The sequence below is a fragment of the Cajanus cajan genome, chromosome 9 (genome assembly GCF_000230855.2).
Source record: "Cajanus cajan strain Asha chromosome 9, NIPB_CcT2T_4, whole genome shotgun sequence".
Lineage (NCBI taxonomy): Eukaryota > Viridiplantae > Streptophyta > Magnoliopsida > Fabales > Fabaceae > Cajanus > Cajanus cajan.
Window position 1 is genome coordinate 14,444,698 of NC_138525.1, and position 144,179 is coordinate 14,588,876.

The window sequence follows — 144,179 nt, forward strand, 5'->3', positions numbered from 1 at the left end:
TTTTGAGCTTCTAAGCTCTCACGTCTTGAAGATTATGAGCTTTTGAGCTCTTGTGCAATTTTGAGCTTTCGAGCTCTCACCTCTTTTAAGATTATGAGCTTCTAAGCTCTTGCTTCTTGAAGATTATGAGCTTCTAAGCTCTTGCACAACTTTGTGCTTTCAAACTCTTGCATCTTGAAAATTATGAGTTTCCAAGCTCTCACCTGATTTTGAGCTTTTTGATCACAATCGCTAACGAGCGAGTTAGCATCACCTTGGCAAAATCTAAACCTTCCATGAGACCAATAGATTTCCTTAAATCTATGTCAGCTAACCTTCCACAACGAATCCACCACAAAGCCAATGGATATGTGATCTAACCTCCACACCTTTCCCTTGCCAGCAAAAATCAACACCTCCAATGCAAAAGGACAACTTCACTCATAACTCCTTCACTCTAAAGAGCATGAGGCTCGAGGGGCTTATGTACCATCTAACTTTGTTAAGTTGAGTTGACCTTATACCTAACTCAAACGAGACGAGCTAGGCATAAGCTCGCCCGTACTAGGCCCCCAAGCCCATTAGTGCCACAAGACGAAACCTAGGCAATTCATCCACAACAACTAAGAGAGTATCTCTGCACCAAGTATCTCCCATAATCCAAGATCACATTATTAAGAACAATATCTCTACTTATCAAGAATAATATTTCATAAAATCATGCAATATTATCTAAGTATAGAGATAAGATTCATCACTTATATATGAGGCATTAGGTATCATTCTAATCCTAATTCAACACGTACCTAGACTTTCCTCTAACTTGAGTGCCAGAGTGTAGTTTGCAGGTGTCTCCCACTGTTATGGACATTGGAGTACGAAGGACACAACCTTTATCATTAACACACCTACAAAATTTGATAAAAACAACTAAAATTGTGAATTAAAGAGTAAGAAGATTAAAAGTATAATTTAATAAAATTATTTTAATTAAAATATTTCTAAAAATATAATATGATGGCTTGAAATAAATAGCGTACGATGGAAAACCGTAAAAGAAAGATAATAATAGTAATAAGAAAGAAAATAAATAAATAAATATGAGAAGAAAAAAAAAACAAAGGATGAGAGAAGAGATTTTTACAATGGAATGATCATTGATTGGTATGAGCTCAATTAAGTGTCTTTAGACTGTCATCCATTCATGTACACCTTACTCATTTGTGTCCGCTTTCCATTACATGAAATGACAAATATTTCACCACGAGATCATATATGCCCTTAATTCCACTTCTCTTCTCAACTCACTTTCTCTTTCTCTAGAAAAAAAGGTAAAGGAAATTGACACTGTAGTACATAAAGTCACGAATTAAGTGTACATAAACATGTCCCATTGGGAATATATTTCCATCCAAACAATGATGCTGCCCGCATTTCACTTTATTTGGCATTATACGTTAAAGCATATTCACAACACCTTTCCATCAAATTCCAAGCTAAAAAGGCTTCCAAACAAGATCAACACTAGGAGCTTATAGAGATATCAAAAGCTACTTCCACAACAAATAATAGGAGCCACAAACTTCGCACTTTTGCCTCTTGTAATTTGTAAATGCTTTTTTCTTCTTCTCTAACGTCAACCCGTTACTATTGGACAAAGTTTTCTATTACTAACCCTAAATTTAGTACTACTTGAGCACTATTTACTGGGTTTATGTTATACTTTTGAATTTTAAAGAATAAATAATACATTTTTGTCTTTAAAATTGTACCTATTGTTACATTTAAATAAGAGTCTTTAAAAGTCAAAAAACTTCTTAGACTTAATAATTTATTATTATTTTAGTTCATGAATAAATAAATAAATAAATAAATAAATATATATATATATATATGCACTTATTTGATTGTTACTTTATATATATATACTTTTATCGTCTTCTATAACATTTTTTTTAAATTTAAGAACTAATAGGACGTTTTCATAATCTAAAAACCAAAAAACTATTTATTCTCGGTTAAAATTACTGTTGAAATATAAAATGATTGTGAGTCATTTACCAACAATATTTAGATATAAATTTTATGTAACTATTACAAATTTTGAATTATTGATTTTAAGTTGTATCATTGACTTTTATTGAAGAAATCAATTAGAACAACTAAGTTTTTCGGTTTTATGAAGGAAGTCCATTGTCTTGCATATTGAAAGACTTATAATGCTCCATTAATTCATATATTTGGATAAGGAGGTAAAGACCAGAAGACCTTTCTCTAATTTTTTTTTTCTGCTTTGTTATAGATTTTAGGTGTTTATTCTTTTACTTGTAATAACAATTGTTTCAAGTGGAAGCATGTTTTCTCGTTATACTCCTTCCATAGTTAAAATTGATTCTCTATAACTGTTAAACAAATGCAGTGGATGCAATCAAAATTGGGGGGGTTTAAAATTAAATTTGTTTACTTTTACTTAAACAAAGTATTTGAGTAATGAAGTCTTGATGATCCGGATTCCTTTATCAGAGTCATTGGAGTTCTCAATAATTGCGCAAAGATAAACCAATCAACTTGTAATTAAAATTACACATTGTGAGTAACCTGTTGGGCAACAACCGCAATTGCTTCCAATTTCAAAACTTAATCATGTTAGTCAATTGCGTAGCTATCATCTCATTTCTTTTTAAATTTAAATATTTTTAAAATTTAAAATTTATTTTTATTTCTTAACTTTAAAATTATTATTTTTAGTCTATGTAAGTTTTAAAATTTTATTTTAATCTTTTAAGCTATTAATAATTTATTTAAAAGTGACAAATTAAGATAATTATATAATATTAATTAAGTTTAATTTGATATTTTTACTGATAAAAATATTAATAAATAAATTTTATGTAATAATATTTTAACAAAATTTTTAATAAAATTTAAATATATATAAAAATTAAAATAAATTTTTAAAAATTATATAGACTAAAAAATATTTAAACTTTTTCGTTTATTCACAAGTACGTATGTATGATGATCATGATTAAAGGTATGATACAATCTGATTGACGCAGAGTTAGTTTGCATGGTATTGAGATGTATGGTCCATGGACACGTGCAAATGATGGTGTTGTCTTCCTGGTAATGATGTATTCTCCACCGTTTCTTCCACTGTGTGGGTTCCATGTTCTATCATGCAACCCAAATTCACCAATCACTTCCTAAACCCTAAAACCCCTTTATCTTTGACCGACAAAAACATGCCCAGTTTCAAAACCAAAGCATAACATTTCTAACCTCAAGAATTTTCCTAAACGACAAATCGTCCGAGCGCAACGACAACCAGGCCCACAACCAAAATGGCGATTCTATTGTGATAATTTCGATACGAATTGCAGGTATTATGTCGTAAAATTATTATGTACTTGTACTAATTATAAATAAATAATTTTTAATAAAAATCAATTAAATCTGTTTTCTATCATTTTTCATTTTAATTACACTCCTTTTTCCTTTTTCTAAAATGTATAATATATGTCTTGACATTTCAATTAATCATCATTAGTCGGTTTTTCTCTCTCTTAACTTTCTATGCGACCACATTTATTAGATTAAAAGATTAAAATTTCAATATGTTTTTTAAGACGTAAAAAAACTAGAATAAAATAGTACTGTTGCAATTGCCTTGTGATTATTTTATGAAATTTTGTGAATTTAAAACTACAATGCAATTACATGTGACTACAAATCTACAGTTATAGACTGCAACAACAATATTGTGGTCATAACAGATATTGTAGACAACAATTTAGAATCGTTCTTCTAGGTAATCAACATTTCCTACAAAATCTTATTTAATTTTAGTATTTGGAAATAGTAACAATCAATGTAAATGATTTAAAAAAGAATGGCTACAATTTTGTCTTTTTAAAGTCTCTTGTTAAGATTTAAAATAATTCACTAGTGCAAAAATAACATATTATGTCAAGCTTCTACATCGATTATCTTACAACTGATACAATAAGAAACATGATGATAAAGGTGTTTCTTTTGTTGAAATTTAAAGTGTGCATCGATATGTTTAAAGAATTTCGGACAGTTGTTCAGCTCACTATAACAAAAAACACAATTTAGCGACTTACAAAATCGGTCGTTGTTTTATATTTTTTGGTCGCTATTTGATTTAGCGACCGAATTAGCAACTGCTACATTCCGTCACTAAAAGCCTAGTCGCTATTGATAACAACTACCGATTTTTGCCCCGTCGCTAATTAGTGAAAATATGCGTCGCTATATAAAAAAAATACCCGTCAGTATTGTAACGACCTGCCATGACCTTCATACTACATAACAACACTACACACCACTAGAATATATATACTAAAATAGTATAATAAAATATTTACAACACAAGTTGCTAATCAAGCAACCAACAACAACTAGCTATGTACAACAAAATATGCTATTATAAAGTAGCCTAAAAAAATATCTAACTTTAGGCACCTCCTGTCGCCTCTAGCAGCTATCTCCCAGCCTATCCCTGCCTTGCTCCCATACATCGTATGATCATCGCAGTCCAAATCACATGGAAACATGCAAGGGTAAGCTAGAGACAATAAACAACTCATAATAATTAAATATGCAACACTGATCAATACTTCAACACAACTACTGTACCAACCATTGGAATAGTTACCATATTCATCATAACAATAACCAACACGTGTATTACACACCTCTCAACAAAACATGTTTAAAAGTAACTTACAACACAGGTAATCTAGCGACGCTAGCATCATCATCAATTTGTTCAACATACAACAAACAACACTTTAAAAACACAATAATTCAACTATCAACTCATTCATATACACTATATGCAACTTGAATGCAACAACACATGCAACATCAACTAATGCATCGTCACGCATATACAACTAGGAGATCTCTAACAATTGAGGTTGAGCAATCCAAGTGGCATAAACCCTACCGAATCCAACGTTTGACCTATCTCAACCAGGTTAGGTATAGGGCATCGTTAGGAACTTCAAAGAGAACCAAGTATAAACAATAGTATACAATTACTCGGGTGTGCCACTTAGAGTCGGAGGTCCAGTACTACAGTCAGGGTAGAAGGGTTTGGGTATGGACTTACCACGGCCTTGGTCTGCATAACCAATTCACATATGGAGTTAGCCCACCCACTACCCTAAGTACCACGCACCCTCTAGTACCTAGTCAAAAACTACATCTCTAATTAGATACCTTACTCAATTTGGTCATTCAACCATAACATGGATCGACTACTTTCATATCGCCCACATAGTACTAAGGGATTCAACTTTAAAACAACTTTCAACTTATCACCTTAGTATTATGTATCTCAACATAGGACATATATCTTCACCATATGTCCCCAACTTTACTTTACAATTATAGGCATCATAACAACTTTACCACAATAACCATCTTTACAACAATAAGAAACTATAGTCATCAATCTCAACTTCAACAACTTTAAGGCAACTTTCAACTTTACAGTAATATGCATCTTTATACTACTTAATTAAACAACTAGAGCAACTATAGTCAACACAATATAAACTTTACGACTTCATAACTATAGACACCCTTCATTCAACTTTACAACAATAGTCATCCGATAACTTTAAATCAACTCAATGCAAGTTAACAACTTCACAACAATAAACTACTTCAACTTATACATCTCAACTTATTAATAATTCAATAATAAACAACATGAAAACAACTTAGTTCCACCAAATACACAACATATAGCAACTTTAACAACATATCACATATTATCAACATACAACACATAACACAACTCATACTACATGTTTACAACCCATCTATCATGCCAACTTACACACCACATAACACAACTCATACTACATGTTTATAACCCATCTATCATTCCAACTTACACGCCCAAACAACATCAACCAACCTAAGCACCCAAAACAACTTTCAATTTAACCAAATCACTTATTGTGAAATGACAACCTTCACATAAAATAGCATATATGAAGTTATACTACTCCTATCATGCTCATTTTTATCTCATATGAAAGATAAGAAGATTTCCTACAACTCTCATGGAGACACCAATTCCTAATTCCATCAGCTACCTTGTTAAAATTTCTAAAAACCGCAACAGCTATAACCAATGCTGGCAGCTTGACCCCTATTCACTAAAACAACCATATCTGGAGTTCTAGACCTCCTTTTTGGGTGATTCTAGCGCCATTGGAAAGTTAACATCCAAGGATACAACTTTCATGAAGACTTAAAGACCAAACATACTCACACCCGACACATTTAGATCACACCCGACGCCAACTCAAACAGAGACTCACAAGAGTCTCCACGCCCGGTGCGACTAGCTTCGCGGTCGGCGTGATTTGATACTAGTGGCCCCGGATGAATGCATGTCCGGTGCATGTTCAACCAGAAACCCCCCAAAACGTTGAAAATTCCTTCAAAACCTGAAAATCGGCAACTTCAACCACATGCAATCCATGAAATAAAATGCATAGACTTCATACAACTCAAAAACAACCTCAGGTTGAACATGCAACTTCTCAAGGCATCAAAAACCCCATTTTTTCCAAAACCCCAAAAAATGAGATGTTAATCAATCCACCCACTGATTTCTCAACATTCATGCACCAAATGAGTTTTCAACTCACATACAACCAACAAATCTACAAACTAGCTTCCCTTACTTGAAGAGTGGCTTCGAACAGCCAAGAATTTGGGAAAAAGAAGAACTTTTCTCCAAGCTCGACTCCCGAACTCCAATTCTTCAAAATCAAGCTTCCTAGCCTGAATTCCAAGAGAAAATAAAAGAAGTTAGTGATCTAGAGAAGAAGAATCAACCAGAGAAATTTGAGAGAGAAAGGAGCTCACGGACCCAGAGTCCTTCTCTCTAAAACTTCTCTCTTGTTTCTTTGAGAATGCACTTATGAAGTTCCCTTCTCAGAGAAACTCTTATATAGTCTTCTCTCTCTAGAGTCAACTAAACTCAAAAATCTCTTCACTACATTACAGGTATAGTATTGATCGCCTAGCTTATGTGATCAAATTGGCGACCAAAAATTTTGGTTGCAATTTCGGTCAGTAAAAATATTTTTAAAAAATAAATGATCATTAAATTCGGTCGCTAATTCGGTCTTTAAATTAGCTACTAATTTACTTTGTCACTATTTTTGTCGCTAAAAATGGTCGCTAATTTGGTAGCAAAGTAATTTATAAATTTGTTACTAATTATATCGGTATCTAATTTGGTCGCTAAAAGTGGTCGCTAATTCAGTAGCAAATTAATTTGTAAATTTGTTACTAATTTTATTGGTATCTAATTCGGTCGCTAAAAGTGGTCGCTAATTCGGTAGCAAATTAATTTGTAAATTTGTTACTAACTTTCTTTTCTTTTATTTAGGAGTATACTTTTAGACCTATAAATAATTATAACAATATTTATTAAAATATTAATTTCACAATTTACAATACTAAATAATAACATACTAAATTTTTTTCCATAACATCTCATCAATGCAAACTTATATTAAATAAAATATAACCATGTCAAATATGATATACTAAATACACAACGATAATGTAAAAAGTTAGAACATCAACAAAGTAAATTTGAAATACAACCACAAAAGCTAAAACAAGTAAATTAAAAGAGCATAATCAAGGGTCTCCTGCTATATCCTCAAGAACATCATCAACATTGTGTTCAAGATCATCTGCAATAGTACTTGCTAAAGGAGAGGCTGGCCTTAAAGGCTCGATTGAAGGTGTCTTAGAATATATTGCATCTGCTCTTCATGTTGTCGTGTATGCTCTTCCAATTTGTTTTTCCTTTGCTTCCTTTGTAGCAAGCTTAGCATTTAATTTAGCTATCTTTTTTTGCATTTCCTCTATCACTCCTGCAGTGACTGGTGATGATTGTGACATAGAAGACTGGGGACATGTGGAGCGAATGAAGTCATCACCCAATCCAACAAGCCCATGCAAGTTTCCCTTCACATCCTTCTTAACAACCTGCAAATAAACTTCATTATCACTGATAGAGGTAGAAGCATAGCCCTGTGTGCCTTCCTATGTGGCTTATTGCTTGATCTCATTTAAATGTTGGTTATATTTCTCCTGCACCAAATAAAGTCAAATATTTTTTGTTTATCCTGTAACAGCCCAATTGGGCTGTTACATATCGTATTTGAACTCCAAAACTAGCTATATTTATATGAGCATCACCATATAGACCATCAACAACATCAATATTCTATTCTTGTTGATAGAGAACTTTCATTTGATCTAACATTTACCAGATATGTATCCCACAAGATAGTAATTACATTATACACAAATTAATTGAACCAACTAGAAAAAGCATAAAGAGAAAGGGATATGCATCTCACAAGACAATCATGACATTACACACAAACTATTTGAACCAACTAAAAATCATCAAGAGAGTGGAGGCGAATATATATACACCATTATTAGCTATATAAACAAATATTTTTTGTTTACCCTATTTGAACTCCGAAACTAGTTATATTTATATGAGCATCACCATATAGACCATCAACAACATCAATATTCTATTCTTGATGATAGAGAACTTTCATTTGATCTAACATTTACCACATATGCATCCCACAAGACAATAATTACATTATACACAAATTAATTGAACCAAATAAAAAAAGCATAGAGAGAAAGGGATATGCATCTCACAAGACAATCATTACATTATACACAAACTATTTGAACCAATTAAAAATCATCAAGAGAGTGGAGGTAACTATATATACACCATCATTAGCTTTCTTAAACCAAATTATAATGCATAAGAAGTTTGATATCTAAGCACTAAACTACGTACTTGAGACATTAAAGTTCTCTTATGTTTATTTATAATAATCTAAAATTGAGTTTGATATTTAAAAATATATATCCATTATTTTACTATACTATTTGTTTCTAATGTGATGAAGGCAATCACTATATGGGATCATGCATGTTAATTGGTAATGTTGTTACAATCTTTCTCTTTCACACACTTTCATTGTACAATATACAATACACAAATCCACACAAATCCAACCAATAATGTTTTTTTATTTTTATTTTAACAGTGCTACAGTGGTTTTCTTAAAAAGAGTAATTTACAACAATTTTGCAAACTTTATCACTCATCCATTCTCTGGTCTTCAACTTCTTTGTCTTTTCCACCAATTCTCAAGTAGTAGGGGGTCGACGAAGCTCCCTAGTCTTTAAAAATTTAAATATCAATTAGTATACTTCTTAAACCAATCAATTATATTAAACTTAAACAAATTAAATTAGAAATGAAAATATAGTAAACTTACCAACTTCTCAAAGTGAGCTCCAGCAGATATGGAGCTGCCAGTGTAAGTTGTTGCTCCATTCTCAACAGCTCGATTTTTCTTGGCAATGTTGCTTTTGTTTTGGAACTTTACAAAAGCCCAATGTTGGTCCAAAATTTCCCTAAAATTGTTAGGGATCCAACTCCCCTTATCTACACCTTGTCTAACCTTATGCATAATATTTTTCAAAAGAGATGATTCCTTATGCTCAAAGGCCTTTCTTATAGTTCGATCATGTTGTGGATCCCACTTATACTCTTTCTACATGAAAAATATTAGGATATACATTAAACACAACACAAATTTTAAATTAAACCACAGTTAATTACCTAAAACTCTTCAAACCACCTGTCTCGAACCGATTCAGCTATAGCTTTACAATAGGCCATGCTCCCTCAAACTTTAGCTTGAAGATCCCTGAGATCACATCAGCAGGGCCCTTTGAAGGAACAAATCTATTAAAAAAATAATTTTTAAAAATAAATATAAATAATTTTATTTTAAAAAACAAATGTTAAATTAAAATGTACTTACTCTTTGCCTTTCAAAGACAACCAAACCCTCTGGTCAGATGAATCCCCAAACTCAATAGGGGGAGTAGGAGGTGGGTATTCTGGTGTGAATGAACCTTTTTGTGTTGAAGGTGTGTCCTGTGAAGTAGGAATATTATGAATTGATTCCCCTACAAAGGTGGGAATTGTTTCTTCTTGAATCGTAGGAAGTGGGTTACTATACAAGTGTCCTTGACCAGGTTCTGTCAAAATAATTGATGGTAAAACTTTAACTCTAGAGTCTAACTACAGCAACAGCCCTAGGCACACAAGAGTATGGAGCTTTTCTACCTATTGGTGGCAGAACAACTTCCACACCAACACCTTAGACATTCCTATCATTCTTCATTCTTTACGAATGTAAATAGTAAATTTGATTAATATGTAACTAATGATAAACTAATATAAGTGTAGTATCTTTAAGTATGTATGAAAGTCAATAGTAAATCTGATTGATATGTAACAAGTGACAAAACTAATATAAGTGTATTATTGGGCATGATGTTAGTTAAAACAAAATCTAGTCCCTCCAAATCCAAAGGCTTGAGAAAAAATAAAAATAATGCTTAACAAAGAATATAAATGAGTTAAACTTCACCTTCACTACAACATTAAGGACAGTCGAATCTTGTAAATAACTTGGTTCAACCTGAAATTATATAATTATTTGAAGTTAATTAGGAGAATGGAGAACCACACAAAGAGAAAAAATTAGTTTGGCTCAAGTATCTCATGAATATAACTAGGAAAGTAAATGCCACAAAATAATCAATTTGGCTCAATATCTCATAAATAACCAGTTTACCTCTTTTGACATTATATCCAAAATACCATGAAATTGCAAGTTAAATCCAAAAACTATTTTAAAGGCTAATCCTTTCAAATGGTAACATCATTAATATGACAATAAAACCAGGTTTCAGCAACATTCAAGAACTTTCAAATATAAACACATACAAGAATGTTGGATTTTTCCAAAAGAGAGGGTTCCTAGTGCCACGGAGAAACCACGGTGGATTCAAGTTACTACCACGACGAAGGCAAGTTGCTATCATGACGGAGGCAAGTTGCTGTTACGGTGGAGGCATGTTGTCACGATGGAACCAGGTTGTAGTTACGAGTGTTTCCACCACAACAATTTCTTCAAACGACTCGCAAATCCTTGAACGATGGGTGTTGGAAGTGCACTGTCACGATTTGAGTGTTTCCAGCACCCGATACCTTGCTGTAAGTTTTACCTTTCAACTTTTCTAAATATATTTTGAAGTTTATCTTTATATATTAATTGTAAAAATATGACGTTTTAATTTATTTTGCAGGAAAGATATAAAATAAGGTCGAGATGAGGTCCTGTAGTGTACTGGGGAAGGAAAATCTATACAAGATTCTCTTGCCTCCGTTAATGAAAATGAAATATGTTTAGGTGTTGTAGGAGGTCAGAATGACAAAGTACATGTGTATGGACTTGGTACTTTGAGCAAAAAGTTTAGTCAGTCAACACGTGTTCAATCTACTTTAAGTCAACCTCTAGTGGTAGAGGCAATAGAGGAAATGCGTCAAACAATTGAAAAATTGAATGCTAGCTTCTAGTAAAGGATGATAAGGAGAGGATGCTTGAGCAAAATATGCAACAATTAATGAAAAATCATGACTTGCAGATTGAGCACATGAGATAGCAAAGTGAGCGTATGCGTCAACAAGATGAGCAGATGCAATTAATCTTACGACACTTTTAGATTAATTCTCTTATGTCAGGGCCTAGTATATTGACTACCACTTTAGATGATCCCAGACACCATGTTGAGGATGAGCAAGATGAACATGTTGATGATACACCGAAAGATTGTTGATTGCACGTGTATTTATCTTTTATGATATCATATACTTGTTTTAGTTTTTACTATTAGTTATATGTTATATACTTCATTTTAGATGCTTTTAGTTAGCTGTGGTTTTGAAGACTTGTTTTGATTTTTACTATTAGTAATATGTCATATACTTTTATTTTGGATGCTTTATATTAGTTGTGGTTTAGAAGACTTGTCATTTTTATTTTGGATTCTTTTTATTAGTTGTGATTTTGAAGATTATATCATACATTATATATGTTAATTACTTTTATTGTGATATAAGTACTATATATGCATTATAAATTTTAGTGTTATTATTTTTTACTATTAAACAGGTTCAAAATGAAAATTAAAATAAAACCAAATAAATAATGCTTCAGGTATAAATTTAGCGACCGATTTTTCTCTCTAAAAATAAAACAAACTTAGCGAATGAATTTGTGACGGAATAAAACTTATAGTGACTGAATTTGCGACAGAATATAACTCACATTGACTAAAAAATGTGCCAATAATAATTTAGTGGTGCGAATAGCGACTGAATTTGCGATGCCTATAAAATTTAATAAAATAAGAAACAAATATTTAGCAACTAAACTGAAAATCATTTTTATTTTATTAAAAAATAAAAACATACTTAGCGACTGATTTAGCAACGCCTTATTTTGTCATCAATTTGGTCCCTATATACAAGAGAAACCAAAATGATAGCGACCATTTTGCGTCCAAAAATTCTGGTCGCTAAACAACGACCTGTGATGCCTTTGCAACCAAGTTTTTGCAATTACTTAAATTCGGTCACTAAGGTAAATAACAACTTATTTGAGCAATATAGCGACTGATTTTGGTGGTCACTAAATGCCTTTTTTTTTTTGTAGTATGGTGATAGTTAAAGAATTTTTCTGCTTTAAAGATCCACTCTAACATCGAAGATTATCCATCAAAATGTGGAAATCCCAAGGATATGTCCTTGACTGATAGTGGATTTGCACCCGAAGAGGCACCATGGAACTAAGATTGCGATTGCACTAATAAATCTAAGGATTGTTGGAATTGATCCATACAAGCTTAAGCTTGAGCATCTGCCTAAACTTGTTGAGTATGAATAAGAAGTTGTTCACGATCACGAAGTTCCAAGAGATCCATTAAATTGCGAAGTTCCTCGAAATGACCACATACTTCTACCCATAAGTCCTTCAAACATGTGTTCTCAGCCATGGCGTCAATGAAAGCACCAATGAAACAAATGTAACTGGAAACAATTAAACCACAGGAGTTTGTTTTTGATAATATTGATAAGAAGAGTATAATGTGACTGATTATAAGTATGGAAGGCATATAAATGGAACCCAAGAAACTAAGGTCTAAATACAGAATAAAATAGGAATTTAACAAGGACTAGCAACCACAACCCGGAAGACCATTGCCGGAATCATATAACCTGATTCAATAATAGAAAAGAATTCAGAAAGAGAAGATACAGAAGGAAATGGCCCGGGAGAAGCAGAACAGAGGAAATTTTCAAAGAGAAACATACTACACACGTACCCCGCCCGAGAGCACGTAGTCCTGCAAAAATACATTCTCTCTTACGCCTCATGTTTTTCCTTCACCCCTTTCCTTGCATATCGCATGCCACGTGACCTTGTGGTGTAACTAAATTTCCCTCCACATCCCACTTATCATTTCTTAGATTTTCATTTTTCTTGCACGTTACAATCAAAACATAAATTAACATGTACATTATTGACATAAAATATGACAAGGTAGTTAAAGAGAAGAAATATCGGGAGAATTCTAAAATTAACAACTTTACCATACACCAGCGTAACATTAAAAGCTCCCTAAAAAGTTAAATCTAATTGACTAGGAGTTTAGCTTATCTTATCAAGAGCCTAAGATGCGTCTCACATGGTCTATGATTGGTATAAACAATTTTTCTAGGGCATTTCCTTTGGTGCAAGTTTATTTTAGGGGGTACCAAAACCCTCTGTGACTAGGACCACATAAAGGATGACATGCATTAATTTTGTCAGAACTTGTTTTTTTTAAGAATGTTTTAATATTTGCTATTTAACCCTCGTTAATTATATCTTTTTAAATAATAGTCCCCAGTTTATTTAATATTGGCTTGACTCTGTGTTCTCTCCCGGTTGGGTCGGAGTCGAAGACTGGCAAAGTTCATCATTCAGTGGTGGGGTGTTCATAGAAAAGACGGCGTCGCCCAACGAGTGGCAGATTTGGATGGAGTCTCGCTCATAGAAGAAGAGTACGCGCGTTAGCGCGCTACGGCTTACGCAATTGATCGGAGCAGATAGCCCTTCGGGCAACCAATCGCACATCCAATTCCGATCAACAACTTGGAGGTATGGCTGAGTGGCTTAAGGCATTGGTTTGCTAAATCGACATACAAGAAGATTGTATCATGGGTTCGAATCCCATTTCCTCCGGCACGGAAGTGGAATGGGCGGGCGAAATTACTTGAGAGAAAGAACCTCTTGGTGTGTGTTGGTGGAGTCCCCCGGAGGACAGAAAAGCACTACTTAGTGAGTGGAGAGCTCGTTGCGCGTTGTTTTGACCGGCCTATCTTCTTTTTATAAGCAAGCTCCCTCCGGCAGTCCCTGGGTGGCTCTCGGTTCTTGAGCATGTTGGGAGAGGAGATTAGGCGGCAGTTGAAAGAGTTGCTCGAAAGCTTGACGAATGAAAAAAGCCCTTTCTTTTAAGTTATTAGTAAGACGGTATCTCCTTTTGGTAGGGGGAATAGGTTTTGGAGTACCGGAGAACAGAGAATGGGAGGTCATCGAAAACAAAAATCAACAAAAAATCAGAGGTGCTTGCAAGAAGATGCGCCTGAGAGAAGAGGAAAAATGAAAATGAAAAGGGTAAGAACGGAGAGTACATGGGAAAGTTACCGTCTTTGATGAAGCTTTTTGGTACGGAGAGCACCGGAGCCAGAGATGCGCCAAAGAGAAGATTGAAAAATGAAAATGAAAAGGTAGGGAAATGAAGAAGATAAAACATATTTAAATAGACCGGAGACTATTATTTAAAAGGATATAATTAATGAGGGTTAAATAGCAAATATTAAAACATTCTTAAAAAATACAAGTTTTGACAAAATTAACACATGTCATCCTTTATGTGGTCCTAGTCATCGAGAGTTTTGGTACCCCTAAAATAAACTTGTACTAAAGGAAATGCCTTTTTCTAGTATACATCTCTTCTTTATTTAGTTTAAAAAAAAAAATTGAAGACTGATGAATAAGTATGAGACGATGACATGATTTTTTTAAAAATAAAAAACATAACTTCTTCATCGAGTTTTTTCTTTTTGTATATATAAATAACAATTAAAATAAAGTAATATTTTTGTTAAAAAATAGAAGTTTTTTCTTTATCTTTTTATGTTAAGAACAATGACATGGACTATAACACATTAACACGTTTTGTTGCTGCAGATTAGTTGTGTACCGGAAGGTCCCTATCGGTCACGTTGACCAACACGTGCCATTTCGTCAGACACCCATGCATAGCCACGTACAAGCATCATCATCAACGTCGGCTCGGCATGAGGCCGAGAACCGACATCAGGCTGGTTAATGCAAATATGGACCATCATCATTCATCGAGTCGGCTCGGTCAGGTGCCGTGCCGACATAGAACATACCGGAAGTATACAGGCTGCCGTGTACGGACTGGACGGTTCGGTCATTTGCCGCTCCGACTAGTATTGATTAGACGGCTCGGCCTCTTGCCGAAGGGTTAGGCGAGTCATAACAAGTAATCACAGTCAAGAAAGGTAAGTACATGATTAAAGCCTAAACGACCAATTAGTACCGTATTACCTAATTTGGTAAACATCTGATAGGGCCCATCACGCTCAGGCCCATGTCAGATGCTATAAATAGGTCACACGTAACAAGGTATGTCACTGTTCATTTTTAACCTAGGTACTCGTGCATATACTAACTTGAGCGTCGGAGTACCTTTTGCAGGTACCTCCCCCCCCCTTTTGAAGACATCGTTGGAGCTCTTATTCGGTCCCCTTTCACCAGGAAGAACAGGAGTGTGCCCTCAGACAGGTACAAGCTGTCAGCAGAGGGGCTACCTAGAAAAATGACCAGCCTACATACAATAAAGGATTATAATAAGAACAACAAAATTATATTAGGAACAGAATAATGATCATGTTAGGACTTAGGACCTTTTTTATTTATTTATTTGTTTGCAAATAAATAGGTATGGCATTGGAACTCTATCTAAAAACATACCTAGGTCAGTCAAATGGTAGACGGGAGAAAGAAAATGTTGTGTTGTGGATCGTGATTGAAGGGATATGATATAAGTGTGGTGCAATCAGATGCTAGATCTGTATTATGTGAGGCCAAAAGTATCGCTTCAATCTCATAATCACTTAATTGTCAACTTTGATATCATTATATATGGAACCATTTTGATGCTCTAAATTAGACATCTGTCATAAGAGAAAAAGAAGGGGCCGGAAATCAAACTTTTATTATCCTCCACAATCTTATTACTCCTCGATAATATAATAATAATCATTCTAAAATTTTAAAATGACAGATAAATAAAAATAAATTTTCTTTTGAAAACCTAATAACAAGAATATATAACCTAGAGTCTATAATATAATATTTTTTTAAAAGGTGAAAAAAAATAGAAAACGGACGATCAAGTTACCTCGAGCCTATAATGGATTAAATTAAACATGGATTGCTGCTATTATAGGACCATAATTCCCTCTCCATTCTTGATTAAAACTATTTTGTGTTTTGAAAACTAAAATATGGTAATATAAAATCAATCCCGCCTACTATATATGGGTTCATTTATTTTTTTACCTACTTTATTTATTTCTTTATTTTTCTCTTACTTTTGTGCTTTACACAGACTCACCGTATAGTTTTAACATATTTTTTTATCAGCAAAAATAGTAGATAGAAAATAATAATCTCAAAATCATCAAGCAGGGCGTCAGTTGTTATTGTCAGAAAAAAATGTATTGAAAAAATACAAAGGATACCTGAACCTATATATAAGTGATTGAAAAGAAATGGCAAACTAATTCATTCTTAATTAATTAGATTTAATAAGTATTATAGGTCAGTTAATAAATAGTCGAAACTCATTAATGTCATAGCCAAAATACCACTATATTTGCTCAGTTTTAATATATATATATATATATATATATATATATATATATATATATATATATATATAAGTCAGTTTTAATTATAAAAATATTTTATTTTTACTTCTTATTTTCTTCTCCTATAATACAAAAACTTATTATGACAGAAGTATGTTTTTTTCTATCAAGTGACTCTATTATTAGAGAAAAGGTGGGAAAAGATCGTGTTCCCAAGATAAGATAAGCAAGTGTACACTTTCACAAATTAATAACACCGTGTTATCAGAGGAATGCCTTTAGAAATACGCAAATTATTGCTTTTGAAAATCCTAGTAAAAACCAATGGAAGTTATATAATAGCCTTACGTACCAAACTTGTTTTAATTTGTACGCATATATAAACTTTTAATCCTATTCTTCTAAATAAATTATATCATATATATTTATCAAAAGCTTTTCAACGTCAGCATAAAATAATTTTCAATAAGTCACAGTATTCTTGAGCAATGCTAAAAATTTATGACATTCAGATAAATGAAAGTCACATTATATTGGTATCATGCTTTCGGAATCTCCTTTTCGTCACCTTCAAAATTTTGGGTTTAACGTGGATCTGAATATTTGAAAGCAACCATTGATCTAACTTTTTATTAAAGCCAGCTTCCGCAATGATAACTACCTGTCTAATCAAATACACCCTTCTAAAGAAATAAAGGTAAAAAGATTAAAGTTAGTCGTGGTAAAGTTTTTTCCCTTCTTATTATTTTTCTAATAACGTTGAAAAATATAACCCTACCCTTCTACCTTTTTTTTTCTTCTTCTTTATAAATCAGCTACAATTAAATTTAATTAATGTAAGTTCTAACACACATATAAGTAGTCTACTTTTTTTTTTTGGGTCAATATGTAGTCTACTTTAGCAGTAGGTAAGTTGATTAATGTCTACAATAAAATAAGAAGATAAGTTGATTAATTTTTTAAATCAAATTTGTTTATCTAACTTTGATGGCCAAAATTTCACGATTAGTAGTTTATAAAAGATTCAACTAATTTTCTATCTAATTAAAGTTGTATAAAAACAAAACAAAACAAATAGATTCATGCAATTCCAAGCACAAAGTATAGTGCGCGTATTTTTTTTTGTGCAACTTTAGTTTATTCTAAAAAAAAGGGTAAAACTCAATATTTTTTTTAGTTATTATGAATGTTATTCAACAAGAAAATTGTGAACCATTAATTTCGTGTGTTTCTCACATAATATATTCTTTATCTAGTTTGAAAAAAATATATATTATATTTTGAATAAGGCCAATCTTTATGACCCTAATCACCAAAATACACGGAGAGCTATTGTAACAATTAAAAATGATGTATTTTCAAATTGAAGTTGCTCCATTTAACTACTTGTTTCATTTAAAATACAAATAATATATTCGCGTGCGAATAGTTTTAATAGAATAATCACTAGTGCAAAAATTAGATTTAAAATCAGAGTTTTAAGATCGGTTAAAAGGTAACCGATCTTAAAAGTGACGTGGTAACAATTTTATAAATAACATGAACACTTTTAAGATCGGTTAAAATTTAACCGATCTTAAAAATACTTTTAAGATCGGTTATAAAAGAACCAATCTTAAAAGTGGTACTTTTAAGGTCGGTTACAAAAGAACCGATCTTAAAAACACTTTTAAGATCAGTTATAAAAGAACCGATTTTAAAAGTGACACCTTTAAGATCGGTTATAAAATAACTGATCTTAAAACACTTTTAAGATCGATTATTTTATGACCGATCTTAAAAGTGTCACTTCTAAGATCGGTTATTTTATAACCGATCTTAAAAGTGTCACTTTTAAGATCGATTCTTTTATAACCAATTTTGTATGTAGTATACAAAATCGGTTCTTAAATAACCGATTTTAAAAGTATTGTCAGAAACCTTTTATATTCCCCTCCATTCTCATTTTCTTTAATCTTTCTCATTTTCTAAAGTTTCCAATAAGGTAAATTTCATTGTCGTTTTCGTTTTCATTTTCGTCTTCTTGTGTCTCTTTTCGTTTTCTAATGCTTTTCTCATCTCAATTTTCGTTGTAAGTTCGGTTTGGGAAAATTTCAAACCTAGAACGGCCCGTTCTGCAAGGAGAACGGGCCGTTCTGCAAGGAGAACGGGCCGTTCTGCAAGGAGAACGGGCCGTTCTCCAAGGAGAACGGGCCGTTCTCCATTGAGAACAGGCCGTTCTTCAAGGAGAACGGGTCGTTCTCTTGCAGAACGGGCCGCACTAAAAGTTAACTTATAGGCTTTTTTATCAGACTGGAACGACCCGTTCCAGTTTTGGAACGGGCCGTTCTAGTTTAATTTTTTTCCACTACCAGACTTGATCGGTTATAAAACAACCGATCTTAAAAGTTTAACTTTTAAAATCGATTATTTAACCGATTTTAAAAGTCTAACTTTTAAAACCGGCTCTTTCAAAATCGATTACAGAACCGATTTTAAAAGTAAAAAATAACCAATTTTAAAAGTCTTTTTGCCACTAGTGAACTTTGATAACCACTAAAGTTGCATGATAATAAAGGTTTGAGTACAATTCTTTCTAATTAAAATTTAGTTTTTTTATTATATAGTTAGGAAGTATAACTTTTCTTATTAAGTTAACACACTTTAAGTCTAAAATTGTACTTTTATTAGTTGTGTGTTTCCATATCTAAAATAAGAACTCCATAATTTTAGAAGTTAAAAAGAGAAAACGTTAGTAAAATGTACATTACTATATTTACTTGACGGCAGCATTGGCCGGAAGAGGAAAGTTTCTGTTTGGTCAGTCATGTATACATCAATGGCTTGGTAAGTGGCAAACAAGAAGCACAAGAGGATTCATAATCATAACCATAGGAGTGAAAAAGGAATAATTCACGCTTCTCTTTGCAGGTGCATGATTGTGATGATTGGTGATCATGTATTTTGACTAAAACACGTGTGCGGTGAATGTGCCTCTCGTGCGCCTATGCAAGTGACGCGTTATAAATCATTTTTCACCTCATCTCTTAATTGATGGAAGAACATAAAATGAAAAGAAAATATTAAACCAAAACACATTACTACTTGTTTTTATTGTTTGAAGATACTACTTCAGTTCCGAATATTAAAAAAAAATTGAATTACGCTTAATTAAGAAAGTTAATTTGCATCATTTAGTTTAGTTAATTTTATATAAAAATTAAATAACTTATTTTTCTAAATTAAGTTCATATTAAGAATAAAAAACAATATTAAAAATATTATCTCAATTATATGAAAAGATAATTTGGAGATGTATAATAAATAGAATAAAAAAGAATTCTTATATTAAAAAACGGAATAAGCATTTTAAAATATAAAATAAATTGAAATAAAATGAGAATGAGTTAAAATATTCCACCACTTACCTTCTTTACCAAAAAAATCCACCATATATCGTCATTTTCATACGTACCAACTCAGAAGATAAAGGAAGAAAGCAACTTGTATTCGATTATTATATTAGTATGAAATTTTGTGTATTTGTCCTTACTTTCTTCTCCCTACTCATCATTGTTATTTGTTATCATGTTATTAATTAACAACTCATCTTTCGATCACTTGATGCCGTTGTCATAATTCGTCGTTTTCTTCGCATTGAGATTTACTAAATTTATAAGAACTATAGATTTTCTTACCAAGACGCGTGTGGATACCAGATAATTCATATACCCCGGAAAGAAATACTAGATAATTCATATGATATGCTACTTTTTTAATTATTAACGTTCTTTTTTTTTTAAATCATAGCCGTTTATTCATTTCTCTCACTTTTTTGTCAATGTGTCATCATATAATTTAAATTAAAATCGGTTTTTTTATAAAAAGAAAAATAAATAAGAGGAAGGTTTAAAAATAAATTCAAATAATAAAAGAAATTACAATTCATCTCATCGTACTCATTTTTCATAACTTTCAAATAATTGATCAAATATTTTATTGGAGATCCCACAATGATTAATGATAAGGGCCTTAATATATATATATATAAAGAGAGAGAAATATCTTAATCTTATAAATTAATTTTGTAAAAATGAATTATATTTATAACTTATTTTTTAAAAATAATATTATAATTTATTTTAACAATTTTTTATTTAGTTTATAAGATCATTTGTTATTAGTTTGTTACTAGATTACTTACAGATTTTACGTTTGTGATGTTTAATTTTTGATGTAAGAAAAGTGTGTTAAAATATCAATATATATAAGAGAAAAATAATTATAAGCTTATAAGTTGATTTTGCGAGATTAATTTAAGCTCAAGACTCACTTTCATAATATATATATATATATATATATATATATATATATATATATATATATATATATATATATATATATATATATATATATATATATATATATATATGAAAGATAATTTTTCAGTTAATATACATAGCGAAAACTTAGTTTTGACTCCATTTCTCGGTTCACTCACACTTATCACAAAATATACAAATGTAATAATAATCGAACGTATTAACCTAACCACGTGATCTCCGTAAATTGCCAGCTGCGCTAAAGACTCAATCATAAGCTACAGAGAGAATTATTGCCCACTCCTCAAAGGTTTAATTTATATATATGTCCCTAAATGCACATATGCCACATCAACGTAGTTTCCTTGGCTAGCTAGCTTTTATATTATAGCAGCAACATGCATATATACTGGCTGCACTATAGTCTATCTAAAGAATCAATATTTGTCTACGAAGTTGAAGATGGTACGATTAATATTAAGGTTGCATGGCCTGTATATATAGTAATTGGGAAATTGGAGCTAAAGGAAAGAATATTTTGTTATAATCTGAATTTTGGAGAGAGTTTAATTGTTTTGTTGAAGGGTTGAACCAGTCCTGTTAATTAAAAGACAAAGTTGAGACTCAGCATGTATATCCCAGCGGTCCATTTTTATATAAAAATCCGTATGGTGAAAAGCAGATGAAAGGGGTTGGTGTTCCATTTTCAAGTTTTGGGATTGGAGGAATCTTTTTGCATTCCTCACTTCACTCACTTTAATTGATGGGAAAATGGCTTGAAAGAGAGAGGGCACAGAGGCCACCGAAAAGCAAGGACACCTTATCATGAAAGCAAGAAAAAAACGACCCGATTTGACGGGCCAACATACACATACACTCATACACGTACACATCCCATGATATCCATCCCCAGATCCTGTCCCCACACACCCCCCTTCTCTCTTATGACATTCCATTCATAATCAAATTTAATTTCTCTTTTCAATAAATAATTAATAATTAATACTACATTATAATATTAAACAAAATTTATTTCTAATATCAAAATTATTTTTAACACACTTCTCAACATCTTAGATATGAAATTTAAATGATTAAACATTTCTAAATAATTTAACACATATCTAATGAGTCCAAATTAATAATTGTCTCACAGGTGATATAATAAATGTAAAATAAATTTTAAAAAGTAAAATTATACATGTACTATCCGTATAACTATGCCGAGCTCGAGCTTGGCATCACAGCGCAGAGTGACCTCGGACACGCGCTAGGCGACATCGACTCGCTATCCAATTAGGTCATAAACTGATCTCGGGCCCAAGGCCCAACAAAACCCTAATACACACAAAGGTACGTGCATTACTTATACGAGACTCATACACTCACAAACACTAATTTTAGCATCGGAGTCTCTTTTGCAGGTACCACCCCCACCTTGGAGCACGAACGTACCAGTGAAGGAGGCTCACCGATCTTACCTGGCGGATCAGCTCTACAGCAGATTTCCAGTAAGAACATTTGGCGCCCACCGTGGGGCCGATCAAGACGGCTCTTATCGGCCACCCGTATGGTTTTCACCAGAAGTCATAGCAGACGAGCAACAGACGACGCTGATCACGCAACAAGCATGGGTGACGCATCATCATTGAGAAGACTGATAGAACAGGTCGAGCAGATGCGACAACAACACGACGCCGATCTGCGAAACATGCGTGCCAAGCACGAAACTGACCTAGCGACGCTGCGTACCGCTAACAAAGCTGACCTAGCAGCGCGCAAATGAACGTATTCGCGCCTAGCTTCCACGACGCACCTCTGATCAACCCCCTCAACCGAGTCACCTAAACGAGGAAGAGGGGCACTCGGTTTCTCAACCGCCAACAGCGCATAGGACACCGACTCCAAAGCCTGCCACACATCGATCACACGCGCCGACAAATAGGTCGGCCCATGAGATCAACAATGCCCCCGCACACGTCACGGGAAATCAAGCAACCTTCCGCCGTCATCCTTTTGTGGATGGCATCATGGAAACACCCCACCCTTTTGGGTGGAAGCCTCTCCATATCGACCGTTATGACGGCACAACGGACTCGGACGAGCACATCGACCTCTATACTACACAGGTAAACCTTTACACTAATGAGGATGTTATTCTGTGTAGGGTCTTTCCGACCTCGCTCAAGGGGGCTGCACTCAACTGGTACACTCAGCTACCTGCAGAGTCAATTGATAGCTTCGACACCCTGGTCATACAATTCATAGCGCAGTACGCAACGAGTCGACCTCACCACATGACGTCGGCTGCTCTGGCCAGCCTTAGACAGGGTGACGATGAACCACTGCGGACGTTCATGGAACGCTTTGTCGGCATCTCGGTGAAGATTCAGAACCTGAATCCCGAAGTCGCCTTACACGCCATGCTCATGGCACTCAAGCCGGGACCGTTCGTCGACAGTCTGTGCCGTGAAGCCCCCCGCGACATGGACGAGCTCCGAGCTCGCGCTGTTGGGTACATCCAGATGGAGGAGCATGCCGAGTTCCGCAAGGAAATTCGTGACAAATCACAAGGAAAGCAAGACCAAGGTCAGGCCACAAACATTTAAAGTTGGCGACCTTGTTTGGCGATTACGGGAAGAAGCAAGAACAGACCCCTCCAAAGGAAAATTTGTAACTTGGAATTCCACTCAGCCTTTTTTCCCACTAAAGAAAAGGGTTTTTGGCCAAGGAAGGTTTTAACGAGGCACACCTCAGAAATAAATCAACAAAGCAACTCCATTCCCATACATTTTCGGTATTGGCACATTAACCATGACGACTTGCCAAGGTCGAGTTCGAACCTTGATGTTAAAGTCGGTTTCGAACCTTCAAATACAAATTACGTTGCCAAGGTCGAATCCGAACCTTGATGCCAAGGTCGAGTCCGAACCTTGATGCCAAGGTCGAGTCCGAACCTTGAGATCACATTTTCTTAACCAGGGTCGAGTTCGAACCTTGATATGCCAAGGTCGAGTCCGAACCTTGAGATCACATTTTCTTAACCAAGGTCGAGTTCGAACCTTGATATGCCAAGGTCGAGTCCGAACCATGAGATCACATTTTCTTAACCAAGGTCGAGTTCGAACCTTGATATGCCAAGGTCGAGTCCGAACCTTGAGATCACATTTTCTTAACCAAGGTCGAGTTCGAACCTTGATATGCCAAGGTCGAGTTCGAATCTTGATATGCCAAGGTCGAGTTCGAACCTTGATATGCCAAGGTCGAGTCCGAACCTTGAGATCACATTTTCTTAACCAAGGTCAAGTTCGAACCTTGATATGCCAAGGTCGAGTCCGAACCTTGAGATCACATCTACTTAACAAGGTCGAATTTGAACCTTCAAACAACAAATTTGGGAACTCCTCAAAAGCCCCTTTGCTTTTACATCACCCGATGCTTGGGGAGCAAGTGTACTATAGCCAGCCGAGTTGCCGACTTGTCCCTCCCCAATCTGCTGACTCGGTCAAAGGTTTACCAGCTAACCAAGTAGTAAGCTCATTATTGCCGAGCTCCTCAGCCCGACCATGAAACATGGACATCTGAACACCACATCGGCCCAAAGAGGCCACGTCATCAAACAAATAAAAATACAATCTTGCCACCGCGCCGCCCACGTGTTATGGGAACGAGGTGACGGTTATGACACATGGCGTCACGACAAATAGGCGTACACGAAAAGTCACGACCCCTTGTCGAGCTCGGTCTTAACTCCTCGACCTACGGTCTTCGGAGCTCGGGGGGCTAGTGTACTATCCGTACAACTATGCCGAGCTCGAGCTCGGCATCACAGCGCAGAGTGATCTCGGACACGCGCTAGGCGACATCGACTCGCTATCCAATTAGGTCATAAACTGATCTCGGACCCAAGGCCCAACAAAACCCTAATATACACAAAGGTACGTGCATTACTTATACGAGACTCATACACCCACAAACACTAATTTTAGCATCGGAGTCTCTTTTGCAGGTACCACCCCCACCTTGGAGCACGAACGTACCAGTGAAGGAGGCTCACCGATCTTACCTGGCGGATCAGCTCTACAGCAGATTTCCAGTAAGAACAATACCTAATTTAAATTTTAAAAATTAGATAATAATTTCTTTTCCCTTGTATTATTTTAGTTATATCACTGAGTAGTTGATGTGATAAAACAAATTTTATTAACCTACAGTTTCCTCTTTATATACATGACTGTCGCTGTGAGTTTTTTTTTTTTTTCCTTTTCTGAATAAATAATTCTTCTTGTGCTTAGAATTGCATCACCTTTTAGTTTAATTTACAGCAGGAAATTCCCAAGTCAACCGCACCTCATGATTTGGTCTTGGTTGTTGCAGGCAACACCTCATTTCCCACTTTGTGACCACTTTAATCACTGTTTGTTCTACTTGTTCCACCATCATCATCATCCTCTATATAATCACCGAGCTTCCCATCATTAAGTTCTTCACCATATGGGAGCTAGTAACTTGTAAGTAAGTAAATTAATCAAGCATGAAGGTGCATCAGTTCGCACGTGGATTCTGGGAGCACGAACCCTCCCTCACACTTGGGTGCAAACGTTTACGACCCCTTGCTCCCAAACTTTCCTACACCGACACCAATACTACACCTTTCGACCTCAAGAGCTTCATCAAACCTGAAAGTGCCTCCAGAAAACTTGGATCCTCTGATGATAACAAAAGAGACCCACCTTCACCTCATGCGCATGCCCAGGTTCATTATTAATCTCTTCGAAATTCCCTTTAATTTAATTTGCCCCATGGCATATCATATCCATGCAATTAATATATATATTATACATAGTAGTACTACTGACAATTAGTTCACGTGCTCATTCATATATATGATGCAAAAATAATGAACCAATTATATGTATGGTATTAATATATGGTTTAATAATTTTATATGATACAGGTGGAAACGCATATTTCAGGAGGGACACGGTGGAATCCGACGCAAGAACAGATAGGGATATTGGAGATGCTGTACAGAGGAGGGATGAGAACACCAAATGCTCAACAAATAGAGCAGATCACGGTTCAGCTTAGCAAGTACGGGAAGATCGAAGGGAAGAACGTGTTCTATTGGTTCCAAAACCACAAAGCACGCGAGAGACAAAAGCAGAAGCGTAACAACCTAGGCCTTGCTCACAGTCCTCGTACTCCCACCACACTATGGTCTCCTCCCTTTAGTTGCAGTGTGATAACTAGTTTGGATTCCACAAAGCGGGTATGTATATATGTCTTAGCTAGTCATAATTTGTAATTCAACTCTCTAGGCTTTAAGCTAGCTATTTGATTACTATAAAAAATCTCATGTGATAGCTATTCGGTTATTATCGAAAATCTCACATGACAATAATAATGTTTATAAGTAGCTAATAATTTTTACTTTACAAATTTATTATAGAAAATTGAATTAAATTTATAAATCTACTTTCTTAAAATGATTTTAAAGCCTATTTTAGTAATTATTATTGGAATAATTGTTGCATCTGATATTAAGTCTTTATTGAAATCCTAAATATAATATTATAAACTTTATGTTTTAGATGTCAAGTCATCCATGTAAGAAGAATGTACTAAAAACCTCTAAACTTATGAGATGGTCATTATGGTATATATAAGTAAAAAATAATTTTATTTTTTAAATTAATTTTATAAAGTTGAATTAGGTCCAAATTTATTATCTTAAAAATTATTATAACATCGTTTGATATGGTTATCAAACAAGTTTGATTTTTATGGTTCTTATCTATGAGATGGAAGATACTATTATTAAAAAGAAATAGTTGATGATGTAAAATAGTAGTTTGTATATATATACATGTTGTATGACATGGTTTTTAATGTTGTTTTTTTGGGCAGGATGAAGTAGTAGATGAAAGAGAGGAGGAAGATAGTCCGTTGAAGAAGTGTAGGAGTTGGGCATTTGAGTACTCAGAAGACCAAAGTTGGTCATCGCAGAAAGAGGAGGGACATAGAACTCTAGAGCTTTTCCCATTGCACCCGGAAGGCAGATGAAGGGGTTTGTTAGTTTGACCATTTAACGAGAAATTTTTATCCTTTGTTCTGAATATGCAGGCTGTGCTTTGGTTTGCTTTAGTTTTCACTTTCTCCTTTGGTTGTGTTGGGAAAGAAGAAAAGACAAAGCTGTCTTCAACGTGTACTGTTCCCGCTTTGAGACCAAATTAACCAAACCTGCTTAATTGTCTCTCTTTGGCTCTTTGCTTGTTGATTTCAGCGCAGTGGGTGTGAATAAATCGAAGCTTTTAGGTTAAAAGGAGGAGCTACGGACACTGAAGTCCACGCACACCTACTACTTCTACATCTTCTTCTTCTTAAATCTTAAGCCTACGTTACGATCCTTTCACGTCTTGAATTTCAATTTGAAAAAAGCATTGGATTGTCCTCGATCTAGCCGAAACGTAAAATAATATTCACACCGGATACTCCACTCACCATCATAGATCCGACTTTCATAAAGTAGGCACATCGAGTATTCAAGGTACATGCGTCCATTTATTTTTTCCATCATTGACATGCAAATTTCTTTCTATCACACAGTGCATGTAGGGCCACCGGGAAAGACAACGTTAGAATTAAGACTTGAATTGGGAGGGAAATTAGGAAGATCAACATTTTGAAATGTTCATAAAGTATAATCGCCAAAAGGAGCCTCTAGCGAAAGTTAATTAATTCTATTTATCTTTAATTTGTTTATAAGTATTGTTACCAAATAATATAAAAATATATTAATTAATAAAGTTGAGATACTTTAAGCATTTGAATGAAAAGTTATTACTATGAATTATTAGGATCCGTCTAAGAGTTGAAAATAATATATATATATATATATATATATATATATATATATATATATATATATATATATATATATATATATATATATATATAAGGTTTTTAAGTTTGAATTTTGGTGTTATGTTCATAATTTTGATGAATAAAAAAAACTCATTTAGTATAAAATATTATTATTATTTTTATATATATAATGAAAGCTATTCAATAATTTTCAAATTTGCATAGTATAATATCTTAAACGTGGTAGAGAAAATTGAGAACAAAAAGCGGTATTACATAAAATTAAGACATGAAATTGTTACTCTTTGTAGTCATTAACACAGTGACACTAACATTGTCGCATAGTAAATTGTATGAAAATGTGAATGAAATAATCGATCAAGACTTCTTCTGCACATTGTCGCATAGTGAATTGTATGAAAATGTGAATGAAATAATCGATCAAGTATTCTTCTGCCCGACTACATAAAACTTTGTTATCAACGAGGCAAGTTGGTAGAGCAAATGATTTTTATGTGTGTGTGTGTGTCGCATAGTGAATTGTATGAAAATGTGAATGAAATAATCGATCAAGTCTTCTTCTGCCCGACTACATAAAACTTTGTTATCAACGAGGCAAGTTGGTAGAGCAAATGATTTTTGTATGTATGAGTGTGTGTGTGTGTGAAAGATATTCATATTCATTTATTTCAAGAATAAGTTTTAATAGACTTACTTCATTCAATATATTTTTATCAAATTTCAACGATCTAACCATTAAATAAAAAGTTCTTAATGTGTGTGTGTCTGTGTGTGTTGTGTGTGTGCGCGTGTATGTGTGTGAGTGTGTGTGGGTGTGTGCGTGTGCGTGTGCGCGTGTGTGTGTGCGTGTGCGTGTGTGTGTGTGCGCGCGTGCGTGCGTGTGTGTGTGCGCGTGCGTGCGTGGGTGTGTGTGCATGTGTGCGTGCGTGTGTGTGTGTGCGTGTGTGTGTGTGTGTGCGCGTGTGTGTGCGTGCCTGTTTGTGTGTGTGTGTGTGAAAGATATTCATTTATTTCAAGAATAAGTTTTAATAGACTTACTTCATTCAATATATTTTTATCAAATTTCAACGATCTAACCATTAAAATAAAAAGTTCTTAATGTGTGTGTGTCTGTGTGTGTGTGTGTGTGTGTGCGTGTGTGTGCGTGTGTGCGTGTGCGCGTGTGTGCGTGTGTGTGTGTGCGTGCGTGTGTGTGTGTGCGTGCGTGTGTGTGTGTGTGTGTGCGTGTGTGTGTGCGCGCGTGCGTGCGTGGGTGTGTGTGCGTGTGTGTGTGTGTGTGTGCGCGTGTGTGTGCGTGCGTGTTTGTGTGTGTGAAAGATATTTATTTATTTCAAGAATAAGTTTTAATAGACTTACTTCATTCAATATATTTTTATCAAATTTCAACGATCTAACTATTAAATAAAAAGTTTTTAATGTATAAATCAAACTGCAAATTTTTAAAAAATTTGAAAATCATTTAGAATAAAATAAATAGTGTAGATTAACAAATTACAAATAAAATTACTATGTATCACTGTCATCTCTATTCTCTTTATCATTATTGTCCTCATCCTTGTTATTGCAACTGTTGCCACTATTAACACATCTACCTCTACTACATTGCCATCACATTACCATTATCATCGTCATTATCACAACCATCACCTTCACCACACTATTGTTGCATCATTATTGTTAGTGTCACCATCAATATTATCATTGTTATCACCACTATCGATAGTTGTGGTGACAATAGTGGCGATGGTGGTGACAACGACAATGATAATGGTGACAATTGCACTAATCACTACAATCATTGTCGTTGTTACCACCTTTGCCAGTTGTGGCGGTGGAGGTGATTGTAGTGGTGGTGATGTGGCGAAGGTGGAGGTGATGAAAATAACGACAATAATGATAGGAAAAAATTACGATGATAGCAATACACAGTAACTTTATTTACAATTTTTTAATCTAAAATATTTATTTTAATCTACTTATTCTCATGTTGTCATATTAATAAGTGTTATCACTTCAATTGCCCCTATATATATCTATATATGTGTGTGTGTGTGTATAGAGAGAGATGAGGGTTACTTCATTTAATAACTCATGGTTTATATTGAATTTTAATGATCCAATCTTCAAATTAAAATTTTACAATGAATAGATCAAATTTACAAATTTATATAAAATTTGAGAACTATATTATACTTCATCATAGTAATATATTCATTGAAAATTTTTAATTCAATTGAATCATTAAAATTCAATATAGATGATAAGTTATTGAGTAAAGTAATTCTATCAAGACTTGTTTTTAAAGTGAATCTTGAAACTTGGATAGTTAAGAAAACAAGGTATGTTCCCAAAAGGTAACGTGGCGAGAGATGCATACTCTATTTGAAATGGGATCCCAACAATGACATCCTTTATATTCAATGACATAACTAAGAAAGAAACATAAGCACGAGGTTCTAATTTTGTGTGCTCATTAAGTTCTAAGAGAACAAAATAAATGCACCAAAAAGGTTTAAGGACTTAATTAGTTAGGGGGCTTACCAAACAATTTTTCAAAAGGAGACAAATTTTGAAATTTCAAGGTAAGAAGACAATGATAGTGTAGATGACAATAAGAGCGACTTCTCCCCAAAAAATTTTTTGGACATGAGGTAGACAAGAGAAGAGCATGGATGAAGTCAAGGATATAACAATGTTTTCGTTCAACTTGACCATTCTATTGAGAGGTGTGAGGACGAGAGCATTGAACAATAGTACCTTATTGATTAAGAAGTTGAAGTAAAAAAGACTTATGATATCCAACAACATTTGTGCGAAGAGTGTTAATAGTACAAGAAAATTAAGCTTTAATCATCTTTGCAAAATTGATATAAATTTTGCACAGTTTATATCTATGTTTTAGAAAATATATCCATATGTAATAAGAGAGAAATCACCAACAAACAAAATAAAATAATGAAAACCATTTATTGAAAAAATGGGAGAAAGACCTCAAATGTCATAATGAAATGGGACCAAAACATAATTTGTTATAATAAAATCACTCTTGATGAAATATAGTGCATGTTTTTTTAGTAAGTTTATGATTTACGTAGTCAAAAGACTCAAACTTTGTAGATCGTAATAAATTATGAGAAATTGAAGGTTGAATTTTGCTAGCTTTGATATGGCCAATTCGAAGATGTCATTGGTAAATTGTGAAAGGGATAACATGGTAGATACACATGTACAAAGATGATTAAAACTTAATTTCTTGTAATATATATTTGACCAATCCTAGTTTACTTTATTGGTACTTTACTAATGTTGCAAATTCCGGAACATACTTTCTAACATCTTTTTTCCTTTCTTCGATTCATCTAATTTAGCTATCCTTTTGTTTCAAGTTGATATTCTCCTTTTCTACTTATAAATAAATGAAATAATAAAGTGAACCAGAATGATTAAAAAAAATGTATTTTTTAAGAAAAAATAATGCCTAAATGTCCTAAAATACAGAGAAAAGATTAGAAATTATGACTAAAATGTGATGAAATCACCTATAAGAATTTACGATATCAAAAAATTGTAGTGCAGAGAAAAAAAAAGAAGAAGAAGAAAGAAATAATAAAGTTAAACTAACAAGGTAAACTCTTATATTTCTTCCATGATTGGTTAACTGGATATCGTGGAACAAACTTACTTCCTAAACTAATGCTACTAGACATCACACCTTCTAACATTTTAGGTACTAGTAACTAAAAAGGGTCACCGTAAGATTTTAAATTATAACCAGTAAGTTAATAAAATAGAAGGTGTTGTAACATTGAAAGTGTTATTTGTCTATTTACAATCCTACATTAAAACCTGCTTTAATATTATTTTTGACTTTTAACTTTATAAATGCTCATATATATCATTGTTGTAAGCTATGCAATGAAGTTGGATTTACAAAAGAAACTATTCTTTCACAATTTATTAAATGAAGAGAAGAAAAATAAATTAAAATAATTTGTTAAGTTTTTGTTTTTCTCTTATGCTCGTGTAACTTAGATATACTAATAAAGACTACTAAATGAAAGAATAAAAGAAGAGCCTTCTTAGGTAATGTTATCATGCTTATAAACATCAATCCGTCAAGCAATGTTAAGTACTAGCTAGTAACTCAAAATGATTGCTATTACTAGCTTAAGTCATAGCCATGGTGGTAAAGGAAGGTATTGTGTAAACTGAGATGCGTCATTTGTCATCATGGAAGCCTCCACACTAAAGAATTATTGATGATTTTGTGACAAAACTTTTATGAAATATTAAATGTGCTATATTGTTTGAATCATGCAAGCACACAAGATGCACAAAGCAAACTGTTCTTTATGTTGAGTGATATTAGAGAATGTTATATGTACTGTAATATAATGGTATTGATATACCTTTGAAGGACTTCTTTATGTTGATTGACCGAATGTAGCCGACCAAAAAGTTACAAAAGGTTTTACGAGAGAGCTAAGAAATTTTTAAAGGTCCCCAAAATGTTTTTCTTATCGATACTTTTTATTTTCAAAATAAAACTTTTTTTTATTAAATTTTACTTTTGGCCACTATAATATCAAATATATAATTATGGTCATTAATTGTTAATTACACAATTTTAGTCCCTAATTTTATAAAATACATAATTTTTATCTTTTGATTGCACTTTTATCCTATTTTTACTCCTATGAGTGAAATTTATTCTAAATACTACTAAACTAGCCTTTTATCTTGTGAAATGAACTGGTTAAATATTTATTATATATAATTAGAATTTATAATAATAAATTATATATATATATATATATAAATACCATATTTGAATATATAATTATATTTAAAATTTGTATAAATAAATATTTTTAAACATATAAATTATATTTTAAATTTATGATGAATATCTTATATGTTAGCACTATTATTTTTGAATATGAATAATTTACTTTAAAATATTAAATTTTATTTTATAAATAAATATAATAAATAAAAAATGAATTAGACAAAAAGTTAAAAAAACTCCTAAAAATTCCCTCATTTAAGAAAAACATTTAAATACAAATTTTCGTACAAAATAATCATTCATATTTAATATATAAGAATGAATATTAATTATCATGTCATTTATTTAATATTAAATTGTGGTTAATATTTCAATTTTAGCAATATAAAAAAAAACATTTAACAATTGAACTAAAATTGTGAAATTTAAAATTTTGAGACCAAGATTACAGAATTTGAATATTATAGAGAAATTAAAAGTATAATTTAATTTTTCTTTTTTTTTTTTTATAATTTTTTTACTACTTTGAAAAAATAATTATTTTTGTTCATGTTGCAAGTGGGATATATATTCTCAAAAAACACCAACGTCTGTCTGGCCCATTGGTAATATCGATATCCAACATTTGGCAGAAACAAAAACAAAAATTACGAGAACGAAAAAGCAGGCCAGGCCCACTCACATGGCCTTATAGAATCACGGGAAACTCGTACCCCCACCTTCTCTAACTGGGCCCTCTCACACGTGAGAGCCCATGTCATCTATTTGACCTAGCGCGTGATCACTGCTCCCAAATCCAACCTAAAACGACAAGAAACCGAAAGCAGGCCAGGTCCACCCACATGGCCCTATTGTTACGCGGGAAATGCTCCGTCGTAACTTCCCGTCTCTGACTGGGCCCTCTCGCACGTGCGAGCCCATGTCACCCATTTGACCTACGCATTAAACTAGGGTTTCCCACTCGCACCTATATAAGCCACCCCCTTACGTGCGTGCCGCGCGGTGCAGCCCCTTCTGCCCTCCCCCAAAACTGAAAAAAACAAAAAACCAAAAATATATTTTCAGTTTGTTCGCCGCCGCCACCACCGCTTCCGCTCGGATCTCCGGCGGAGCTACTATCCCTACTCTATTTACACGGAAGAAGCAAAGCAAAGCAAAATCAGAAAAAAAAGAACTATTCCAAAAAATATTTCCCAAGGCGATTAGGGTTTAGTTTATCAGAGTTTTTTTCGTGTATCTATCACTATCTATTTCTGAGGCGGCGATGGCGCAGATTCAGGTGCAGCATCAGAGTCCCGTTTCGACTCCTCCCAACGGCGTGGCTCCCGCCGCGCCGAACGCGAACCAGTTTGTTACGACGTCGTTGTACGTCGGCGATCTCGACTTCAATGTCAACGACTCGCAGCTCTACGATCTGTTCAACCAGGTCGGCCAAGTCGTTTCGGTGCGCGTCTGCAGGGACTTGACGACGCGTCGTTCACTCGGTTACGGCTATGTTAATTACAGTAACCCTCAGGATGGTGCGTTTTTATACTTTTTTTTTTTTCATTTTTCATTTTTTTGTGTGTTTTGCATACGGTGAAAATGGTTTGTGTGAATTTTTCAGCGGCGAGGGCATTGGATGTGCTGAATTTTACTCCACTGAACAACAAACATATTAGGATCATGTATTCTCATCGGGATCCTAGTATTCGGAAGAGTGGTACTGCGAATATTTTTATCAAGGTGCGTTTGCTACAAAATGATTTCTGTGTGAATAATTAGCCTTTGAATTTGTTTATGTTCGTGTGCTAGTTATTGATTACGAGATTAATATCAAGTTAGAAAGAGTGGTTTTCTTATAAATTAGGGGTATTTTGGATGTTTTGGTTCGTATAACTGACTTAAATTAGAATGTATTTATTGGGAGAGAGAAATTATCAGAGTTTTGTATTTCCAGCGTAGTAACCGTTTTATTTTTAATAGTATTTTGCTTTTAATTGATTAAATGTCAGATGTAAGGTTGAGGTTAACAGCGAAGAAATCTGTATTTTACTTTTTAATTATCTTAAATGGAAGCTAATTCTATGACCAAGGCGAGTTTGGTTTGAGAAAATATTTGTAAGTATGCATGCGGTATTAGAAAATGGAAAATGAAATTAGTGGCGTGCGGTATTAGAAAATGGAAAATGAAATTTGTAAGTTTTTTTTATTGTCTGTGTTTTTTACTGGCGTGCTGTATCTCATTCTTTTATGATATTTGTGGTTCAGAATTTAGATTAGTCTTTTTAAACGTCAGATTTAAGGATGAGGTTAACAGTAAAGAAACCTGTATTTTAATTTAGCTTAAATCAAAGTTGATTCTATGAGTAAGAGGGGTTTTTTTTTTGAGTATGGAGAGCTGAAGTGTGATTGGTTTGTGAAAATATCTTGAAGTATGCAGGCAAAGTTTTCATTGTTTTGTAAATGAATTTTTGAATTCTTTTTTCTTAAACTGATTTTTTTTTTATTTGCATAGTTTTCTTTTTTTAGTAGTCCTGGGTGAATAATTTGTTGCTATGTGTCAATATATTAACATGTTGCATCTCATCTTTTTAATGATAATTTTGGTGCAGAATTTGGATAAGGCTATTGACCACAAGGCCTTACATGATACTTTTTCTTCTTTTGGACACATTCTTTCTTGCAAAATAGCAACTGATGGTTCTGGCCTGTCTAAAGGCTATGGTTTTGTTCAATTTGACAACGAAGAGTCTGCACAGAATGCTATTGACAAGTTGAATGGCATGCTGATCAATGATAAGCAGGTTTATGTAGGTCATTTCCTGCGAAAGCAAGATAGAGAGAATGCTCTCAGTAAGACAAAATTCAATAATGTCTATGTGAAAAACCTATCAGATTCAACCATGGATGAAGAGTTGAGGAAAATTTTCGGAGAATATGGAACCATTACTAGTGCTGTAGTAATGAGAGATGGAGAAGGTAAATCAAAGTGTTTTGGCTTTGTCAATTTTGAAAACCCTGACGATGCTGCAAAAGCTGTTGAGGAACTTAATGGGAAGAAATTTGACGACAAGGAGTGGTATGTTGGAAAAGCCCAGAAAAAATCTGAGCGAGAACTTGAATTGAAAGGACGATTTGAGCAGACTATAAAGGAATCTGCTGACAAATATCAAGGTGTGAACTTGTATCTGAAGAACTTGGATGATACCATCAGTGATGAAAAACTTAAAGAAATGTTCTTCGAGTTTGGAACAATAACTTCATGCAAGGTGTGTGAATGTGATTTTTTAGCTGGTATATGTTGTTCCAAGTTCTTTTTATTGTTAACATATTTGAGCAATGCATATTTCTTCCATGTATTCTGCAGGTCATGCGAGACCCGAATGGAATTAGTAGAGGTTCAGGATTTGTTGCATTTTCAACTCCTGAGGAAGCATCTCGAGCTGTAAGTAAATATTTATATGCAACTAATATATTATTTTTTTTCTAAGCAATCAACATCTTGATATACAAATCTGTTGCTACTCGTAGCTTGGGGAGATGAATGGTAAAATGATTTCTGGAAAACCTCTGTACGTTGCCCTGGCACAGAGAAAAGAAGAGAGAAGAGCAAGGTTACAGGTAATCCTGTTGTAACAGTGGCTCAGCTGTTGCTTTTTAACATTATAGGTATAGTGATATGTTTTTAGTGCAGAAATACCTGCATTTTCCCCATGTATGGTAGTTATTCGGTATGCTTTTGTGCCAGCATTCCTCTTTTAGTTTAAATATACTTAATATGGTCATAAAATTTCTCCTATGTGTTTAGATTAGTTAAAGTTATGTGTTAAAATTTTTAAATGTTATTTCTTTGAAGCATAGTCTGAATTACAATATGCTGTATGGTATGATTGGTTTAGTTGATGGTGTTTTGGTTTATTTGATGGTGTTTTGGTTTATTTGATGGTGTCAAGTATGGATGATCAAAATAACCAGTTATAAATAAATTAACCATAATCATAATTAAAATGTTTCATAATAACCGGTTATTTAAAAGAGGATATAAAAATTAAGCATAACCATTTTTTTATAACTGGTTTTGGTTTGTTATTGCTGATTTTAATTTTTTAAAAATGGCTATTTAACCAAAACCAATTTTAAAATTAGAAAAGAAATTAACTGTTAAAATCAATGCTCATGATAAATTGTCATTTAACGCAATTGAATTTTATAATAAATATATATTTTCAATATATAAATCATGTCTTATTTGAAAATACTTAATATTTTTATTTTATTACAGAATTAGTTTGAATTATTGATAATTTATTTTAAAATATTAAAATTTGATTTGGAAATAAGAATGATAGATAAAAAACATTATTAGAGATTAAAAGAAAATAATCAAAAGTGTTCTTGTTGAAGAAAATAGCTAAAAATGCTCATGTTGAGGAATAGATTTTGAAAACGCTCTTGTTGAAGAATATTTTTTAAAAATGTTCTTGTGCAATATAACTATTTTAACTTAAATAAACTATCAATTAAAAGAATTATCCCATTTGTTGTACACATTTTTTTTACAACTCTGTCCCTATAAGAGGATTTCTGAAGTATAAAAATTGTATTAAATATAAAGTATAAAACATAAAATTACTTTTTAAATTTTTAAATTTATGAAACCAGTTTTATTTATATTCAGTTATATAACAAATTTAAGGTATAACCAGTTATATAAATTATTTTGGAAATATAACCGGTCATTTGAAAATTATAACTGGTTTTATATTTGAAGGTTTCTTCTTTTGTTTTTATTTTTTCTCACGTGTAACTTTGACTTTTTTGTTATTGTGTTTCTTTACATAGTTCATTAGTTATTTGCTTTGATCAAAATGTACTTTGAATTCATTGGAAAATGAAAATTTCTTAATTATTTTTGTTAATAATTAATCTGTCATGGGAACAAGAAAAATAACCCTACCAAATTTATTTCATTCTTACTAGATATGTTGCCACTGTAAGGGGTTTGACATACTTAGTAGAGTTTTTTAAACTTATGAACTCCTAATGGACATGGCTCACTTTTTCTTTGAAAATTTTATTTGTGCATAGAGAGATTAAATATTGTGTTAATTAGGCAATATGAATGACAATATTATGAATGAAACAAGTTTAATAGGCTTCACCAGCTTTTGAAAACCATAAAATTACAGGTTTTACAAGCAACACATAGTATACAAGTGCAATATTATAAAATTAGTTGTATAACAGGTTATATAACTGGTTATTGAAATTGGTTATGGAAGTTATAATAACCACTTACGAATATATAACCTAACTATCAGCACCCCAGTTTTCAGGTGCTGCATTCTGATTTTAATATTTATTATATTTTGTTCCAGTTTCATTAGATATCGTACAAGCTAGAATCCCTAATTTGTCCTATATAGTTCCTCCACCTCTACAAACCAGTAAGATATTGATAAGGATTTACTTTTTGGTTGTTTAAAGAATTTGATTATTCTCTTTTAGATTTTGGATTACCTTAATGATTCTTCTAATGAAGCATTTGTTGTCCATTGGAATTAATAGGCATTGGTTGAGGTACTGTTCAATTTAGATTTCTTCTTTTGACTAACTACCGATTGTTTATATGATATATACAAGGACAGATACTCAGAACTACATCCTTAATATGAAAATTTAATTGTTTGTTGAATCCAATTAGTTGTGTGAAAGTGGGGTACTCCATAAAATGTAAAAGATCTAGAGGGTCTCCAATGAGAATTTACTCAAGTGAATGATAGCTGGACTAAGAGGGTAGAATGGGGAATGAAGCAATTTGTAAGGGAAAATAAAATATAATTAATAAATGGTTTTAGCGAGTTTTTGATAGAGCCTAGTGGTGACTGCTGATTGACCCCATTTGATTTATGTCGCTAGCCCCCACTTAGTGGGATGATTATAATGATTGATTGATTGCATTTTATTTCCACATATTAAACTGTTGTCTTTTATGTTTGCTGTTGTGTGATAATTGGGTGTATATTGTAGGTTGGGCAATTGAAAATGTAAAAGAAAAGGGATTTTAACCTTCCATATTCACCATAATTGCTGATTTCATGCAGGCACAATTTTCTCAAATGAGGCCTGTTGCAATTACACCTTCTGTTGCACCCCGCATGCCTCTCTACCCACCTGGTGCTCCTGGTCTTGGCCAACAGTTTTTGTATGGGCAAGGTCCCCCTGCTATGATGCCTCCACAAGTAAATACCACCCAGTTGTTTGCATCTTCAGCTTCTATTTTTGGTTATACATTGCATTAGAAAATGTTTTATAAATCTTGAAAACTATGTCAAGAAACATTTTTTACTTAAGCTTTTCAGTTATTCACCTCTTTAACTTGTCCCCTATTTTTTTTTGTTAATATAACACCTCAGCAAAGATCAAGTGATTTATATGTCCTCCATGCCATTATGTGAAGCTTATAAGTTCAATTAATTCACATCGGGACTGTAACTATCTATTAATAAATGCAGGCTGGATTTGGTTACCAGCAGCAACTAGTTCCTGGAATGAGACCTGGTGGTGCTCCCATTCCAAGCTTCTTTGTTCCTATGGTTCAGCAGGGCCAACAAGGGCAGCGCCCAGGGGGACGCCGAGGAGCGGGTCCTGTACAACAACCCCAGCAGCCAGTGCCTATGATGCAGCAGCAGGTGTGCTCTTGCACAGTGTTTTATTTCTTGTCTCATATCTAACTAGTATGTATGCTTGTTGGTGTGATACTTATAGTAATTGTTTCTCAGATGCTTCCAAGGGGACGTGTCTACCGTTACCCACCTGGCCGCAACATGCAAGATGTCCCTCTTCCAGTAGCTGCTGGTGGAATGCTGTCTGTCCCATATGACATGGGTGGTATGCCAATGCGTGATACTGTGGGACAGCCAATGCCCATTCAAGCTTTGGCTACAGCTCTCGCTAATGCCCCACCTGAACAGCAGAGGACTGTGAGTCTTGATTTTAGCACATTTGGGTTGAGTACTCACTGATTCATGTGATCTGTTAGAAAACAGTTATACTGATTCTTTATCGTGAATGGTTTGGTAGATGCTTGGCGAAGCGTTATACCCGCTTGTGGATCAGCTGGAACATGATGCAGCAGCAAAGGTTACAGGCATGCTTTTGGAGATGGACCAGCCTGAGGTATTGCATCTAATTGAGTCACCAGATGCTCTGAAGGCAAAAGTAGCTGAAGCCATGGATGTTTTGAGGAATGTTGCTCAGCAGCAAGCCAGCAGTCCAGCTGATCAACTAGCTTCACTCTCTCTCAATGACAATCTTGTCTCTTAGATTCCGTTGACAGGAATCTGAAACTGCACTCTAGTTTTTTCTATTTCGTATGCTTCCCTCACTTTATTTGCTGTTTTAGTCCGTACTAAGGAAGTCCTTGGTACTTCGCTTTCACATTTTTTTTATATTTCGTTTCTGGATTGCAGTAGTTTTAGCACAGCTTGTTGGATTTATTAGTTTATGGATTTATGGTTTGCTTTATTTTTGTCCTCTGTTCCTACTTGATAGTTTTCGTTGATTCTGTCCATGTTTTTGGTAATCATCACTATCATTTCTCTTATTAAGGATTTGAATTCAATCTAAACTATTTAATGTTTTATTTGACTTTTAAAACATGAAATGGAAATATTTTTAATGTTAATAGTTGTAATCAATTTTTTCTCTTCTGAACTTTTAGAACTAGTTGAGCACTCTTGTTTCAATTGACTATTTGAAACTGAATGTAATTTTTGCCTCTCACCCCATTGAGCTTAATAGTGTGTTTTTTTTATTATGCTTCATATTTAAAGAAATAAACTTTTTTTTACAAAATATTTTCACTTTAATAACATGTTTTTATGGATTCATTTATAATTTGATCGTTTATTTAGTTTAATCTTACTCTATACCAGTGTATTGAAAGATTTAAATTTCATTCTTGCTTGTTATTTTGCTTTATTGTGAAATCGAAATACGGAATTGTTATTAAGACTAGAATGTTATGCATATACTTTTTTTTTATCATTATTTCCTATAATAGAAATTTTCTTGCGAGTTTAGTTTACGACTCATCTATCAAAGTTTTACAAATTTATGTAAATTCTTTAGTTTCCAACCTTGAATACTCTAAATAGCTTTTATTGTTATGTTTGTGAGTTGATTCGGCAACCGACTTTTTGAGAACTGCAAAAGATGACTTCTACCTCTCGTTACTGTTTTGTAGTCGAATAGTACTTTATGATTGTATAATACAGTTTTCTAATTTGAAATCTTAAAATTTCATGAAAATTTTTGAAATTATCAATTTTACAAATATATTACGCAATAAAGAAAATTTGATTGCAATCACATTATGAAAAGTGACCAGGAAAGTGACAATTAGGTTTAATTTAAAAAACAAAAACAAATTTAACATTTAATGTTGTTAATCACGAGGTTGCTAGTTTTTTTTTTTTGTTTTTTTTTTTGTTTTAGGCAAATATATCAATAGTTTTGTAAAGGGAAAATATCGCTTACAATCTTTGAACTTCAATAATACTATTTCTTCTCTAGTTTTAAAAATTATTCACCTTCTTTAAAATAATATCACTAGTTAAAGTGGGAAAAATGAAATCACATTTTTCATTTTTTATTGTGGTAGTTAGAAACATGAAGACTTATATTTAATTTTTATTGTGATCATTTTTATAATTTTTCCTATCTTTACCAACAGAAAAAAATAAAGTCAGTATATTTTATCAATTATATGTGTTTAAGGTTTATTGTGTCAAGTTATTATTAAAATAATTTTTTTTATCCTTCATTTATTTGTGATTTTTAATTGTAGTTGTTTAAACGGTAGTTTATAGTTATGACGTAATAATAAACTCACTTTTTGTTTGTCATAATTATATAAGCAAAAGAGAATGATTCATATCATGCATTTTTAATGAGTGATTACTAGGATGGAAATTGGCCAAAGACTTGTTAGTGGCATGTTTTGGGAGTACCTAACCATAGCTTATTTATTTTTATTGAAATGGACATACTTATATATATTTTTTAGAAGAAGTTAAAAAGTCATGGTTTACATATGTTAGGTTAAGTTTATTATAATAAATATTTTCATATAACTATGTGTTAGTTTAAAGGAGAATTGACACCTTTTTTAATTAAGTGTTGATAATGATATTATAAATATTTTTTTTAATTATCTATGTATAAGTTCATATAATTATCATCTTTTTTTATTTCATAAAGTTGTTGTCGTGACAAACAAAATTTATCATATCGCACTTATATTTATCTTAAATGAACTGATACTTTGGTTGTCTTATATTCTTTATAGGACGATTGTTAGGGTGAGTTTGTTAATGTTCCATGTGAACGAGTGAAAAAAGTGAACAATATCAGTAATATATATTTTTAATAGTTTAATTCTTTTAATATTTAAATTTAGTAAATTACAAAAATACCCTAAATTAGTGACCCATCGTCATAATAACTTGGGAAAAAAGAGTAAGGAATCAGAAAAAGGAAGAAGAAAATCAACGAGATTGAGAAGTAAAAATGAAAAACCCTAATTAAAGAGACCTTAACGTTCAGAAGGATTATGTGAGGAGCAAACTGTCGATTAGAGCATCAATGGGGAGCTTGTGCTTGAAAGGGTTGGAAGATAGAGGTCTTAGAAAAAGCATGGAGATCAGAATCGGAGCATGGGTCATTTTCTGTAGAAGATTTATGGTTGTGATAGGGTTGAGGTATCATAAGAAGAACAAAAAACGTATTCACTATTAAATTATAACTAAAATCATAAATTCACTCGATAATAAATACAGGTAATGAGTAGTTGATCCTTGTCGCTTATTTAAATATCCTCACATCTAATGGTGGAAGCACCATTATCCACAGTGAACCACTTAAAATAAACATAATACTTTATTGGTTCATGGATGAACCATCTATTTAAGGGATTTATTGCAGAATTTGTCTATTTGTAGATATAACAAAAAAAAACAACCTTGGGATAATCAAAATTGGGCAAAGAACTAGTCTTCTTAATTTTTGGAAGCTTCACTTGCAAAATGACAAAACTAGCCTCAATTTGTTTAAAAAAGCCAATTGCTCTACTTTTTTGCCTACCTATCCACTGCAAAGTTGCTTCAAATTATAGAAAGATAAGATAAGCACTCCTTGCGAGTTATCTAGTACTTTAGTGGACAAATTTAAATGTTCTTTTTGAAATGAAGATGAAGCAAAAGCAGTTGAAGTAACAATAGTGGAAGCTCCAAGGCTCACTTATATATTAGAGATCTTTTTGAGAAAATGTTGTGTTTTCATTATGTTTAATCCTTACAATCTCTCAAGCTCACTCTTTCATTGTAATATCTATCTTTTTAAGAAGACTTTAGTCTCTTATAATTTCTTTCTTTATTATCTATTTAGGAAGCTTGAAGAGACTTGGTATTAAAAAATACTTGGGTTATTAATGTCCATAGAGACTTTATGTCAATGAATACTTGAGTTTTGTTTTGTTGAATCAGGAGTGACTTGAGAAAGAACACTTATTGTAAACAAAATTGTGTTAGTAAAACTTAATCTATTAATCAAGAATTAGACATAATCTTAGTGGTGGAAATAAATCAATATAAAATCTTTGGTGTTAATCTTCTCTCTTTAAAACTTGATAGTTTTTTTATAGAATTTGGTACTGTCTATCTATGTTAATTGCATTTGATGAATAGTTTTTGTTGGTTAAAAAGTGAAACATTATTCAACTCTCCTTTCTAATGTTATTTTTTTTACAATATGATATTAACATTATTCTATATATGTAATGCTTTTATCCGTACTTAAAATAAGAATTTACGTTCATAGTTTATAATGTCAACTTTAATTTGAATATGTTTCTTTAGCAAGTTTCTTTAAAAATATATTTTTCAACTTGTATTTCTTAATTTGGTGAACTATTGGTGCATTTGGTTGCAACTTAGGATGATTTGAGTAAACGTCTCCTAAAATACTTTAGGAGAAAATTTAGAAGGAAAAGTGAAATAAACTTTCTTATAAATTAATGTGTATTAATCTTTTTTTACTAGCTTTTTCAAAATCTAATTTTTTTAACTTATGCATAAATTAAAATATTAATTTTAATTTATGGATAAGTTTATTTCACTTTTTCTCCCTATTTTTTTCTTTTAAAAGTACTAGAAAAATTTATTTAAATAAATTTTAAATCATTTAAAAAGATTTATGATTTAGAATTTAAGATTTAGTGAGATGAATCATAAATCATTAACTCTTTCAGGAAGATAAATGTGATGAAATCACATGGTTGGATTGTGTGTGTGGAACCCTTGTTGCTTTTTCCGTATGATTTTCCTCAGGGAGGCAATGAGTCAATGACAGAGGAAAACTGTAAATAAGAAGAAAAAAAAATCTTTCAGTTGATCAAGAAAAATACGGACGGGAAAAAACTGCAAAATGGGAAAAAAAATCGTAAAAGAAAATACAGATTACGTGAAAAAAAGGAATAGAAAAGAAAGAAAATATAAATGAGTGAGAAAATTGAGGAAAACAATCGTACAAATAGGCAAACAATATATGGTTACGAAAATTTCAATCAAATGTGCAAAAAATATATAACAGGAAAAAATTCAGATAGACAAAAAAATGAATTAGGAAAAAACACCTAAATGGATAAAATAAAAATTCAAATGGAAAAGAAAAATAAGTAGAAAAAAATAACACAAATAAATAACAAATTAAAAAAAACTAACTTGAAATTTTTTTACTAACCAACATCATTAGGATACAAATTAAGAAATCAAAAATTCAAAAAAATATATATAAAAGAAATAAAGTATTTAATATAATCAAAACATTTCTAGTGTAATATTTAATAAAACCTTTATATTTTATTTCTTGATTCTTTAACAACCGTAGCGGACTTTATATAGCATTTTGACTGCTGGGATGTAGCATTGTTGCATTGTCTATTTCCTCTTAAAAGATTTTGCCATATGGTTTATTGCTTCTTTAACAAGTGAAAAATTGAAACTCCAAGAATTCAAATCTAGAACATTGAGGTATGTCATAGCATCAAAATGGAAAATGGACTTATCCATGTCAAACAGAATTCCTTGTAGTAAAAGATATATTTAGTTTTTACGTACAAAAAAATCATAATCCAGAAGACTAGAACATTGTTATATGTCATAGCATCAAACACCTATCACTATCTAATGAAACTGTCTCTAATCTTAATGATCCTTTGCTCAAAACATTGGAGAGTTCTGAACTTGGCAGGCCCAATCCATGACCTGTGTCAAAATATAGTGCAACTGATAGTATTCAAAAGCTTTGCTGCAAAAACATATTTACTGTAATATTATGTGTAATGGTAAAACAACCATAGAAACAGAAATAACTCAACAGAAAATGTTACAATCAGTGTTAAAAAACTTAACTCAAAATTATAGAGAGCAACCTTGGAATTTCATTCTTTAATTTCTCCCTCCTCTTCATCAGATTTTTCAATTCCTTTGACCAAGGAAGGTGGTTTTTGCTGATTACTATCAACAATAGAGTCATTCTCATCATCATCACTGTCTTCATCTTCACTATCATGGCCATTATCGTCATTGAGGTTTACAATTTTTTGAACTGTTTCCTCATTCTCTTGTTTAAAAACATCTTTTCTAGTGTGCAAGTATTTTTCTTCACCATCAAGTTCAGACCCAATTTCTTTAACCAAGACGGATGGATATCTGAGTGGCTTATCAGGAAAATGTTTAAAGAAAGAATTCACTACCATGAACCTGAAAACCTGAAACAGGTGGCACTTATCCCTCTTTATATCTGCACTCAAGAGTTTCTGCAATAAAGTTGGTTTTCTCTTCTTTAAAGAAGGGCTTTCTGAAGAATCTTTGTCAGCAAACTTCTGTTTCTTGGTGAACTGACCTTTCCGGTCTGGTTTCTTGTTGGACTTGTTTTGAAATTTTCTTTTGTCGTTAAATTTGTTTCTCCCTTCCCTCTGAAGACCTTGATTTTCAGATTTCTTCAGGTAGTATGATGGTATTTCAGCAACTTCAACTCCCAATTCAGCTTGCTTTGCTAAAATTTCCTTGAGCTGCAAAGACAAAAATATATTTATCAGTGAAATACTATTTGTTGAGTCCAAGAAAGATTGATTTGTCAGCACTTATATTTCATGCTATGAAAAGGGAAATGATACTTGTTCAACAAATTATCCAACAAATTTAACAACTTCGAAAGAGAGAGAAAAGTTTGAAATGTAATAAGTGATATGGTGGAGAATGATAGACACAAAAAATGATGCATAAATTGTTGTACGTGTATCACTCCTAAAAAAACACTATTTGCTTAGCTCTCTATTGAACAATATAATTTGATTTATTTGTCAGAGCTTATATTTCATGCTAAAAAAATGCAATCTGCTTAGCTTTCCATAGAACAATAAATTATACACTAATAAGTAATAACGTCCCTCTAATAAGTATACCTCTCTTTGTAAGACCTCTCTATTAATGACCTTGGAGTCTTTGGGGCATTCACTGTTCTTCTGCAGGCAGTAATTCAGGAATGAGCATTACACAATAACATCTGATAAACAGAAGCAGTAGGTAGATAAGTTTGTTTAAAACCTGAATCTTGTTACTGAAAGGGTGATTCTTTTTCCGGGCTTCACGCCACTGTTGGATTTCTTGTTCAGTGTAAGTCACATAGAAGGTTCTGTCAAGAAATGAAATAATAGCAATCATACACAACATCAGCGTTAGAGTTAAGATATTGTTAGTATAAAAAAAATAGGTTGAGGAATTAAAAAGTTTAAGATAAGTAATTGGATAGCAGACAAAACGAAAAATTCTGACAAAGCAAACATAATTTCGAAAAATAACACCAAAAAGATATCGAAGTTTTCATCTAGATGAGTAGATAGTTATCTGGATTCTGGAAGACATTTTATTTAAACAAAAAATCTTAAGTTTCAGAATCAAAATCGTGAAAGATCTAAACCTTATTCACTCAATAATACAGGGTGTTTTAATTATATAGAATCATATATGTTTTGAATAAACTTCTCGATAAGTACTTATAAGAAAAAATAAATAAAAAGAAAATAAAGTTGATTTATTCCCTATTTTCCACATCATAAAAAATGCAGTGACTAATGATAGACTAAAAAACCTGCACATTTGGGCACACAAACAGGGATGATATGCCAAAACTTCTCAAAGACTAGCAAAGAATTTCTCTAAATATTGTTTTACCTTTCTAATACACATCATTTTTATTCGAACATTACAAGACAGTAACATTCTAGGAAGCAGCCAATATTAGCATCTTGTTACACATTATCATTATGAACCAAAGACAATTCAAAGCAGTTGTATGCAAGTACTGCTAATAAGTAATAGACTGGAGCCAGATAAGAAAGGATTGGAAGGTGAAGCAGAAGCAGCTACCTTTCTGGTTGCTGCTTAAGTTCCTTTGATTTTAAACCATCCTGTCCTGCCCTCCAACTGTTAGGCCCTGCTTCCACCACAAGCATTAGCCTAACCACAGAAAAAAGGTTTTCATATTGGTAACAAGGTGGCAAAGTTCAAACCTTTGCCATTATGTTGTTTAGGAAATTCAATTCTCCTGTTTCCTTTGTTGACATCATGAAATTTAGACTTCTGAAATCTAAGGGAACATGACAACAATTGTAACCGTGACATAAGTGATCAATTGTTTAACTCGATGAACCAAGAGTAACAAAACAGAGAAGAAAATAGCATACCCTCTTTGAGAACCCGCTCGATTTGTTGGTTTATTTCTGAAGTTTTTGCCTGGTGATCCTTTCCAGTTTGAATTAGGAACATTAGTTTTAATGTTGCTATTAGGATTTTCCTGCAGCAATTATAACGATTTGCAATAAATATAATAGCCACAACTTCTAGTACAATAGTATTTCTATACATGTAGTAGAATAATAACTCTTCTAAATTCTAATACACGTTGAAAAGACAGAAACACTTCAGTTCTCAATACCTGTGAGTATGACATCATAAATGCATGAGGTTGAGAGTTATTTGTAGGAACCATATTTGGATTAAATGATCCAGAAGTATTCCCTTGTAACTGCTGAGGCAAAAAAGTTGATGATGATTCAAAAGCATTTGAGTTCACATTTGATGGCGCCAGTTTTTTCTCATTCGGGTCAATGTGTGGCCGGGCCTGATTTCCAGGCACAAGACCTAACTGGGGATTTGCAGAAAACATTGAATTCTGAGGGACCACAGCCTGAGGCACTTGGTTTGGAAACCCAAACATGGGGCCAGAACCAGGATGATGCATGCCATAAGGAACCCCTTGAGAAGGGTTTGGCCTTTGCATTGGTAACTGTTGATTCATATTTTGCATAGGATAAGGGGCACAAAACTGCCCATTTGGCATACTCATATTCATATTCATATTAGGCTGCTGAAGCATATTCAGCATATTTTGTGCTAAAATTTGCCCCTGAAGTTGAGAAAAATTGAGCTGGGCTGCATTCTGCATAGGAAACATAGGATTGTTGTAATTGACATTGCAAGCACTAGTTTGGGGACCCAAAACTCCCACATGGGGTTGACCCTGTTGATGACCAGGCAAACCCATATGAGGCATATGCAGTTGATTGTTTTGCAAGGGAAAATGGTTGTGATTTGCAGCATTCATGAAAGGTGCTGCATTCATGGGTGGCCTCATAAAAGGGGGCATCAAGTTTTGCCCTTGGTGCTGGGGTGGCATGCCCACACCATTGTTTTGCAAGAAAAGTTGGTTGTTGGGATTAGGAGCATTCAAGAAAGAGGGTTGAGGTTTGGAGTTGGTATTGTTAGACATGGTGTGAACTTTGTAACCTCAAGAAACCTATACACTCCAAAGTGTCTATTAAGCTTAGTTTTGGAATGTGAAGTGTAGAAAGTAAAACAACTCAGAACTCTCAACCTGGTCACAGAAACAAGTGCACTGTGAGAGGAAGCGAAAGACGGAGACTTTACCGACAAAAATGGAATTTTGGGAGAAACTCATTTGAGTTTAAAGCTCCAAAATACTTGAACGGCAACGGTCGCTCGTGAATGAAAACCCCCAAACTTCGATCACAGCTTCCCTCTCTCTCACACAATAAAACCTATTTTCATTTGCGTGCTTCTTTCTTTCTCCGATAAACGATAAACGCAACATTGGTCCTTCCAATTTTTATATGATTAGATTAAATTATAAGTAAAAACTTAAAAAGATACATTTGAATATAAATTATTATATAAAAAATAAAACATAAATATTTTTAATATAGACTAAACTAAATTTTAATCCCTAAATTTTATTTTTGATTTCAGTTTAATCCACTCGACTTAGAAATTTTCACTATATTTATTAGTTAAATTGGTGCTTTCATCAACTTTTTGCATTATTAATTTTTTATGTTATGATTAGAGAGTTTTTTTATTTTATTTTTTTAACTATGGTGTTAGTACAAAATATTAATATGTTAAAATTATCGATTAATTTTTATTAAGGACTGTGAACACATATAAGATGATTATTTTTTTTATAACATAATCTATTTCATATTCAAGATTAAGATTTGAATTTTTTGATGATAACGTACACGTGCATGCATCCATGATGATTTTTTTTTCTAATATAATTTATTTCATATTCAAGATTAGGATTTGAAGCTTAAACATTTTGATTAAAGGACACAAGTACTACTATTTATGCTGACCAATTTATGCTGACCAATGTTAATAAATAAATAAAAGGTCATGCTCAAGCTTTTAAAAAAAACCTATTTATTTTTAAAAAAAGGTTAGATGTAAATTTATAAAAAGATCTATTAGACCTAATAAACAACTTATTTATCTATATGATATAATAAAAAATATATATATATTTATATATTAAATTATTAACAATATAATTAAATTGGTATAAAAAATAATATAATTAAATCAATATTTTTTTATTACAAACATCAAATTATCAAGTTGGAACAGATATTAAATATATCTTTAATCAACTCAAAATAATAAATAAAAAAATTAAGCTTACATAAAAGAATAATATATTAAATATATCTTTAATCACTGAACAATATTATTTAGTTTTAATGAATAAATCATGTATATAAATTTTGCAAAATTTAAAAATTATGATACTTTATTATATATATTCAAATTAATATATGATATATTTTTATAAATATATGTTAATGAGTTATAAAATAATTTTCAAAATTTATAAATAAAAAAATTAAACTTTATTTATTCTTTAAAAAAATTTATTTAGTAATTTGATCATTAAAATTCAATCTATACACTGATTTATTGAATATAATAATTTTACCAAGAATTATCTTTGAAGTAAGTAAATTTATCTTCATATATAACTGACATCATCTTAGAAAATTAAAGAAAAATTACAAAATATACATATATATATATATATATATATATATATATATATATATTTAAAATAAACTAATCCTATCTAATAAAATTCTTAACCTATTTTATTTTGAATTAATTATCAATTTTAAAACACTTTCTAAAAATCCTTGTAATTTACTTTCATTGACATATCAATATTGTATATATTATTTAATTTAATTTAGATATATTATATAGTTATTTTGTGATAGGATTCTTTGTTGTATAATCTCTTCTTAAATGCAAATATGATATAGATAAAGTTTATAAAAGAACTTAGGTAATATTCACCTCATTACATAACTTTGCTTTTCACAGGTTGAGTTAGGTTCAATAAGTTTTCAATCATCTTTATTTAAGTGCAAATTCAAACTTACAACTCTCAAACAAATACTTTGTGCATTCTTGCAAGGTTCAATTCAACAAAACAAAATCTTCTATAAAACTAGACATGACTTACTACATAGTTTTCTTTTTCTAGTATACTACATGGGATGAATATTATTTACTTGTTGCCTCTCTTTATGTAATAAATCATCAACTTTTGGTAATTAAAACAAACCCCTCTCTTTTACCATAGGAATAGCATTTTACATCACTTGGATTTATATTTCATCTCGTTTAATCAAGCCTCAGTCAATAACTATTTGAAACCTAGTTTCACAAATCTCGGTAAAAGAATAATTATTTTTGAAAGCAAAATTGCAAAAAGAATAAAAGTTAAATACCCTTTTAATTGACATATTTAAAACCATAACATAAATATCCCAAAATACGAGCCACATGGCCCAAACCAAAATTTGTAACAGGTAATTCAACCACACTGCAGACCTGCTTCAGGTAGTAGTTGATCTTTAGACACTTTTTTCATACTCTTTCAATATGGTATATACAAAGTACCTTATTTTTTTGTCAAGATTATGAGGGTAAAGGCCAATTTCTGACCCAATCTGTCAGAGTTGCAATGTTTCTACTAATGTCATCAATATTATCACTCTTCATTGCAATTACTTTGTTCTCCAAGTAACTTTCTTTAGCCTCCTCAAGCAGAACTTGAAAATTTTCACATTCAATATTGTTCGAAAGCTTTGAATCTTTGTACCCTCTGCCACATATTTGGGGGAAGTAAGTTAATATGAAACCAAAAATAGAGTAGCAAAATCAACGTTCAATAACAGAAACAAGTGCTTCCATACCTCCTACTCAAACGGTCACAAGCAAACCATCGCTCAGGAAAGAAATCACAGCATGGTAGTCACAATGTTTCCCCCCTCTTCCATAACATTCTCAAGTTCATCACAGACCTATAGAAACCACGCAAATTATACTCGTAAAACCTATATATCAGGCAACGTACACAAGATGACAAGAAATGTGTCAACCAAGGGGGATAATATCAAAATTGTTTCATATAATCCAACATAAACCAAATGCAGGTATCAGTTTGATATCAAACTAAAATATTTGGACACATAATTGAACAAGTAGGTTTTTAATAATAAATTAAAACAGTGCTTCCATTTTCTTGTGGAAGTGTGCTGAACGAAGAGCCCCAAGAAAATTACAACTACACGCTCATAACCAATGGTATAAACAGACAACTAAGCTCATAAGGAAAATTGAGAAAAATTAGTTTCAATGTCTTTTATCACAGTTGTACCACTGGAAATTCAACATTTGTATGAAGATGTGATAATAATTTCAAGAGTTGTTATCAAGAAGAACAAAGGAGGGGATGGGGTAAAGACATGCAAAAGGATTAAACATTACACGAGTAAAAATACATGTAAGGATATCTTGCCCAGGGGACAGGGTCAGTAAAGTGTAGAACCTTAAACACTCCTACTTCAGTAAGTTACTGTCACCAAAGTGTTACTAGAAATTGATCCAGGAAAATTGTAAGATTAAGTAGCACGCACCTTTTCTACCAATGAAAGGAACCATCAAGTAGTCTCCAATTTTATGCTCAATATTAAGTAGCATGCACTTTTACCGCAAAAGAAAGGAACTATGATATAGTCTCCAATTCTATGCTCAATATATCTACCACCTCAACTTTTGACAAGGATCATCGTGGTTTAGTTAAAGTTTATAATCCTCTCATCTACTACCAGTGCATACTTCAAACAAACTTAAAAACCTTCATCAAAATCCATATGTTGCACCACAAAAGGATTTTGGCTATTCTAAAATGAGGTTCGTGAAATAAGGAAGTAAAGGTGTATCTACCATTCATTTGAAATTTAGAATTAAATTACCTAATAAAATTAACACACTTTAAATAAACAGTATATATATTCTTAGTTTCTTACTTTCTCACCTTAACATTTCACTATAGAAGAATCAAATACCAACTAAAAACATACAAGAACGATCTTAAATATATAAACTGGTAGCTTACCAAGTCTTCATTAATAACATAACAATCAAGCTCATCATCCCAGCTATCACGCAAGTTATTTTCTTTGACTAATTCTCCAACATTGATGTGGTGGAGCTGGGTAGCTTCTGCTAGAGCAGTGCACACAGTTGTCTTCCCTGTACCTGGCGTCCCAGTCACCAGAATGATTGGCTTCCCCCTTTTGCCATTTTTGTGCACCATGACTGTAACCTGCAGAAACAAGCAGACACTTTCACCGATTCACATGGAAATTGTTATCTATATAAAGATAACCTAGGGCTTCTAATAAATGAAAAAACAAATGTCATCAGCAAGACAAATTGTAAGGTTCTGGTGGCATTGGAAAAGTGAAATTACACTATTAAAAATGAGTTAATCATCTACACACTGTCAGTGTAAAATTAAAAGATATAAAAGATAGGCTAAAAACCTATTTTGGTCCCTTATAATAATTGTTTGTTTCAATTTAGTCCCACTTTTATTTTTTGTCTCAATTTGGTCCCCTAATAAATTAATTGATTTCAATGTCGGACTTCCGTCCAAATTATTTAAATGGAGTTAACTGTTGGTCATGTGGATGTCACGTAGATGCATAGGTAGATGCCAAATTTCTTGAAAACACCTGGAACCAGAATGGCCCGTTCTGAAACCAGAATGGCCCGTTCTGAAACCAGAATGGGCTGTTCTGGGTGCACTCTTGGTGTGTTAATTTTGCATTTGAAATGGGTCGTTCCAGATGCAAAATTAACACACCACCAGTACAGCAGAACGGTCCGTTCTGAAACCAGAAAGGGTCGTTCTGGTTTCAGAACGGGCCGTTCTGTATCCAGAACAGCCCGTTCCAGAATGTCAACTTGTTAAATGAGGACAATAGAATATTCTATATTAATTTTATTAAAAAATAATAATTTTGAAAAATATTTTTTTATGGTAAAAATTTTAAAATTACTTATTTTTATAAAATATAATTGTCTTATAAATAAAGTGATAACTTTTCCTTTTTCTCTTTTTGTTTGAAGAAATATTTAAGTGTCACTTTATAATTTTTTGCAACTTATTTAAAATTAGAGGAATAAAATGATAAAAATTAATAGGATAAACATAATAAAATTATTAATTTGTTTTCTTTTAGTGTCCTCTAAATTTTTACACTCATTTAAAACAAAAATATTTTATATATTAATTTGAATTAATTTAACAAAGTATAATATGATTTTTAATTTTTTAAAATTTTTTATAAATTTGATCTATACATGAAAAGCTTTTTAATTTAACAATTAAATTTTTAAAAATTTGATATAGAACATTAATTATTAAGTAGAATAAATCTATCAAGACTTACTCTTGAAGTAAGTAAATTTTTTCTTCATTAAAAATGAAGATAATTTTACCACAAAATAAAAAATAATTAAACAATAAAATAAAATATATAAAAAATATTAATGTATTTATTATATTAGATATAACAACATAATTAAAATAAAACTAATAATATATATTTTATAAAATTATTAATATTTTATATATATATAAAAAAAAAGAATTAAAAAAATTTTAGTGGGGGCACTTGTGATTAACTTAGATCTGTCCCTGCATATGGTTGTGTAGTGAAATGTTAGTCTTGTGTATCCTCTTCCTTTACTTCAGTTTTTACCTCTTCAAGAAGAGGTTGTTGTTGTTGGAGTACATCATTAATGACTTCAAGGAAAAATACCATGTCAGTTCATCCTTTACTGTATAGTATCAATTTGGTAGTAAGTGGTTCAATACAATTTGACTAACAATGAAATAAAATCTGTTACTATTGTCTTTAGTGATACACTGCATTGTCCTTAATGATACATTGTATAACCCAACTGTTTAGCAATTGAAGTTATCAATTTTCATTAACAATATTACCAAATTCAATGTTTGAAATGTTTTGTACCCAGGGTCTTTTTCCTTCCATGATTCACAACCGTGAACTATAATCATTGACCGTTTGTGTTTAGCAGTCTGGAACCAGAACGACCCGTTTTGAAACCAGAACGGCCCATTCTGGTTGCACTCTTAGTGTGTTAATTTTGCACCTGGAACGGGTCGTTCCGGATGCAAAATTAACACACCAAGAGTGCATCCAAAGCGGCCCGTTCTTGTTTCAGAACAAACCATTCTGGTTCCAGGTATTTTCAACAAAATTTGGCATCCACATGGCATATGCATCTACGTGAAATCCACGTGACCAATAGTTAACTCCGTTTAAATAGTTTAGACGGAAGTCCGACATTGCAACCAATTAATTTATTAGGGACCAAATTGAGACAAAAAATAAAAGTGGGACTAAATTGAAACAAACAATTATTATAAAGGACTAAAAAACTATTTTAGTCTAAAAAATATAATTAGTTGCCGGTGTAGTGTACGAAACATATTATTCTTATCTTTTTATTAATATTTACTAGGACATGTTTATAATTACGTAAAGAAATTGTACGAAATGTATATTATTACATTAATTGGTTTTCCCCTCTATTTAAGATTCATATATAACAAGATAAAAATAATTACTTTATTAAGAATTACTGTATCTTTTACTGCTATTTATTTGAAAACTTTAAAATCTATAAAAAAATATAAATAGTTAAATTTGAAAGATTGAAAATACATAACAGAATAAAAGTTGTTAGCATAAATAGTTCAATATTTGTGTTTTTTAATTAAATTTCTGAGTTCAATTTTTACTTTAAACATGGAATTAAAATTGAAGGTATGGATTTATCCTTAATATGTGTAGACTTTGTAAAAGAGAGTTATATCTTTTAATTGTAAAAAAAAAAATACATAAGATCAAGAAAACATATGATGACATAAATGAAAAGTTAATGAAAAATAAATAAAATAGCAAATGTTATAAGACAATTTTGATAAAATAACAAATGAAAAGTTAATAAAGAAGAAAGAAAATATTATTTTAATAAATAATTCTGAATATACAATTTTATTTTATTTTTATTGTTTTTATACATTTTCAATTGACATATATTTTAAAAAAAAAAATTATCAAGGTGGGTGAATTATTATAAATTATCCGAAATTAATTATTTTGGATTAATTTTTTGAAATATGAATAAAATGAAAATAAAATTACATTGTGTATTATTAATTGTTAATTTTTATTTAAAAAAATCTGGTTTATATGGTTCATTCCTTCCGGAGTTTGTTGGTTTGCACCAAAATGGAGCATGAGTTGCACGAAAGATGGGAGGGGAAGGTATCAGAGAAGATGAGAAACGCCACTAAAGAACAAGCATGGCCCCTTGTGAAGGACTTTTTCAATCTCCACAACCGCTTCCCTACCCTCGCCACGTGTTACAGCATTCACGGATCTAACGGTGAGCCTGGCTGCATACGATACTGCGCCGGCTCCTCCATTCCATCCAATGCCTCGGGGAGCATGAGCTGGTCAAAGGAAAGGCTGGTAGCCGTTGATGATGTTGACTTCAGCCTCAAGTACGAGATGATTGACGGCAACATTGCGTTTAGGTCATACGAGTCAACCACGAAGGTCCTCAGCGATGATGACTCTGATGGATGCATGTTGGAATGGTCCTTCGCCGTTGACCCCGTTGAAGGCTTGCTTCTTCAAGATCTCGTCACCAAATACCATGTGGGCCTCCAGCTTATGGCCCACAAAATGGAGGACGAAATTCAAGGTTTAGTCACCGGAATTATGTAGCATATGACTCATGGGTAAAAGATAATTTTACTTTACTTAATAATTTATACATTATACTCCTTCCATTTTTTATTCATAGTCATTTTTTTTATTAATTTTTTTTCTCATTTTTACTCTTGATAATTAATATATGTTTATTGAACAATGTATCTATTTATTTTTAATATCTACCTATTTTTTCTCCAATCACCTATGTGAAGTTAATGTTACATTTAAAAGGACAATATGTTTCCAACGAAATACTATAAAAAAAAATAGAGGGTAGAATAGGAAAGTAAGTCATAAATATTTTTGAAAACTAAAATATCAATCATTTCCTTAAGTCCCGTACAAAACCTTAAACGACTACGAATAAAAAACGGAGGGAGTATTATATTTCTATGATCTAATCTTTAAATTAAATGTTCTTAATTTATGAATTAAATTTACAAATTTTTTAAAAGTTTAAAAGTCATAATAATTTGTTTTATAGGTTTAAATAACATATAAATTATTTTTATGAATATCTGATAATTTTAATTATTGAAATGAAATATCAAATGATTTTTAATTTTTTTTTAAATATTTGTAGACTTGATCTATTCAAACTTTTAATTTAACAATTAGATCATTAAAATCGAATATAAAACATAAGTTATTGAATCGAATAAATATACTTAAACTTACTATTGAAATAAGTGGAGTTCTCCCCTATTTACCAAATAATAACCAAACACTCACTTTAATATTTGAATTTGGAAGACATTGTCGTATTCATATATGATATTAATAAATTATCAAATAAATATTAAGAATGTCAAATAAGTTTTTAAATTTAACTATTTACTATCATTTTTGTCATTGAATTAATGTGATTATTAGTTTGTAATTTCATATTTATGTTTAACAATTTCTTAATTTTAGAGACTAATATATTATTTTTAAAATTTAGGGACTAAATGGGATATATAATTTTTTGAGAAAAATTGGAATATTTACTCCAATAACAATTACAATAAGATTTGTGTTTTTGTTCTCTTGTATGATGGTAATGTTGAACACCAAGTAAAACCAGGTGTCAAATGACTCAAATTTCTTTGTAGAGTTATCCTCTTCGAACATTTCTAAGGGATCAAGAGAATGCTCCAAAAGATAGAGCTTGTTTGGCTTCAATTTACTAAAAACTATCTTTGAATTTAAGATTAATATGTTACAATTTTAGACACTTATTTAAGGATTTTTTAGTTTATAGGCTCCTATAGATTTGTGTCTTTGTTCTCACACGATGGGGTGTTGAACATCAAATACAACAGGGTATCACATTTAGATTCTCGTCTTTCAAGCATTTTCGGGGAATTGAGTGGTTTCAAATAAATACCTTTAAACCAAAAACAATATCTTAAAGGTATAAAATTTATGGAAATAATTTTCCTCTCCCATTCAAATTTTTTCTTTTATAGCTATAGTCAATAATAAAACTTTTAACAACATACTAAAAAACGCATTTATTTATTAATTTCTGTTTACACAAGTAATCCTATTCTTTGGAATTTTGGAGAAGTTTTGCATATTGAGTTATAAAATACTACTCTTAAATACTCAATTAAAATATGATAATAAACACATTCTTATTTATAAATAATTTTTATTTATTTATGTTAAATTGTTTTTTTATTTTCTAATAAACAAGTTTATTTAGTACAAACTTTAAAATTATATATTTTAATTAATGTCTATAATTATGTTTTGTATAATTTGATAATAATAAAATTATTCTCACGTTCAAATTATTTTAAATAATTACTATTAAAAAAGGAACGTGCATGTTAGATTATATTTTATATGTGAAATTATTATTTATCATTTCTAAATATATTTATTTATTTTAGAAAATTAAAATTATATTAAATCATAAATAATTAAATATTAAAATTGCAACATGTTTAAATTGGAGATAATAGAATTGTGATATTAAATCAAGAAATTAAAATCACAAATCTAAAAAATACATACTAGCCTCAAATCATGATATTAAAATTGTGTCGTAATAGATTGAATCTCTTAATCTTTTTCATCACTATGATATTTGTGATAATAAATTGAATTTCGTACAAAAAAAATTAACTTTTTGCTATGATATTCGAACTTAAATAGCTATTTATTAAAAAAAATTGAATGTTTTAATCGTGGGCCGTGACCAACATTAATTAGAATCTCAATCATTTTCAAAAAAAAAAAAAAACGTTATTTCATAAGTTTTTTTTTCCATCAAATTTACAATTAGGACAATTTCCCTCAATCTATTTTATGTATATAATATTTTTAAAATAAATATTTTTTTAAAATAAAAAGAGTTTCAAGTCACATTTGTGCCTCTTTGATTTTATATGCATAGGGAAAAAACTTGAATGTTATGTCATTTCCCCCCAAAAAAAAAACTATATTTTAACTATGTTTGATTAAAAAATTGTAATTTCTCACGTATCCAACAAGGTAAATCCGCTTCTTACTGAAAGGAATTTCTTATCCTAAATTAGTTTTTTAGACCACAACGAAACGTTAGACGTTATATTTAGATAATTTAAAAGAAATTTATGATAAAATCATTTTGTTCAACTAAAATTAGAATTCTTTACCCGAAAAAAATTGATTTTCTTTGAATTGATGCTAGATGTCACACCACCTGTAATTATAGCATATATTAGTGAAGAGAGATTAAATTTCGTACATCTTGCTCCATTACATCCTAAACAAACCTCAATCCAGAAAAAGGAGTATTAGATGTTTATAACTACGAGGCAATTACCTATTTACCATTAATATATTCGAGAAGGTACCGATCAAGCTCAAAATGTCGAGAAAGAAGTCCCTGCAGCTCACAGTTCATATGAACGGTTAAACTCTAGGTCAGAAACAACTAATTGATCAATGCTCAACTTGAATCATGACACAGCCCATGGACAATGTTTTAAAATCAAAGCATACTTTAGCTGTATAAGATTATATTTGGATACAAGCTTTGAAGAATTTTTAAGAGCTTCTCTATTGAAAAATACTCTTAATTTTCAATAGAGAAGCTCTTAAAAGCCTTTCAACACTATATTCAAAAAGGCTTATACATAAACCTTTTTTGTAACTTGTAAGTATTTATTAGATAGAAAAAATAAAGTAAAATAAATTGAACACCCATAAATTAAAATCAAATTGTGCACTTATGTTTTATAAAAGTTCTCTTATCTAACTTTTCAAAAAACTAAGATGCACAAGTTAACTTGGGAGAAAAACCCAACTCATTGTACCTTATTTTCTTATCTATAGGAAAAGTTTATCCAAATAAGGATTGATCAGTTGGCCTTGTTATAATCAATATTCAAAATAGCATATCCTACTTATGACAGATACCTTTGTAATCGTAGGGTGAAAATATGTAGCTTCAAAATCCAACTCTGGAAAGCGGGCAACTTCAGCTGCATTCTCAAATAAGATAAATGTTGGAAGCTGGCCCATGCTTCCTGACCACAACACAAGGAATCATATAAATTCCCTATTCGCTATACAATAACAACTAGAGAAACAAGAAAACTAAAACAGAAAGAAATTAAGTACTTTTAATGAAAAAAGGAAATGCAAATGCTAATTCAAATGATTATCAATTAATATCAGTACCACTTAGAGATATTCCGAATTTTTCAGCAGCATTGGGAAAGAGACCAACATCAACTATTCCAAATGCTAATTTTTTGCTTGAGTATCTGCCAGAGACATGAATGTACGGAAATTGTCAAAAGCTGCTTATCACAACAATTTTCCATGAAAATTGCTGATGCAGGATATAAGTTCTTCATCAAATTAGTTGACCTCCTATAGTTGCTGTCTATACAATAAAGAAGTTTCTCTGATATAATTTCCTGGTATTTGATAGGTTTTAATACAATATTAGAATTCAGAACAGGCTGGGTCTAACGCAGTTCCAAAGTCCAACTCAATGAATAAACTTGCCTAAGTCATTATAAGAAGTATTTTAGTCATATACCTTTACATAGATAATTTGGGATATTAACTCTAGTTCATGTACTTTTGGTTTTTCCCCAAGCAAACAATGGGAAAAAAATGGGATTGCTTTGCATTTGATTTGATGGTAGAATCTCTAAAAAGTCAAATATTTTAGTGTTTAGTTTGCTTATTTCCTTTTCTCATTTTCAATTTAAACAGAAAACAAATTTGAAAATGCATTTGGTTAGGTTTGAATGAAAACCTTGGGAAACAGTTCTAACACCGGGGCCAAATTTTAAAAGCAAATATTCATTTCCACCAATTTTCAGGAAAAATGTGGTGGCAACTTGATATTGTAATAATAATAATAATAATAATAATAATAATAAAGGGATCACCAAGTCTCTGAACTTTTTGAGATTTTATAATTAGGTCCTTAAAAAAAAATCACAAATTGTTAATTTTATGATGTTATTTTTATTTATTTTTTTGGTTACAAATGAAAACAAAAGAAAAGGTAGCATTAAACACGTAGGAAAGTTGTGGCTATGGCATCAACTTGAAGCAAAGCCTGAAGTCCTCCGGAAGAACGTCCAACATAACTTCCCAAAGAGGAAACCACCACATATTATCTACAAGAACTTAATTACAAAAAATATAAAAAATCAAGGGCTCAATTACAATATTTTTAAGTTTCGGAACTTAATTAAGAATTTCCAAAAAGTTCAGAAAACTAATTGATGTATTAAAACCAAAAAAACAAAGCCAAATTTGTTTTCTTCATTTTAGCATTTTAAAAACATAAAAAAAAAAAATAGAACACAAGAAAGAAAAAAAAAAGTTCACTCAAACTGAAAAAACTCTGGAGATTTGGACAGCTTATAAACCAAGTAGATTAAAAGCACAAAAGCTACTCATATCACGTAAGAAAGTACAACAACCATAAATTTTCAGTAATTTTCCCTTTTTACTCAAGGGAGGAGGAATAGTTCAAGAAAAAGGCAAAAGAGAAGCATACGTAATTGAGAGCTCAGGAAACTGCTGACTTGAGCGAATGCAAGCTGGAGAATATGAAGCACGAAATTCCACCTGCCAGCAGAATGGATAAGACTAAGGGAAAAAGCGAGAGAACTAAAACATAAACAACGACACCACCTCCTTAGTCTTCCTATTATTACTTTGCACTCTTTAAAAAAGGGTAGTGTGGTAGTTTCATGCATTATATTGAACACTCACACCAATATGCATTACTAATTGACCATTAAATTACATAAAGGGAAAAAAACAAGTAAATTCCTCTCACCTACCACATTTTACACCCATGAATTCCCCCAAAAAATGCCTTAAAAAAACACAAAATTGATAAATAAAAAAATAATTAATACATTATGTAAATATAGCTATTGAACCACACTGTTTCCAGGGGTCATCATCATTGTGCATTCACTAAACTAACAACAGATTTCAAAAGATTCAGATAGCAATTTGATTCAACTAAAGATACGCACCAGCCACAATCTTGTAGTGGTCCCCTCTGTCAGAAGGCTTTCCAACTGCAATGGTGTTAGCTTGCTAGATGTACCTGTAAGAATTAATCAAAGAGAAACAGAATTTAATTATATGATATCAAATTATAAAATAATGAACTAACAGTACCTAGTCCTTCAAAATCGTAAAGGAAAATCAGCCAAACCCAACTAACAGTACCTAGTCCTTCGAATGGAGGTTGTTGAGTTAACATATGTATCACTGCAACACAGAAAATAATCATAACTAAGCATATATTAAATGGAGTTATAGAATCACAGTATGTAATTAACTTGCAGCAGATATCCAACGCACACCTTGGACTTATTACCATCAGAATGGAAAAAGCAAGAACAATCGATTTTACACCGTTAAAAAATGATGAAAAAATATATAAGATGTTAATTAACCAAAGTAAAAGTCTCATGGTTCATGGTGCATACTTAGTAGTTGATATTCTATTACAGGAAAACTAAATGCGGTGTGAATAAAATGAAACAGTGCTTAACAATCAAAAATAAGATGAAACTACCCACCTAAAAATACAAGAATATACCAAATGGCTAAGCGTCGATCCATTGTAAAGGCTAGGAGAAAAAGACAAATCTGGAAATATTAAAATAAGATAGAAGGTTTGAGAACTTCCACATAGACATAGAAAGAGATGAAACCACATGTAGTTTGAAGCTAGAAATCGATTTAACACATGAAACATGTGCATTACTTTTGTTCACAACCAAAACTGTGCAATTGCTAATAATAAATGAAGAACAGGAAAATCATGATAATGCATGATTAACAGTTCAATACACATCTAATTAGACTAAAGATATAATATTATGGTATATGACAAATTCAAGTTCAAATTATAAATAAAAACGTCAAAACCGTATCTTACTAATAATGAAAAAAGGGGGAAGGGGGAAATGATGTAGGAATGAAAGAAGGAAGCTGTAAGAGTTTTGCAAACACATCAATGACGATCACCTTGGCAAGGAAAAGTGCATCAGCTATAAAGGCTTCCCATGTCTCTTCTTTTACTCCCTAAAACAGAAAAATGATAGAATTGAATACAATGCAGTGAATGCACACATATGTCCAAGGTTGAAAACAGAAGTATGTGACACAACAGTTGATGATGGATATATCCACTCAAATCAACACAAGATATTATAACAGAGAATCTCACTAGCACATAAGACAAAACTAGAATATTTTGATTCATGAATGTAGAAAGATTCTCTTTGGCTAAATGGCAGCTAAAACACTTTAACTTTACTCCATTCTCATTAAATGCACAAAACCCCCTTTCATTAAGCAAACTTTTAAGGTTCTATTTGGATAAACTTCTCTAGAAGCTCTTATAGGAGAAGAAAAAATTAAATAAGCTTTTACATAATCAAAAATTAGTTTACACAAGTTAATTTACAGAAGCTCTCTTATATTAACTTTTCCAAAAACTTATTTTTAACTCATGTCTATGCTAATTTTAGCTTTGAAAAGTTTATTTCACTTTTCCTTTCTATCTTCTTCTCCTATAAATACTTTTCCTTACTGTAGTTGCATTAATTTAAACCAACTTTCCCAATTACACCCGGTTTTCTCAGGTAACTCATGGCATAATTGGAGATTAAAACACACTAGTCACATGGAATTCCCATTAGCCTTTTTATGGCATGCACAAGACCAATAGTTGATTTATTTATTTATAGCAAATGTTAGTAGTTAATTGTTATGTTAAAAGAAGGATTCGAAACCCACTCCTCCTTATCACTTAAGCCCAGTGTCCCTCCCTCAAACCACTTTCCCACCTTATAACTCCCAATAGTTCAATTACATAACCCGCAATTTACATTATATTTATTTATATAAAAAAAATCCAGAGAAATATTACAGTGGTTTACGCAACACATATTAATAAGTCTACAACAAAGTGACAGCAATTACTATTCATTAATAAGTCTACAACAAAGTGACAGCAATTACTATTCACACGATCATCTTGTAATTTTTGGACAAAACATAGTTACAGGAGTTGTTCCCCAATCAAAATTGGAGTTTTAACTTGGTATTATGCAAATGCATTTAATGCAAAACTCCAGAAGTGATTGGATAACAGCACCAACCGCACAATTATACCTAAGTTTTGCCCTAAATTTTTATGCAAACGCGGAAAATCGAATTCAATTTAACTCAATTCAGATGCGAACATTGGAATCTAGCACAAATTCTATCTGATTTCATTAGCAGGCACCTTGACGAGAGCCAACACCGCGAAAACCAGCAGCGTTTGTATTTCCTGCAAAAGAAGGAACGAGTAAAGTAAGCAATCTGCAAAGTGACACGAGCGAGTGAGAGAGAGAGAGAGAGTGTGTGTGTGTTACGCGACGAAGGAGATGGTGGGTGACATGAGGCGCTAGGACTTGGGTTGCGGAGCTGCGAACGATTAAATAGGAGAAGAAAGTTAAGAAATGGAAGAGATAATAAGGTTCTGAGACCATCCGGTTCAGCCACTGGAACACCTGAACCGGGTTGCTGCTGTTGCTGCTGCTACTTTCCTTTCCCATCTTCACTTCTTTCTCAACTTGTTCGATCCGATCTGAAGTTTTTGTCTTCCTCGATCTCAATCCATGCCTACAATACTACTTGCTTCTACCGTTCCTTTCGAAAGTGCCGTTTGCAAGAATTTTTCGAGTTGCCGCAAAAAGTTGTCGCTTTTGGGCTACAACGACGTAGGTTGCGATAGCAAGAACTGGCCCATATTATTCTTACACCTTTTTTTCTTTTTCTTATTTTTTTAATCTCTGTCGTCCACCTACGATCGAAGTAAGTAATGCCAAAAATTTAACCAATTATATATTTCTGTTGTGCATAAATAATGTTAAATAAGTTAAAAAAATTATAAATATAGAATGTAATTTAATATATTAATTTGTACCTTGTATTGAATATAAAGAATAATGAAGATTGAGTAAAAAATTGGAATTCAAGAAAGAGTAGAGTAGAAAGTGAACAATAAAATTTAAAAGATAGAAAGATAAAATATAATTATGTTGATTGTAAAAGAAGAAAAATCAAGAATGAAAAACAAAAAAGAATAAAATCATCAAAGAATGAATTGAGTGATGAAAAAGGAGAATGAGAAGAAGAAAAAGAAAGAAAAAGAAGAATGATGAAAGAAGTGGGTGAATAAAAAATAATTTTAAAAATAAAACTTAAAATAAAAATTTAGTTAGAATGATATTGTAGGAATTTTATTTTTAAAAAAAGAGATTAGAGGTGTATTTATAAAAGATAGAAGGTATATATATCATCAGCCTTTGTGAAAACTAAGGTAAAAGTGATACCTAAGAAACAATATTTCCTAAGAATGTTCTTTTATAAAATAAATACCAAACATGAAAAACTAATATTCTCAATCTAAGATTCCCAAGAAACTAAACTTCCCTACCAAAGGTGTAACCTTCCATTTTTTTTCCAAACAAATTAATAAAAGATTTTCTAATTAATTAATTGAGGAATAAAATATTTTGAGTGATTTGATAAGATGATATCTAGTAATTATCTTTTTAAATTCAAATATGCAAGGATAATTAATTGGGCTTTTTACTAATGGGCTATGCATGCGGGTGGGAGTTTGGATTTTGTTTAAATACATTAGTAGTGTTAGGTTTATCTCACATACGATATGTCCAAAATTTGTGATCTAAAAAGGGGGATGAACCAGAGGCATCTAGGGAGAAACTCAAATATTAGAATCTTAGAGTTAGCATCGATCAAGGTAAGGGGGAGTGAGAACATCACTCCAGGGTGTAGGATAGTTATTGGGTAGAAGGATTGACCTTTATCCTTAGGTTATGTGCATGTGTATGTGGGTGAGGGTTAAACCTGAACCTAGTGCAATTTATTGTCTAATTAGATGTTTTGGATATGTTATAAATGAGTATTGATGTGTGAATTATAAAATTTGTATGTGATCATGAATCATTGAATGCCTTTGGGTTCTTGGGGGAACCCTAAGGATGTATCTAAAACCTAGATTAGGAGTGAATTTATAATAATTGTAAATTATATGACTAAAATGTGGATTAATTAGACTATAGGAACCCCTTTAATGGATTAAAATCGTAGAAATCATAGGAGTCTTATATTTGAAAAATCGCAAATTATGTACAAAACCTATCTATTGATATCATGTCGGGTAGCAGCAACTTGGGCTTGCCAAACATGGGTAATACAAAATGCTTGCGGTCTCGACCACGTCAGGCTTGGGCTTGACCTTGTCGGGCATGGAAGCCCAAACTACTTGCGACATTATTGACATCATCTGTGAGTGCAATCACACCGAATGTGAGGGCTTTAGAGGTCCTTTAGATGTATCTCACCAAACACAAGGAGGATCATGCCTAGTGTGATTCCTTCTAAAGGCTAGTGGCCTCGTACGCTTTAGGCATAGGGTGTGTCTCGTCGGGTGCGACCCTATGTCCGAACTTAGTTCTTATGTGTGTATGTGCAAGAGAATCTATGTACACAAGTGATTATGATAAATGATAAAGCGATATGTGATGAATTGTGAAGTAAAACGTTATGTGCTATGAATTATAAGTGATAAGTGATTATGCATGGTAAATGCATTGAGTCTTGAATGTTATGCATCATGCATATTTGTGATTTTATGATATGTAAGATGCAAAATACACGGAAGACCCTTTTGTGTAAAAACTTGGAGATTAGTCCATGGAGATAGTTTGGTTTGGGAAGCTCTAGTCTCACCCATTATGTATGAGGTGTATCTTGTGTGACTTAACTATCTCAGTGAGACCCTAGTAGTAAATCATTATAATGAGAGTGTTGTGATAACCTGACCCAACATGTATTCTAGACTACTCAGTTTTTACTAATGATACATGCATATAATTTATGAGAGTCTAGTCTACGTATGATCATAACATTTTGTTTATATTTGAACTGTATTCTGATTGATGTCATGATGGAATGAGATATAAGTTGAGTTGAAATTATTGTATGGATTGATGAAGAGTTTAATTATTGGCTTTGTATAAGGTTTATGTGTGATTAATTGGCCTTATTTTATGCTAGTAGTTAGAGTTAAATATGCTCTCTCCCTGTTTTTCTTGTGGATGTTTTATATGTGGTTGTAGGAGACCTTCATTTTGGAAGAATCTAATTGGTTGAAGAGATAGCTCTAATACTTGCGATACCAAGAATCTTGAATTATGTTTCATAATTTCTAATTAAGAACTATAATTTACTTTCCTTAAAACATCTTATTTAAGTTTGTAACAATTAGGTGTTATTTTAACTTTATTTAAAATTTTCAAATGTGATATCTTTACCTTTATTTGAAATTATTTCAATACCATATTTTCTTATTATGATCTACCATATTTTCTTATTATGATCGATATATTTATTTAATTATACGTGCGAGATAGAAAATGTTAGAAAAATTCTCTTTAGTGTAGGTAGATTCCATTTCTTCAAAAGTAACTCTTAAAAGAGTTATTAAATTATTTCACTCATTATTTGAATTAAATTATAACAATTCAATCATTAAGTTAAAAAATTTCCATAAAGTCAATCTACAATTTTTTACAAAATTCAAAAAATATTTAATATTTTGTTACATTAATTCAAAATGACATATATTCATAAAAACATATTATACACTAAATTAAATTAATATAAAAAAATATCAAATAGTTTTCAAATTTAACAAATTTGATCTATTCATAAAAACTTTCAATTCAATAATTACATTATTGAATTTCATGTATACAGTAAGTTATTGAGTAGAGTAATAATAAATTACTTTTAGAGTAAATTAGTGTTTAAAAAAGTGAGTAATTATTATTTCTAACGAATGGTTACTTTTATATATATATATATATATATATATAGGGAACATATCAAGTGAAAAGAATTTATTATGAGAGAGTGAGAAGGTTAAAATATAACCCTTAGATTAATCAAGTAAGAAAATTTGGAATTTAATCAAGTGAGAGAAAATTAATCTAAGGGTTATATTTTAACCTTCTCACCCTCTCATAATAAATTCTTCTCACTTGATATGCTCCCTATATATATATATATATATATATATATATATATTCCATTTTATCCTTAAATTTAAATTAGTGAGAAGAAATAAAATATAACATAAGAATATAATTATCTTTAAATAAAAAAAAGAGCACTAAAAAAATATTTTCTTTATATATTAGTATAGATATATAATATAATAACATAATATATATATATATATATATATATATATGATTTTTCTATTTTTTACAATTTTGAAAATTTGATTCGGTTTTCTAACACAATTTTATCGCCAAAACCATCAACCAAATATGTGAAAATCGCATGCCGGAATAACATAATGTCCAATAGATGATATAAAATTCGTGAAAACATTTCTTTTTTATAATGAAATGACCCAATACCTGTGATCCAGGATGTACAAATATAATTTTAATAACCATTCAGAACAAAAAGATGACACCATAATTCTACTCAAACCTCCATAGCAGAATTTTCATTGTCCAAGAAGCTCTTCAGTTCCTTCACTCTTTGTCGGGTTATCGCAACACAATCCTGCAACCACAAGTATCGCTATAACTACACATAATCTCATCCATCATATCATATACGTACTATTATTTCACGCCCTTCAGTCAATGATTCATATCAGCACAATACTAAAGTTGTGTTTTTGGCACTTTAATGTACAGTAATTAAATTTCCACTATCAACCTACTTTACTAAGTCATAATTTCACCCTTCAAATTTAAAAGTCGAAATAAACCTCTAAAATGAATGTACAGTTAAGAGAAGATTCAATCAGAAAACTCTTGTGCAATTAAAAATTGAAAAATGATTTTAATAAATAAATTTGAACTCCAAGCAGACAGAAGCATGCCTTATGTTGTCCTGCCTTTCATATCATTTGGGGCACATGAAGGTCTCAGGACCTCGGATATCTTATATTCTTTTTAAGTTTGAAGTGCTGACTTCAAATTTTGAAAGTATTTACAGTAATTTTTCCAAAATTGTTCACTAAAGCATTAACTTTAATGCTATAATAACTGTCATATGGTTCACTTCATTAGTTCGTTGCAATGGGCAAACTAACCTGGATAGCAGAAGTATAGGCAAGAACTGGACCACCAGGCTTGTACAGAGATATTAGTTGACCGGATGTATCCAAAACTATTGTTACATGGGTTTCCATGATGGATTCTTCTTCTGCAGTAGGATCTGCCAAGATGTAATTCTTGTAAAGAATGCATGTTAAAGAGAATGGAATGCTTTTCAATGTAAGCTTCCTCTTCTCCTTATTGACGGGCTCCTGTGCCCGCTTTTGTCCATCCTCATCAGACACAAGTACTATTTTGCCATCATCATTCATGGCAACAGCAGGAATTTGCACTGCCAACACAGAAATTCATTCATGTAAGAGAAAACCAATATGATAATACCATAACAGTGTTGAAAAGCATCACATTAAGAACATCAACAGCAACACATAATTTCTCTTTAAGCAAAAGAAAAGTCTATCTTCTGAATGATTCTGATATTTTATATAAATGACATTTACAGTAATGACACAGAAAATCTTTATGCATCAATCCAAAGAGCTATGTTCCTACAGAGGAAGAGTCCTTAGTACTAAAACATCCAAAAAAATTTATAAAGGTGACCAAGGATTGTCCCATAAGCTTAGTTATGCATAGCATGCAATACTGGTGTTAGAGTGCCATCATGGTGTGGAGCGGCTGCTGGCTGTACAGAGATTATGTCATGTGGCATTTTTGTTGTTGCATTGCAGGTATTGCTTAGTAGTCCATAACAACAGCAAAATGTTATGGATTACATAAACCCAATTCTTTCACGCTTCGATCAATGTCATATTTGGGATTTTTTTGGGTACAAAGGAAAGGACACCTAATCCTCAGTCAAAATAACATTAAAAAAGCCCAACCACCTCCCCTCCAATTCAGTGAGAAATACGACACCCTTCTATGTTCTATCTCTTTCTCTTCTCCAACTGATCTATCTACCCACTCACCTTTACCAGAGATAGCACATCTCCAGACATTTTCCAGTGACTGTTGGTTTAGGACTACAGCCTCCTCTCTAATGGTCCAGTGACCACCCACTATTGTCTCGTATTGTATAGAAAGAATAACTATTTTATTCAGAAAGATGAATACAAGGTTTAGAGTAATGACCCAATAAACATCAATCACTAGAGCTAAGCTCTTGCTGAGGAAGTGTCTCTGTTTCTATTAAAAGATCCAAAAGTTTTTATGAATGACTGAGAGTTCCATATAAGTAGAATCCTTAGCCAATTCTACAAAACAAGAAATAACAACCTCCGAAAAATAAGCAGACAGAGTAAAAGAACAGAACTAAAGGATATACATAATAATTGTAAAAGGCCTATTCTATTTAATTCCCTTGGTTGATATATTGTCAGCTGGTTTATTCTAGTCTTTGTTCCTAAACTAGATTAAGGACCTGGGCACTGCACGGATATATAAATCACTTATTAACTAATATACTTATTTTATTAATGATATGTATAAATCATACAACTAAATCATTTAAACCGGATTCCCTTCATTTGTATATCGATATAAATATAAATATAGATTTCCTCGTGCACACGTTTCAAATGTAGGACATATTGCATTACTTACGATGAGATAAGGCAGCAACTGCAGAAAGTAAAGCAGCATCAAAAAGAGCACCATCAGCATCCAAACAATAGACATCCTGCATGATAAAGAAGGCATCATTTTGTTATTCAATAGATTGACAACTACACAATCAGAGAAAGCAAAGACAGTGCAGCACTCCACACCAAATTTGGTGCACGATGCATTCTTTCTATGGTTGATATGATAAATCTGGAAATTTCAGTCTATAAAAGCTTACCAGGTAAGCCATCCAAGCTGCTTTTCCACTGACCAAGGACAATTCTTTCAAATCAATCATTCTAGAACTGCAGAAAATAGTAAAGGTTAAAAAAGAAAGATAGGTTAATTTCAAATTGAACCCAAATTGACAGGTCAAAAAAGTAATCCAGGTTATTGATCACGATGAAGGTTGACATAGACATTTATGTTTGGATGGAGGGGCTTGAGGGAAAGGAAGGGTAAAGGCATCTTTTTCATTGGAATTGTTAGAATAGCTTATTTAGAAAGCCTCTTTTGTTTCTTAAATATTTTATTGTATTTTCCTGATTGCACTCTAGCTTGATGTGATGGCTTAGGGCTCTAGGCTCTTCAGCTTTTCTTGTAATCTTTCTCATTTTTCCATTCATAATATAAGAAATAGACAGATCAGAGGATCTGTGTTTTTGGGTGCATATTTGAATATCTAAGTTAGTATCAGAGCAAGGTCGATCCCGCTCTGCCGTCCGCCGTCACCCACCGCCGTTTGCTGCCGTCCACCGGCAACCTATTACTCCGACGAACCTAGGGTTTGGTGCACCTCGTCAAGCGTGACCTAACCCCGTCATCTCAGGCTTTGTCAAGCACATACTGCATATTGTTGCGCTGCTGTCTGTTCGTCGAAAATTCCTCACTCCGCCACCGTCTTGTTCATCGGAGCCTCTTGAGCCTATTTTTGGACTCAATTTTGTGATTTGACCACCATTTAAGGTGTGGGTCTGCGTTTCCCTTCTGTTGCTCTTCTCTCTCTAATCCCTGTTGCACGACCCATTTTCTTATGGCATCTCTAGGTCCTATTTTGCCTATTTCTGGCACTCCGACCATAACCACAGAGAAACTCAATGAAAAAATTATTTATCATGGGCTGCCTTTGTGGAACTATGGTTCCTTCGTCAAGGGTACCACGATCACTTAGAAATGGAAGACACACAGGGTTCAGATGAAAGTCGGGCTAAATGGAAGAAGCTTGATTTTCAACTATTTGCAGTGTTGTGGCGGTCGGTTGAGCCAAATATTTTGGGGACACTTAGAGACTTCAAAACTTACTGTTCTTTTTGGAAAAAGACTCAATATTTATGCAAATGATATTCAGCGGTTGTACGATGCTACTCAAAAAAATAGCATCCTTGAAACAAATTAATTATGAAATGACGTCTCACATTGCCGAAGCCCAAGCTGCTGTAGAAGAACTAAAAATGTTCCTAACAGATGATTCATTAGATGGAATAAATAAGAAACTTGATAGGCTATATATGGTGCTGATCCTGAGAACATTGCACCCAGATTTCAATCATGTTCGTGACCAGATTCTGACTGGCCACGAGATTCCTTCAATGGACAGCCTAATAGTTAGACTTCTTCATGTCCCTACAGAAGAGAAGAATGAAAACTATGGTGGAACTGTTGAAGCTTTTGCAATGGTTTCTAGTCGGGGTAGAGGTGGTCGTGGAAATCGAGGAGGAAGAGGAGGTAGAAATAATTGTCCTCAATGTTCATACTGTAAGAGGATGGGTCATACCCAAGAGAATTGCTATTCTCTTCATGGTTTTCCAAAGAAGATAGCAAATCTATCCAAGTCTGAGAAATTAGGAAAATCTAATATGAAGATCCCTGAAGATGACTATCAAGAATATCTTCAATGGAAGTCTATGAATCGAGCTCAATCTTCCTCTACCGCTACTGTTTCTACAACTTGTGTTTCTCATTCAACTGCAAATCAAAGTCCATGGATCATTGATTTAGGAGCCTCTGATCACATAACCGGTAATAATTCTATGTTTTCTTCCATGTCCCCACTTAAATCACCTCACCTTATTACCTTAGCAGATGGATCTAGAATTGCTCCCAAAGGAATTGGTCAAGTTTCTCTGACTCCCTCATTAAATCTGAACTCTGTTTTGTTTATTCCTAATTGTCCTTTCAACTTAATCTCTTTAAGTAAGTTAACTAAATCTTTAAATTGTTCAGTAACCTTTAATGTTGAATCTTTTGTTATTCAGGAACGTGGTACGGGTCGGAAGATTGGCGCAGGACATGAATCTAGTGGTCTCTACTATTTTGAAACGCAACCACCTGTATCTTGTGTTGTTGTTCTGTCACCCACGCTTTTGCATGATCGTTTGGGTCACCCAAGTCTATCCAAGTTGAAACTTCTGGTTCCTAGTCTTAAAAATTTAGAAGAATTAGGTTGTGAATCATGCCAATTAGGCAAACATGTTAGGCCGTCTTTCCCCAAGCAAACTGATACAAGATGTAACTCGATTTTCACCACCATTCATTTTGATATTTGGGGTCCAAGCCATGTAACATCTTTTGGTTTCAGATATTTTGTAACATTTGTTGATGAATTTTCTCGATGTACTTGGGTATATTTAATGAAAGATCGTTCTTACTTTTGTCTATTTTTATGTCTTTCTTCAATGAGATCAAAAACCAATTTAGGAGAATAATTAAAATTTTTAGACATGACAATGCAAAAGAATATTTCTCTTATGAATTATCTTCTTTCTTATCCTCACATGGTATCTTACATCAGTCTACATGTCCACATACACCCCAGCAAAATGGAATGGCAAAAAGAAAAAATAGGCACCTTGTGGAGACTGCATGCACCATAATGCTCAATGCAAATGTTCCTGTACATCACTGGGGTGATGCAATCCTCACTTCTTGTTTTTTAATAAACAAAATGCCCTCTTCTTCCCTTGAAAATAAAATCCCTTACTCCATTATTTATCCAAAGGAACCCTTGTTTCATGTCTCACCTCGAGTCTTTGGGTGTACATGTTTTGTCCATAATGTCTCTCCTGGTTTGGAAAAACTATCTGCTAGAGCTATTAAGTGTGTTTTCGTAGGCCATTCCCGTCTTCAGAAAGGGTACAGGTGTTACTCCCCAAAGACCAGAAAATTCTACATGTCTGCAGATGTTACCTTCTTTGAACAAACTCCTTTTTTCTCATGCACCACTCATGATTATCTTTCAATACAACAGGTGCTACCAGTTTGTTCTCATGTTTCCATTCCACCTCAAATTTCACTTCATAACCAAGAGGTTACTCAGTCTATTATTCCCGCAACTACTCCTATTCAAACTCCTCCACCTCCTCTTGTCACATATCAACGTCGAACAAGACAAATTGATCCAACATTACCTGAAGAGTCATTGGTTTCATGTCCTTCACCATCAAATGTCCCTACTGCAGATCCTAGTGAGGATAACTCAGGATGGCCTACTGCTCTTCGAAAAGGTATTTAGTCTACTCGAAACCCTCATCCTATTTATAATTTTTTGAGTTATCATCGGTTATCTCCCTTGTATTTCTCTTTTGTCTCTTCTATATCTCCTCTAACCATTCCTAAAAATGTTCATGAGGCTCTTGGTCATCCTGGATGGAGACAAGCCATGACTGCTGAAATGCAAGCTCTTGAGCATAATGGTACATGGGAGCTAATTCCACTTCCTCCTGGGAAACGACCAGTTGGATACAAATGGGTCTATGCTATTAAAGTTGTCCCTGATGGTACAGTTGATCGACTCAAAACCCGATTGGTGGGAAAGGGGTATACTCAGATTTATGGCCTCGACTATCGTGACACTTTCTCTCCTGTGACCAAGCTTCCTACTGTTCGTCTCTTTCTTGCTATGGCAGCTATTCGTCATTGGCCTCTCCACCAATTAGACATTAAAAATTCCTTTCTTCATGGTGAGTTAGAGGAGGAAATTTACATGGAGCAACCTCCTGGATTTGTTGTTCAGGGGGCGTCTGGTTTAGTTTGTAAATTGCGAAGATCTCTTTATGGCCTCAAACAATCTCCTCAAGCTTGGTTTGGAAAATTTAGTCATGTTGTGCAAGACTTTGGGCTTAAAAGAAGTGAAGCAGACCACTCAGTTTTCTATTGTCATACTTCTCCTGGGAGATGTGTTTATTTGATTGTTTATGTGGATGACATAGTGATTACAAGAAATGATGTATCTACAATCTCTCAATTGAAGAAACATTTGTTTATCCATTTTCAGACCAAGAATTTGGGACATCTAAAATATTTTCTTGGTATTGAGGTTGCCCAATCAAAGGAAGGCATTTGATCTCTCAAAGGAAGTATGCTTTGGACATTTTAGAGGAAACAGGCATGATTGATTGTAGACCCATTGATAGTCCTATGGATCATAACCAAAAGTTAATGACTAATCAAGGTGAATCGTTCACAGATCCAGAAAGGTACAGGAGATTGGTTGGGAAACTCATTTATCTCACAATCACAAGACCTAATCTCTCAGTTCATGCAAGCCCCTCATCGATTATTGGAATGTTGTTCTGCATATTCTTAGATATATCAAAAAGGCTCCAGGACAAGGATTATTGTATGAAGACAAAGGAGACAGTAGAATTTCTGGATACTGTGATGCCCAGATGTCCTATAGATAGACGTTCTACTACTGGATATTGTGTATTCCTTGGTGGAAATCTCATTTCTTGGAAGAGTAAGAAACAAAATGTTGTTGCTCGATCTAGTGTTGAAGTTGAATATCGAGCTATGGCCTTGATTACTTGTGAATTTGTATGGATTAAGCAACTCATTCGAGAGTTAAGGTTTTGTGAGGATCATCCAATGAGATTGTATTGTGTTAATCAACCGTTCTTCAAATTGCTTCCAATCCAGTATTTCACGAGAGAACCAAGCACATAGAGGTTGACTATCATTTTGTGAAGGAGAAGTTGCTGTCCAAGGAAATCATTACTGAATTTGTCAATTCTAGTGAACAACTTGCAGATGTTATGACTAAGTCATTAAGGGGGCCTCGAATCCAATTTTCATGTTCCAAGCTCGGTGCATATAATCTATATGCACCAGCTTGAGGGGGAGTGTTAGAATAGCTTATTTAGAAAGCCTCTTTTGTTTCTTAAATATTTTATTGTATTTTCCTGATTGCACTCTAGCTTGATGTGATGGCTTAGGCCTCTAAGCTCTTCAGCTTTTCTTGTAATCTTTCTCATTTTTCCATTCATAATATAATAAATAGATAGATCAGAGGATCTATGTTTTTGGGTGCATATTTGAATATCTAAGTGGAATGTTTCATGGGAATATCTATCATTTTATTCATATCATTCCAGAGAAACTTTTACGAGAATATTTACTTCAAAAGAAAAGTTTTCCCTTCCTTTCTTTTCATTTGTCCAATCTGGTAAAAAAAGCATAATTTAGCCCAAACGTTCATATTCTCTAATGATCATAATTAACATCAATAATTGTATGGCTATACATACAGTTAGAATATATCAAAGAAACAAATTATGCACAGATGTATAACAATCCCTTTTTATTTTCTTCTTTTCTTTTGCTTCCTTTCTTTTATTTTGTGGTAAATAAGAGGTAGGTGGAGTGACTTCGATAAAATTAGTTTCTTGAATCTTCTGAAATAATTAAACATAACAAAATGACAACAAAAATTTTAACATACCTTAAAATGGTGTCAGACAACTGTTTTGACACCACTGGTGATGCTTCAGCAGGCCTGCCGGGCCTAACAATTGGAGAACAAATTGGAGGCATGTGGAAATCAATAGCTGAAATAACAGATATTAACAGGTTAATCTTATGGCATATGTGAGCAGGACACTAAATAAATAACACGAGTGGCACAGCCAGCTATAGCAAACCTAGACAGCCCTCATCTGGTGACTCCAAGGAGGGAGTCATAACTTCCATTTTAATAGCAGTCAACATAGTCTGTACACAGATCAATTAGGAAATGGTTAAATGCATCGCATAATAAAATCAATAACCCAAATTCACGTCAACATTTAACAAAATCGACAAAGGTAGAATGACTAACAGTTGATCCAATCTTCACAAGAGCCGACCCGTTAGCAGAGGCAACAGCACCTAGTCAAGTTAGTTAACAACCTTAGTTCCAAGTGTAAATTACATATTTTGCAAAATGTTAATAAAACAGATTAAAGTAACTAACCAAGAAAAATGCTTGTTTCTCTAGCTTTTCCAAGTGGTCTACCATCAGGGCGTATAGATTCAGCAAGATGACGCTCAAAAAAACGAAGTGGAAAGAGCCGTCTAAAGGCATCTACCTCCATTTCTGATGACAAGTCCTCAGAAGCATTTCGTACTCCCATCTCTTTTCAATGTTCTGTAAACATATAGAAAGCCAAAAGTGTCATAAAATCGATGAAAAAGCAACAAACTAACAATAGCTGCGACAAAATTGAAAATAGCTTCCAGTTCAATTAAACACATCAAAGATCAATTGTATATAAATCACACTGTGTAGCATTTTCTCCTCTGTAATAACCGGTGAATGAGAAAAGTAAAAACATACTAAATAATTTTTTCCATTCTTCTGTTTGGTTGATAGCTTTCTACTTTGAAGAGATGAAAACCTAGATTGTATTTCTTAAACATTTATAAAACACACATAACAGGAGATAAAATAAGACCTCGATAACTCGTACAAAGAGCTAAATGGCATACCCAGTCAGTTTTCCTAGTCTAACGAGCATGCAATATTGCGGAATCATACAACATACAACTTATAAACCTAGTTTCTTTCTTGAAACAAAAGAATCCTAGAAACTAATATAACATAGTCAGAACCCTAACAGCATTTTCGAAATAGATGAAAGAAAAGCTAATGGTAATTGCAATAGACATTGTATCAAACATCTTAAAGGAATAGAGAATCCAAAATTAATGTTAATAATAAAATGAGCCTAAGATAATAATAATAATAATAATAATAATAATAATAATAATAAAATAATAGGAATGAACAAAATATAACAGCAGGTATAGGTTTAACCGACGCCGTAGCTTATCACCTTTGCAAATTGAATTGTTAATTAATCCACTCCTATACATTAAATAGGAATATATATGTTGAGCGAAAACATTTTTAGAAATTTCTTTGTAAGGGAAGTGTTTTTAGGGAGGATTTTTAAGGATTTTTTTTTCGAAGTTCTTATCTATTTTATTATGTATTTATTATATTTTTCTAAATTAAATTTAATAATATTAAAATAAATTATCAATAATTTAAAATAATCTTGCCATGATATAAATTATTTTCATAAATATATAATATAGTTTATATGTTAAAAAAATTTATTTATATAAATATGAATTTTAAATTAAAACATTCATTTATATGTATAATTTATATAAATTTAATATAAATATAATAAATATTTAGCATATGCAATGCACATATTAAAATACTAGTTTTACTAACATGAAAAGACCTTTTAATAACTGTTACAACAACTCTTTTTATCAATCTTGAGGCTTTACAAAATTAAATGAAGATTTTAAATGAAATTCAAATGATGATAATAAGAGCGTTAAAAATGTCAGTTTATTCTCAAAAGATAACTCAAATGGTTTGACACTTATACTTAACCAAGGGCTAGGCATGGAGTCATGACTGGAAATAGTAAAATACTACTTTAACTCTATACCCGTTGGAAATGAATAATATCTCTTTATTAAATAAAAAAAAATGTCATTTGGACGTTTTTAGGCATTTTACTTCATGGGAGAGTTGTTAGGTTTTTTTTTAACTTGTCTATTTCAATTTGTATTTATGATATATTTCTAAATTAAATTTAATAATTAATAATAATTTTATGTCACAATATAAATTATTTTTCACAAATATAAAATATAATTTATATGTTAAAAATATTTATTTATATAAATTTTAAATTATATAATTTACATAGTGAAATATCTAGTATTATTTATTCATATATATAATTTATTATAAATTTTATTTATATATAATAATCATTTAGTATGTGCAATGCACTGACTTAAAATATTAATAAACGTAAGAAAATCTAAATTAAAATTGATCACAAGCTATAACAAATCCACCCTTATACATTAAGAGTACATTAGGCAAAACATTTCAAAAGCTTACTTGACTAGCTTGATCAGGTTATATAAAAGTTAATTGGCCTCTTTTGCTAGTATTATTTAATTAATATTCACTATAAATATAATGCATTAGTACATGAGTTTAAAGGTGATACAAACAGTGTATTTGCTCAAATGCTAATTTCCAAGCAGGCTCAACCCAGAAAACCCACACATGATACCCAGAGTGCAAGTAAAACAGAATCAAATCAAAGTAGATGAAGCTACAAACTTCAACACAAACCCATTCAGAACACGCCGTTTTGAACATACAACCATCAACACACACACATGGGCATGACAAAAACTCATAAAACAACAACGGGTGAAATCAACATTATCCCAAGAACCCACTTTGCGAATGAAAACGAAAGTGAATAAGAAAGAATGGGCACAGCACAAAAAAAATAAAAATAAGAAAAGGGTTTCGCATTAAATTGATAAACAAAGTTGGACACTATTTATGTTGGACGAAAAAAACGGGATAATGGAGTGTGATCTTGCCTGAGGTGAGCAGAGTAAGCCTTGACGAACTCGTGGGGAGAACACGTCAGTCACAGTTCTTCCTGTGGCCAAAAAATTAGGGTTTCTCGTTCACTTGTTAGGGCTTTTGTCGGGAATTTTGGCCCGGCCCAATATTCACTTGGGTCTGGACTCTTCTGAAATAGGTTAAGGCCCAGAACAGAAACTTTGTCTTGCGACTCTAACAGCGAGACAAACCTCGACGGTTTCAAAATCGGAACTCGGAAGCGATTTCCTCGTTGGCGAAGTTTGAATACGCATTTGTTGACGTACATAACAAAGTGGGTTCTGTTGGAGAGTGATGCGAGTAACAAAGCGAAGATGGCATTGGTATCTGAGGAATAAGGACGGTGAAGCTCACGCGTCGAGGCTTTTTCATTCCTTTTCCGCTTAACTCTCTTCTTCTCCGCGATGGATCGAAAATACAATCCTACGTGAATGACGATTGACCGAGTGGACCTTCAAGGCCCAACAATAAGCCCAGTATTCAACATGTATTTATTTGTAATCCATTGCGACCCAGTATTATTGTCCACTATCTTATTTTCGTTTTAAGAATTAAAATTGTCAAAGATTTCAGTAAACAAATTTTATAAATATCTGTAAATATTAATAAATATTTATATTTTTTAAAAGAATTAAAAAAAAAGTGTTACAAATAAATTTAAACTTATATTTAATACTAATTTTGTAAGATATGACTTAGAAAGAGAGTTGTTTCTTTCTTTTCCTTTTTCTTCTCCCTTTCATTTTCACAGTTGATCACTAGAAGGGGTGAGAAAATCCGAGTTCCAGGGATGGGGAACTTCAAGTGCAAGATTGTCTTCTCCTTCTCCTCTTCTACTTTGGAGTTCTCCGTTCTTCTCTTCTTTTTCCTCGGGGAGCTTAGAATCAAGGTAAGGGAAGCTAGAAATCTTTGATTTTGATGATTTGTTGGGTTGTTGATTGAATTAAGAACTTAAAATCAATATGATTTTTGAAAATTGTAGCGTTGGGGATGGATTTGAAGTTGTTTGCATGTGGAAACCAAAATCTTGATGTTCTTGATGATCTCGTTGAGGTTTTGATGCATACATGTTAAAATTTCTATGGTTTATGGGTTGCCTTAACAAATCTAGTAGAGATTATGAGTGTAAATCATGTTTAGGAAGAAAATTGGTGAAATGTAAGTGAGGAACGAAGAAGGAAAGCCATGAAAGTGTAGAAAATTCTGCACTCATAGTTGCAGCACTAGTGGAGTGCTACCACTGTGAGAGAAAACAAGGTGGTAGAGATCCAGCACTGTAGCGCTAAGTTGAACGCTGCAATCCTGGGAGAAAATGAAGCTGGTAGAAATCCAACACTAGAGCACTGAATTGATTGTTGCAGCGTTGATGGTAAATGACTGAATTTGGTCTTGATATCTTCACAAAAGTTATAGCCTTGGATGTTAGCTTTCTAATGGCATTGAAATCACCTAAAAATGAGGTCTATAACTCCAGTTATGACCTTTTTAGTGAGTAAAGGTCAAGATGTCAATATTTAGGCAAACTATTGCAATTTTTACAATTTTTAACATGGTAGATGAGGGAATTAGGACCTGAGTTCTTAATGAAAGTTATAGAAAATCTTCTTGTCTTTCATGTGAGATGAGGATGAGCATGATAGGAGTAATAGAACTCCCTAGGCATCATTTTATGTGAAGGTTCTCGATGTGGGATAAGTGATTTTGATAAGTTGTATGTTGATACATGTTGTATGATGGGTGAATTTGGTGAACATGAATAGAATACTTGTGTCTATTGCATGTTGTGGGATATAGGATGATGATAATAAGCTTTGGTATGCTATCTTTGTATACTTGAAATGATAATGAGAATTGGTATGTTATCTTTGTGTACTTAAAATGATAATTAGCATTTATATGTTATCTTTGTGTACTTGAAATGATAATGAGCATTGGTATGTTATCTTTGTGTACTTGAAATAGTGATGAACATTGGTATGCTCTATATGATTGATATGCTATGTTGAATGAATTGTGGAACATTAATATGATATTATTGTATAAATTGTTAAGCATTTGTATACTATTCTTGGTCGAGGTGTTAAGCATTAGTATGTTATACATGATTGATGTTATTGATCTATATATGCATTGATTGTATGTGATGTATATATAGTAGATGTATGGTGAGGTGTAGATGTTGAAAATGCGGTGTGGCATTAAAGCATGATGGCTAACTTAGAATTTGAGGAGAGAAAATTATTTTGAAAACTAAAGATCTCACATATGGTATCTTGGAGTGGTGCTTAGGTAGGTCACTATTTAGAAAACCCTCATTGAGTAGGTGTGTCTCTTAAAGTAAGTTTTGAGGTGTGTTGAGTCTCTTCCAAGTCCTTAGTTAGTGTTTGTGTAAGGTAGAAGATCGAGGGTTACAATCCTTAACCAAGTACCTAAAAAGGTTGTGTGGTTTGGAATCGGACTTTCCTAATGTAAGTGATGAGACCCAAGAAACTAGAGGAGGGATTAGTATCCCATTTTATTGTGATCGAATCGATGCTTCAGACGTGAAAATGATTAGGTTGGTTCAGTAGGGTGGAAATCACTTAAACTGCTCATGTTGTTAGGAGATCTCCGTAGGTGAATGCATGACGATACATTGGTCCATATGTTTGCATATGATGTATGTTGAGGTGTATTCATGTGCATTCTTGATGTTTTGTGGGACATGAATGGATGAGATATATGTTTGCTTTGGGTGTGTTAGCACTACTACAAGACACGTTATTTACATTGGTTCTTTAACACTATTTACATCGGTTCTAAAACCGATGTAGAATGGAGTGACTTAGTAAATGCAATCCATTTTACATCGGTTTAAAAACCGATGTAAATTTGTACATCATTTTACATCGGTTCTTCCCACAACTGATGTAAAATGATGTACAAATTCTACATCAGTTTTTTGCATAACCAGACCAGACCAAACCAGACCAAAACTAGACTGAACCAAATCAGATAAGACCAGACCGAACCGGTCCAGACTAAACCAAAACGTACTGAGCCATTGAGAATACTATCAAAAGTGTCCTGAATGGGAAACTATGATTCAATTCCCTTGTCAATGAACAACAAGTAAAAGCATCAAAAGATAATAACCAGGAATAAATAGTAATTCCTCTTCACACCATTCCTTAAGTATAGCTTTTGTTCCTTTAATCCAGCTAAATTGTTAAAGAGAATGACACTAGAAATCAATGACTAATTTTCCAAACATCTAAATTAAGAATCTGCAGCCAAATCATTATAGAGAAGATCAATGAATCCATTAATGAATATCAGGAAAAAAAAAAAAAAAAAAAAAAAAAAAAAAGCAACTACATTACTCTCTTGTTCAAACCATTGAGCAATCATCATTGCAACATCATCAAGAAAATACTGATAGTACTAATTTAGAAAAATAGGAGAGAAAAATGGAACCCAATTAAAACAAATCAAAGTTACAAGTTGCAAGATTCAAGGAAGTACGTGGTTCTACAAGAGCATGACACAAAATAACATACATAAGCCAATTAGAACATGAAACTAGGCAATCTTTAAAAGGACCCTTGAAGGTAAACTTATTTGAGAGCCTGCTATGACAATATCAGTAGATTCTTTGTCTCATATCATAAGCATAAACATCTTCAATATCATAAAAGAATCATATGAATGTATACTTGCTTTGTAAGTTTTAGTGCCACAAATATTTTGACATATAAGGAGATAATCAGATAAAACGAATAGAAAGCTGCGTGTATTAAATAATACAAATCCCATACGTCTATACATGTAACATGCCTGGAAAGTAGTTATAGATATCCTTAATATAGCAACCAATTGCTAAATATCACACCAGTTTAAAAATCGACATACTACAAAATTAAAAGGCATATTATATTTTAAGTTAAACATTTTGCTTTTTACATTTATGTCAAACAAACAGATTACCTAGCAAGTTTTGCTTCCTTAAAAATGGCCAGTTGCTGGGAGAAAAATGATTTGCAAGAACTGCACCCACAAGTAAGTGTGAAAACTGAAAAGCAATCCATTAGTATATGTAAAATGAATGCAGTTTATCAAACAAAGATAAGTTAGTAATTCTATTTTTGCTTCCTATTTTCTCTCTTAAAAATGTATCTGAAAAAAGACTACCCAAACAGTATCAAATGAAAAACAATGTAAATATTAGAAAATAAACAGTTGATCTATGAATTGCTGGTTGCAGAATGGCTTTAAATTTATTGTTGTCTGGCATGCTTAATAGTTAGTAATTTGAGCATTAACATTTTTATCTTATGCTACTTACTGCTTCCCTCATTTCCTCCCAATATTGTAGGCAAAAAGATTAGACATAAAGACAACGAATGGATCCCGTGTTACGCCAAAAACTGCCGGCATTGAGTCAACGTAAAAAAAATTGAGTCAACATTCCAATGCCAAATTAACTATAAATTCCACATGAAATAGATAGATGAGAAAACCTACTGCAAATGCAATGTCACTAAGCTCGATAACAGCTACAGTAAGAAGCAAAGGGGTGGCCTGCCCAAAATGTTTGATCTCTGTTAGAAATCAAGTTGAAATTAATTTAATTATAAAAAAAAATTATTGAAAAAGAAATAATAATGATAATAAAATAAACAGTTCAATGCATTCATGCTGGGAAAAGATAAAAATTGATCAAAATAACAAAACAGTATAAATTGAATCAGTTCACTTCAAACAATGGCATGCCAAGTAAAATGTTTATACCAACAATATATTTTGCATCCGGCTTATACAAGAAGGAAGCTACAATAGGATATACCTATATCCACAATTCTATAACAGAATACTAATGAAATCAAACTACTACTGAATATATTCTGTAACTATGATTGTACATATTCTGATCTGCACTGAGATTCTTCAACTTGCATGAGTTGTAAATCAATTACACCCTCATATTAGAAACAGAGTAAACTTTCAACGTTCTAGGAAGATAGTAATGTAGAAATGTATTGTTATTTGTTAATATAGAACATAAAAGATGAAGAGTATCCTGCTAATAGTAACGTAGAAATATGATCATCCAACTGGCGGTCTCACAATTCCATGCCAGGAGGATGAGTTTTTGAACGTCACCTCTTTCTTGAATGATTTGTAGATCATGCTAATAGATATTAAGATAGATTAGATGAGGATATTTTTACAGAACGCACTTTCTTCCATTGTAAAGATTTTTCATTTTGTTATCTTGTTGAATTCCATTTAGAAGTTTAAACCTGTTGCTGAATCAGGATGCAAATAAGACATTTTTTAAACACATTTTCCTTTTTCAAATCTCAATATTATTTCTTATATGTACAACAATATAATTATCTTATTTCAGCCCATATATATTAGATTATTATTTTGTTATCTTGTTGAATTCCATTTAGAAGTTTAAACCTGTTGCTGAATCAGGAAGCAACATAAGACATTTTTTAAACACATTTCCCTTTTTCAAATCTCAATATTATTTCTTATATGTACAACAATATAATTATTTTTTTTCAGCCCTTATATATTAGATCCTTAATTTTCAGTTGTTAAGATCCTTAATTTTGTTTAAGTGGTTGTCACTGGTCTCAACAGCTTGGGAAACAGCATTAATATCTGTTTCCTTTTCCACTTTTAGATATTCTTTTAATTCTGAAAAATGAAGTCTGCAAGATTTTCTCAAAATTACAAGAGTTCTAAGAACAGCTTTAAAAAACTGGGGTAATGGGGTATGACATGTTGGAGAGTAACTACTTAGAGATTAAGGGACAAGTCCAACTTCTGCAACTTCTCTTACTTAGACTTCAAATGTGTAATGCTACCAAAGAAATAACCTCCAAAACCTTTTGTCACCAACAACCTTGTTGAAAACTTGCCTAACTTTGGAACACTATTAGCCAAGGATGATTCAGTTTCTGCCCCCACACAAAAATTCCCTATTGCCGGTTGTGAATCCAAAGGCTGCCTCTGACATCCATTGGAACAGCACAGCCCAAAAAGGGATGTTTGAAAAGAAGGTTTGTTAATCTCAAATAAACTTGTCCACACTTTTCAATTTATTTTAAAAGATATCTGCAAGTTTCTTTTGAAGTATTAAACTTATATCACTTTAATCCCTTTAGAGTTATTTATTATATTCTTAGCAGAACATGGATTTAGACTGAACTTAATTCTACAAAACCATGAATATGAGTGACAACTAATAGACCAATTAACTTAATCCTATAAGACCGTGAATGTGAGTCACAACTAATAGACCAACTATTTAAATAGAAAACTACAAATACAAATCCTGTGTAGCAACTAATCTTCTATTTAAACAAAGTGGAAAAGAAAAACTGTAAAAGAAAGTCCAAACCACTAAATTATTAAAGCTTCATAAACTAATTATTTCAAAAGCTTAAACTAAATACATAAAGGAAAATCTTTCACACAAATTAATATAATTGAGGAGAATTTGATTAGAGCTCATTAAGTATGGGTTTTCATAATAAGAGAGATTAAGAATTCTCACTATTTAATTTATTTCTAAATACATGAACCCAATTCATTCACGCAAAATCTTTCACTCAAACTTTTTTCATCAAAAAGGTTCTATATATAGAGCTCCCCAATTTGAAATATTTTACTTTCACGCAAGTAACAGGGTATAATGAGCAATTGATATTTCACAGTTAATCAAGGATGCATTTTTATATTCATACCATGCATAAACATCATCAATCAATAAGCTGTCTTATTTTTCTAAACGGTAGTAATAGACAACCAAAAACAATTAATGGCCTTTTTTCAAGATGTAATCGTTCGAGGTCTTCTGTTTCTGTAATCATTCTTCAGAGTTCAAATGAACCCTGTACACATACAAACAAGCAACCAAAGATTTGAATTGCCTTAAAGCCATGCAAGAGGAATATGCTGCCCTCATTGCAAATTACACTTGGACATTGGTGTCACCACTTCCCAATGTCGATGTAGCACTAGGCCCTACATCCATGTTTCAAACTACTGATGTGGATAGTGTGTTCATGATTCGGACTCAATTTACGAAATAACAATTTAATATATATATATATATATATATATATATAAATAAGAAAATATATTGAAGGGTCAGAATGTGGTGTACTTTAAAGATAAATGCAGATGATCAACCATGCTTTTAAATTGTAGTTTGCAACTTTTTTAACTTTAAAGTATCCACAATGACATTGCACATTTTCTCATAATTTTCTGTCATTTCAACAATTGTTAACTGCTGCAACTACAACCTTAATTTAAAACCATGCTTTGAATTAAATTAACCATAGACAAGAAGTACATGTGGAAATGCTTAAAGCAAGTTTGGTTGCTCAGGGATTTTCATTAAAATATGAAACTTTTACCAGACTTTCTCACCTGTCGTTTGACCAAACTTTCTTAGAGATTCAGAATTAATAATGGTGACTTACCAGTAATGTTATCAAATCATGAGGATTGGGATCTCTTTGCCATCGTGAGAAGTTGCAAAACTGCAACCTTTATTAAATTATCACTATGAAACCCTGATACGATTTTGAGTCTCAATGTGAGAAATGATTAATAAAAAAAAAAAAGAAACATTATTGATTCCAATCATCACTATCGTAAAATCAGAAGTTTGAAAGCGGAAGAGAACATACCCGCCGGAGTTAGGGTTTTCGATGATGATGCTTTTCACGAACTGAGAAGATTCTGGGTGCTTACGATTAACGTTCTTGCAGAATCAGAATCAGAAAAACAAAAGGGCTTTGGAGAACGATGGGAAGCAAAGGGCTTTCTTCAGAGACGATGAAGGCGTTCTTTAGCAATGCCGCGCGCGAGGCTTTCTTTGGTGGTGGCACACGCAATTGAGGGAAAGCTATTGGGTTCTACATCGGTAAGTTAACTGATGTAGATATATTTAAGCTTTTTCTCTTATTTACGAAATTGTCACCTACTTTTAGAACTACATCGGTCCTTCAATAAACCGAGAATACTTAATATTTTTCTTTAAAATTTTTAAATAATTACAAAATTACATTGCATTTTATTTTTATATCAGTTATACTAAAATCGATGTAAAATTAGCGATGTTAATGAATCCTTTTCTAGTAGTGTAGCTTTCATGTATGATATATGGGTGATATTGTATATTATAAATTTGTTTTCTATATGTACATGTTTTCAAACTCTAGCTTACCTTTTCTGTTTCTATGGTAGTTTAGACTACGATAATCATACATTGTATAGGAGCAGATTAGGTCCAGGCTTTAAGGAGCTGTTATGGACAAATGTTGTGATCTTTTTTGATGACGATGCTACTGATGTGCCTTGTATAGGTGTGTTTGACTAACAATAGGACATAGGATTATTTAGGATGATTGTATACATGTATATATCCCATTTATATCAATTTGGTTATTTTACTTATATACTCACATTATATATATGTATGTTATGTTCCTTCCCTTAATTATATACATTTTAGTAATTTAGTTTCGCTGCTAGTAGTAATAATTTTACAATGTTACAACCATGGTGGGTTGTTACAAATTTTATTAAAAACAATTAATGTAAATTTTTAAATTTATATTTAACGTTAATTTTGTTGAAATATTAAAAATAATATAAAAAAATGCAAATAAATATATAAATATTTAAATAATTTTATTTAACAAATATTCGTCAATATAAATATTGTCATACCAGTATTGCATCATCACATTTACAAATAGATAGAAAAATACTCATAATTATTATTTATGAATATTCTTTTTTATAAAAGTTAAAAATGTTTAACATCACTATGATAGAGACATCTCAATAATGTTGAGATCCTAAAGTCTATTAATCATTTATTGTACATTCAAATATATAAAATTAAAAGTGTAAAAATAACAAAACAAACGAAGAAACTAAACCAAAACTCATAAAAAAGAATTACCAATTACAAATATTTATTTATTATTTGTGATAGATGTTATTAGTGGATACGAACTTTTTTTTGTCTTCCCTAATTACATTTATTCTCAATAATTTGTTTGATAACTTTTGTTGCACTTCACATGCGTTTGACGTGAAAGACGTAGCAATCGGTAGCTTGAAAAGGTTGATACAACCAACTACATTGGCATCAGATCATCAGATGGAGCGTAACAGCCCATTTTTAATGAAAAATAATTCAAAAACAATGAGCTGCTCCTAAATATCACCAATAACGTGTAAAAATAAATGTTTGTTTGATAGTTAGATAAAATATAATCAATACAATGTAACATACACCTTTTTCTCATGCTTGACAATTGGAAAAATAATGTTCCTTTGACAATTGGGTATGATATAATTTGGGCTTAGGAAAATAAATTAACAAAATTTCAGTTGATTTCTCGTTTACAAAAAGATTATTTTTGTAAAATAAGTTTATATTTAGGATAATAGTCATGATTTGCAAAAAAAAAAAAACTAAAAATTAAGTTTAATGCATTTAAAAACTTATAATTATTTTTCAACAACTTTTTTTCTCTTAAAGTTAATTTATTATGTAAAAGGTTTTTTTAAACTAAATACACACTCTTAAATACATTTAAATGATTAAAAATAATATTAAATAAGTTTTTAGTTTTAAATATAATAAATAATTGTTTTAAATAAAATTATTAATTATTTACTTAACCGTTATGTATGTATAAGATGAGAATTGAATTAACAAAAAATAAAATAAAAAAATATTAATAAGCTTTGTCTAAGATAGAAATCAAAGTTACAGAAATTTTATTTTTATAATACAAGTTTAATTTAAGTAATATATTATAATTTTTCACGTTAAAATATGGCATGAAATATTCATTCTAAAGTAATTCTTCATAAACTATTATAATTATCACACTTTTATAAATTTTACTTTAATAATTATTTACGGGATGCTATCTATTTATTTCAAGAGTAACTCTTAATAAAATTATTTTATTTAATAACTCATAATTTATATTAAATTTTAATAATTTAATTATTAAATTAACAATTCACAAAAAATAGATGAAATAAATAACCTTTTTTCTTATTGATCGAATTTTTTTAAAATTATTTCTTGAGTAAATTGATTCCTTCATATTATTTATAAATAACCTTTTTTCTTATCATAAGTACATTTATTTTATATTTATTATTTTTTCTTTTACAATAATACACTCTTTGTTAAATTTAAAAAATAAAATTGTACAAAAATCTAGACAATATCATTTTATGTGAATTTTTACCTATTTTGAAATTTTAAAAAAATTACAAAAATAAAATTCCCACCAATTTATTTACGCATGTAAATTTGTTCACTGTACCCCTCCGGAATTCGGTCCCCCGGATCTGAATTCTGTGAGGGGTGTTTTTTTTTCTTCCTTTTCTGTGTTTTTTGTTTTCTATTATATATATATATATTAATTGAATAATATATAAATTAATATAAATGTATATATATATATTAATTTATATTAATTGAATAATATTTAATTTATATTAATTTATATATTATTCAATTAATATATATATATATATCTATTATATTTTAATAATTTATAATTTTATAATTTAATAATTTGTAAATATAATAAATTAAAGTTTTAATAATTTATAATTTTAGAAAGTTTATATTTATAATAAGTTATAATTTGAAGAAGTTAGAATTTGAATAAATTGAAATTTTAATAAGTTTATATTTATAGTAAGTTATAATTTGAACAAGTTAGAATTTTAGGGTTTAGGATCACGAATGATTTATGAAATCATTCGCGAAATTATTAAGGCTGATCTATCCACACCCATCTCAACCATCATAGCCCACTTCAAGTCTACGATGGATTATATAATTAGCTACAAAAAATGATGGTTGAGGAAGCAACATGCCATTGAAAATATCTTTGGAAATTGGGAGGATTCATAGCACAAGTTACCAGGTATGTTGCAAACCATGCAAATGTATGTTCCGAGCTTCATCTGAAAATTAAATACGCAATTGACATACAAAGGTAGCTTATTAGACGAGGGGAGTGTTTTCTTCAAAAGGTTATTTTGGACCTTCAAACCATGCATTGATGGTTTTGCCTTCTACAAACCAATTGTTCAAGTGACCATGGAACATTTTATATGAAAAATACAAAGGGACGTTGTTGGTGGCTGTTGCGCAAGACGGACACAAAACATAATTCCCATTACGTTTGCTATTGTTGAAGGTGAAGCGATGCATGGTTCTTTTTCCTCAAAAACTTAAGACAGTATGTAACACCACAAGATGGGTTGTGCCTCATTTTGGATCGTTACAAGGATATTAAAAGTGCATACTCCAAAAATTGAAGTGGTTGGACAGAAAATAATTTTGTCCATGTCTATTACATTAGACACATTGCACAGAACTTCATGCGACGATTCAAAAAGGTAACACTAAAGAAGAATGTCGTCAACATGGGTATTTTTTTTTTGTACTCTATATTATCATTAATATTTTTTAAACTTTCTTACTTGATTTTCATAATTTAATTAATATTTTTTTTGCAACATATGGGATGACTAAACCTATAGTCTTTTACTATTACAATATAGTAAGAGATAATAATGTTGAAGCATTACAATGGTTGGACAACATCCCAAGGAAAAAATGAACACTGACATGAGACAATCGACAACGTTGGGACACATGACAACAAACTTAATAGAGTCAATTAATTCAATCTTGAAGAAAACAAGAAACCTGCCAATTTGTTTCATAGTAATGGTGACATACACCCATTGCAACAAGTTCTTCGTTGAGAAAGGTAGGGAGGTGGATGCAATGATTAATGATTAATGTTGGACATGTCTATTCGGAGATTGCAACTAAAACTATTCAAGATGCACAATCAAAGGCGAACACTCATAGAATCATCACTTTTGACAGAATAAGCACTAGATTTTTAGTGGAAGAAATGTAACATCCGGGAGAAGATCCTAGATGAAATGTGGTGTGATTGTGGCAAGTTCCAGAAAGTTCATATCCCTTACTCGCATGTACTTGCTTCATGCTCACATGCACGCCACAACTTTGAAAGTTATATATCTGCCATCTATACCTTATAACAAGTTTCAAAGGTATACGAAGGACTAGGAATGACAAATAAACTCGTACCCGTGGGTAATACCCGAACTCGTCCCGACTTTGACGGGGAATACCCGATTTGACCTGGTACGGGTATGGTACGGGTAAAACCTGTTAATTAAACCGAGTACGGGTACGGGTATGGGTATATACATACCCGCCCCGTACCCGTACCCATGCCCGATTTAATTATATTAACAAAAATTAATATTTTATTATGTGTAATTATTTATTATAATGTGAAATATTTATAATTGTGTAATTATTAAGAAATCTCTTGATTAAAATATGATATAAAGAAATAATCTAATTATAATTATAATATAATAGAAAAATAATTTAAAAATATTATATATTTTTTTTGCAAAAAAAAAATAATTTTTTACGGGTATGGGTATACCCGATACTCGACGGGGACGGGGATGAGAATGAAAACCACATACCCGAAGGGTACGGGTACGGGTACGAGGATGAGTTTGTGTCGCGGGGACGAGGATGAGTATCATAAAACCCGTACCTGACCCGCCCCGTTGCTATCCCTACGAAGGACAGTTCGAAGAAATACGAAGATTATTGGCCAACTTACACTGACTCAACTTTGTGGCCAAATCTGAAATTAAAGAGAACTTTCAAGGGTTGGTCAAAGTCCAACAGGATTAGAACAGAGATGGACATTAAAGAACAACATAATCGTGTAAAAAATTGTTCTTATTGTCACACCCCTGGTCACACTAGGAAAACATGTCCAAATATTGGTCATGTATTTAGTTTTCGCCACCATTAATTTTTGTTGTTGTAATGGGTTTTAAGTTTGATAAATGTCATTGTTTCATTTTATAAATGTCATTACAACTTCTAAAAATTTTACTATTCCTCAATTATTTACATTCGGTATACATTTTAAATTAAAAATAATTTTGAATTTTAATAAATAAATATATTTAATATTAACTAACTTATTAAATTTTATCAATGCTATTAAAAAGAATCAATTATATAAACATAAAATTATTTTCATTTTTATTTAACTTATATAAATAATATTTATCATCTTCTAACTTATTAAAATTTACAAAAAAATATATTTTTTCATCTTCTAACTTATTAAAATATTATTTTTTATCTTCTAATATTTAACTTATACAAATAATATAGAGAAAATACATAATTATTTATTATTTAAGTTAAACATTTATAGATTATTTAATTAAAATATTTATATTTATATTTATATATATATAACAAAAAATAAAAAAAATGCAGGAAAAAAACAAAACAAAACAAAAATCCTGCATGGATTTTGAATCCTAGGGGGCTAAAGTCCATGGGATACAGTGAGGAGGTTTATATGCGTAAATAAATTGAGCAGGATTTTAATTTTGTAATTTTTTTTAAATTTCAAGACAATAAAAAACTTCCATTTTATATCTCTACTTCTCTATCAAATCATTTATTAATGATGGACATAAATAGATATACAAATTATATTATATAAATAATTGTACATATATTATTACTTATTTTAAAAATACAATCTGATATCATCTATATTTTTAATTCAATGTTATCCTAGAACACACAACTAATGTACTATTAATATCTAGAATTATAAGTATCCAATTGATTTTTGACAATTGATTTAAATTTCTTCGTTGTTCTTATACGCTTGTAGCCTGTAGGTGCCTCAACATCTTGAATTCATCACCTACTCATTTGTCTCAAGTTTGATCATTGTTTTGTTTTTTAGTGTGACTTGTATTAATTTATGTGCATCGCATTAAGGTCAAACTTCTTGTTACTAGCGCATCCTTAACACTCTCATCACTCATGCCTCTATCTCTTTGTTTCCATCTTTATTTATTTATTTATTTTGATACAAATCTTATTTGATTGCTGAATCTTGCATTATAGCTTTGAAATGTTTTGTTTTATTGGGCGTTAATGCCAGATACTAATAGTACCATGAATTACTAGTTACAAGAATGCTTTCGCAAGGAAACTTGGGTGGTGCGAGCTGTCTGATGATATACTGTAATTATGGATCTTTCAAAGATAATTTTCATTTTTAAGCTAAATTGGGTGACTTCATTCTTTTACAATTGGGCCAATTAATGATGCCCAGTTTTTCTCTTTTGATGGTTTCAAAAGTTTTTCTCTTTGAAAGAAGAGTCTTTGAAATGTGGTAGATGTGAAACAATCTTGGCTTTGAATGTTGTTTTATCATCTATCTATTTGTCATTTGTAATTATAATTTTTTAATTTCTGTCGAGCATGTGAAACAATTGTTATGAAGTTGTTTTTGTTGAACTCTTTTTAAAAATAATAATATTTTATTAAGTAATTTATTTTACAATAATTCTTTTTAGTATTTAATAATTTGTTTTATTTTAATATAAATGTTTACAATTACATATATAACTTTTGACATAACAGTAAATAATAATAAAATTTGTCAACACCCTTTCTCATGATCACAAATCCCGTCGGAGTTTGCATTCGCCTTCAACATGCTATCGGAACTCCACCACATACTCCTTGACATCAATTGAGTATCCCATAACACACTCTTCACACTCACAGGGAGCATGCATGTGACCTTCTATTCCTCCAACAACCATCGCCACCATAGGGACGAGGAGGATAGTGATGGGTTTGTTATTCCAAATCAAAAGAAAACAAAATCCATATTTATTAGGATTAACACTTTAATATGTTATATTATCTATTCGGTCAATATTTTATCTAGTTAGTTTAGTTAATGTTTTCGGTTATCTTCTTAAATATTTTGTATTTTAAGCTAATTCTAACTTTTGTATTTAATCATAATAATTGTATATTCGGGCTTGAGTTGATTAATAATAGATGGAATTTTTCTTTCTATGATTTCTATGAAGTCAAAATGTTAATATGGTATCATCATCCTCAAGATCCATAGCTTCTGCATTCCTTTGATTTCATTGATTTTTTTTTTCATCTATTTTTTTTATCGACCATGGCGAAATCTAATAAAAATTCTGACCAAAACTAACTTTCTGATCACCTTATTAACCCAAGCAATCTTTACTTTCTTCATCTTGAAGAAAATCCAACTCTTGTTCTCGTCACATCATTACTTTCTGATAATAAATTTCAACAATGCAAACATGATATGCTCATGGCTTTGGAGACAGAGAACAAGGAACACTTCATTTTTGGCAAGATTTCATGTCCAGATTCATCAGATCCTTTGCATAAGGCATGGCGTCGCTGCAATAAGATGGTAATGTCTTGGTTAACGCACTCTATGACCTCTGATATAAAGCAATCCGTCATGTGGATGGATATTACTGCTGAGATTTGGAAAGATCTTTGTGATCGTTTCACTCATCGCGATAAATTCAAAATTACTGATCTTCAAGAAGAGGTACAACAACTCAAACAAGGTGATCTCACTGTGTCTCAATACTATACCCGTTTACGAATTCTTTGGAAGGAATTATCCATGTATCATACGAGTTTGGTGTGTAAGTGTTTTGTTACATGCTTTTGTGATCTTATTGCCAAGATTCAAAAAGAACGTGATGATGATTGTGTTATCAAATTTCTACGAGGTCTTAATGGTGAATTTGCTCAAGTTAGATCTCAAGTGATGTTAATGGAACCTATGCCTGATATGGTTCACACTTTTTCCTTGGTACTTCAATAAGAACGTGAGTTTGGTGGATCAAATTCTTAGGAGTCTGTAGCTTTAGAACAATGAATGCTAATTCAACCAAGAACACTTTCTCGAATAGAGGTGGTTTCACTAATACTCGTGGTGGTGGCAGATTTGGTAGAGGAAATGGTAAAACCACAAAATTTTGTACTAACTGCAGAAAAATAAATCACAACATAGATACATGTTTTCATATATATGGATTTCCTCTTGGTTACAAAAACAACAAGTTGCCTTCTAATTCCACAAAATTTTCTACTAACAATGCTGAAAATGGATCCATAAGTGTTCAAAATACTTCTATATTGGAGGAGACTAAATCTCATAATAAATTTTGTTTCTCTCGAGGTTAATACCAGGCTTTTTTAGCTCTTCTTCAACAACCCCCAACCAATAACTCTTTTGTAAACAGTGCTTATCAAAGCATTGATAACCCTCTAGGTAGTACTTCTTTTCAACCTAGATGGATATTGGATAGTGGTGTCACATACCATATTTTCCCTTCTAAAGCTTGTTTTAATACTCTTACACCTATTAAACATATATCCATTAGACTACCTACTGATCAATCAATTCTTGCTAGCTTTACAGACACTATTCATCTTAATAACTTGGTTCTCTACAATGTTTTATATGTACCTGATTTAATCGTGCATCTGATTTCAATTCCAAAACTTGTTGCCAACAATGATTGCATTGTGGTATTTTTTTCAAAATAATTATGTTATTGAGCAGATACCTACCTTCAAGAGGACTGGAATGGCTAAGAAGAATCACATATTGTTTCAGCTCTTGGAACAAAATGAATTGTCCACTTCTTCTGTTAAAATAATAGATTGTAATTTTGTTTCGTACAATTATGATAATAAACACATTATTGATAGTGATTTTGTATGGCATACTAAATTGGGTCACCCCTCTAATAAAATTCTTCAAATCATTTCTTCTCATTATACTGATGTTTTTTTTCATAAAGTTGATGCTTGTGACACTTGTTCTTTTGCTAAGAAAAAGAAATTATCTTTTCCTATAAGTATGACTAAATCTCAACATTTTTTTGAGTTTATTCATGTTGATATATGGGGTTCGTTAAATTTTCAATTTATTGAAGGTTACAAATACTTTTTTAACTATAGTAGATGATTATAGTCGTTTCACATGGATTCATCTTATGAAAAATAAAATTATTAGTAGTATTTTACAAAATTTTATCATTCTCACTGAAAATCAGTTTTCATGCAAATTAAAGAAGCTTAGATCTGAAAATGGCAAAAAGTTTATTCTTAAAAAAAATTTTACTGCTATAGGAATTCTTCATGAAACAAGTTGTGATGAGACCCCTCAACAAAATGGAATTGTTAAGAGGAAACATCAACATATCTTGAATGTCTGTAGATCACTTCTTTTTAGTCCAAAACTCCTAAGTCATTTTGGTCATTTGCCATGAAACATGTTATGCATATTATAAATAGATTACTAACTCCTTTCCTTAACAATAAATCTCCATTTGAAATGATCTTCAATCAAAAGCCAAATTTGCATGATTTAAAAGTATTTGGTTGTCTTGCTTATGCCTCTATTTTATCTGAAGGAAGAAAGAAGTTAGCACCTAAAGCACATAAATGTATTTTTCTTGGTTTTAAAGAGGGTACTAAAGGATTTGTTCTTTTTAATTTGCACTCAAAGTCTTAGTGTCAAGAAATGTTGTTTTCCATCAAACAATTTTTTCATACATCAATGTTTTTGATGATCAACCTAATTTTAATGTTGTACCCATCAGTAATGATAATATTTTTCATCCATATGATTTTTTTTCCATCTTATAGTGATTATTTAACTAATGGTCCCAATTCTACTGAAAATAATCATAATAATTTAGAAACTGGACAAATTCAACCTATTACTACTCATGTCTCTTTGAGGCCTAAATCTGGACTCGGATACTTAGACTAATATCAATGTTATAATACTAATTCTTCTTATTCTAATTCCAATTCTCTTTATCCTATGCATTTGTATATGTCATATGCCAAATTTTATACTGATCATACTTTCTATTGTAATTCTATATCTGCACATATTGAGCCTACAAGTTTCAAAGAAGCTAGCACAAAAGATTGTTGGAAATAAGCTATGATTGCTGAATTTAATGCCTTAAAAAGAAACAAAACTTGGTCTTTAGTAACTCTTCCTCCAATAAAGAAGTAAATTAGATGTAAATGGGTTTACAAAACTAAGCATAAAGCAAATGGTATTGTGGAATGCTATAAGGCTAGGTTAGTAGCCAAAGGTTTTACACAAACTGAGGGAATTGACTATTTTGAAACTTTTTCACCTGTTGCTAAGATTACTTTAATAAGGCTTTTACTTGCTATTGCTTCATCTCATATTGGTTCATACATAAATTTGATAGATAATGCATTTTTGTATGGGGACTTAGACGAATAAGTGTACATGAGACCTCCTCGAGGTTTAAGACTACCTTCATCCAAACTAGTTTGTAAACTAGAAAAATCCATTTATGGTCTTAAACAGGCTAGTCAAAATTGGAACCAAAAACTAACCTCAGAACTTACCTTAATGGGTTACAAGCAGAGTTTTGCAAATCATTCATTATTTGTAAAGTTTACAGGGTCTTCTATTACTATACTTTTAATCTATGTTGATGACATAGTCCTTAGAAGCAATTATATAACAGAAATTAAGAAAGTCAAGGCTCATCTCCATAATAGATTTCATATCAAAGATCTTGGTCCTTTAAAGTTCTTCCTAGGTCTTGAAGTTGTTAGGTCTAAGAAGAAGATTCTTTTAAATTGAAGAAAGTATTGTTTAGAATTAATTGATGAAACAAGTCTCCTTGGATGTAAACCTGCTCCAACTCCTGAAGATCCAGCCATGAAATTACATGCTGATTGTGAAGTCTCACATCGGTTAGGAAGGAGAACGAAGCATGCCATATATACGGGTGTGGATACCTTCCTTGTGTGGACGCGTTTTGGGGTGACATGCGTGCCATTGCCAGAAGCAAAACCGTGAGGGCTGCGGCCAAAGCGGACAATATCCACATGCGGGTTGCTGGGGTGTTACATTTGGTATCAGAGCTGGGACCCGGGCCGGTGTGCCAGCGAGGGCACTGGACTCCCTTGAGGGGGGTGGATTGTGAAGTCCCACATCGGTTAGGAAGGAGAACGAAGCATGCCATATATATGGGTGTGGATACTTTCCTTGTGTGGACGCGTTTTGGGGTGGCATGCGTGCCATTGCCAGAAGCAAAACCGTGAGGGCTGCGGCCAAAGCGGACAATATCCACATGCGGGTTGCTGGGGTGTTACACTGATCATGGTGATTTGTTATATGATCCCACTATTTTTAGAAGATTAATTGGCAGGCTTCTGTATTTGACAAATACTCGGCCAGATATAAGTTTTTCTGTCCAACAATTGAGTCAATTTGTTTCTAAGCCCAAAGAACCTCATATGTAGGTTGCTAAGAATTGTTAGGTATCTTAAAGGTGGTCCTAGTCTTGGTTTGTTTTATCCCTTTACTAATCCATTTAAAACTCAAGCCTTTTATGACTCAGATTGGGCCACATGTGCTACTACCTAAAGATCTGTTATTGGTTATTGTATCTTTATAGGCAATTCTTTAATTTCATGGAACTCCAAGAAACAATATAATGTTTCTAGATCATCCTCCGAAGCTGAATATAAAGCATTAACTTCTCTTACATGTGAGTTGTAGTGGCTTAAATACTTATGTGATAGTATGCATATCAAAGTTCCAACTCCATTTGCAACCTTTTCTAATAGTTAATCAGCTATACAAATTGCCAAAAATCCAACATTTCATGAAAGGAAAAAACACATTGAAGTGGATTGTCACCTAATTCGCATCAAAATTCAAGAGGGTCTTCTGCATTTGATTCATGTTATCTCTACAAATCAGTTGGTTGATGCTTTTACAAAAGCTTTATTTCCTAAACCATTTCATATTGCTATCTCCAAGTTGGGTTTATTAAACATTCATCACCCAACTTGAGAAGGGGTATTAGGATTGACACTTTAATCTGTTATATTAATCTATTCAGTTAATATTTTATCTAGTTAGTTTAGTAAATATTTTCAATTATCTTCTTAATTGTTTTCTATTTTTCTGTTTTAAGCTAATTCTAGCTTTTGTATTTAATCATAACAATTATATATTCAGACTTGAGTTTATCAATAGTAGATGAAATTTTCCTCCCTATGATTTCTATGAATTCAAAATGTTAATATTTTTCAAAAGAGATATCAAATTTGATAATCATTAGGGTGCTCCAACAATAAACTTGTACTTTGGAATGAAGCTCTCACATTGATAAAGGATATGAGGGTTTCTCACAACAATGGTGTCTGCGTAAAATGGTTGCAAATTGTCGTGTTCTTCACGTCGGGTTCAAAAGATGAACATTTTTCTCTTTTATTTGTTTTTTTTTCCCATTAGTTCTTATGTTTTCATTTGCACTTTAAAATTTTTGTTTTGTTTTACATCTCTGGTTGTTCTAGTTTCATGTATTTGTTTTTCATTTATTTTTGTACTAGTTGGTCTGATTGTAGGTGGTGGTGGGTTTTGTTTATTTTTTTTTAATCTTCTTCTATTTTCTTGTTCTTATTTATTTTGGGTGTATAATTATCTTCAATGATCAAAATTGTAGTTCTTGTGCAAGATTTTATTCCAAGCGATGTTTGGTGATGGAGAGGATGGCTTCACCGTAATGGTACTAGAAAGGGAAGGTGTTTTTGTTTAGGTATTATAGAGAAGTCACCTTTTTTTTTCTAGCGAAAGGTTTTTTTAGAGAAAAGAAAGACATTAGAAGGGGAGTTGAATAATGTCAATCAAAACTCAACACTTTTTCAAAATAGTGAAGTATTATTAAGACCTTACAAGTGAAGAAGAAGAGTTAAGAGAAAAGAACACAGTATTTTTATACTGATTCATCTAAACCACCAAGACTACATTCAGTTCTTGATCAACTTGATTAAGTTTCACTATTTTTTTTACAAAGATACAAGTATTATTTCAACACATGGTGGGCCAAATTTGAAAGATGGAGCCAAAACTTCAAATTGGTTTGGCTAAAACTTTCAAGGAGGGACCATATATGCTTTTAACTTCTTATGCATGAACCTAAATGTGATTTAGAGTTCATTTTCATTTGATTTGAGCATGCTTTGGGCACATGACTCAAATGTAATGCAAACAAGTTCTAAATTGCATCTAACTTCAAATGCAACTTACATAAACCTTCAAAGTCTTATACTAGATGTTCTATGTACACAAGGTTTATAAATCCTATACAATAAATTTTAAAATAAAAAATCCAACAAAATAAGACCAATATTGGCCATATATAGCCTAAGGCCTAATAAGCATAAAAACAAGTCCATGAAGACATGGTCTTAGTTGATTTTAATAATTACAATGAAGCCTCTTGAACGATAAGAGAGCAACTTATATTTGGCTTTGTGTTTTAAGCCTCTTAAAAGAAAGGAGTGCAAGATGTATCTTGTTTTGTGTGTTTAAATCTTTATTGCTTATGTGCTTTGAGCTCGGTAAGTAACTTAGCCTTTCATCTTTATCTAGATGATGATTGATGATTAAGATAAGTGCAATAATTGATTTGTAGAGAGAAATGATATGAAAAGTTGAGATATTAAGTTTTCACTTAAATAATTGATTATCTTAGGTAATAATCAATTATTTGCTTTGTTTTTTAGAAACCCGAGGAGCAATTTCTGTAATAATTGATTATTCAACAAAATAATCGATTATTTCAAAAAGTGGTTTATGGAATAATCAATTATTGCTCAAAATAATCAAATAAAATGTTTTTGGTTGATTTCCAGATTTTCTAAGAACAAAATAATGGATTATCCATGTAAGTAATCGATTATTTCAGTTAGAAAAATTATATATATCATTTTTCACACTTAGAACAAAGAGACTTGAATTTTTGTGATATCTTTTTTGAAAATACTCTTTGAGAAACATTTTTCTTTGCAAGAAGAGTTTCTTTAACCTTTGTGGTAACCTCAAGAAAGATTTCAATAATTGAATTGATCACCATATTCATGGAGCGAAAGGATAAGCTAATTGGTTGATTCACCTACTCTGATATGTTTTGTACATCAGGTGAATTTGCTCCTTTGTTTTTCTTAAGTAGGTTTCTTAAGAAGGGAGAATCTTGTAGTGAGGTGCTACAAGTGAATGTTTTTTTTGGTGCAACAACTAATTTCTTTAATAGTGTAGAAGTATATTACATGTGGTATTGTAATTGTCAAACTTATGATATTAAAGATTAGTGAAAAATCCCAATCGGGTTGATTGAGGACTACATGTAGATCACAAGTGGATGTGGTTGAACCAATATAAATTGACTGTGCATTTTTCTCTCTCCTTATACTTGATTTTATATTCTTGCAATTCAGTTTCTATACTTGGTGTTATGCGTTGTGAGGCATAAACATTGCATGTATAATTGAGTGATTTTATACTTGCATTGAATATGAACTTAGTATCTTATATATAGCGATAGATCATTACACTTCTTTGGAAAGAATTAGAAATTTTTTTTAAAAGCAAGATAGTTGCGTAAGAAATATATTTTTTTACTATCAATTCACCCCCTTTTGATTAGGCCATCTTTTCTAACATATGATGCTTAATGAAGTAAGCCAAGTAATATAATAGCAAGATACTAATATAATATGAAAGATTATGGGCTTCATGAAGTAAGCCAAGTAAGAAGGAGCTTGGGCCCACCAATCTCCATGCTAGCCCAATCCTAAGTGCTCCTAGCCATGGACCTTGTGATAGGCCCAATGTGTATCTTCATGGGTGGTCCTCCATCACTGTTAAAGAATGATAATCAACTATTAAGGGTCATAATAAGCATGTTTTATTGGTTCTTAATTGAGTCTCAAGTGGAGGACTATTATGATAATAAGACAAATGGTCTCTAATCTTGTCTATAAAAATGCTTGTAGTGTTCCATTGTCTAATAGGTTTAAGGAAGGACTAAAACTATTAGTGCTTTCTTTCTTTCTCAAAATATTTATTTGTTACATATTTAATAGTTTGATAGTAATGACTATAAAAGGTACATTTCCACTATTATAAGTTATAGACTAAGATTTTATTTTTCTTACAAAGATATGAGTTGTGCATTGGTTTTTTGTGAAATGCATCATACACATAAAAATGTTATTTGTGTGAAGGGGTATGTTATGGAATACACTACCAAAGAAGACCCTCCTTGTGTGAGCTTGAAGATTCATGACCTTAGGGATAACTAGGTTAGATAATCCTAATTATGCTCGTTTGTGTGCATGAAGTGAATCTTGCACGAGATAGTTGTCCCGATGTACCTTGGTGTATCCCCACTAGTGTAAGGTGTCATAATGGGTTGATCGTGACATCTTTTCTTGAGCTACTTTATACGAGCCTTTAGATAGTGTTAACATGTTTCACTAACACCACATGCATATAAATTGGTGAAGTTCGTGTCCATTCCACCAATATGAACTATGAATAAAGAGTCATGCTTATAATTTTTATTATTTTTTATATTGATTTTGTTATAGTATGCTTAGGATACTTGTTTGTGTGTGGCTATGACTCTACTTCACCTTTAAATAGTTATAGTGAGACGTAACCCACTCTCCCGTTTTGTGTTGGTTGTTTTGTTACGTGTTTTAGGGGTAAGGATCATCCAAACCATGATGCCAATGATGAGGCATGATGCCTTCGCTACATTTGGGATATGCTCTAATATAAGATGTGATATGAGGACTTGGAAATTTATGTTTATGCTCTGTGATGTCTTATCTTTAAATTGGTTTACTTGTTAAGAAACTTTTATTAGTTCTCTCGAACTTATAATGAATTTTGTATAGTCATTTGACTTTATTGTTTTGGTTTCTGCATTATTATCCCTTTTATAATTTGTTTTAACTTATGAAAGAATTTGACTTTCCTATCTTTGGAAGAAGTTTGTGAACTCTTCTTCATTTGATATCTAAAGTTTGTTCATATCTTTCAATTTATTATTATAATTATTATTCATGAATGTTTGTTAGTGGAATAAAGGGTGTCAAACGTCATATATCTAATAAAAAATAAATTTAAATTATTTTTTAAAATTAAAAATAAATATAATTTTATCTAAAAATTGATATATAATATTGTAATAAAATATTATAAATTACATATTTGAATATAATTGACTTACGCTAATTAAATAATAACATACATTAAAAAAAGTAACATATGAATAATTAATTATATTATATTACTTTGTCTATAATAATAAAAAGAAAATTAATTAAAAGGAACAAGAAATAAATTATTTAAACCTTGGACTTGAAATTAAAATACAAAAAAATGTTTTAAAAGGACATACTATTTACTATGTTAACTAATAAAAAATAATAAATAAAAATATATAAATAGTTATTTCATTCAAATTGATTCAAATTAAAAAAAAAATATAAATCTAATACTTAAACCAATAACAATGTATTTCAATAATTGTTTTGTTTCAAATCAAACCCAAACTTAAAATAACGTAAATCAATTTAATTAATTTGTTTAAAATCTTCATATTCTTCGTATTCACCCATAGGCCACGAGGAGAAGGGGGAAGAGGCCAAGAAGTTAGGCATAAAAAGATGAAAAGCACTAAACCGTGTTTGGAGGCATCAAATTTGAAATTTCAACTAAGGTCTACTATGATGACATTTGAATTGATGGCTAATGATAATGGTCCAATGTTTAATGTTTTTTTTTTTTTAATTCATAACTAATATTTTAACCTGTATTAAATGTAATTAATATATATATATATATATATATATATATTATGTTTAAATATATAAATTATATTTAAAATTTATATAAATAGATTTTTTAAACATATAAATTATATTTTAAATTTATGATAAATAATTTATATTATAATATTTTTATTTACTGATAATTTATTTTGAAACTACTAAAATTTAATTCATAAATAATTATTATAAATAAAAACTGAATTAGATGACAAGTTAAAAATCTTTTTAAAAATCTTTTTATCGAACAAAAGTACTTAAAAATACTCTTACACAAAAATAAATTTTTTTGTTTAATATATAAAAATCGATAGTTAATATTTTAATCCCATGACACTCATTACTTAATAAGAATGCATTAATAATATATTTAATTATCAATTAATATGTATAGTAAAATTATTAATTTTCAATAATTTGATAATAAAAAATATTCATATAAACTATTTATTAAAATTAAGCATTTTCTTATTATTATAATCAGTTGATATTTTGGACATGAATTTTTTTTTTTCCTTTTAGTTAACTCATGTGTACAATAACTAATATATCTCTCAACAATGAGTTTAGCTCTGTTAGTCAACTAATATGCGAGTTATTGTAACTTAGTTCTAAATTCAATTTTTTTATGAATATAAAAAGATATAAAAAAGGTATTTTACTTTGTGTATAGAGTTCTTTCTGTTTTTTTCTCCTGACCTTAGAGGAGGATGTTGGTGAAATCTTGTTTTCTGCTACGAGTCATCATACAATTAAATTATTCAGAAGAAAACATATGCAGCAATTACGTAAAACATGTACAGAATCAACAATATTTAAATAGTTATGGTAAAAGCAATTAGTATACATAGATATGATAATTTGTGATATTTTATAGTCATGAGTTGTATAATACAATAATAATAATAATAAACCGCGTAAGGTTCCAGAAATGTCAGAATCATGGAAAACTTTAGATATTCGGTTATATGGAGATCCATATTCTATTATACTCAATTAATGGTTCAGTTGGTTCATCCAAATGGATAGACAAGAAGTCGATTTAATGGCCAAAACTATATAATAAAAAATAACGTAGTGGTGGAGACAGATGGAAAGCAAAGTTAACCCCGTTTAGAAGAGTTAGAGAAGGAGAAAGAGGTAGAACACAAAGATGACCAAATTCACAAAACAATAAAATGCCCCACGATAGGAGCAATGTCCTACACCGTTTCAAGATCAGAATCTCCCAATAAAATGTTAATATAGTTCATAACAATCTTCCTCATAGGATGGATACTTTTACCCACTATTTATTAGAATGAAATTGTTTTCAAATATATTATATTTTTAGATGTCTTTATGATTTATAGTAACATTGGTCATATATGTTTTTTATTGGATTTTTTAAATTATATAATATGTCATGTTGAAATTATTGTTAGAATCAATAATGATAAAATAATGTCGTTATTTATAAAAAAAAACAATTTTTTTAGCCATTATAAATTATAGTGTTCCGTTTATTTTTTTTTAAGTTGCTATAGATTGTACTGATTTTTTTATTTATTATTTTGGGTTATTGTGTGTTTTTTTTATAATATTTTTGGGAGTAGCCGGTGGTTATAGTGACCTCCCTTTTTATTATTTTATTTTTGAGTTTGTTTTTTTTAAATAAAAATTATTAAATAAAAATAATTTATTTTAAACAATTGAAGAAATATGTAATATTTTGTTTAATAAATATACCAATTTTTAAAAATAAATCACTTTCATTTTTTTAAATATTACACATTTTAAAAAAGTAAACTTAACTAAATGAAAAAAAAATATAACAATTTTTTTAAAATAAATTACTCATAATAAATTATTTCTTTTAGAGAAAGAATGACGTTATGGGCATAACAACAAAAAAAAAATGAAGTCATTATGATTTATATCAACTTAAAAAAATAAATAGCTCTCAATTGATGTCATTTTACAAATTGTTATAACCAATAAAAATTTTAGTAGTGTCACTATTAACTTATAAGAGTCATGCGGTCCATTATATAATATTTATAGGAAAATATAAAATTAATTTTTTTCACATATTATAAGTGTTATTATAATTTATAATGACACATAAAAAAATCACAGACATAAATAATTTAAAAAATAATCTCATTTACATAATTTATTTTAAAAAGTAAATCGTAGTGGTAAAAAACATCCTAACTCATATCTAAGATATCTTGTATCGATGAGTCCAATTTATTTTTTTTACGTGTTTATGTATAAATTTTGCTGATAAATAATATGTAACTGTAATTTATTAATATGTAAAATACTCATTGATATATAACATTTAAGTACATTATTTTTAATACATTGATTAAAGTTTATGAGTAACAAAAATCTATTGAAACTTATTATTATTATTATGTTGATCGAATTTTTTCATTTTTTACTTTTAAATATATTTTTAAAACAACTTTATACTGAGATATATTTTATGTTGGTTAAATTATTTTTTTTCACCTATCATACTTATTTTTTTTCAATCTTTTTAATCCTTATAATTTGAGATAAATCTTTTTAGTATTTATACTTGTAATTTTTTTTAATTCTTTTAGTTCTTTGTTAATTTTTTATAAAATTATTTTTTTTATGTTGAATAATAAAGATCTTTAATTTTGTGAAAATAAAAAATATGTCTCAATAATGAATGTTTCAAGTGAGAGTATAAAAAAATTAGCGATAGTTATAACAAATTACAAGCATACAAATTAGAAAATTTTATTTTAAACTATAAAGATTAAAAAATATAAAAAATAAATATAAAGACTAAACAATATATTTTTAAGTAAAACTATAGATTTGCTTAAAAAAATAAAGTAAAACTATAGATATTAAAAAAGGTATTTTAACATTTTGTATTTATTAAGAAATTGATGAAATTCTTATGCGGAGGAGGCGATGCCCTTATCTACGTCTTAATCCGTTCAGTTCCAACCTTAGACTATTTAGTGAGATTTTTTTATTATTTCAATTATTATTATTTATTTATATTATTTAAATTCAAGACTTTATTTAATTTGACCAAGTCCAATTTCATTTATGTCAATGACTTGTTGGTGATGAGCAATATATAAATACTCTCTCTGTTCTCTACAAGTAACAAAAAAAACTTTTTTTGTTTTTAAATATAATCTAATTTTAATTATTTTTTCTTCATTTAATAATATTCTCCCTCAAATATATTTTATTTAATGCATAACATTCTAATTGTACTATTTTTAAAACATTTTTAACAAAGATAATTTAAGAAGAATAATGAAAATTATAAAATTTAATTCAATTAGCTAATTTTCTTTTATATTTATATGTATGAAATATTTATTTTCTTCTTATAATAGATAGCAAAGACAGTATATCTAAAGGCAAATTCTAAACTCTAAAATATGTCCTAATCCTAATAAGTTTCATAAAAATAACTTTCCTAAACTTTTAAGTATAAAAAAGAAATCAGAATCCGACATATAGTTGATGGAAGAACAAACAAAATAAATTAAAGAGAAAGGAAAGAGGTTGTGTTGTGTTGTGGTGGTGGAACCTGGCATTGCAAAGGTAGCATAGGGGCTTTTAGGTCCATGTCTTCACACCTCTTTAAAGCAAAGTAAAATTGATAGATAAATTGGTTGTGTTGTGTTGTATCCCCAAACACCCAAAAGCTACAGCCCCCATCATCACAACCAGGCACACATTAACGCTTTGGTTAAGTTCCACCTAAAATTGTACCGACACAAAATTTAGTGACCCTAGGATGTTTCACATTTGGTCATTTTTATTTACTATTCATCCCACGTAAATTCTTCACCCAACCAAAACGAGAGGTATATCATTATCATATGTTGGGAGAAAGACAAAACAAAAAAGATGAGTCTATAAATAGTTAGTCAAAATTCATCCAAGCAAGCACCAAGATTTTGGGCACAACAATTAGAGAAAGAGGGGAAAATGCAAAGTCATCCGGTGTGGGCCCTAGATATTATAACTAAAGCCACGTGCACTATTATTTATTTATAAACCCAAGTGAATCCTAAGCCACAATGGGAGAAAAAGATAAAAACAGAAAAAGAAGGAGGAGCATGTGAGAGTATAAATGTGAATGGGATGGTAAAAGAGAAATAGTCATAGAGAGGTGAGGTGGGTGCTTGGCGTGAAGGATATGTAATGTAACCACAACCAAGAGTATTATTTTATATACCACTTTAATGAAAATGTAAAACATAAATAAACATAATTAAAGCTGTTGAATTAAAAATAATGGAATAATAATAAAATTAAATATAATTGGAGAAAAAATTACCTAAACTGATGCTAATTACCATTAAAGTGAACTTAAAAAAAATAATTGAAAGGAGAGACTCAATTAAAAATATCAAGCCTATTTTTTTTTTTATTTTATGAAAATTAGTAATCAAAGAAATTGGGAGATACCCTTTACCAAATAATATAGTTAAAAATAAAAGTTACTATTAGAGTACATTAAAAAAATTCTGGGCAAGTGGGGGCTGTGTTGGCAACACTGGTCATTTATTAGCATTATGTTATTTTGTTGTTTTGAGACAGAAGGCAGAGGGAGATGATGCAGTTCTTAATTTCAAGGAGAAAAATCAGAAGAAAGAAGGACCCATGCAAACATCACCCATTTGGTAAGCTGCCAAACAGGGACAAACAGGCACACCCTTTCAGCCTTTGGTCACATTACCAATTACCTAGTAAATAAAATAATATAATCACCAATTACCATCATTAATAATTTACTTAATCACCCCATTAAAATAATGTTATTTTGTGTGTAAAATGTAAATAAATAATGTTGTAAATTTATCATTTTGGAAGGGAAGCTGCTGTCTCCACCTCCAAGGTATGACTTTTGCACACATACTCTCTCTCTCTCTCTTCTATTGGGTTGTTTTAATTTAATTTATTTTTTTTTTCTTTCCAAAAATGAAGATTACTGCTCCTCTTTAATCTCTCCTCACAATTTTTCATTTTTTTCCTATCTCATTTTTTGATATCATTCTTCATCCTCCACCAAGAGCAACACCGTTTGTTCTCTTCTTTTCTCTTTTTTCTTCTCTTCCCCTTTCCATTTCTCACTTGTTGTTCCTCTATATCTTTGTTTTTTCCTCTCCAAGTGTGGAAAGGGGAACAATAAACAAATCCAAAAAAAAAAAGGAAAAGCATCCACAACAAAACATGCGGTGGGGTGCTTTCTTTGCTTATTCTCTCAGTTAGTCATCCTTTGATTTTTCTTTTTCATAGATCGGCGTTGTTTCATTTTCTTCCCGTAAGTTTCCTGCACCCTTTTCTTCAATCTCCTTTGGTCTGATCAGTTTGTGGTTTGCCAGGATTCAAAACCTATAAAGTTTGAATTTTTTCTTGGTTTTTGTCATTTATCTTAATTTTTTGGGGGTTTGATTGGAGTATTCACCTTTTTTTCAAATCATTTTGGGCTGTGTGTATTTACATGCTTTATTTTTTCACCCTGATGAACTATGCTGATTTTTCTTGGGTGTTGAATTGTTTAATCCAGCCTGGGTTTGAATGGTTTTGAAACGTTGCAAGAGTTTTGCTGATCTTGGCAAAAATTTTCAGTTTTTTGTTTTTATTTTTTCTTTTATGTTGATTGTTTTGTATAAAGGAGTTGACTTTATTGTTATTCTTTAGGGGTATTGTCTTCTTTCTCTGTTGCGTGGGTGATTTTCTTTGGTGTTAATCAATTGGTAATGCTGCATTATTGGGTTTTGTACTGTAGGGTTCCTCAGTTTGTGAAAGAGGGGTTTGAGTTGCGATGGTTGTTGTTTGCGGTGTTTGAAAATGCTTTCCTTGTTCTCTATCCTAAGCGTAGTTTTACATTGGTTTTATTGATGTAAATGATATAAGTGATTCATTTTATTGGTTTGTGTCCTGACTTAAAATTTGTGTGGACAACTGTTCAACACACGAGCTACTTTGTTATTGTTGAGTATTGCTGTTGAAGTTTTACAAATTTCTGAAACATATACAAATGACTGCATATTATGTGGATGAGTCCTCTGCCTATAGGTTATGTCAACCTTCCCCCACTATGGTTTCAGCTTTTAACGAATAGTGTCTAATGTGTCTTGACATTGATGAAAAGCTTGTATGCTATCGCCTAATTGATCTTAGCTACTTCTTGTTGCTTTCATATCATAATCATCAGACATGCTTTCAGCGGTAGTGTATGAAGAGAACTGATATAGAGCTCAAGTCCTGCTGCTACCACAACTCAAGGGCTACAAATAGATATGCAATTGTGACTGTGGTGGGCATAATAGAGGAAATGTGAACTTTCAAAATTAGGATAACTGTTTCTTTTGGGAGTTCAGAGTTTGTGTGACATAATGCATCTTGAAATATTTTTTCCTAACTGTGTTTGTGCAGTGATTACCATTTAATTTGACTTTCAGCATTTTACTGATAGTGAATATCACATGTTCATTTTCAGTGCCTAATGTTCAATTTCTTGTTTATTGGACAGGTGAGTGTGCCTTGCTGCTTTATAGAGGAATTCCTTTCGTATATTTAGCCTTTTTGAGTTTGGAAACTTATAGATATCTTCAATGCAAGGGCAGAGAGGTACAATTGGTTCCCTGCCAGAAACCTTAGAATTTGATTGTGGATCTGCATCGAGTACTGCTACAGTTGATCAGCATATTTTCTGGAATAATATGCGGAATCCTGCAGAAAATCAATATGTACTTTCTCCTGGTGATATAAACCCACCCTATGTGAACTCTATAAACCATGAATGGCAGAACTTGAGTGGATGGAGCATAGGTGAGCCAAGTTCCAGTAATACACAGAATGAAGTTAACAACAATGAGCAGAAAAGAGAGCTAGGATTATCATCTTCAATAAGTTCTGGTGCTATAGCTGGTCCAAGACTTGAAGAAAGGCCCTTTGAACCAAACAGTACTTTTTCATTGGACAATGTCAATACAAGTCCTATGTATATGCGCAGCTCCAATTCTCACTTGGTGCCTCAGAATCTGAACTTAAATGCAAGTTTAGCAGATATTGGCAACGATAATAGCTATCATGTGGAGCATCCTCCCAACTTGAACAAGTCTAGTGGACCGGTAAATGAGCATATGCAACCTACAATTGGTTCTGGTCCTTTTCTGCTTCCTTCTGGAACTAATGGTTTTTTAGTTGAGGATACTGATGGTAGGCCAGGTTGTTCTGTAGACACCCGTCGTGTATCTTGCAAAAGAAAGGCTGTTGAACGCAATGTTGGACAGTCTTCTGACGGTGGAAGTTCTAGCTATAGTCAGCATACAGATGGTAGTACATGGAACACTCTTCCTACTCAGGATTATGGGGGGAGCAGTTTTAACAGATCTGTCCCAACAGAACAGGTAAATGCAAGACTTGGCCTGAGTACGGGGAATGGAGCCTCGGAAAGCATTCCTGAGTCAAATGTTGCAGGAAGCTCAGAAAACTTCCATAGAAATTTTCGTGTGAGGATAAATCCTTCAAGTCAACAAATTTCCGTTCCTCCCACTGCAATCTCAGGTGGGAATGTTATTAGGAACTCTGGTGTTTCTTCATCCTCTCCAATATTGCAACGATTTCATCCTATCGATAATTCTTTGGACTTGAGGCCTGTACCACCTGTTGATACTATGGTTCCTCAAAGTCAGCCCCTTGTTATTCACGTTCCTGCTTTACCAAGGAATGTGCAGTCATTCAGGTGGAGTGGTGGTTCCAGCTCAGCAAACAACCATTCATCAAACCCAGTTATATGCGCCGATAGAAATAGTCTACCAAACGAGGAAGCAAGCTCAAGAAGTATGCCTAGAAACATTATAGAATACCCAATGTTTGTGCCTGCAACCAATTTAAGAAATGTGGTTCGCAATCCAGCTAGAACTGCAAATAGTGCAAGTTTAAGTATACCTGGAAATGCTGGTTCTTCATCGCGGATTGGCCCAAATTCAGCTGTCAATCCACCATCAGCCTCACCTTGGGTTTCTCGCCCTAATCCTCAGCAGTATCCACGCAGGTTATCTGATTATGTTCGTCGGACCTTATTTTCTCCTGGTTTGGAAGCTGCTGGAAGTTCAAGCAATAATTACCCTTCCTTACGTGGTCCATCTGCTTCATCTGAATCAAGGGGACTGTCATCTGGGGTAAACCCATTTGAGAGGCCAGGTGATAGTGAATTTGGAATTCCATATTCTTTACGATCTTTAGCTGTTGTTGGTGAAGGAAGTAGTAGACTTGTATCTGAGGTCTGTATTCAGCTCTTTCTTCTCTTTTGTTTCATTATTATAATTGTAACTGATGGAGAATATTTTTCCCTTAATATCTGTCTTAGATGTATGGAGGCATCTGTTATATCAGTCCTTCTTTTCTTTGAAAAATTGCTTTCTTTTTATTGATTTTGAAATTAAATATTTGATCTTAGGCTCAGGCCTTAGAGTTTATTTAAGAAAAACTCCAGGCTGGATGAGGTAGGGTTTTATAACTATTGATAATGAATTATAGTTGGCATAATCTGAAGTCTAGGAGCAAATATGATTAGACTTTACTCCTATGGTTTCTCAATCATCACACCAGGTTTGATTGAATTTCTTGAGTTGCCTGCCTCTTTGGCTAAAAAAATAAAATACTTTTACTTTTATTTTGAATCTAAGCCAATATCTTCTTGATACCTTCTCAAGACAATTTCCTGGCTGTTGCTGTAACACTTTTGATAGTTGCAATATATTTTTTTCCTTTTGCAAATAATTGTTCTCTTGGACTTGACATTTGCTTTTGTGCAGCTCCGCAATGTGCTGGGCATCATGCGAAGGGGTGGGAACCTGCGATTTGAGGTTAGTTTTATTTCAGGTTAATGGTGTATGTTGACAATGCACGATGTTGAGTAAAGCTTTCTGGATCCTTTTTTTGCTCATTCACTAATAGTGCTGCAGTGTCTTCAAACTGGTTCAATTCTGATGCAAAAATATATGTTTAATTGTCCTGTTTTGTTGTTTAGCTATAAGTGTTGAATTAAGTTGTACTTGTACCTACCACTAAAGTTGGTTTATTTGCATTTCTGATCAGACTTACTCGGTGTTCTCAAATGGAATTTTCTGTTCATATCTGTTGAACATTAGGAAACAAGTCATAATAAGAATCTGAGGGATTCATTGAGGGAAAATGTTGAAAGATGCATGAGGTAGCATATAATGTAATAGTTTTGTTATCTTAGTATGTCAGACAGTAATATATCCCACCTCCTTAGAAGAATGAAAAGATGTCAAATTTATCTAATAATATTATTAAGATACAAACAGAATTGAATCCAGGTATCTATCAAGTGCTTGAGGGGTCCAAAAAAAGGGTCAAAGCTTAAAAAAATTGTATGCACTGTTCTTTCATTCAAATGAAAATGACTTTTCTATATATCAAAATTTGTGTGCTTATGTTAGAATATTGCTTGGAATCCAAGAAATATTAGGATCAACTAATGTGTAGGTTGATAATAAGAAAACCCTCTGGACCATTTCTTAAATCGCTACTGCATAGTTGTAAGTCATGGATATCGGTATTTACCACCCTCCCCTCTACTCCTTCCCCATTTCTTTGACCGCTAAATGTTATTTTGGTACAAAATAAAAGGCAATGGAGCCCGGCTGGGGCGTTGTCTTGAGAAAGATAATGACAGATCTATAGCATTTTTTTTCTTTGCAAGAATCTTTGGGGTCTGGACATGAGTATGAATTCTATAATGTTTACTAAGTTTGTTGTTATAGATCCCCTGATGATTGCTTAGGGTGGACTTGAAAGTTGTGAATTTCTATGGAATTTGTTTTGATTTGGAGAAATTGGACCTGCAACTAATATCAACCAGCTTGAAAGTGACATGAATTGCTATCTGTTTATCACATTTAGGTTGTGTGTGAGCTATTTGAATTGATATATTTGTACTAAGGTAGTGTTGTAAGACATGCTGTTTGATTTTATGACAGGATGTTATGATCCTCGACCATTCAATGTTCTCTGGAATTGCCGATATTCATGATCGACACAGGGATATGCGTCTTGATGTTGACAACATGTCTTATGAGGTAAAATCTTATTTCCATATTTGTGTGCATATGTTAACACATGTAAGAGGTTGATGCTTCATCTTATGAGAGTGGCTTATTATGTAACATTTACGAATGTAATAGGAGTTATTGGCTCTGGAAGAACGCATTGGAAATGTGAGCACTGGATTGAGTGAGGAAACCATATTGAAACATCTGAAAAAGAAGAAGTATTCAGCTGAACCAGGTTCTCAGCATGAGGCAGAACCCTGCTGTGTTTGTCAGGTAAACTTAGCAAGCTGATTCTTCGTGCTCTCAATATTCATGTACACATTAACATTTTAACATTAATCTTGTAACTTCTGCGTGCATATGCACATTGGTTATGAAGCACTGATTGTGGCACGGACATTGAACACAACACAGACTGTGGGACATGACTAATGTCCAAAATATAGGACACAAAGACACGGCAGCTTTACAATTTTTATACGATAACGAGCTATCTCTTAAAAGTAACGAGTAATTTTTATGAAATGAGCCTCACAAAAGATAAAAAATGCTGAGTTTTGTAATATTTATTAATAAATTGACTTTTTAATGTTTTTTATAATAGAAGTGTTAGATTAGTGTTTAAGTTAAGAGTCCACATCATGTGGAAAGGTGTTCAAGTTGTGTCGAAGAGGTGTTCAAACAAAATAATAATTGTGACACAGTGGATATATGTTGGATGTGTGTCGAGACATGTCTGACAAGTATCATGTCCGAAAGGTGTTGAACACACGGACACCGCATTCTCTAGATGTGTCCATGCTTCATAGCACATTGGTCTTATAACTTGACTTATGATTTCTTTAACCTTTATAAGCATGTGCACATTGGTCTAATAATTCATGTTGTACAGGAGGAGTATAAGGATGGAGATGGCATAGGATCACTGGATTGTGGGCATGATTACCATACCGAATGTATTAAACAGTGGCTAATGCATAAGAATTTGTGTCCCATTTGTAAGACAACGGGCTTGGCAACACGAGACTAGTCTCAAAATATTCTTAGAAGATAAACATTGAGGTCAAGGAAAGTGACACAATTAATCAGGAAATTCTGCTTAATTGTAGCTGAAGTCTCTAGTGCTTTGCTGCTTACTAAATGGCCCCCCATCTTCTTAAGACTTAGCCAAATTTTATATTATCATTTTTTGTGTATTTGTAGAAGCCAATGATCTCTGATTAAAGTGACACATGAGATGATTGGTGTGGATAAAGCAACATTTCTAAACTGTAGTTGATAAGGCTTGTTTTACATTTATGAAATTTTTTTATACATTGCTCATTATTTTGCTCGTTTGGTTTATGATATGATTGATCTATGGGTTTTAAACTGAAATTATAGAATAGCTCAAGAATGGTTTGAATGCGAGATGGAAATGGAAATGATTAATGTGAAATACTAGTCACACATCTCCTTTTAAATAATTTTTTCATTTGTTTATCAAATTGAAGCTGTTTACCGGCAAAGATTGTTTCAATGGCTAAGGAGGGAAGCAAGTGCTTTTTGAACCTTGAGCCTTTTTTATTTTGTGAAGTTTGAGATTTAGCTCATCTGAATTATTCTCCATCAAAAAATTGAGGTTGTGTCCGGAAGAATTTATCTATAATTAATCTGAGTATGTTTTATGATATGTATTTGTGCAAATAAAAGAGCTTTTGAGAAATGATATCTTCATGAGATGTCATCGAGGGTAGTGCATGAAAATAGTTAATAGTTTATATAGAAATAATTTAATATTTTTTAGTTTAGAAATAATTTACACAGCTTTTACATGATAAGTATGAGTTTAACAAATACATAATTGAGTTGATTTTTCAGATGAGTTTTTCAATATTAGTTTTAATAATGAACAACAACTTTTAAGTAATTTAGTGGAATTTATTCAAAAATAAAATAAGGAATGATAGTATTGTTAGCATTTCTTAGAATTAAGGTTTTAAGGCTTACTCAATCTCACAAAGTTTGTTTATAAGGGGTATTGTTCAAGTCTTGTAAGGATTTTATTGATCATATTTTTAGTTTATGTATCAACATGTTTTCATGCGTATGATAACATTTGGAGTGTGGATAATGTGAGTAGCCTACACTAAGAAATAAAGATACAGAACATTGATAAATATTGATGGTCCAGTAACGAATCTATATATATTCTAATATTATCTTAAAATTTAGATTTATAACATAACTCAATCTTAAAAAAATGTGTAACACAAGAACTATCTAAGTTCTATAAGGACTATATTGATCTTATATCTAATCCATATTGATTTTATAAGTTATCTCAATAATACCATCATCAAATAAAAATTAAAGAGAAGTATAATGTTTGGGTTATTAATAAAAAAATTATTTCTTTTGACCTTAAGGGTGTGTGCATGTGTGAGTTGCATCACCACTCCATTGTCATCATCTCTACACTACCATCATAATTGTCATCAGTATCATCATTATCATTGTTGTCACTATAGTTGTTACTACTGTCGTTAATACCATTGTCATCGTTGTCACCATTGTTAACAACAATGGTGAAAGTGGTTGTGGAGACGGTGGTAATGTGATAATGGCAACGATATGGTAGTAGAGGTGGAAAATGCAATGGTAATGATGATAGTAACAATGACAGAAACAATCACAATGATGATAGTATGTAGTAACTTTATTTGTATTATTTTAATATAAGAATTGTTATTAATTGTTCTTATAACACCCTAAACTTTCTAAAATAATTAAACATGTTGTAATTAATTAAAGGGTTCTTATAAAATATTATAGAGACTTGTAATAATTATGAGTGTTTTTAATTAATAAAGAAAGGTTTGTGAATATTTTGTTATAGTAAGTATTTGAGGAAAATATGTTTTAATTAAGTGTATTTGGGAAAATATGTGTTTTATACTAAGATTTTACTTAATTATGTTTTTGTTTTTAAAAGAAATAAAGGAAAGAATTATTTTATTATAAAAGGGTTTTTTAAGCATAGACATTTACGCTTCTTATTTTCATGCTTATGGTTTCTTATTTTTTTCATTTGAAGAAATGTTAGGGGCTCAGAAAGACGGTCACTTTGAAGACTTGCGTTCATCTACGAGTGCTCATCATGGTAGGGGGAGTGAGTAGTTTCGCTACGAGGTATAGGTGGGATGCTAGGTAGTGAGATTGCTTCCAATATATTTTTTGTTCTTGTATGTGGTGAGGGAGAAATCCCAATTCTATTGTGTAAAGTTTGAATTTATATTCCATATACTCTTTTTAGGTGCATTATTTGTGATGATTGAGATATATGTGTAATCAATTTTGTGTGAATTGAAGCATGTGTGAATCTGTGAGTGTTTGTAGTTCTCGTAAGAAACCTTGATTTATAAAGCAAAGTGAATATTGATGTTAATTGCATAAAAAGTGAAATTGATGTTAAACTTGAGTAATTTGTGGTATAGTAGAGTAGTTTTAGTCATTAATCTATATTTTTATTGATTGGATAGAGATTTTGGGTTTTGAGGTTTGACTTGTGTGATTTTCATACACCCTACTAGATTTTCACGAACTACTATCGCGTCAGGCATAAATTTATGGCATTGAACGTGATAATTCATAGTGTTCTCTATTCCTTTGGCGTCGTGTGTCAAATGGGCCTCCCCAAGCACCATTTGATGCTATTTCTAAGTAAGTTTCTCATAGGGTGTAACCTCAGCCACGCTGAGTGCGAGTGCTATAGAGAGGGTTTTATCCCCTTTACACTAGGCACGAGAAACGCCATGCTGAGTGTGATAATGTTAGATTTTGTAATCTTCATAAGAATTGTATCCCTGAATATTAACTTTTCAATGCCATTGGAACCACCCAAGAAAGTAGTTTAGAACTCATGTTATGATCAAATTAGTGAATAGAGGTCAAGTTATCAAATTTAGGTTGAAATGTTGCAATTTTGTATTTTTAAAAAATAGTAGATGAGAAAGTAAATTTTTGAGGTCAACATAGAAGTTGTAGATAGTTGTCTTAACTTTCTAACAAAATTAAGATCAACTTGATAACATGTATATAGCTCTAGATATCATGTTCAGATAACGAAAGATCACATAAGATTAAGTTATTGAAATATTGTTTGGGAGTGATGATGATGAATTGTGTTACCCTTTAAGTGTTTAATTTTAGGAGTGGTTTGAGGTACTTGTGTCAATGTTTAAGAAAGGAAAATTATGGGAGACAACAATTGTGAATAAGTTTTGATGTGAGTTGATTATTAACGACTTGAGGTGTTTTACTGATAATAATGCCTAAGAAATTAATGTATAATATTAATAACATTGTGAGACTAGTTAAATTATTAGTTTAGATGTTTAGTTTGATGTTGATCTCATAGTGACTATGGTTGAGTTATTAACATATAATTAGATGATTTTATAATTACTTTATTTGATGTGTTTGCAAATGATGTTGTGGATGTTGTTGTGTTTGAATTGCCAATATGTTACTCTTGTGTGCTATAACGTGTTGTATTTGTGTGTGGATCATGTGATGATAATGCATTGTGAAGTCTAAACTGAGGTTTAACAAAGATAAAGTTTGGAGATGTTAGCCTAACAATAATGCGAGTAATGCGTGTAATGTGTACTTGTGATATTGTGATAATGTAATAAAATGAAAAATGCACCGGGTCTTGTATGACATGTATCATAAGCATAATTTTTTTTTGTGATGGATAAGATATAGAATAAGCTGCTAGGAAAGGTCCCCCTTGTGAATACTTAGGGAATTCATGACCTTGGGGACAATTGAATTTGGGAGCCTTAGTTTCACCTGTTTATATGCATGTGGTGAAACTTGCGTCACACAATTGTCTAAACTCACCCTAGTGTATCTCCTCCTAATGTAGAGTGTTTTTATGGCTTGACCCAACATGTTTTCCTAGGCTACTCTATGTGTGCCTTTAGAAAATTGTACAGAGTTGAAATGTTTTACTAGCATCACATGCATATGGTATAACAAGTTCGTGTCAATTGCATTGTTTGCATTCATGAGCAATTTATGTGTTGAAATATTCTTTGATTCTGTGATTATTTATATTATGCTTATATAAGTTGTAAATGCCATGTGTTGTTGTGTTTGGCTATCTGATTATATCCTATCCCAATAGTCAGAGTGAGATGTTTCTCACCCCCTTTTTCTTTTGTTTGGTGTTTTGGTGTATGTTTTGTAAGTGAGGATCATCATCTTGATGACGAGGCTGAAGATAAGGCTTAGGCCTTGGCTTGATATTGTGCTTTGATAGGATGTGACATCATGATTGTAATTAAGATTTCATGTTTTCTATTAGTTTATTTTATATTAGGATTTATGTTAGTTCTTTTATCAGTTGTATTGACTTATTTGTCATGTATTTAGTACCAATGATTTTGTACATACTATGTAATACCTCTATCCGAGGGTATTTGCGAACCTTGTTTATTCTATAAAGTTTATTTTCAAACTCTTTTTCCTATCTTCTTTAGATTATGCAAGTATGTGGAGTAAAAGATATCATAGTTCTCATGTTTTCATATTAGCAAGTGTTCTCACTTGACTCACCCCTATTTTATATGCACATACACACACATGTATGTATGTATACATGTATGTAATCAAAATCACAAGTATCCTCCATTAGTAGCGGTGTCAAATAGGCTAACTCAATGTGCCCTTAATTTGCTAAAAAAATGGGTTAGATTGGATAGAAATTTTCATTGTGTTGAAAATCTTAACCCAATGTCCCAACCCATGACCTATCAACTTATTAAAAATTATAAATTATTTTTATTTTTTTTCTTAAATTTTCTTCAAATTTTATGATCAAATATAATAAAAAAAAAAGAAAAGCTATTGTAAAACTACTGATTGATCAAACAATTCAAATGTTCAATGGGACGTGTACACAATAAATTCATCATCAACATTAAAATAATTTTATAATACAACTACAAATAAGTTCATTAACAATAAAAAAGTACAAAATACAATCACAATTAATTCTTAATAAAAAAATAAACAAAAAACAAAATACAACAAATTAATGTTAATAAAAAAAATAAGAAAAAAAAAGTCGACTTAATAAGCTAACCCAACGAGTCAACTTGACAAGCCATTCTAACTCAACCCGTCATTTAACCCATTAGAGATAATCTTACTCGAGTCAGGTAGGATTAATATGGGCGACAAAACTCTCTTTTTGAGTATTTAATGTAGTTTCATATGTAAGATTTGAACTTGAGATCACTTATTAAGTTAAAACAACATCACATCAATTGATCTATGCGCTTAGGTTAATTTTAATGATATGATTATACAAGATTTTACTAGATTTTATACATAAGATAAAATTAATATGTAACTAACATTTTCCTATCATGTTTGGTTTCACATTCCATAACTAGTTTCCGATGAATCTACGAGTAATGAAACAAAATTAAAAGTATGCCAAACTTACTATTTGATACACCGGACAATAGGGGTGAACAACTCAGAGGAATACAAAACCATTAGTGAAGGGAAAATGCACATTAAGGACCCTTGAACACCCTTGAAGGTAGGAAACACATGATGAAGTCTTATTTTTCACATAAGGGTGCAAGAATGAGAGTATTGTGTTATCTCTAAAGAGTGTATTAATCTACAATTTTGTTCAAAATTTTATTTGATTTTAATTTACAATTATAACACATGTTTAAGCCTTAATTACAACATAACACATATGTATAGAGAGAGAAATAGATGGATGGATATTGAAAAAATGATAATTTCAATTATAAAATTAATTTTGATTGAAAATTTTCAAATAATATATTTTGCAAAAATCAAATTTCTAGTAACTATTATTCAAACACAAATCATATTATTTTAAACTTATATTACTTGAAATCAATCTTATAAAATTACATTGATTCAAAATTAAGTTAAAAAATGTTTAACTTTAAGAGACAAAATCTAAAATTTAATACCTCCAATCCTTTTAATAAAAAAACAAGTTATAATGCAAAATATACTACTACTTACTTTTTTATATAAAAAAGGCAGAAGGCAATAATATGTATACATAAATGATTGATATTGCATTATAGGTTTCTAAAGACAAAATTCCATATAAGTTCCTAAATAAACAATGTCAAAATTTCAAACAACAATGCTCAAGCTTTGAAAAAATAAATTCGATCGACCCCCACCCCACCCAAAAAAAAGAAAAAGCTCATTGAAGCCACTTATAGCATCTTTGAAAACATTATTGTAACTTCTATAATCATTATTAATGCTCTAAGTGTCATTTGGAGTTTGTCCTAAGTGCTAATATGTTGATGGTTTTGTTGTCGAATTGTTTATTTGCTTAAGCAATTAAAACGTACAGTTGAATATGAATTGGTCATATTCTTGTAATTTTATTTTATTTAGGATCGCAAATGTTTATTAGAGACAAATTATTCGAGATAGAAATATACATCATATAGTTATACTAGCTTTCCTAGTGACATTTTTTTTTTTCATATAAAAAACTTGAGTGTGAAAAAGGTTAATTTTAAGTTGAGGGAAAAAGAAATCCCTTACTGATGTAAAGTTAAAAGTAACCGTTAAATATATTATTAAAAAATAAATAGAAGAGATAATAATTATCTTCCATTTCAACTGTTCATTTATTTTAATAATATATTTTATGATTATTTTTAATTATATATGATGGATGGATTTTTTCCCCTACATTACAACTCACTTTAAAGAAACTTATTTAAAAAGAAAAATTGCAAATTTGTACAAAATTACGTAAAAAAACAACATAAGTACACTTTTTTAATTTTAAGAAGACTTTATATTTTCTACTTTTAATTCATAATATTTAAGAAACAACAATTCACCTAACAACTCGTAGTTTTTGTGTAATAGCTTTGTAAGAAGAATGAGGCATGTACTATTAGAATTGATCATTCATTCTTATCAAGTCATTAAAACTCACTTTTTCAATGAAGTTTTTCAAGTAGAATTACTACTTATATCTTACATAAGTTACATGTATTATTTATCCATACATATATAGATTTAAAAATCAAATCAGACCGATCGATTTGACCAATTGAACCAGTGGTCCAACCGGGCCAAATCACATATTGAATTGGATATTTTACCAACATGCTTAGAACTAGTGTGACCTAACTAGTTGTTCAATTAAACTAGTGAACCAGTGAGTTTCTAGTCAAACCAATAGTATAATTGGTGAGATTCAAATATAAGTCATTCTCATGTAAGTGCTAATGTCATACCATTAAGACAAATAGCTTCTTGTTATCGTTTATAACAAATATAATTTGGTTGATTGACCATTATAGGGTTATTTTATAAACTAATTACTTAAATGAAATTGTTTTGAAACTATTTACACATTTGGAGTTGTTTACTACAAAGTAATTATGGATGATGCTCACTCTTTGTCACAATCACGCTGGGCATGAATGGTGTGACACTAGGTGAGGGCGAGACAACGAGTTTCCTGCCTCAGTGGTGTTTGGCGCCTAGTGAGTGGCATCAGACATGAATTGTATGATGAAAAGTTATGATTTAATGATATTTTATAGTTGATTGATGGTGAATGAGTGGTATGGTATAAAGTTGATTTCTTAAGTTGTTTAGTAGTTGATTTATGATGACATAGTCATATGAATGACTATGTAAGATGATATATGAGTTGATATGTAGTAAGTTGAACATGATGTGGAGTTGTGAGCTATTTTATGTTGTTTAAATTAATTTATGTTGTTGTTCTATCAAGTTGCTTACATTGTAGAAATATATGATTTTTATGTTGTTTTAAGCTGATGTGTTATAAAGTTGAAAGTTGAACATTGTATATGTTGTATGTTGTTAAAACTAATAAGTTAAATGTTGAAAGTTGATAAAATTGTTAAGTTGATAAGTTATAGATATGTGAATTAGATACATGTTTTAGCTACGAAACATAGAAACTAGATGAGAGATAAAGATGTTTTCAAATTTTATATCCCATTGTGCATATATACGTTGCGGTGCTCTGGGAGCCCGGTTGAAACCCTTTAATAGGTAAGTTGACCTTTGAATGGATAAGTTATTTTTCAGTTGTTTTCTCTAGGTTATATATGGTATTCGTGTGTGAGCAAGGTCGATGTAAACATGTATAAAGTGACTAATTGAGTAAAGTACTAGGTCGGGAGCTTAGTCTCTAACCTAGTACAAGAGGATTGTGGTATTTAGAGGGTAGTCGATGAGCTAATCCCATAGATGACTTAGGGTTGTAGACTAATGTCGTTGTATGTTCATATCCAAATTGTTCTATCCTGACTTAGTACCATACTTCCTTATTTAAGTGGTGAAACTTGATAAATCAATCTAGTTTATGTTAGCCATTATTTCTAGCCTTATGCTAGTCATTATTTCTGACCTTAGAGTCGACTTATGTTTTTGGTATTATACCAGTCATTGTGATTCATAGGGTCAAGCCACTTAAACTGTTCACCATAAGATGTAGGAGATTTTCATAGTTGATATATGTGACAATGCATCATATACGATGTATATGTTGATATGTTGGACATGCTGTGAGATGTTAAGATGTTGTACTCATGACGTTGTTCAATTGTAAGTTGATATATATTTTTTCTATGATAGCATTGTTTATAAGATGTTATCTTAAATACTTTTCACTAGCTTACCCTATGTTTTCTTGGTGGTTAGAATTAGGGTGATCATATTTGGTATGAGAGTAGGATAGGATTAGCAAGGTGGTTGCATAGTTGGAAGATAGTCATATTGGAGGTTGCTAGTTTTTGGTTGTTATTGACTACTCCTATTGATAGAAGGAAATAGGAGAGGTGAAGGTTGAACTCCTCCTAAACTCCTCCTAGGCACGGATCTTCTTCAAAGGAGATAACACCGAATGGAATGGCTCTTGAATGGAGGAGGAACACGGATGAAATTATGTCTAGCCTTGGATGGAAGTATCCAAGCTCAAGCATCAATGGAGAGCTCACTTCAAAGAAAAGGAATAAGGTGAAATTCCTAGGGTTTTGAGGTGAACTCTTAGAGACTTTGAAGAGAGAAACTCGGCACTATGGCTCACAAATTTCATATATGATTCAAAGTAATACAAAATGGGTAAGGAGGGAACTAATATAGCAATCTGGAATAAGGTATTGGCGCCAATGTGAGGGAGCACATGTGGCGCCAAGTTTTGAAATTCAAAATTCAAAAATTTGAATTTCAAAACTTGTCTCACATGTCCTAAACCGGTCACACTAGTGCTAATACATTTAGGTTGGATTTAGTATGCATTTAGGGTTGCATTTCGGTGTCACACAAGTGCAGCCAAGGTGGTGCCAAATGTGTGATCCAAAATGTAACTTAAATGCATCCTAAATTAAACCTAGTTTACCCTAATTTAACTAAACTAGTAATCCTCCTTTAATCCTAATATAATGACCTAAATACAATGGTCAAGAAAATACAATGAATAGGAAAAATTACAAGAAGAAGAATGAGTCTAATATTGGGTACCAAAAGCCCAAAGGCCCATGAAGCCCAAAACTAGGCCCAACAAGCCTAAAACCTAAAATGCTACTCTATGTGGTCCAAAATACAAGACCAAAATATATTCAAACTATGCTAACACAAATATAATAAGAATGTTAAAAACAAGTTAGGCCCATGTTGAAACTAAGTATGGGCCTTCCAAGCCCATAGGGCCCATTGGGCCTTGACAGGCCCAATCTTCCATGTCTAGCCCACTCCTCTTGGATCTTTGAGTGTGTCACCTCTTGCATTCCCAAGTATGATTCCATCATCCCCTCCCTCTTGAAAAGGATTTGTCCTCAAATCTAGAGGATGCATGGAAGAAAAATTAGCACCTACATGTAAAACATGCAAGGAATAAGAAATGACATGGTAAGAGAAAAGATCATGGATCCTAAGAGGAGTCCTACTATCTAACCTAACAAAGAAAGATAAAATATTAGACTCTCTAGAAATAGAAATAGGTTCCTCTCCTAAGCATAACCTAGAAGTAAAACCTAAAAATGTGATAACACTATGACTAAGACAACAAAAAGAATGATTTTTAAACACTTCAATATCTTGCCTAAAGTACCCTAAATGGTAACCTAGGTTTTTCCTAAAATATAAAGAAAAAACTATTAGAAAACGCCCTAAACAATTTTGGATTTGATTGTTTACTAGATACTCATAATCATATAAGCTATATTTATCTTGTAGGGAAGGAAACATATTAAGTTCAAAAGAGTAAGAACTTCCCATAAGATCATACATAGAATATAGATTATTACAAGTTGTATCTACTAAATAATGTAAACCGAAAATTGGGTGCTTTATTAAATCCAAAGAAATACTTCCTTCCTTGTGCACCTTCAAGGAAATAGTATAAGGAGTAACACTAGGAATAGTCCACTCCTTCTTCACTATATCTCGAAGTTGAGAATTCTTTGTTTGAAATTTATTTTGTTCCTCATTCTCAACTTTAAGATTAGTGGCAGCATTAGGATAAGATTCAAAACTTTTAGGAATAAAGAGAGTTCTTTTCAAGTCTTGTTTATTCATAAAATAACTCTCCTTGGTCACAAAGGTTTTAGTGGAATTCTCTTCTTCCACACTCTTTCCTTCTTTTCTTTCTTTATTTCTTTTTCTTTTCATTTGCTTTTGATCCTCAAACACTTGGGGTGGTGTTAAAGGATTAAAAATAATTTCCTTATTTTTATGAGTGAAGGCTATTTTGTTAGTAAGGCCATCATGTATAGTTTGTTTATCAAATTGTCATGGCCTACCAAGCAAAATATGACAAGCTTCCATAGGGATCACATCACATAAAACTTTGTCTTTATAATCCCCTATAGAAAACTTGACTTTCACTTGTTGATTCACCTCCAATTCCTCACCTTCATTGAGCCAATGAAGTTTATAAGGGTGAGAGTGAGGAATGGTGGTAAGGGCTAACTTGTTAACCAACCTTGTACTACAACAATTAGAACATGATCTACTATCAACAATGAGAGAACAAGTTCTTTTAGAAACCAAACATCTTGTATGAAAGATGTTCTCTCTTTGAGATAGTGAAGTGGGACAAGGTTGGCTTCCAAGAAGCCTTTTGATCATAAGAAGATCACCATCAACAATATATAACTTTTCAATTTTAGGATCTTCCTCACTAGTCTCACTATCACTTGAAGTGGTGGAACTAGATTCATCAAGACTACTATAAATGTCTTGTCCTCTTAAAATCATGACCTTTTTAGTTGGACATTGAGAAACTATATGGCCTCTCCCAAGACATTTAAAGCATTTGATGTCACTAGTATTACTACTAGAAGTGACAACATTTTTATTTTTATCATTTTCTTTTTCTTTTTCTTGACCCTTACTAAAGTTTTTAGAAGAGTCATATTGACCCTCCCTCTTATCTTCTTTCTTGATATAAGAGCTAGATTGAGTTTTGCCTTTAAAAGAACTTTTTCTTAAATTTTGTTGTTCCACCCTTATATAAAGTTGGACCAAATCATCAAGGTCCCTATAAGGGAGTAACTCAACTCTATCTCTTATGTCAAAATTTAGACCACTCAAAAATCTAGCAATGGTCAACCTTTCTTCCTCCCTAATCCCAGCCCTCATAAGATACAACTCCATTTTCTGTCTATACTCCTCCACACTCATGTTCTTTTGTTGGAGTTTTTGGAGCTTATCCATAAGCTCCCTACTATAATAAGAAGGTATGTGCCTTCTTCTTATAGCACTCCTCAACTCATTCCAATAAGTGATTGGAGGGTCATTGTGAAGTCTTCTCTCTCTTTCCAAGGATGTCCACCAATACATGGCTTGTCCTTGGAAAGCTAGGGTGGCCAAGGGAACCTTTCTTTCCTCACCTACTTTATGACAAGTGAAGATTTGCTCCACTTTCATTTCCCAATCTAAGTAGGCATCCACATTATCTTTTCCATGAAAGTAAGGGAGATCAACCCTTGATTCCCTCACTTTGGGTTCCTTAATGACTCTCCTAGGTGTAGGTTGGTAGTATGCATCCTTATTCAAACTACCATCATTTTCTTGGCTTTGAGAGTCATTAGAACTCTTGGTTGAGCTCCTTGAGGAACTTTTTTGACTTTTACTTTTATTTATTTTTTTCAAAAGTTTTTCTTCTCGTTGCTTAATCTTTTGTATCTCTTCTTCTAAAGCAATAAGTTGTACTTCTCTTTGAATCTTTTCTTTTTGTTTTTGAAGTACCTCTGCATGCTTCCAAAGTTTTAGTGCTTCAACCTCCTTGATAATTCTTTTAAAACTTTTAGGAGTTTCAAAGTCACTACTACTTTGAGAATGATGACTCATGATTAAGCAATAAGAATTTATATGCTATGCAAAAAGATATAAAATGTTTTTGGTAATTTTCTAGGAATGAAAATAGCACTTGGAAGTCTAAGTGTACAAGTTGCACTATCAAGGGAGGTGAGCTACAAAGAGCCACTTAATAACCAAGCCTTTTTAAGTGGAAATCACTAAACTCCTTTGTGGTACTTTCAATTCCCCAAAACTTTTCACAAAATTTTTTTGTATGCTTTTCACAATTTGTTTGTTTTGAAACTAAAATAAGTGTGAGCAAATAAATCTACATAAGTCTAGACGAATTAAAGCAACTAAGTAAACACAATTATGGACAAGAAACTTAAAGGAAGCAAGAACAAGTAGCTAGTCGGATAACCCTAAGTGGAAGCTTGAAACATATGAAATTTCCAAGCCACTTCCACTAGTACTACACGTGAGAAGGCTATCAAGGAGTTAGATATACCTGACCAGCTTCTTAATACTCCCTCTAAGCTTTACAAATTGGTTTAAAAATACAAGAGAGATTGCAAAATTTAAACTAGCCTAGAAAACAATAAATGGCGACTTTGGTGACCAATTAGTGACGGATTTGATGTTCAAATTTTCTAACACTTATTCAAGTGTTTAATCCGCCACTAATCCTTCAAATATGATGCTCCTGGACCTGCAAAAGAAACACAACAAAAGAGATTAATGGTGGTTGCCTCACAAGGTGAAAGGAATGGTCACTCAAGTGAAGGAAATTAGGAAAAGCTAGGTCACTAAATTAGGTCAAAATTTTGTAGTCTTAGTGTCCAAACTTTTCCTACTCTTTGTTGAGTAATGCTTGATCCTTGAGCAAGGATTTGAGGCCACTTCCAGTACAGGGAATTTAAGGAAAGAAAACAAGACAAGCAACAAAAGCACAATTTGAAAAGCTTATACCAAAGTAAGGAGTAATATGTGTAAGACAAGACTCAAAGAGGTTCAACAAGTAAAACTGAAAATTAAGACTCCAAATAAAGCTAGCACACAGTTAGGAAGGTTCCTAGATAGGTACTAGAGTAGATGAACAAAACAAAACAAAAATTTGAAAGCAATTGGATAAGTATAGAACAAATAGTAGTCAAAACAATAACAAGGAATCAAGTGAATTTTTATCAATGAACACCTCTCGGCTTTTTCACTTTAAAATGCTTTCTCTATTTTTTTTAATTCTTTGTTTTTCTATATTCAAATTGAGATTCCAGAGAAGGTATTTGCCTTTTGTTTCAAATTTTTTTATGATTCCAAGCTATAGAAACCGTGACTACAAAATTAGGTCAAAATTCAAGTGAAAACAAGGAAACTAGTGCACTAGTTTTTAGGTTTTGTTTTGGATTCTTTTGTACACTTTTTTTTTTATCTTTTAAAACACTTTAGGCTCTGTATTTCCTCTGTTTTCCAGCCTTAATACCCTTTTTTTTTTAAAATTTGAATGCACAAGAAAAAGTGCACTAGAAGTAGATTAAGCACTTGAAATTTTAGGTAACACAAATTTTCTTTAAGATTTCTCAATGGAAAGTGATTTGAAAACTTAAGTACATAAAAGAAACCTAACTCTAAAGAAATTTACTAGAACTAATAGCAAATTAAGAACTCAATAAGGTAAAAGGAAAAGCACATATAGGTAAGCACAAAGAGAAGCAAAACCGAGAGCAACAAATGAACAATGTACTAAAAGAAAATTAGGTCAACATGCTATTCAAGGAATTTTTGAACATATAAGGACTAAACAAACATCCTAAGACAAAACATGGATTAAAAACCAAAATCTAATGCAATGCATGGAGTCCAATCACGGACACATACAAGGAATGGAGAGACTCAAATAAAAGCAAAAATAAGCACAAGCAAATAAGTCCTAAACATTGATTGTGGAAGAAATCAAGAACAATCAAACAATGGATCTATGAACACAAGAACATCAACAATATAGATCCGAAAATGAAACTCAAACAAGACAAGACAAACACATAAGAACACAAGAAGACACGGACACAAAAAGTTGGAGCAAACTTATCTCCTTGAAGACCTTGCTCTTGATGCCAAAAATGATAGAAGGAAATAGGAGAGGTGAAGGTTGAACTCCTCCTAAACTCATCCTAGGCACAGATCTTCTTCAAAGGAGATAACACCGAATGGAATGGCTCTTGAATGGAGGAGGAACACGGATGGAATTAGGTCTAGCCTTGGATGGAAGCATCCAAGCTCAAGCATCAATGGAGAGCTCACTTCAAAGAGAAGGAATAAGGTGAAATTCCTAGGGTTTTGAGGTGAACTCTTAGAGACTTTGAAGAGAGAAACTCGGCACTATGGCTCACAAATTTCATATATGATTCAAAGTAATACAAAATGGGTAAGGAGGGAACTAATATAGCAATCTGGAATAAGGTATTGGCGCCAATGTGAGGGAGCACATGTGGCGCCAAGTTTTGAAATTCAAAATTCAAAAATTTGAATTTCAAAACTTGTCTCACATGTCCTAAACCGGTCACACTAGTGCTAATACATTTAGGTTGGATTTAGTATGCATTTAGGGTTGCATTTCGGTGTCACACAAGTGCAGCCAAGGTGGTGCCAAATGTGTGATCCAAAATGTAACTTAAATGCATCCTAAATTAAACCTAGTTTACCCTAATTTAACTAAACTAGTAATCCTCCTTTAATCCTAATATAATGACCTAAATACAATGGTCAAGAAAATACAATGAATAGGAAAAATTACAAGAAGAAGAATGAGCCTAATATTGGGTACCAAAAGCCCAAAGGCCCATGAAGCCCAAAACTAGGCCCAACAAGCCTAATGTAACATCCCAAATTTTACACAATGGTTAATTATTTTATTTATGAAAATTAGAATTGTAACATCCTAAAATTCAGGTACAATATTATTATTCTTAAAATAGTAATCAGTTTTTTTATTATATTTTAAGAACCAATAAAAAAAATATGATATTTATAACATTCTAAATTCTCAATTTTAAATTCTTACTTTTATAGTTGAGACTATTATTTTTTAGTAAAATTGTATATAGTATGATATGAAGTTTTAACATTAGTATTTAGTTGAATTTATATTTTCTTATGTATTAAATATATACATATTTTATCATGATCAGTTATAAATATAAATTTATATATATCACGTAAAGATATAGTTTATAATTTGATTCTTTATATGATTTTTCATCTTTTTATATATAGGTAATTTTATCAATACATTATCCATCAAGAAAGACACGTAAGTAGGTAACATATTTGATTAACAAAGAAATACCAGAGAACGTATTGGCTTGATCATTGATTCACTTTATTATATAAATCTAACAAAACATGCATCTATGTGCATTCTTAGTTGTCTTTTCGAACGTGGTATATATATACTTACAGATACGTGGCAAAAGACTTTTAATATATATATAAATGCATTCACGTGGCAAGAGAAATAACGAAAAAGTGGGAGGGGGGTATGTATAAAACGTGTACTGTGAGTGATGTGAGTGAGTGATGTAAGTATTAGGTGAGTAAAGTACAATTACATATGGAAACGGGAATAATATTATTCCAGGTACTGTGTAAGTTCCGAACGTGGCCAATTTATGTAAGTTTTACATTAAATGGAGCGCAGGGATAAGATTTCCTATATTCTCACTTATCTTTAAGTAACTACAAGTTTATAAGAGTAGTAAAAGTTGGCAAATTACAATCAAATTCTCATTGTATGCTAACGAAGTAATCATTGCATTTTACACTATAAATAGCCTTCACTCAGTAAAATTTTGAGACATAAGAAACGAGTAAAGAGAACAGAGAAGTAAGAAAAGGAAGGAGAAAGAAATAGAGAAAGAGAGCAGAAAGAGAAAACACTTTTACACCACTACTATTTTTCTATAAACCTACATTTCAAGGTAAGGGGGAGGAGAACCTTATCTCTTTAAAATTTTATATATTATTATGTTTATTTATTTATTTATTTATTTATTTTATGTGTATTTATCTAGTGAGGTGTCCCTAACCTCATTTATTTGCTTAACCTATGATTATTTTTATCCATATTAATTATTAAGGTGTTCACATTTTATATTGTTTAATTATTTTATAATGATTGTCATTTTTATTTATATCATTGGTATTCTTAATATATTCTTTTTACGTAAATATATTTATTGTAAATATATTTATAATCAACTATGATATAGTTGTAATATCTTGGACTCGTTGTTGTTATTTCTTCACGTATTTATGAAGATAAATATTACTCTATGGCCATAGAAGATAAAGTTTGAATTATTTGTAGCTGGAGGTTTGACCTTGGGGATTTAAATGAGTAAGAAATGAAGGTGAAATATCCTATTGTTGATTAAGGTGAAATATCCTTTTGTTAGTTGGTATTGTGATGATGCTCATTTATCCTGACTAGTCACTACAAGTATAATTCGAATTTTATTGTATCATGAAAATCTAATATATGATCTGTATATATATTTATTGGATATTGTTCTTACTCCTCTCTTTTCTTTGTTTTTAAAATTTAATATATTATAACATAGATGGATCTACCGGCCATACCAGGTTCTTTTACAGTTGTTATTACTGCTGTCCTACTTGGGAGAAATTGGAATATGGAGGCGATTTGATGAATCTATTATAATTTTATTTGATTGTAAATTTGTTTTCACTACCAATGTAATTATTGTAATAGAAGTGGAAGAAATAAATAACGTGTAAAATAGTAAATTATTGTAACTATTTAGAACGATATGTCATGTATAATTTTACAAAATATTCTTTTTCTTTATCTTTACCTTTTAAAAAAATATATTGTTAATGATATAATTGCGAGAATATGTTATAAGGAAATATATAATTATTATTATATAAATCGGGCGTTACACCTAAAACCTAAAATGCTACTCTATATGGTCCAAAATACAAGACCAAAATATATTCAAACTATGCTAACACAAATATAATAAGAATGTTAAAAAAAAGTTAGGCCCATGTTGAAACTAAGTATGGGCCTTCCAAGCCCATAGGGCCCATTGGGCCTTGACAGGCCCAATCTTCCATGTCTAGCCCACTCCTCTTGGATCTTTGAGTGTGTCACCTCTTGCATTCCCAAGTATGATTCCATCACCTATGTAGTCGGATTTTGTATAGGGACTGATTGACATTTAGGTTTATTTTACTCTTAGTACTATATTTTAATTTGGCTTCTATGTACTGGATATTAGTTATTGATTGTATTATAAACTTTTATTCTAATGTTCATTGCTTAATCCTCTGCTACACAATAGTTGTTCATTAATACGTGTAGTGACCTATCAAATTGTTATAGTTACAGTCAGTAGCAATTAATTTAAGTTGCTATCGACTGTAATTACACAAGGTGGCTATTTTTTGTTGTCGTTACAACCCATAATGACTTCAATAAAAAATTAATTCTTTCTTTTTTTTAAAAAAAAACTTTAATAGGTCAATCACTAATTTTTATAAGTTTTAAAATTTTAAACAAAAAAATAAGGTTGCTATGATCATAGCACCACACAATATAATTGTGCATGCCTCCGGTTAGAACGTGTCATTTGTTAATTTTTTTTTTTAAATGTAGCTATGGGTCATAGTTACCTTAAAAAAAAGATTTTGTTTTATAAAAAAATTAAACAATATAAATAAATACACAATTTTTTTTTAAAAAATAACCTAATACATATTATTTATTTAAAAATTATGAAAATAATTTTTTTAATATTTTTTTAAAAAAGAAGTTAACAGGTTTATTTTTAAAAAATTAAATAATACAAGTAAATATCTAAATAAAATTTTTAAAAATTAATGTGATAAAATTATTTTTTTTTAAAATAAATCAATTTTTTTAAATAAATTTTATGTAACGATATTTATAAATTATTATCAAAACAAAAATTCTTTTAAAACAAATTATAAATATTACTTTTTTTAAAACATTAACAGGTTTTATTTTTAAAATATTAAATAATATAAATAAATAATTAAATGATAATTTTAATAATTAATTTGATAGATATTATTTTTTAAAAATAAATTATAAAACTTTTAATTTTTTTAAAAAGTTCGTTATATCCTGTAGTAACGTGTAGCTTGTAACGACCCGCCTGGCCGTCACACACAGCTAACAACATCCAGTACCTCACAGAAAAGAGCAAGTATATATATAAGCAACTAAAATATATACACAAGGTCTAATCTAGGTTAAAAATTCAGAGTAAACAAAATACATCTAGCAATGCTACACAAATAGCTAAAACAACAAAACATCAAAAGAATAGCCCCATCTGCCAGCTGCAGACTTGCCTCTAGACACCAACCTATCCCTGCTCTGCTCCCATACAACGTATGATCATCGCAGTCCAAAACACATGGAAACAACAAAGGGTAAGCTAGTGAAAAGAATCAACATACATATATATAAATACATGAATGGTAAACAGCTACAGCTATCAGCACATCATTAGCATACAACTCATCAGCTATACAACATAAACAGCAGTAAACACACAATGCGCCATCACGCATATCAGCTAGATTTGGTCGCTTATAAGAGGTATAGCTCGACCTTGCCCCTATACCGTGGTCGCTTCATACACGTGTGCCTTGACCTTGCCCACACACGGGACCAACTAAGTACCTAGAGGAGAACAGCACAGTGACCACTCCAAGGGTCAGCTTCCCAAGGAGGGTTTGCAACAAAATTGGGCTCTAAGAGCACCACAGCTACCTCAATCCACACAATGGGATGAGAAATTTTTGAAAAATATCTCCTCTAGTCTTAGTAATCAACAGCTCAGCTGTAACGAGCATAAGGCTAAGGAGGGGAACCATCCCTCAAAAGCCGGCCCAAGAGGTTGGAGAACCTCCCGCCTTATAAAGTCTCCTTGGTGAGGAGACCTTCCCGATGTGGGACTTGTTACATTATCACCCCCTTCGAAAGCCAGCGTCCTCGATGGCTGCACTCCACGGTACTTCACTCACCGGCACTTCACTCGGCCTTCTTGCCGGTCAGAACCCTCCGATGGTCAGAACCCTCCGTGGGTAGCCCTTCTCGATTTGGCTGGCTCTCAACGAGAGCACCATTGTAACGAGCATAAGGCTAAGGAGGGGAACCATCCCTCAAAAGCCGGCCCAAGAGGTTGGAGAACCTCCCGCCTTATAAAGTCTCCTTGGTGAGGAGACCTTCCCGATGTGGGACTTGTTACATCAGCCTTACGGCCTACAACAACTCATATCAGCATGCAGCACAACACAACAAGTCAACAATAATAGCATACAACACAGCTCAACATTATATCAATACAGCTTAAACATTATACGGCATTAATAATTTAAACAACATACAAATCAGCTCGGCTCAACAACATTAATCAACATTAGTCAGCATTAATCAGCATATTTATGAAAGAACACATCCAAAACTACCTTCAACTTATCCAAATCACTCATTATGAAATGACAACCTTTACTAAACATAGAATATCGGGAGTTATAATACTCCTATCATGCTCATACTTATCTCATATGAAATATAAGAAGATTTCCTACAAATCTCATGAAGACACCAAGTCCTAATTCCTTCATCTACTTTGTGAAAAATTTTAAAAACCGCAACAACTATAATCAATGCTGGCAGCTTGACCCCTCTTCACTAAAACAGCCATATCTGGAGTTATAGAACTCCTTTTTAGGTTATTCCAATGCCATTGGAAAGCTAAGATACAAGGCTACAACTTTTATGAATACATTAAGACCAAATTTGGTCATCAAGGCCCATCGCTACAGCGCTCAATTCAGTACTTTAGCTGCAACTCTCTGCCAGTTCAGTTTCCCTTCCACAGCCATGGCTGCAAATCCACGGCCATAGTTGCAAGTTTCTGCCATTCTAATTTTTTTCCACAGCTTTGATTGCAAAATCACAGCCATGACTGCAAAACCACAGCCATGACTGCAAGTCTCTGCTCTCACGTTTTTTCCCTCCCACAGCTATGGCTGTGAATCCACGGCTATAGCTGTGGGTTCCTGCAAGTGCATTTTCTTCCACGGCTATAGCTGTGGGTTTCTGAACTTCAAATACTCCATGGATTTCACCTTCGTTTTCACTCAAATCCTCCATGAACCTACAATCCAAGGAACCACAGTCTATGCTCCAACTCAAATGCAATACTACCAACCACATGCAACCCAAAAACATCAAGAATCACAACATGCATGCATCCAAAACTCAAGAAGAAAAATCATCAATGTTCAACCTTCTATCAAGAAACCAAAAACCCCAATGTTCAACATGAGAATCACTTCGGATTCATCCCCCCATTTACAATTTTTCCAGAATCAAGCCTCTATTTACTCAACAACTTAACATGCAAAACAAAATCTCCAGTTTTCTAGCTTCCCTTACCTCGGTAAAGAATCCGAGCTTCCAGGAAGTTGAAGAAAATGAAAGAGAAGAAGGAGACGAATCGGGAATGAGAGGCAAAGAAGGAGAACTCCAGCTAGCTTCCAAACACACTTACTCAGCACCTAGAAAGGATTAGAAGAGAGAATGACAGCCAAGAGAGTAAGAGTGAAATGAAGTGAGTGAGAGCAAGGTTAGTAAGTGAGGGAGAAGAGAATGACTCAGCGGAAAAGAGAGAAAAGGGGATGGGTCTCACATAGCCATGAGTCATAGCGACCCAAATAAAAAATTAAAAAAAATTGTTATCAACTCGTGACATCGTTTAATAGGTTACTATAGTCAATAACAACATTGGTGAGGTCACGTAGCGATTTCGATTCCACCATTTTAAAATAAAATAAAATTTGTTATATGTCATTAAGTTGTTATGACTTATGATTCATAGTGATACTGTATTAAACAAAATCTCTCTCTCTCCTCTTTTATTTCTCTTTCTTCTTCTGCCTCTCCCTCCCTCTATCCTTCTATTTTTCTTTCTCTCCCTCTCTTTGTCTCTCTCACTCTCACTCCCATTTTATTCCTCTCTCCCTCTCTCTCCTTCCCATATCTCTATTTCTCTCTTTGTCTTTTTCTTGTATTTCATTATTTATTGACCTTATCAATTTTAATAGTATTATTAAAGTATGTTTTGTTTTTACAGTTTAATAATATTTGTTAACACTTATTTATTTTTTATTTGAATAAAATAAAATAAGATATTTTTATTCTTGTTAATTATTATATAGCATTTTTCTTAATTTTTTTTGTTAAATTCTGTATTTAAATAATTTTAACTATAAGTTTTTAACCTTTTAAAAATAGTTTAATGACATACTTGTAATAATATTTGAGTAAATAAATTTATTAGAAAAATATTTATATACCTAACAATATATTATTGTAACCAAACATAAAAATCTTTAATTCCCGAGAATGTTATATAAATATTCTCAAAAATTTCTATAAGTAATCAAATATACTTTAGCTATTCTTAGGAATCATGATTTTTGGATATGAAAATTTCTTTCCTACCATCTCCTAAGTGTAAAAAAAATACAACAAAACTTCCTTACTTTAAGGTTTTATTTATAAAATTAAAATTTATAAATATAATAAATAAATTATTTGTTGGGTGACGCTTAAGCTGTTACAATTAAGTAGTAAACGCTTGATCTAACAATTGATATCAGAGTCAAACTCTCAGTTCCCTGCAAGAACAATTGCTAAGGGAGAGATTATTTGTTGAGTGGTATCAATAAAATTTAATACATAATAATAAATGCACATTTAAATATAACTTTTATTAAATGTCCTAGTAATTAATATGTTTTATTAAATAAATAAAAAATAAAAATAAATGAATTGTCTAAAATATTTTTACTTTTGATAAAAAAGAGTATGAAAAAATTTTCCTACTTTAAATTATAAAATAATTTATTTTTAAAAGTTAAAAATCACAAATATGTTAAATAATGTAGATTCAAATATTTTTTAATATGTGTAAAATAAAAAAATTAATTTTGTTCCTTTTAATTTTTTAAAATTTTTAATCTTCTGAAATTTAGAATTATTATATTTAGATCATATTATTACGTGATATTGTTAAGTACTTATGTATGAACATCTTATGTAATAATTAAATTGTTTATGATACTTTGCAAACATGTGCACCTTTATAATTTTTAATAGATTCTTGAAATAAATGTTATTTATCTCCTTTAAAATAAATGTTAGGTATAAAAAAATAGTGATTATATATTTTAAAGAAATAAAAATTTTAAATTTTTTTATAGAAATCAAAATCAAAATTCATTCATTTGATAGAATAAAAAATTAATTTTACATTTTAAAATGATGAAATACATAAATTTTTTATAAACCAAAATTGAAACTCCATCAATTAAATGAACTAAAAACATATTAAACCTTAGATATGTTAATTTAAATACTCATTAATCTACTATATTTTTTGATACATAATAATAAATGTACATTTAAGTTTCACTTTCTATTGAATATCCTATTACTTTTTACACCCACAAGTTAATAAATTTTTTTTAATAGTTTAATTGATAACATTAAATTTGATTTGAATTTATATTTTCATTTTCTTTCAAAACTACCTTTAACATTAATGAGTCTTTTACTCTACTAATTAACTACTTATTTAATTATGAAAAATAACTTTAATTAAAGATATTTCTTGTAAAAGAAAATTAATACTAGAGATATTTTTAATTGAATTTATAAAAAGAATCAAATAACATTTTTTATTTATTTATTTAGATTTATAAAAAAAAGTATAACTAATAAAGAAGGTTAAGAAATTAATTTGTTATTTTTTTTATAAAGTCAATATCCGGAAAATGTAAATTTGACAACTTCTATTAAAATAATATTATAAAATTTCTTATTCATCCTTATGTAAATGCCTTTGCATTACATTAATTAAAATTATACTTATGTTTTGTTTGAAAAAAGAGAAAAAATTGAAAGAAATAAAAGAAAATAGACTAAACATAACGACTTTGTAAAAAATATGTAAAAAAATATAATAAAATTTATAATTATTTGATAGAATGAAATGAAATGATAAATAAAAAAAATTTATTTTAAAATAATTTTATAAAGTTAAATATTTATGTAAAAAAATGTTTAAACAATTATTTTTTATCCTTTTCTCACTTTCTCATGTATATGTAACCATTTTTATTTTACATATATAATAATTATTATATATACACACACAAAATAGAATGTAATAAATTAAATATAAATATATTTAATTTAATAAATATATAAATATATTAATTTTAATTTATTATTCAAATTTTGAATTATATTTTCAATAGAAATCAATTCAATATATATATATATATATATATATATATATATATATATATATATATATATATTAATTAGGACTCATTGCTACCAGCAGTAAGTCAAAAAATATATCTTTTCAATAACTTTTTATATAACACAAATTAACTAATTTAATAATTAAATTATATTATATTCAATATTTTGTATATTAAATTTTATATTATTTAACATTTTTTAGGTATATTATCTAAATAAATATTTATACATATTTTAAATATTATATAATATATTAAAATAAGATAATATAATAAATTACTAAATAATTTTTTAAAATTATATGAAATTTGATATATATATATATATATTTATATATATTATTACATAATTGATTATGGTATAACATAGACAATTATGTATTCATTTATAGTTATATAGCTAACATAATCAAGTATAGTTTCAACCATAGTCAATTATGATTTTGTATGGAATAAACAAATTGTGATATTAATGAGTTATGGGATAATTTTTTATTATCTATTTTTATGTTTTGTTGTGATATTAATGAGTTATGGGATACCTTTATCAGTAACTTTTATATTTTGTAATTTTTCCTAAATTCTCACATGTTTGGAGGTAAGAAATTTAACATGGTTCTGATCACGCCTATTTTCACGATAATTATCTCAAATCTTCTTTCTTAAACACGTTTGTTTTTAGTAATTATTTGTACATTTCTTTTCTTCTTTTTTATTTTGTGATAATTCAATACTCCTAAAATTAAATATATTTAAATAAATATATTATTTATCTCTTTTTCATGGCCATTTAAAATTAAACTTGAAATATATTGTAATAACTTTTTTTTTTGAATTATGTTATTTTTGTTTATTAAATATTGATATTAATTTAATTAATTGTTATAATAAAGGCAAATAAGAAAAGGAAAATGTATCGCACACATACAAAGATTAGGTTCAAAAGAGGTTTAATTTAGTTAATTCAACAATGTGTATGAGTGAGTATAACTCTTTGATACTGTATTTATTTCCTATGAATAAAAAGAATATAAAAAAAATTAGGTAAATATTCATAGGAAACATGTTAACCAATAACACTAGTAAAAATATTAGTAATAATTTTTTTTATTAAAGACTCTTCCGTATAATTTTATTGTAGTACTTAATATTTTTTACATAATAATTCTATATTATCATAGTTAAACTAATATTTAAAATAATATTATTAAAAGATAATATAATAAACTTTAAGATTTGACTTTTCTAAAAGAAAAAAAATATATTTTAAAAACATAAAAATATTATAATAATTATTAATTAAAAAATTAATGATTAAAATTATAATTAATTTTAAATTTTTATTATGTCGATCACAATTTTTAACTGTTAATTTTTTAGTTAATAATTATACGCACACTTTATTTATACAATATATTTTTCTCACCTTAAAATAGTCAATGTAAAATTTTAAATTCAAACCCTAATTCTGTTATCATAATTTTTTACCTAAAAAGAATACTAATATCTAAAATAGGCAAAGAGGAAATTCAAAATTCATAGCTTGACTTGAAAATTTACAAGGAAGAGAGAGGGGGAAAAGAGAATAGAGATGGTAGCATTGGTAGGTGTTTGGTATTGGGAAAATTGTGAGCAGAACACGCTACCAAAAGTAGCCTCGGGAATTGCACATCTTGCCTCTACAATAAATTGGTCTCGTTTGGTTGGATAAGACGGTGAAGATTACTATGACATCTTTTGACTTTTGCTTTTTTTTCTTCTTCTTTTTTTTAAATATATATTTTTTCAGTAAATTATTTTTTATTTTTCAAATTTAAAATTTTTAACAAAATTTATTCTAATTTTTTTTATATTACTAATAATATATCTAAAAATAATAAATTAAGATAACTATTTAATATTAGTTAAATATGATATTTTAAATAATAAAAATATTAATAAATAAATTTTATATGATAATATTTGATTATTTTTTAGCAAAATTAAATATAAAGATTATTTTTTTTTAAATTATAAAAATTAAAAAATTAATTCTAAATTTTAAAAATTAAAAATAAATTTATTCTAAGATTAAAAATATGTTTAATGTTTTTTTCATTATTTTTAATATTTCTTCGATATTCGTCGCTTCAAATTCTGAACTGTCTCGCAGCCTCGCAGGTTAAGGCGTTAAGCATTGAAAACCCACGGTCAAACTAACTAGATAATTAATAAAATTCAACACGGCTAGATAAAATATCAATAAAAATAATCTGTTTCTGACACTGCAATAAATAATTAGTTTTATCTAGACGAAAAATAATTTAGCATACTACCAATAATTTTTGTTTTTATCAAAATAAATTAACATTGTATGTGCAACAACGTATTTATTTTATCACGAATTCAATCATTGAGGCCCATCTTCATGTTGTAATAAAAAAATTATCGTTATAGATAAACCTGCGTATTTTGAATAAGAAATTATTTATACATGTATGATATATGGTAGAATTTTTATTAGAAAAAAAATATAAAACGACAATAAATTTTAAAAATAATAAAATATATATTATATGTGCAAGATATATAATAGATTAATTATAGACAAATTGTAACACTATAAACTTTTATTAAGTCTTGTTAATTTTATTAAAAATTTGTGTTGTGTTGATTTGTTACTAAATTATTATAAAACTCTGAATTTGATATTTAGAGGGTTTTTCTAGGTAGAAATTCAGTTTAATCTTGAACGGAAGTTATATAAAATCCCTTTTTATTATTAAGTTTCATAAGTTTAATCACTTAGGAAAATTTAGAAAGATAGTAGGAGAGGAGTTGTGATTTTTTTTAAGTTCTTTTTCTTCCCAAATTCCTGAGAGCTATAAGAGCTCATTGTTGAAGGTTTGAGTAGTGATATGAAGTTTCATAGTTGAGAAATCGAACTGAGTGTGGTGTTGTGCAGAGTCCTTGGAAAGCTTATTCTCCTTCTTCTTCTTCGTCTTCTCTCTTTCTTTCTTTCTTTCTCTCTCTCTCTCTCTCAGATTGCGAGACTTGGAGGTAAGGAAAGTTAGAACATTATTCTTTAGTAATTGTTGAAGTTGTGCTTGAAATAGTACTAAGTGATTGCATTTATGTTGTTGTGTTGAATGATTGGGAAGATTGAATGGTTGAACTCTTGGTTATTGGTTTTCTTGATAAGAAAAATGATGATTTTGATCAAATAGGTATTTCGTGTGATTTTGTGGCTAGAAATGAGCTACATAGGATGTGTAGGGGTTGTTTTTACCATTACATGTTGGGTTTGTCTAAGTTTCAAGTGTGGGGAGCCAAATTCACGAGTTTGCAAGTACATAACTCATTGTCACCCTAAGTTTGCCTTCATGGAACCAAATGTGGTTCAATCAAGACATTTTGTCTAGCTCACACCAAACGAAGAATTGGTGGCACCAGACATGAGGAGAGAGAATTGTCTCAGGTTGAACTAGTGTCGGTGTTATCTCCTTGAAGACCTTGCTCTTGATGCCAAAAATGATAGAAGGAAATAGGAGAGGTGAAGGTTGAACTCCTCCTAAACTCATCCTAGGCACAGATCTTCTTCAAAGGAGATAACACCGAATGGAATGGCTCTTGAATGGAGGAGGAACACGGATGGAATTAGGTCTAGCCTTGGATGGAAGCATCCAAGCTCAAGCATCAATGGAGAGCTCACTTCAAAGAGAAGGAATAAGGTGAAATTCCTAGGGTTTTGAGGTGAACTCTTAGAGACTTTGAAGAGAGAAACTCGGCACTATGGCTCACAAATTTCATATATGATTCAAAGTAATACAAAATGGGTAAGGAGGGAACTAATATAGCAATCTGGAATAAGGTATTGGCGCCAATGTGAGGGAGCACATGTGGCGCCAAGTTTTGAAATTCAAAATTCAAAAATTTGAATTTCAAAACTTGTCTCACATGTCCTAAACCGGTCACACTAGTGCTAATACATTTAGGTTGGATTTAGTATGCATTTAGGGTTGCATTTCGGTGTCACACAAGTGCAGCCAAGGTGGTGCCAAATGTGTGATCCAAAATGTAACTTAAATGCATCCTAAATTAAACCTAGTTTACCCTAATTTAACTAAACTAGTAATCCTCCTTTAATCCTAATATAATGACCTAAATACAATGGTAAAGAAAATACAATGAATAGGAAAAATTACAAGAAGAAGAATGAGCCTAATATTGGGTACCAAAAGCCCAAAGGCCCATGAAGCCCAAAACTAGGCCCAACAAGCCTAATGTAACATCCCAAATTTTACACAATGGTTAATTATTTTATTTATGAAAATTAGAATTGTAACATCCTAAAATTCAGGTACAATATTATTATTCTTAAAATAGTAATCAGTTTTTTTATTATATTTTAAGAACCAATAAAAAAAATATGATATTTATAACATTCTAAATTCTCAATTTTAAATTCTTACTTTTATAGTTGAGACTATTATTTTTTAGTAAAATTGTATATAGTATGATATGAAGTTTTAACATTAGTATTTAGTTGAATTTATATTTTCTTATGTATTAAATATATACATATTTTATCATGATCAGTTATAAATATAAATTTATATATATCACGTAAAGATATAGTTTATAATTTGATTCTTTATATGATTTTTCATCTTTTTATATATAGGTAATTTTATCAATACATTATCCATCAAGAAAGACACGTAAGTAGGTAACATATTTGATTAACAAAGAAATACCAGAGAACGTATTGGCTTGATCATTGATTCACTTTATTATATAAATCTAACAAAACATGCATCTATGTGCATTCTTAGTTGTCTTTTCGAACGTGGTATATATATACTTACAGATACGTGGCAAAAGACTTTTAATATATATATAAATGCATTCACGTGGCAAGAGAAATAACGAAAAAGTGGGAGGGGGGTATGTATAAAACGTGTACTGTGAGTGATGTGAGTGAGTGATGTAAGTATTAGGTGAGTAAAGTACAATTACATATGGAAACGGGAATAATATTATTCCAGGTACTGTGTAAGTTCCGAACGTGGCCAATTTATGTAAGTTTTACATTAAATGGAGCGCAGGGATAAGATTTCCTATATTCTCACTTATCTTTAAGTAACTACAAGTTTATAAGAGTAGTAAAAGTTG

The 144,179-nt window shown here is 31.4% G+C and overlaps 9 protein-coding genes and 1 pseudogene across 26 annotated transcripts; 5 read left to right on the plus strand and 5 right to left on the minus strand.

Annotated features, from left to right (window-relative positions):
* Positions 1-7,572: 7,572 nt before the first annotated feature.
* On the minus strand, positions 7,573-10,017 carry LOC114916899 (uncharacterized). 5 transcript variants are annotated; one of them, XM_083063758.1, is made up of 4 exons: positions 9,924-10,017; positions 9,738-9,844; positions 9,372-9,650; positions 7,573-8,037 (listed from the first exon to the last, which is right to left on the minus strand). In XM_083063758.1, exons 3-4 carry the CDS (start codon positions 9,564-9,566, stop codon positions 7,819-7,821), a joined length of 414 nt encoding a protein of 137 aa, XP_082919884.1. In that variant the 5' UTR covers positions 9,567-9,650; positions 9,738-9,844; positions 9,924-10,017; the 3' UTR covers positions 7,573-7,818. The 5 variants fall into 5 exon arrangements, 4 of the variants coding, with proteins under 4 accessions (XP_082919884.1, XP_082919882.1, XP_082919885.1 ...); XM_083063756.1 differs by having other exon boundaries at positions 9,719-9,844; XM_083063759.1 differs by having other exon boundaries at positions 9,738-9,828; positions 9,924-10,013.
* Positions 10,018-25,653: 15,636 nt separating this feature from the next.
* LOC109814305 (WUSCHEL-related homeobox 4) lies at positions 25,654-27,589 on the plus strand. The gene is made up of 3 exons (XM_020378701.3): positions 25,654-26,020; positions 26,222-26,536; positions 27,175-27,589. The coding sequence occupies exons 1-3, from the start codon at positions 25,799-25,801 to the stop codon at positions 27,328-27,330; spliced, it is 693 nt and encodes a 230-aa protein (XP_020234290.1). The 5' UTR covers positions 25,654-25,798; the 3' UTR covers positions 27,331-27,589.
* A 6,332-nt stretch (positions 27,590-33,921) lies between these two features.
* Positions 33,922-40,450, plus strand: LOC109814298 (polyadenylate-binding protein 2). Its single transcript, XM_020378685.3, has 9 exons — positions 33,922-34,461; positions 34,548-34,666; positions 35,536-36,192; positions 36,291-36,368; positions 36,455-36,544; positions 39,028-39,165; positions 39,439-39,615; positions 39,706-39,906; positions 40,007-40,450. Exons 1-9 carry the CDS (start codon positions 34,206-34,208, stop codon positions 40,247-40,249), a joined length of 1,959 nt encoding a protein of 652 aa, XP_020234274.1. The 5' UTR covers positions 33,922-34,205; the 3' UTR covers positions 40,250-40,450.
* Positions 40,451-45,053: 4,603 nt separating this feature from the next.
* Positions 45,054-49,164, minus strand: NUFIP (GATA zinc finger protein). 4 transcript variants are annotated; one of them, XM_020378704.3, is made up of 8 exons: positions 47,984-49,164; positions 47,733-47,842; positions 47,559-47,635; positions 47,416-47,482; positions 46,594-46,681; positions 46,452-46,511; positions 45,417-46,058; positions 45,054-45,249 (listed from the first exon to the last, which is right to left on the minus strand). In XM_020378704.3, exons 1-7 carry the CDS (start codon positions 48,815-48,817, stop codon positions 45,426-45,428), a joined length of 1,869 nt encoding a protein of 622 aa, XP_020234293.1. In that variant the 5' UTR covers positions 48,818-49,164; the 3' UTR covers positions 45,054-45,249; positions 45,417-45,425. The 4 variants fall into 4 exon arrangements, with proteins under 4 accessions (XP_020234293.1, XP_020234292.1, XP_020234294.1 ...); XM_020378703.3 differs by having other exon boundaries at positions 45,054-46,058; XM_020378705.3 differs by lacking the exon at positions 47,559-47,635 and having other exon boundaries at positions 45,054-46,058; positions 47,416-47,505.
* A 1,944-nt stretch (positions 49,165-51,108) lies between these two features.
* LOC109814297 (adenylate kinase isoenzyme 6 homolog) lies at positions 51,109-53,008 on the minus strand (annotated as a pseudogene). Its single transcript, XR_014429495.1, has 3 exons — positions 52,808-53,008; positions 51,603-51,710; positions 51,109-51,511 (listed from the first exon to the last, which is right to left on the minus strand). The product of XR_014429495.1 is annotated as an adenylate kinase isoenzyme 6 homolog (transcript).
* Positions 53,009-55,924: 2,916 nt separating this feature from the next.
* Positions 55,925-56,686, plus strand: LOC109814296 (lachrymatory-factor synthase). The gene has a single exon (XM_020378683.3). The coding sequence runs from the start codon at positions 55,983-55,985 to the stop codon at positions 56,520-56,522; it is 540 nt and encodes a 179-aa protein (XP_020234272.1). The 5' UTR covers positions 55,925-55,982; the 3' UTR covers positions 56,523-56,686.
* Positions 56,687-59,147: 2,461 nt separating this feature from the next.
* On the minus strand, positions 59,148-64,793 carry LOC109814311 (uncharacterized). 2 transcript variants are annotated; one of them, XM_083063215.1, is made up of 11 exons: positions 64,406-64,793; positions 64,276-64,320; positions 63,009-63,065; positions 62,558-62,627; positions 62,202-62,243; positions 62,003-62,076; positions 61,513-61,583; positions 60,168-60,253; positions 59,905-60,013; positions 59,308-59,370; positions 59,148-59,184 (listed from the first exon to the last, which is right to left on the minus strand). In XM_083063215.1, the coding sequence occupies exons 1-11, from the start codon at positions 64,586-64,588 to the stop codon at positions 59,169-59,171; spliced, it is 816 nt and encodes a 271-aa protein (XP_082919341.1). In that variant the 5' UTR covers positions 64,589-64,793; the 3' UTR covers positions 59,148-59,168. The 2 variants fall into 2 exon arrangements, with proteins under 2 accessions (XP_082919341.1, XP_082919340.1); XM_083063214.1 differs by having other exon boundaries at positions 59,176-59,370; positions 59,904-60,013; positions 64,406-64,779.
* Positions 64,794-68,449: 3,656 nt separating this feature from the next.
* Positions 68,450-87,406, minus strand: LOC109814300 (uncharacterized). Of its 9 annotated transcripts, XM_029274551.2 has the most exons (14): positions 87,164-87,406; positions 86,954-87,046; positions 83,970-84,046; positions 83,791-83,872; positions 83,433-83,517; positions 79,442-79,918; positions 76,980-77,153; positions 76,845-76,894; positions 76,669-76,738; positions 76,470-76,575; positions 70,989-71,055; positions 70,751-70,826; positions 69,181-69,476; positions 68,450-68,642 (listed from the first exon to the last, which is right to left on the minus strand). In XM_029274551.2, exons 7-14 carry the CDS (start codon positions 77,137-77,139, stop codon positions 68,562-68,564), a joined length of 906 nt encoding a protein of 301 aa, XP_029130384.1. In that variant the 5' UTR covers positions 77,140-77,153; positions 79,442-79,918; positions 83,433-83,517; positions 83,791-83,872; positions 83,970-84,046; positions 86,954-87,046; positions 87,164-87,406; the 3' UTR covers positions 68,450-68,561. The 9 variants fall into 9 exon arrangements, with proteins under 9 accessions (XP_029130384.1, XP_020234276.1, XP_029130386.1 ...); XM_020378687.3 differs by lacking the exon at positions 79,442-79,918 and having other exon boundaries at positions 83,970-84,026; XM_029274553.2 differs by lacking the exon at positions 83,791-83,872.
* A 7,371-nt stretch (positions 87,407-94,777) lies between these two features.
* Positions 94,778-110,090, plus strand: LOC145951961 (uncharacterized). Its single transcript, XM_083064169.1, has 3 exons — positions 94,778-95,296; positions 108,781-108,863; positions 109,973-110,090. Exons 1-3 carry the CDS (start codon positions 94,778-94,780, stop codon positions 110,088-110,090), a joined length of 720 nt encoding a protein of 239 aa, XP_082920295.1.
* LOC109814299 (putative E3 ubiquitin-protein ligase RHG1A) lies at positions 109,185-115,598 on the plus strand. The gene is made up of 6 exons (XM_020378686.3): positions 109,185-109,504; positions 110,720-112,475; positions 113,010-113,060; positions 114,201-114,299; positions 114,405-114,545; positions 115,165-115,598. The coding sequence occupies exons 2-6, from the start codon at positions 110,802-110,804 to the stop codon at positions 115,300-115,302; spliced, it is 2,103 nt and encodes a 700-aa protein (XP_020234275.1). The 5' UTR covers positions 109,185-109,504; positions 110,720-110,801; the 3' UTR covers positions 115,303-115,598.
* Positions 115,599-144,179: the final 28,581 nt, after the last annotated feature.

What these genes read in the sequence shown, in the direction of transcription:
- LOC109814296 (XM_020378683.3), top strand. Translation starts at nt 55,983, where the DNA reads ATGGTTCATTCCTTCCGGAGTTTGTTGGTTTGCACCAAAATGGAGCAT.
- LOC145951961 (XM_083064169.1), top strand. Translation starts at nt 94,778, where the DNA reads ATGGCTTTGGAGACAGAGAACAAGGAACACTTCATTTTTGGCAAGATT. An exon ending in TGGTTCACACTTTTTCCTTG is followed by an intron (nt 95,297 to 108,780) that starts GTACTTCAATAA and finishes GTTTTGAGACAG; the next exon opens with AAGGCAGAGGGAGATGATGC. An exon ending in ATGCAAACATCACCCATTTG is followed by an intron (nt 108,864 to 109,972) that starts GTAAGCTGCCAA and finishes TTTGTACTGTAG; the next exon opens with GGTTCCTCAGTTTGTGAAAG.
- LOC114916899 (XM_083063758.1), bottom strand. Translation starts at nt 9,566, where the DNA reads ATGCATAAGGTTAGACAAGGTGTAGATAAGGGGAGTTGGATCCCTAAC. An exon ending in GAGCTCACTTTGAGAAGTTG is followed by an intron (nt 8,038 to 9,371) that starts GTAAGTTTACTA and finishes GTTTATTTGCAG; the next exon opens with GTTGTTAAGAAGGATGTGAA.
- LOC109814298 (XM_020378685.3), top strand. Translation starts at nt 34,206, where the DNA reads ATGGCGCAGATTCAGGTGCAGCATCAGAGTCCCGTTTCGACTCCTCCC. An exon ending in CTGCGAATATTTTTATCAAG is followed by an intron (nt 34,667 to 35,535) that starts GTGCGTTTGCTA and finishes ATTTTGGTGCAG; the next exon opens with AATTTGGATAAGGCTATTGA. An exon ending in CTGCTATGATGCCTCCACAA is followed by an intron (nt 39,166 to 39,438) that starts GTAAATACCACC and finishes TAATAAATGCAG; the next exon opens with GCTGGATTTGGTTACCAGCA.
- NUFIP (XM_020378704.3), bottom strand. Translation starts at nt 48,817, where the DNA reads ATGTCTAACAATACCAACTCCAAACCTCAACCCTCTTTCTTGAATGCT. An exon ending in TAAACAACATAATGGCAAAG is followed by an intron (nt 47,483 to 47,558) that starts GTTTGAACTTTG and finishes TGGTGGAAGCAG; the next exon opens with GGCCTAACAGTTGGAGGGCA. An exon ending in CTTTCAGTAACAAGATTCAG is followed by an intron (nt 46,512 to 46,593) that starts GTTTTAAACAAA and finishes TACTGCCTGCAG; the next exon opens with AAGAACAGTGAATGCCCCAA.
- LOC109814299 (XM_020378686.3), top strand. Translation starts at nt 110,802, where the DNA reads ATGCAAGGGCAGAGAGGTACAATTGGTTCCCTGCCAGAAACCTTAGAA. An exon ending in GTGGGAACCTGCGATTTGAG is followed by an intron (nt 113,061 to 114,200) that starts GTTAGTTTTATT and finishes ATTTTATGACAG; the next exon opens with GATGTTATGATCCTCGACCA. An exon ending in AACCCTGCTGTGTTTGTCAG is followed by an intron (nt 114,546 to 115,164) that starts GTAAACTTAGCA and finishes CATGTTGTACAG; the next exon opens with GAGGAGTATAAGGATGGAGA.
- LOC109814300 (XM_029274554.2), bottom strand. Translation starts at nt 77,139, where the DNA reads ATGGGAGTACGAAATGCTTCTGAGGACTTGTCATCAGAAATGGAGGTA. An exon ending in TTGTCTGACACCATTTTAAG is followed by an intron (nt 71,056 to 76,469) that starts GTATGTTAAAAT and finishes TATTTTCTGCAG; the next exon opens with TTCTAGAATGATTGATTTGA. An exon ending in CAGCTTGGATGGCTTACCTG is followed by an intron (nt 70,827 to 70,988) that starts GTAAGCTTTTAT and finishes TTTATCATGCAG; the next exon opens with GATGTCTATTGTTTGGATGC.
- LOC109814311 (XM_083063215.1), bottom strand. Translation starts at nt 64,588, where the DNA reads ATGGGAAAGGAAAGTAGCAGCAGCAACAGCAGCAACCCGGTTCAGGTG. An exon ending in GTATATTCTTGTATTTTTAG is followed by an intron (nt 62,244 to 62,557) that starts GTGGGTAGTTTC and finishes TCTGTGTTGCAG; the next exon opens with TGATACATATGTTAACTCAA. An exon ending in ATTCGGAATATCTCTAAGTG is followed by an intron (nt 60,014 to 60,167) that starts GTACTGATATTA and finishes TGTTGTGGTCAG; the next exon opens with GAAGCATGGGCCAGCTTCCA.
- LOC109814305 (XM_020378701.3), top strand. Translation starts at nt 25,799, where the DNA reads ATGAAGGTGCATCAGTTCGCACGTGGATTCTGGGAGCACGAACCCTCC. An exon ending in CACCTCATGCGCATGCCCAG is followed by an intron (nt 26,021 to 26,221) that starts GTTCATTATTAA and finishes TATATGATACAG; the next exon opens with GTGGAAACGCATATTTCAGG. An exon ending in GTTTGGATTCCACAAAGCGG is followed by an intron (nt 26,537 to 27,174) that starts GTATGTATATAT and finishes TTTTTTGGGCAG; the next exon opens with GATGAAGTAGTAGATGAAAG.